The sequence below is a fragment of the Protopterus annectens genome, chromosome 8.part0 (assembly GCF_019279795.1).
Source record: "Protopterus annectens isolate FY-2018-M chromosome 8.part0, PAN1.0, whole genome shotgun sequence".
In the NCBI taxonomy this organism is placed as follows: domain Eukaryota; kingdom Metazoa; phylum Chordata; order Ceratodontiformes; family Protopteridae; genus Protopterus; species Protopterus annectens.
This window is the reverse complement of record NC_056741.1, coordinates 1,228,982,688-1,229,126,866: the sequence shown is the minus strand read 5'-3', so window position 1 is coordinate 1,229,126,866 and position 144,179 is coordinate 1,228,982,688.

Below are 144,179 nucleotides of genomic sequence, written 5' to 3'. Positions count from 1 at the left end.
TAGCCAGATCCCATTTTTATATTGTAGTGCCTACATTTCTTAAAACTGAACCAGGAGAAAGAGAAAGGGGAGAAAGAAACAAAAATAATAAACAAACAACTGTTTACATTAGTACCCCATTACACTTAAAAATAACTGAAAAAATACTTTATAACATGCAGAGAAAATCATGTACCACTTAAGTAATATTGTTAAAAAATGTGTTTTACTTATTAACTCAATCCCTCCTCTTCCCCTCCTCTGAGTATTTTTCCAAACATTAATGACATGAAGTAGGACATATGCTTTAGAGTCCCTGCACGTTTAACAAAGTCCATTATTTCCAGATTTTCTTGTTCTGTTTCACAAATATAATTATTGCTTTGTAATCCACAATTTGTCAATTTCCAGGTTACTGATTTTAGTCTCCAAATGTTAATGACCTGAAGTAGGGTATATGCTTTAGAGTCCCCTACAAGTTTAACAAAGTCCAATTAACTCCAGATTTTCTTGTTCTGTTTCTGTTCATCTCCATATCCCAAACCCTGTCTCTGCTTCATCTCCAGTGCACTCTCAATTCTTTTAGTCAAATCCTGTACTTTTCCCCCCCCTCAAACATTTTCCATCGAAATACTGGGAAAGGTTTTACTGACACAGTTTCTCTTTGGTCTTTATTACCAGAACAAAAAAGAAGCAAAGTTTCCTTCTGTTTCACAGCTCACTTTTTGTTGGACAAACTTTTGTATGTTTCTTCAGCATGTACTTCATCAAAAATGTTTTTGTTCCTCCAGGAAAAAATATTTTTAAGATAGCTAGGTACAGCAATTTGAATCTCATGCCTGTTTCTCGGCATTTCCTATATAATGGAATACATTTATTCCTCTTCTGCCTGGTGTACAATGAGTAGTCATTCTCCACAAATACTTTGCTGTCTCATACTTTTAGTACTTTGCTCTTAGACCATAGACTTAACTCCTCCTGCTGGTAAGATTACATGCATTTTTACTATTAAAGGTCTAGGTTGTTTTCACATAGCCAGGTTTGGAGCATACACACAATATACCTTTCAAGTAACAATTCCTGTTGTAGAACACCACTCCAGTTGCTTATTTGTGCTTTCATGAAAATAATAGTCTATTCCTTCCAACTTTTCGGATACAGCAGAAAATCTCAGGTCTTCTTTACGTGCTTTGTCCTCTAATTCTATTTTTTTTTTTAAACCTGTTTTCTTGTGCAGTCTTGTATTTAGCCACCCTGTTCTTCATTTCGACTTCTGAGTTTTACAGTTTTATCCTGTCATCTGAGTATTTGTTTAAAGCTTCTTCCATTTTCTTTCAACCTTTTTTATTTGAGTTAATATACTCCAACAGTGTTTAATTTATTTTAACCAGGTCTGTATGCAGTTGCTTTATACTTTCCTCAAGGTTACTGGAAGTCATTTCTGGAGCTTGCAGTTCTTTTTGCTGAATAACTACAGTACTTTTCCCAGTCAGTGTTTTTTCATCACCTTTTGTAGCTGATTTCCCTCCACGTCTTCTATATTTCTTTTTTCCTGGCATCCAGGCAGTGCACTTTCTAGTTAGTTACTGTAATTTACTCAAAAATCCAGGTTTGCTGGCTTTCTCTGCCAAGTTCTCTTTTCAGACTGGGAGAGCCAAAATTAAGCTGTTTACTCAATGTGCAGCCATCTTGGAAGTCTGATTAAAAAAACAGGTTTGGTTGCAAAGCCATCCAGAGCTTTCCTGCCACAGAGGAGTATATTCTTTTGTGGCTTTTGAGGATCATTTGCCAGCTTGAGCAATTCCTTTGCTGGGCAGATAAGTTCCCTTTGGGTGAAAAAAACTTTATTTTTTCTTTTAATTGCTCAGGAAAGTTGTTTTAAGGCTAGGAGTTATGTTTTACCAGACTATCATGAGACTGTGTTGTATTTTTAAACAGGAATGCTCTTTTTTTCCTGTCAGTTTAAAATATTTTAAAAACATTTTTTTTTCTGTGGAGAAATTTTTACTTTTGGGAGTTGGCAAGGTATATTTTAATGGGTTTTTCTTTGAAAACAATATGACTTTTACAGACAAATGTTTCACCAGCTTTTGCTGCTTGTTTTCTTGGGGAAAGTGACACCGTTTTCATCTTGAGCATGGAACATGCTGTCGGACCCACAGCTGGTCCTTCTTCCAGCTGCAAAAAGAAAAAGTTAAGCAAACAACCTTTGCCAACCACAGCAGTTAGTAGTTTGCCTCAGTTGCTGGTAGGTGACTGCTGTGTCCAGTACTCATCTTTTACCCTGGATCCTTCTGGTGTAGCACCTACAGCCACTGTTTACTGGATTAGCCACATCATCTGCAGCTTTTGGGGTCCACATAGTGGTCAAAGGAGAGCCACTCTTGTCAGTTGTGGGAGAGGGAACAGGAAAGGCTTTCCTATTTTAATATAATATTGTGCCCATCCTTGGGAAGCTGCTGCTGCCATTAATAACACTATTGGCCCCACTCTTTCACTCAAGAATAAACAGAAAACAAATCTACTCCTCAAATTTTCTTGGACAGGAGTAACTTACTGGGACTGGCTCAGGATTTAATTCAGGCTGTTGATCATTCTTATAAAATAGTTTTTGGTAAAACAAAGGATAGCTCTTTGAATAGATGCAAGGTTCTGAATCTGGACAGAAAGGTGAAGTGATAGATGCAGGGTTTTCTCTGCAGAATTCTGATTCAGACTCAAGAACAGCTCAGTTTCTTATTCTCATTTTGAGTGTTTTTCTTTCTCTGAAACTATTTCCAGAAAGTTCCACTGTTTTCAGTGGGAGAACACCGAGGTTCTTAGTCTTTCAGAAAATGCTATGAGCTGTTACAGAATGAATTTCTAGAACTTTAAGCAATTCTTCCAGTTCTATCAGCTTTGGAGGATCTGTGTGTGACTGCCTGCAAGTTTCCTGATAGCCAGCTGCCCCTAGAATGGCAGATAGGCTGAATAAAGTTCATCAATCTTCTAAGTTTTTATACGTGCTTCCCAAACCTGACCCAGCAGCTATAGCTTTAGTTAATACTATTGCTACTAATGTTTAATTAATTCCTGTACTACTCTTTCTTATAAGGATGGGAAGATTATTGATAATTATGGAGAAAAAGTGTATACTAATGCAAATTTGGTTTTCAGAGTTTGCAGTTGTCAGACTGATATGCTAAGATTTGTTCTAATTAAGAAAGTTTGAGGAATATTTTGTCTGTAGATTTTTCTTTTGAGGAAAATTTTAAATTTAGTTTCTTCTCTTGTACACTACTCATTGTTGACAGTGCCTGTATATTCAGCTGATATTTCTTCAAGAGCTTTGGACACTGGTACTGTGTTGACAAGATCTGCCTGGCTGCGATCTCAAAACCTCACAGAAGTTAAAAATAAGATTTTAAATTCTCCTTTGAATAGAGATTGTTTTTTTTTTTTTTTACTTTCTGCTGCAGAGGTGGTCAAAAAGTGCGATGAGAGAGAGGTTGATACAGGAAATCTCTCATGATTTTTCAGCCCTCATTTTTCCAAATTTTGTAAGGGATTCCTAACTCCTCATACAGTTCTGGGAAAAAATCAGTCTAAACAAAATGTAGGTAAAAATATGTTTAAGGAACTGCAATAGAGTTCCAAAAAGAATTCAGGAACCTCCTAAAACTAGAGAGAGTCCAGCAATTCAGAATGACTATTTTTAAGTGACCCTTTTCTGTTCCAGAAAGCCTTAATCTCCATTTTTCCCTTTGGCAACAGATGGTTTCAGACAAATGGGTTCTGAAGGCCATTCATCAAGGTTACGGATGGCAGTGGGAAGAAATTCTTCTTTTCCAGGGGTAATCTCTTTTCCACCAGTCCAGACTTTTATTTCTGCCTGTCCTTCATTAAATGCTGCCCTGGGGAGTGATAGAACCAGATGTTAAGTTGTCTATCTCGCCTTCATTCTTGCTGGTTGGGTTGAGCCGATCCTCGGCTCTGACTCGGCCATCTTCTAAAGCTCGAGAGCTGTTTACTGGCTCGAGGCCTCCCCATATCCCATGATGCCTGGCGCTAGATACACAGATCTCATTTGCTGCTTCTGCTGCAAGGTTGTCTTACTGGCTCAGGTCGTATATTTTATTATTGTTATCTGTTTTTTGATAAAAAACTAGTAGGCTTAGTGTAGTTTGTTAATCGTAGTATACTATCTTTCTTGGGGTATCTTTGTTTAAGTATATATCTTTTCCTTACCTGTATTCCCCTTCCCTTCAGAAAACTCGTTTCAGTTAGAGAACCCCCCCCCTCTCTTTTCTGAAGTAGCCGTTTAAGTTAGAGGCTAACCTATTTTTCTTTAAAAAAAAAAAAAAAAATATATATATATATATATATATATATATATATATATATATATATATAGTTAGTATTTACTTAGTTTAGTCTATTTGTTGTTGTTAGACTATTGTGTGTATCCTTGACTGTTTTTGAGTATGGTAATTTTGTGTGTGTTATAGTTATTATACTCAAATTGTTATAGTTGTGTTTTTTGTCTGGTATTCCCTTCTTTAGCTATGTCTAAGTATATCAAGGTGTCTGGATTCAAGAAGTGTGATTCATGCTATCAGAAGATGTCTCTGACAGATGTTCACACTTCTTGTGTCTATTGTCTTGGCGCCGTGCACCTGCAGGACTCTTGTTCGGTTTGCCATGCTTTCAGTCCAAGAGTCCTGCAGGAGCATAGGAATAAGATAATCCTACGGGGTTTGCTCAATCCCGAGGAGTCACCGGCTAAAGCTCAGCCCGTGAAGTCCCCCAAGCCACCTAAACCTTCGGATCCCAGTTCGGAGCCGTCGTTAGGTGAAGCTGCTACTTCTGCCTTGGTTCCGGCTGGAATCAATGTGCCTGCCTCTCAGTTGGTTCCAACACATACTTCGGAGCTGGCAGGGAGTCAAAAGAGATCTAGGTCTCCCTCCCTGGAGTCGATATGCTCGGCTCCGAGGTCTCCTCTGCTCCAATCGGAGTGCAGTCATTGGTCCTCCCACTCTTCTTGGTCATCGAGATTGTCAGATCACGACTTGGAGAGAGTGGTCAGCAGGCTTTTGAAATTGCAGGCCCTAGCAAAAATGTTGTCCAGCCCCCCTCAACAGGGTTCGGCTCCGTCCTTGTCTGCAGTCATTCCTCCTCAGACTCCTCCCTTGAGTTCGGAGCCAGAGTTCGTTGGGGTTCGAATCGTGGAACCGTCGGCACCGGTACCTTCTCCTTCAGTTCCATCGTCGGCTCCGATCACTTCCTTGGTACCGTCCATGGAAGGATCTGGCCGCCGAGACTCCATCGTCGGCTCTGAGGGGGCGAGTGGCATCAGACCCATGTCCGACCCGTTCTCCCCTCAGAGCTTCAGCGCAGGTGAGCTCGGCTCCTACATCGGCTTCAGAGCCATCCCCCCTGGTGCGGAGAGGGATTCTGGTCTCTTTGGAACAGTAGCCTTTTCAGCATCCGAGCAGGGATGTCTTCGAGGTCATGAGGTGTGTGCTGGCCCCTGAGTCAGCCCCACGATCATCCCCTTAGGCTCCTCCCACTATGGTGCCTGCGCCTGCCTCTGCCCCTCCTCCAGACCCCAAGCGTGGGGAACCAACACTCCAGGGCACCCCCCTTTGGGTGTATCTTCCTCTGCCGAGGCCTCCCCTGATCATTCAGAGGAGCCACCTCGTAAGAGGAAATGCAAGAGGAAGCATGTTGACTCCCCTGAGTCTGTCACATCAGATACCGACTTAGAGGATTTGGAAGGGTCCCCGAGGTCCCCCTCTGAAGATGTCTCATTCTCAGATATCCTTGAGATGCTTAGGCAGAGGGGGAACTGGTCTACCCTTAGCCCTTCCGAGGATGAATTGGTATTCCTGGATGCTTTTGGATCCCGACCTTCCACTTCCTGGGTGTCTCCGCCTTTTGACCCACTCATGTCTGTGGTGGCTCAGAAGGCATGGTCAGCTCCAGACACAGTGGAACCAACCCCTAGAAGACCTGCAAAATTAATAACAGCACCACAAGACAAACAGTTTTGACCAAAGGTGTTCCCATTGATGCCATGGTGGTAGCAGCAGCCACAAAGAAGGAGTTGGCTGAAACTTCTTCATCTGTTCATCCCCCTAACAAAGAGTCCAGGACGATGGACAGATATGGGAAGCAGATATTCTCTTCAGCGACTTTCTCCATGAAGTATTTGAATTATTTGTGCCACTTTACCCGTCTTCAAAGGGATCACCTTAAAGAGCTTGGAGATACCCTCCAAGATCCATCAGCTGAGGGGCCTAGGCTAAGGCAGCCTCCCAGCTGGCGACTCTTAATTCAGTGGTGAACTCCTCCATGAGGCTCATTTCTTATGCAGCCAATGGTGCAGTAGAGCCGCAGGCACAGGCATCGCCCTAAGGAGGCACACTTGGATGCGGCTTTGTAACTTTGCGGAACCTTTCAGAGCGTCTTTCACCAACACCACCTTTGATGGTTCCTCTCTCTTTGGATCACAGGTGAAGGACACTCTTACCAGGTGTGAGCAGGAAGGCAAGACTCTCTCTGCTGTGGGAGTCTGTTTTTCCACTCCTTCCAGACCATATCCCAAGGGTCAGAAGAGTGGAAAGATGTGGTTCCGGAAATCCCAGGGAGCCTTGCCAGACACATGTGGTGAGTTCCCATCCAGGGGCAGAGGAGAGAACGATAACAGATGCCACCCACATGGCAGAGGGGGTCCGCAAAACCAGGGCAGCAGAGAATCCTTCTCCGACAAGCCCTTCTAGCATCCCTGAAGGGTTGCCCGGCTGCCCACCTCTGGAGGCAGTCGGGGGAAGATTATTGCTGTACCCAAGAGCCTGGCAAGACATAACACAAGACAAATGGGTACAGTCTGTTGTATCCGGTGGCTACAGAATTCCCTTTGTTCGCACTCCCTTGTTGTTCAACAAGTCCCTTCCAGATGTTCCACCCAATCTAAGGGATCAAGCAGTTCAAGAAGTTTCAAAACTGCTAAGAAAAAGGGCCATCCAGCAAGTCCCAGCAGACCAGCAAGGATCCGGAATTTCCTCAAGGTTCTTTTTGGTACCAAAAAAGACAGGGGACTGGAGACCCATTCTGGATCTCAGCAGACTAAATAGGTCTGTTCAAAGAATGAAGTTTCAGATGGTCACACTACAGTCCATTTTACCCTTTCTGGGTCAGGACAATTGGATGTGCTCCATAGATCTTTAGGATGCGTACTACCACATCAAAATGGACAGGCGCTCCAGAAGATTTCTCCGCTTCTGGCTGGGAGCCAGCCATTATCAGTTCAGAGCTCTGCCCTTTGGTCTCACCACAGCCCCCAGGGTGTTCACCAAATGTATGGCAGTAGTTACCGCTCACCTGAGATGGCAAGGATTCCAGGTGTTTCCTTATCTAGACAACTGGCTCCTCACTGCTACCACCAGGCATCACCTTCTGCGAGCCAGACACTACACAATCCAGACTTGCTCCAGACTAGGTATCACAATAAATTTCAAAAATCTGCATTGTCGCCCTGTCAGTCTATCACCTTTATAAGTGCAAATTTAAATACAAAAGACAGGTCAGCCAGCCTTCCACCAGACAGGGTGTTAGTCATTCGCCGACATGTGCAGGTCTTGTTAGGATGCAAGAGAATTCAAGCCAGGTTCGTCCTCCAAACCCTGGGTCTCATGGCAGCAGCGATCATACTCATCCCTCTGGCTCGTTTTCACATGAGGATCCTCCAGTGGCTTCTTTTTACCCAATGGTCCTTCCAGCAGCTTCCCATGTCTCACATGATTATTATCACAGAAGCATGCCAAAAGCACCTTGCGTGGTGGATGGTCTCCACATCAGTGCCCCAGGGAAGACTATTTGTACTTCCCCTCCAGTTTCTACAGTGACCACTGATGCCTCCCTGATCGGGTGGGGGGGCATTATCAGGGCAGAACAGTCCAGGGCACCTGGCAACCTCAAGAGTACCATCTGTACATAAACGTCTTGGGGATGAGGGCCGTGCTTTTAGCGTTGCAACCTCTTCAGGACTCTCTTCCTACCGGGATCATTGCAATTCAAACGGACAATATGTCAGTCATGTGGTTCATCAACAAGCAGGGCGGAACCAGGTCCTACCCCCTATGTCGAGAAGCACTCAGACTCTGGCAGTGGGCGATCTCTTCCCAATGGTTTCTGACTGCAACCCACATCCCTGGGAGATCCAACATGATAGCAGGCAGGCTGAGCAGAGCACTTCTCATGCCTTATGAGTGGTCTCTGAATCAGGTAGTGACAGACCAAATCTTCCGCAAATGGGGATAGCCTTGCTGCGACCTCTTTGCCACTCTTTTCAACAGTAAGTGCAGCAATTTCTTCTCTCTCCTTCCACTTTCAGGACATTCCCCCAGCGACACTCTAGTCCACGATTGGCTTCAGGGGCTTCTGTATGCATTCCCTCCCTTTCCCCTAATCCCCAAGCTGATACAGAAAGCTACCGTATTGGGCTGCAAAATGATCCTCATTGCTCCTTACTGGCCTCAACAAATATGGTTCCCGTTCCTGCATCATTATCTTCTTGAGCAGCCTTGAATTCTGGACCCAGTTCCAGACCTTCTGATCCATCATTCGGGCGGGCTGAACCATTCCCTACAATCTCTCCAGCTCACTGCTTGGTTGCTCCACTTCCAACTTTAGCCAGGCTTCCTGATATCTCCCACTCTGTGCGTGAAATCATTTTATCATTGCACAAGTCTACCACAAGAAAAACTTACGCTAGTAAGTGGAAACGTTTTTCGTCCTGGGCAGAGGGTAAGACTATAGACCCCTTTTCAGCCCCTGTTCACCACATATTGGAATTTCTTGTGGAACTCTTTCATGCTGGGTCCGCCTCCACTACAATTAGAGTTCAGTTAGCTGCAATTTCAAATTTTCATGTTGGCCTGTTGGGAAGTAATATAATGTCTCATAAGTTTTGCAAAGCTTTTCTCAAAGGGACCACTCTGCTCAGGCCCCCAGTGAGAGATCCTCCACCTCCGTGGGATCTAAATTTGATTCTAGCTTCTCTAATTTTGCCCCCCTTTGAACCTGCAGCTTCTTGTTCTTTGAAGTTTTTATCTTGGAAAACCCTCTTTTTGGTAGCGATTACTTCAGTCAGAAGAGTTTTGGAACTCCAGGATCTTTGTATCCGTCCTCCGTACCTAGTGTTCCATAATGACAGGGTTGCTCTCAGGACTAATCCTTCCTTCCTTCCTAAGGTCTCTTCTGAGAATAACTTGAATCAGTCCATTGACCTTCCTGTGTTTTTTCCCAACCACTCCAACAGGGCAGAATATAAGTTGCACCAGTTAGATGTTCACAGGTGACTGCGCTTTTATTTGCATAGGACTAAGGACATCAGAAAATTGGACCAGCTTTTTCTTTCTTATGCTGAGGGTAAACAAGGTCTACCAGTCTCAAAGGTAACCTTATCCAGGTGGTTGACTTCTATCATCACATTTATCTATCAGCTAAGGAATAAAGAATTGCTTGTTAAACCAAAAGGTCACTCCACCAGAGCTTTAGCCACTTCTGTGGCTTTTCAGGCTAGGTTGCCCATGGAATCTATTTGTGCAGCGGCCACGTGGGCCGACCCTCATACTTTCATTTTGCATTATAAGTTGGACGTAGTTTCCAAGGGCAGAAATGATTTTGGTTCCACTGTTCTGAAGAGTTTGTTCCAATGAGCCACCCAGGATTTCAGGTGCTAGGGACGCTGTCCCAACCAGCAAGAATGAAGGCGAGATAGACAACTTAACATAAAAAAGTTATGTACCTACCATAACGTTCCATGTTAGTTGTCTCCTCTCGCCTTCTTTCTTGCATCCCATCCTACAATTTGGAAGTTTGGTCAGCCTTGTCCAAGGACTCCTGAAAATCTGGCTTCAGCAAGCCTCATCCACCAGCTTTCTTAACACCCTGCTACTAAAGGAATGGCAGATCTATCAATCCTCCTGAGATGAACTGGCCCCAAACAATAAACACAATTGACATGGGAGTCAGTAATAGACATTTTCTGCCCACATTTTGGGCACTTTTTAAAACCTGACTTCTGTTTTTCTCCCTGATCAGCCATAATAACAACAACAACAGTATGCACCAATCAGAACAATCCAACAACAATTATTTAAGCACACTAAATAACCATACATAACTATAGTATACACACACACACACACACACACACACACACACACACACACACACACACACACACACACACAAAACACACAGCAAATTCTACAATAACTATAATAACACTCTAATACTAACTATAAATCTTAACTTTACAAAAACTATAGACTAACTATCTATATAAACATACTAAATATAAAGTGTAAGCAAGGATGGAGAACACACTGTTTAAAACAACTAAGGAACAGTCAAAGGCCTAAGAGCACCTGCTCTTAAAGGATGAAAATCTCATCAAGTAGAAAGGCACAACAAAAGGCTGAACTAAAACAAAGGCTAACTAGCACAAAAAACAGTCTATTAGGAAAAACTGCAAAAAAAAAACAAAACTTTGCTATAAAGATAGAATAATGAAAAAGATCAGTAATACTGGCCCAAGTTTCTAATGACCTCCGATCTGTTGCAGCAGCAAACTAGAGCTGAGGTAGGACAGAGAGCATTATGGGCTAGGACTTGGCCTTAAGCTAGTCTAAGATCTTGAGCTTGTGAAAGCGGCCAACTTGGAACTGATGGACTGGCTCCGAATCCATGTGTAAGAATAAACCGTGCGATTGAACAACATCAGCTTTTTTATTAAATGTCTAGTTCCAGCTTTGTGTTACATGCATGCACTATTTGGCATGTTCATCTTTTATGCAGTTGTTTCTTGTCATCTCCATCTTGAGCCTATGCTACATCTTGCAGAACTTTTTGCTTTACTGAAAACTGTCAAAATGCACGACACCCCAATACCCCCTAAAACCTACTAACTTAACACATAAAGCTATGTACATCTTCACATATTGAAATTTTACCCCATAATAGGTACAAATGTTCCTAACTGACAGCCACATACACACTCGAGCTAAACAGAAAGATTGATTATCCATGCTAAGATGCATGGTAGAGCCTGTGGTTCTGTTAAGTCCTGTCTGGTTTGCCTTATCTTTATAGCTCTCCCAGATGGGAAAACACTTGAATGCTTTCAGAAAACATTTTCTCCAAGCCATTTCCCTTTATCAGATTGTCTGCTAGTGACATGAGAACCAGATACAGTACCATTTTCTACAAAAAAAAGACCTTATAATATTTAATATTTTTTTTACTTGCTTTCTGTTAAATCTTAATATATAAAGTTAATGGCCTTAACCCAGTCATTCCCCTATGCAAGAATGAGAAAAGGCACACTATTTTCTTTTGTCATGCTGTTTTAGCCAGATCCCATTTTTATATTGTAGTGCCTACATTTCTTAAAACTGAACCAGGAGAAAGAGAAAGGGAGAAAGAAACAAAAATAATAAACAAACAACTGTTTACATTAGTACCCCATTACACTTAAAAATAACTGAAAAAATACTTTATAACATGCAGAGAAAATCATGTACCACTTAAGTAATATTGTTAAAAAATGTGTTTTACTTATTAACTCAATCCCTCCTCTTCCCCTCCTCTGAGTATTTTTCCAAACATTAATGACATGAAGTAGGACATATGCTTTAGAGTCCCTGCAAGTTTAACAAAGTCCATTATTTCCAGATTTTCTTGTTCTGTTTCACAAATATAATTATTGCTTTGTAATCCACAATTTGTCAATTTCCAGGTTACTGATTTTAGTCTCCAAATGTTAATGACCTGAAGTAGGGTATATGCTTTAGAGTCCCCTACAAGTTTAACAAAGTCCAATTAACTCCAGATTTTCTTGTTCTGTTTCTGTTCATCTCCATATCCCAAACCCTGTCTCTGCTTCATCTCCAGTGCACTCTCAATTCTTTTAGTCAAATCCTGTACTTTTCCCCCCCCTCAAACATTTTCCATCGAAATACTGGGAAAGGTTTTACTGACACAGTTTCTCTTTGGTCTTTATTACCAGAACAAAAGAAGCAAAGTTTCCTTCTGTTTCACAGCTCACTTTTTGTTGGACAAACTTTTGTATGTTTCTTCAGCATGTACTTCATCAAAAATGTTTTTGTTCCTCCAGGAAAAATATTTTTAAGATAGCTAGGTACAGCAATTTGAATCTCATGCCTGTTTCTCGGCATTTCCTATATAATGGAATACATTTATTCCTCTTCTGCCTGGTGTACAATGAGTAGTCATTCTCCACAAATACTTTGCTGTCTCATACTTTTAGTACTTTGCTCTTAGACCATAGACTTAACTCCTCCTGCTGGTAAGATTACATGCATTTTTACTATTAAAGGTCTAGGTTGTTTTCACATAGCCAGGTTTGGAGCATACACACAATATACCTTTCAAGTAACAATTCCTGTTGTAGAACACCACTCCAGTTGCTTATTTGTGCTTTCATGAAAATAATAGTCTATTCCTTCCAACTTTTCGGATACAGCAGAAAATCTCAGGTCTTCTTTACGTGCTTTGTCCTCTAATTCTATTTTTTTTTTTAAACCTGTTTTCTTGTGCAGTCTTGTATTTAGCCACCCTGTTCTTCATTTCGACTTCTGAGTTTTACAGTTTTATCCTGTCATCTGAGTATTTGTTTAAAGCTTCTTCCATTTTCTTTCAACCTTTTTATTTGAGTTAATATACTCCAACAGTGTTTAATTTATTTTAACCAGGTCTGTATGCAGTTGCTTTATACTTTCCTCAAGGTTACTGGAAGTCATTTCTGGAGCTTGCAGTTCTTTTGCTGAATAACTACAGTACTTTTCCCAGTCAGTGTTTTTCATCACCTTTTGTAGCTGATTTCCTCCACGTCTTCTATATTTCTTTTTTCCTGGCATCCAGGCAGTGCACTTTCTAGTTAGTTACTGTAATTTACTCAAAAATCCAGGTTTGCTGGCTTTCTCTGCCAAGTTCTCTTTTCAGACTGGGAGAGCCAAAATTAAGCTGTTTACTCAATGTGCAGCCATCTTGGAAGTCTGATTAAAAAAACAGGTTTGGTTGCAAGCCATCCAGAGCTTTCCTGCCACAGAGGAGTATATTCTTTTGTGGCTTTTGAGGATCATTTGCCAGCTTGAGCAATTCCTTTGCTGGGCAGATAAGTTCCCTTTGGGTGAAAAAAACTTTATTTTTTCTTTTAATTGCTCAGGAAAGTTGTTTTAAGGCTAGGAGTTATGTTTTACCAGACTATCATGAGACTGTGTTGTATTTTTAAACAGGAATGCTCTTTTTTTCCTGTCAGTTTAAAATATTTTAAAAACATTTTTTTTTCTGTGGAGAAATTTTTACTTTTGGGAGTTGGCAAGGTATATTTTAATGGGTTTTCTTTGAAAACAATATGACTTTTACAGACAAATGTTTCACCAGCTTTTGCTGCTTGTTTTCTTGGGGAAAGTGACACCGTTTTCATCTTGAGCATGGAACATGCTGTCGGACCCACAGCTGGTCCTTCTTCCAGCTGCAAAAGAAAAGTTAAGCAAACAACCTTTGCCAACCACAGCAGTTAGTAGTTTGCCTCAGTTGCTGGTAGGTGACTGCTGTGTCCAGTACTCATCTTTACCCTGGATCCTTCTGGTGTAGCACCTACAGCCACTGTTTACTGGATTAGCCACATCATCTGCAGCTTTTGGGGTCCACATAGTGGTCAAAGGAGAGCCACTCTTGTCAGTTGTGGGAGAGGGAACAGGAAAGGCTTTCCTATTTTAATATAATATTGTGCCCATCCTTGGGAAGCTGCTGCTGCCATTAATAACACTATTGGCCCCACTCTTTCACTCAAGAATAAACAGAAAACAAATCTACTCCTCAAATTTTCTTGGACAGGAGTAACTTACTGGGACTGGCTCAGGATTTAATTCAGGCTGTTGATCATTCTTATAAAATAGTTTTTGGTAAAACAAAGGATAGCTCTTTGAATAGATGCAAGGTTCTGAATCTGGACAGAAAGGTGAAGTGATAGATGCAGGGTTTTCTCTGCAGAATTCTGATTCAGACTCAAGAACAGCTCAGTTTCTTATTCTCATTTTGAGTGTTTTTCTTTCTCTGAAACTATTTCCAGAAAGTTCCACTGTTTTCAGTGGGAGAACACCGAGGTTCTTAGTCTTTCAGAAAATGCTATGAGCTGTTACAGAATGAATTTCTAGAACTTTAAGCAATTCTTCCAGTTCTATCAGCTTTGGAGGATCTGTGTGTGACTGCCTGCAAGTTTCCTGATAGCCAGCTGCCCCTAGAATGGCAGATAGGCTGAATAAAGTTCATCAATCTTCTAAGTTTTTATACGTGCTTCCCAAACCTGACCCAGCAGCTATAGCTTTAGTTAATACTATTGCTACTAATGTTTAATTAATTCCTGTACTACTCTTTCTTATAAGGATGGGAAGATTATTGATAATTATGGAGAAAAAAGTGTATACTAATGCAACTTTGGTTTTCAGAGTTTGCAGTTGTCAGACTGATATGCTAAGATTTGTTCTAATTAAGAAAGTTTGAGGAATATTTTGTCTGTAGATTTTTCTTTTGAGGAAAATTTTAAATTTAGTTTCTTCTCTTGTACACTACTCATTGTTGACAGTGCCTGTATATTCAGCTGATATTTCTTCAAGAGCTTTGGACACTGGTACTGTGTTGACAAGATCTGCCTGGCTGCGATCTCAAAACCTCACAGAAGTTAAAAATAAGATTTTAAATTCTCCTTTGAATAGAGATTGTTTTTTTTTTACTTTCTGCTGCAGAGGTGGTCAAAAAGTGCGATGAGAGAGAGGTTGATACAGGAAATCTCTCATGATTTTTCAGCCCTCATTTTTCCAAATTTTGTAAGGGATTCCTAACTCCTCATACAGTTCTGGGAAAAATCAGTCTAAACAAAATGTAGGTAAAAATATGTTTAAGGAACTGCAATAGAGTTCCAAAAAGAATTCAGGAACCTCCTAAAACTAGAGAGAGTCCAGCAATTCAGAATGACTATTTTTAAGTGACCCTTTTCTGTTCCAGAAAGCCTTAATCTCCATTTTTCCCTTTGGCAACAGATGGTTTCAGACAAATGGGTTCTGAAGGCCATTCATCAAGGTTACGGATGGCAGTGGGAAGAAATTCTTCTTTTCCAGGGGTAATCTCTTTTCCACCAGTCCAGACTTTTATTTCTGCCTGTCCTTCATTAAATGCTGCCCTGGGGAGTGATAGAACCAGATGTTAAGTTGTCTATCTCGCCTTCATTCTTGCTGGTTGGGTTCGGAGCCGATCCTCGGCTCTGACTCGGCCATCTTCTAAAGCTCGAGAGCTGTTTACTGGCTCGAGGCCTCCCCATATCCCATGATGCCTGGCGCTAGATACACAGATCTCATTTGCTGCTTCTGCTGCAAGGTTGTCTTACTGGCTCAGGTCGTATATTTTATTATTGTTATCTGTTTTTTGATAAAAAACTAGTAGGCTTAGTGTAGTTTGTTAATCGTAGTATACTATCTTTCTTGGGGTATCTTTGTTTAAGTATATATCTTTTCCTTACCTGTATTCCCCTTCCCTTCAGAAAACTCGCTTCAGTTAGAGAACCCCCCCCCCCTCTCTTTTCTGAAGTAGCCGTTTAAGTTAGAGGCTAACCTATTTTTTCTTTAAAAAAAAAAAATATATATGTATATATATATATATATATATATATATATATATATATATAGTTAGTATTTACTTAGTTTAGTCTATTTGTTGTTGTTAGACTATTGTGTGTATCCTTGACTGTTTTTGAGTATGGTAATTTTGTGTGTGTTATAGTTATTATACTCAAATTGTTATAGTTGTGTTTTTTGTCTGGTATTCCTTCTTTAGCTATGTCTAAGTATATCAAGGTGTCTGGATTCAAGAAGTGTGATTCATGCTATCAGAAGATGTCTCTGACAGATGTTCACACTTCTTGTGTCTATTGTCTTGGCGCCGTGCACCTGCAGGACTCTTGTTCGGTTTGCCATGCTTTCAGTCCAAGAGTCCTGCAGGAGCATAGGAATAAGATAATCCTACGGGGTTTGCTCAATCCCGAGGAGTCACCGGCTAAAGCTCAGCCCGTGAAGTCCCCCAAGCCACCTAAACCTTCGGATCCCAGTTCGGAGCCGTCGTTAGGTGAAGCTGCTACTTCTGCCTTGGTTCCGGCTGGAATCAATGTGCCTGCCTCTCAGTTGGTTCCAACACATACTTCGGAGCTGGCAGGGAGTCAAAAGAGATCTAGGTCTCCCTCCCTGGAGTCGATATGCTCGGCTCCGAGGTCTCCTCTGCTCCAATCGGAGTGCAGTCATTGGTCCTCCCACTCTTCTTGGTCATCGAGATTGTCAGATCACGACTTGGAGAGAGTGGTCAGCAGGCTTTTGAAATTGCAGGCCCTAGAAAAAATGTTGTCCAGCCCCCCTCAACAGGGTTCGGCTCCGTCCTTGTCTGCAGTCATTCCTCCTCAGACTCCTCCCTTGAGTTCGGAGCCAGAGTTCGTTGGGGTTCGAATCGTGGAACCGTCGGCACCGGTACCTTCTCCTTCAGTTCCATCGTCGGCTCCGATCACTTCCTTGGTACCGTCCATGGAAGGATCTGGCCGCCGAGACTCCATCGTCGGCTCTGAGGGGGCGAGTGGCATCAGACCCTTGTCCGACCCCGTTCTCCCCCTCAGAGCTTCAGCGCAGGTGAGCTCGGCTCCTACATCGGCTTCAGAGCCATCCCCCCTGGTGCGGAGAGGGATTCTGGTCTCTTTGGAACAGTAGCCTTTTCAGCATCCGAGCAGGGATGTCTTCAAGGTCATGAGGTGTGTGCTGGCCCCTGAGTCAGCCCCACGATCATCCCCTTAGGCTCCTCCCACTATGGTGCCTGCGCCTGCCTCTGCCCCTCCTCCAGACCCCAAGCGTGGGGAACCAACACTCCAGGGCACCCCTTTGGGTGTATCTTCCTCTGCCGAGGCCTCCCCTGATCATTCAGAGGAGCCACCTCGTAAGAGGAAATGCAAGAGGAAGCATGTTGACTCCCCTGAGTCTGTCACATCAGATACCGACTTAGAGGATTTGGAAGGGTCCCCGAGGTCCCCCTCTGAAGATGTCTCATTCTCAGATATCCTTGAGATGCTTAGGCAGAGGGGGAACTGGTCTACCCTTAGCCCTTCCGAGGATGAATCGGTATTCCTGGATGCTTTTGGATCCCGACCTTCCACTTCCTGGGTGTCTCCGCCTTTTGACCCACTCATGTCTGTGGTGGCTCAGAAGGCATGGTCAGCTCCAGACACAGTGGAACCAACCCCTAGAAGACCTGCAAAATTAATAACAGCACCACAAGACAAACAGTTTTTGACCAAAGGTGTTCCCATTGATGCCATGGTGGTAGCAGCAGCCACAAAGAAGGAGTTGGCTGAAACTTCTTCATCTGTTCATCCCCCTAACAAAGAGTCCAGGACGATGGACAGATATGGGAAGCAGATATTCTCTTCAGCGACTTTCTCCATGAAGTATTTGAATTATTTGTGCCACTTTACCCGTCTTCAAAGGGATCACCTTAAAGAGCTTGGAGATACCCTCCAAGATCCATCAGCTGAGGGGGCCCAGGCTAAGGCAGCCTCCCAGCTGGCGACTCTTAATTCAGTGGTGAACTCCTCCATGAGGCTCATTTCTTATGCAGCCAATGGTGCGAGTAGAGCCGCAGGCACAGGCATCGCCCTAAGGAGGCACACTTGGATGCGGCTTTGTAACTTTGCGGAACCTTTCAGAGCGTCTTTCACCAACACCACCTTTGATGGTTCCTCTCTCTTTGGATCACAGGTGAAGGACACTCTTACCAGGTGTGAGCAGGAAGGCAAGACTCTCTCTGCTGTGGGAGTCTGTTTTTCCACTCCTTCCAGACCATATCCCAAGGGTCAGAAGAGTGGAAAGATGTGGTTCCGGAAATCCCAGGGAGCCTTGCCAGACACATGTGGTGAGTTCCCATCCAGGGGCAGAGGAGAGAACGATAACAGATGCCACCCACATGGCAGAGGGGTCCGCAAAACCAGGGCAGCAGAGAATCCTTCTCCGACAAGCCCTTCTAGCATCCCTGAAGGGTTGCCCGGCTGCCCACCTCTGGAGGCAGTCGGGGGAAGATTATTGCTGTACCCAAGAGCCTGGCAAGACATAACACAAGACAAATGGGTACAGTCTGTTGTATCCGGTGGCTACAGAATTCCCTTTGTTCGCACTCCCTTGTTGTTCAACAAGTCCCTTCCAGATGTTCCACCCAATCTAAGGGATCAAGCAGTTCAAGAAGTTTCAAAACTGCTAAGAAAAAGGGCCATCCAGCAAGTCCCAGCAGACCAGCAAGGATCCGGAATTTCCTCAAGGTTCTTTTTGGTACCAAAAAAGACAGGGGACTGGAGACCCATTCTGGATCTCAGCAGACTAAATAGGTCTGTTCAAAGAATGAAGTTTCAGATGGTCACACTACAGTCCATTTTACCCTTTCTGGGTCAGGACAATTGGATGTGCTCCATAGATCTTTAGGATGCGTACTACCACATCAAAATGGACAGGCGCTCCAGAAGATTTCTCCGCTTCTGGCTGGGAGCCAGCCATTATCAGTTCAGAGCTCTGCCCTTTGGTCTCACCACAGCCCCCAGGGTGTTCACCAAATGTATGGCAGTAGTTACCGCTCACCTGAGATGGCAAGGATTCCAGGTGTTTCCTTATCTAGACAACTGGCTCCTCACTGCTACCACCAGGCATCACCTTCTGCGAGCCAGACACTACACAATCCAGACTTGCTCCAGACTAGGTATCACAATAAATTTCGAAAAATCTGCATTGTCGCCCTGTCAGTCTATCACCTTTATAAGTGCAAATTTAAATACAAAAGACAGGTCAGCCAGCCTTCCACCAGACAGGGTGTTAGTCATTCGCCGACATGTGCAGGTCTTGTTAGGATGCAAGAGAATTCAAGCCAGGTTCGTCCTCCAAACCCTGGGTCTCATGGCAGCAGCGATCATACTCATCCCTCTGGCTCGTTTTCACATGAGGATCCTCCAGTGGCTTCTTTTTACCCAATGGTCCTTCCAGCAGCTTCCCATGTCTCACATGATTATTATCACAGAAGCATGCCAAAAGCACCTTGCGTGGTGGATGGTCTCCACATCAGTGCCCCAGGGAAGACTATTTGTACTTCCCCTCCAGTTTCTACAGTGACCACTGATGCCTCCCTGATCGGGTGGGGGGGGCATTATCAGGGCAGAACAGTCCAGGGCACCTGGCAACCTCAAGAGTACCATCTGTACATAAACGTCTTGGGGATGAGGGCCGTGCTTTTAGCGTTGCAACCTCTTCAGGACTCTCTTCCTACCGGGATCATTGCAATTCAAACGGACAATATGTCAGTCATGTGGTTCATCAACAAGCAGGGCGGAACCAGGTCCTACCCCCTATGTCGAGAAGCACTCAGACTCTGGCAGTGGGCGATCTCTTCCCAATGGTTTCTGACTGCAACCCACATCCCTGGGAGATCCAACATGATAGCAGGCAGGCTGAGCAGAGCAATTCTCATGCCTTATGAGTGGTCTCTGAATCAGGTAGTGACAGACCAAATCTTCCGCAAATGGGGATAGCCTTGCTGCGACCTCTTTGCCACTCTTTTCAACAGTAAGTGCAGCAATTTCTTCTCTCTCCTTCCACTTTCAGGACATTCCCCCAGCGACACTCTAGTCCACGATTGGCTTCAGGGGCTTCTGTATGCATTCCCTCCCTTTCCCCTAATCCCCAAGCTGATACAGAAAGCTACCGTATTGGGCTGCAAAATGATCCTCATTGCTCCTTACTGGCCTCAACAAATATGGTTCCCGTTCCTGCATCATTATCTTCTTGAGCAGCCTTGAATTCTGGACCCAGTTCCAGACCTTCTGATCCATCATTCGGGCGGGCTGAACCATTCCCTACAATCTCTCCAGCTCACTGCTTGGTTGCTCCACTTCCAACTTTAGCCAGGCTTCCTGATATCTCCCACTCTGTGCGTGAAATCATTTTATCATTGCACAAGTCTACCACAAGAAAAACTTACGCTAGTAAGTGGAAACGTTTTTCGTCCTGGGCAGAGGGTAAGACTATAGACCCCTTTTCAGCCCCTGTTCACCACATATTGGAATTTCTTGTGGAACTCTTTCATGCTGGGTCCGCCTCCACTACAATTAGAGTTCAGTTAGCTGCAATTTCAAATTTTCATGTTGGCCTGTTGGGAAGTAATATAATGTCTCATAAGTTTTGCAAAGCTTTTCTCAAAGGGACCACTCTGCTCAGGCCCCAGTGAGAGATCCTCCACCTCCGTGGGATCTAAATTTGATTCTAGCTTCTCTAATTTTGCCCCCCTTTGAACCTGCAGCTTCTTGTTCTTTGAAGTTTTTATCTTGGAAAACCCTCTTTTTGGTAGCGATTACTTCAGTCAGAAGAGTTTTGGAACTCCAGGATCTTTGTATCCGTCCTCCGTACCTAGTGTTCCATAATGACAGGGTTGCTCTCAGGACTAATCCTTCCTTCCTTCCTAAGGTCTCTTCTGAGAATAACTTGAATCAGTCCATTGACCTTCCTGTGTTTTCCCAACCACTCCAACAGGGCAGAATATAAGTTGCACCAGTTAGATGTTCACAGGTGACTGCGCTTTTATTTGCATAGGACTAAGGACATCAGAAAATTGGACCAGCTTTTTCTTTCTTATGCTGAGGGTAAACAAGGTCTACCAGTCTCAAAGGTAACCTTATCCAGGTGGTTGACTTCTATCATCACATTTATCTATCAGCTAAGGAATAAAGAATTGCTTGTTAAACCAAAAGGTCACTCCACCAGAGCTTTAGCCACTTCTGTGGCTTTTCAGGCTAGGTTGCCCATGGAATCTATTTGTGCAGCGGCCACGTGGGCCGACCCTCATACTTTCATTTTGCATTATAAGTTGGACGTAGTTTCCAAGGGCAGAAATGATTTTGGTTCCACTGTTCTGAAGAGTTTGTTCCAATGAGCCACCCAGGATTTCAGGTGCTAGGGACGCTGTCCCAACCAGCAAGAATGAAGGCGAGATAGACAACTTAACATAAAAAAGTTATGTACCTACCATAACGTTCCATGTTAGTTGTCTCCTCTCGCCTTCTTTCTTGCATCCCATCCTCCATCCCCCTATCCTAGTAGGCCGAGAAGAGTTCTGTATGGTTTTTCACTGGCTGAGTCTTCTCTGGCTATTCCTCTCTACCTGGTAGTCTCTTGGTAGGGTTTATGTATTATAGGATAGGATTCTTTCCTTTTTATGTCTGCAGTTGGACTTACCAAACAAGATCTGGGTATCTAGCACCAGGCATCATGGGATATGGGGAGGCCTCGAGCCAGTAAACAGCTCTCGAGCTTTAGAAGATCGCCGAGTCGGAGCCGAGGATCAGCTCTGAACCCAACCAGCAAGAAAGAAGGCGAGAGGAGACAACTAACATGGAACGTTATGGTAGGCACATAACTTCTTTTTCCTCATTCCCAGATGGGAAAATATTTTTATTTGAGTTTTTTTTAGTGCCAAAGAAAGAAAATGCTTGGAGACCAGTTCTAGATTTTTCTTTTCCTAAATCTGTTTGAGATAGTCCCCATGTTCAAAATGCTGTCACTTCACAGTATGTTACCTCCTCTTCCCCATTTAAGTTTCCTGGTAGCTCTAGATTTAAGGGATGCTTATCACAACCCTATTCATCTAGACTTCAGGTGTTTCTTAAAATTCTGTGCACCTGGATCCCATTATCAGTTCCTGCCTTACCCTTTGGACTGTCCACTACACCAAGAATGCACAAGTGTCTATCGCCAATTATAGCTCATTGCAGAATACAGGGTATCTACATTTTTTTCATATTTAGACAACTTGCTTATGTTTTCAGAGTCTTTTTCAAAGTGTCGGGAATCTCTGTCTTAGGTGAGATATCTCTTACACAAGCTGGGATTCCAAGAAAACATTCAGAAGTTATTTTTGGTTCCTTTCACACAGGATTGTATCATTCCTGGGGTGTCAAGTAGATACCTCAGTTCAAGGAGCTTCTCTTCCACAAGAAAAATAGATGTATATGTATTTCTAAGGTTTTCCACTTAGGCTTAGGTCACTGAATGGGAATACCTCAGGATTTGAGGTCTCATGGCTTCTATAATTTTCATAAAACCCCTGGCAAGACTCCATATGAGAAAGATGTACCGGTTTCTGAAGTCTGTTTGGTCCTAGAACCAACATGCTATGTCCTTTCATAGTGCTATGGTTTGTCAGAAGGTAAATTATTTGGTTAAGACAGCAAATATTCTTAAATTCAGGTCTCTCCATCTCCCTCCCTGTTCTAAAGCAGACGGTCACTAGAGATGCCTCTAACTATGTTTGGGTAGCAATTTCAGGAGAGCTAGAATTGGATGTCAAGGACAGATGCAAGCACATAAATATAAGAATGATGCTTGCCCTGATTAAGGCACTCATCTTTCTAAATCATCTTTGGCCCCAGCACCTCTTTAAGTTGTTCCAGATGATGCCACAGCAATCTAATGTATTAACAAGCTAGGGGAACCAGGTCATACCCCACTTTGCATTCTAACTGTGTTAGGTTGGGATATAGCTTTACTGCATGACCTTACTACAGGCATCCTACATTCCATCAGAGCAAATTTGTGTGACAGTGCAGAACCTCATGAATGGAAACTAGATCAGTGAGTCTTCCAAGATTTTATCCATCTGTGAGAAATTCCTCAAGTAGACCTATTTGCCTCGTCTCTGAACAATCAGCTGACAAAAATTCTGCTCCAGGACTCTGTGCTGGTAGGTCTGGAATATGGATGTCTTTTTCCTTTTCTGAGACAGGAATGTTTATGTATGCTTTTCCAGTGTTTTCACTGATATCCAGGGTACTTCTGAAGATTCAGAAATAATCCTCAAAGATCATTATGCTGACTTCCTTCTGGGCTAGGCAGCAGTGGTTCTTCCTTTTGAAAATGGCCACGGGTAATTATCACAAGCTTCCTGACAGACTGGATCTACTCACACAAGAACAGGGGTGTTTCATACTCCCCAACCCCAATCAACTTCAGTTGGCTGCCTGGATGATAGGATCTTAATTCTCTTTAGGCACCTGTTTACTGTGAATGTGCAGCAGGTACTAATGGAAGCAAATAAGTCTGCTACTGTTAGATCATATATTAGCAAATGGAAGAAGGTTTTCTAGGTAGTACCAACAACATAACCAGAACTCATTAAGGCCTAGTTGGTGGTTTTACAATATCTGTGAGTTACAATCCTATGGTCTTTCTTATTCCTCCAAGGTTCATTTATCGGCCATTTTAGCATGTGTGCCCATGGATCCTCCTCTTTCAGTGTATTCATGTTAAAATGTTTTTGGAACAGGGTTTTGCATAAGAGTCCTCCAAGAAAATATGACCTCTCCTTGGGATAATAATTTTGTGTTAGAGGAGCTAACACTTGCTCCATTTGAATCAGCTAAAATGGCTGACTTGAGGTTTTTGACATGGAAAACAATTTTACTGATTGTTCTGACCTCTGCAAGAAGCATATCCGAGTTGCAAGCTGTAATGGGGAGTCAACACTATCTTGTTTTCCATGGGGATAGGGTTTCTTTGAGAATTAATCCTTTTTATACCTAAAGTGATGTCCAAATTTACTTTAAGCCCAACTATCCATCTCCTTGTTTTCTTTCCTGAACCTAAAAATGAGGGAGAAATGATACTCCATACTTTGAAAGTCCACAGACAACTCGTGAACTATCTTGACAGAATTAAATCTTTCAGGTCAATTGTTCATTGCTTGTGAAGATAAGAAGGGACAACCTATGTCAAAGACCATTTCAAAATGGTTGTCTAAGGCTTTTATTACTCAACATAACAGAACTATTTCAGGCAGGGTCAAGTCCCTCTCTGCCAGGGCCTTGGCTTCATCTATGGCTTTTTGGAAAGGGTTGGATTCTGGAAGTATTCTAAAAACAACTTGGTCCTCTGTACTTTTACAAAGCACTATAAGCTTGATTACTTCACTAGGTCTAGATAATGCTTTGCTAGAACCATTCTCAAGGAGCCCCTGGACTGTTCTCATTCCACCTCCCAAAATTTGTAAACTATGGTAATCTACCCATATAGCTTAGGCTACTGCAGCTGTGATCAACATGAAGATCATAGTAGAGTTGTGCAAGTAAACTTCCATAACAGTAGATGTTTGAATGATCATTGCTGCATTAGCAGCTCCCTCCCTCCAACTCCTTGTTTCTTGGTGCGTTTTTGCCAGGGTGTGAACTTTTTTATTGTTACTGCTCCTAGCATTGTCCTTTCTGTGCTTGGCCTTCCTCTCTCTTTTGGAGTGAAAGTTCTGAAGGGCTTGGTACCCAAACCTGGCTTGGCTCCCAAAACTGTTTTCTTAGTCAGCTGAGCTCCACCTAAGGTTCATAGGTTGGTACTAGGCTATCAGCCCTAGGGCTTATACAAGCCTATCCATAACAATTCCATGGCTATTTCTTCCCACACTATTTACTTCCCTGGACCCCTGTCTGGGGTGACGTGATCCCCGGGGTGAATTTCATTTCTCCCATCCAATTGTCAAGGTTCCTTTTGAAAGAGGGCCAAAGAGGCACTCTCCTTGACATGTATGGGCAATCTATTCCAGAGTCTGGGGAGTCTCTGGGTCAGGAACCTATCCCTCCAGCATGTTTTGTTTATTGTGATGACAAGGTTTAGATCCCTGGAGCGTGTGGCACTGAAGGATTGGGATTTCTTTAAGTGTAGCATGTCCAACAGTTCTGGGTTTGACATGGCCTTGTATGTTAAGCAGAGATCGCCTCTGAGTAGACGATATGCGACAGAGTATAGGTGGGTTTTTTTAAGGCGGTCAGCGTAGGGCGTCTGCTTTAGGCCTGTGATTCTTTTGGTGAGGTATTTCTGCGGCCTTTCTAGTTGTTGCAGATATCTTGAGAGGTACAGGTACTAAGTAACAGTTTGGGTGCGTGGAAGATGCCCTGAATCTTTGGAAGCTGTCTGGCTGTTATATTCTTGCTGGAATATAACTCATATTAGCTTATTCTACAGCAGCAGCGATCATTCCAACATCTACTCTTATGGTAAGTTTACTTACATGACTGTACTTTTTCCTCATCAAAGTGTAACAGAAGTAGCTTTTGTGTGGTTTACAAATATTGTGATATTTTCAGTGTGAATGACTGCGGTGTGGAAATAAGGAAGGCACAGAGATAAACTTTGTGCTATTTTACTATAATTCAAGTCATTACCAGCATGCTGTGTATGTCATTTTTTATACATTTGCATTGATGCTTACTAATGATTAGAGCAACTAATAGATAAAAATATGCAAGAGAGTGTATGTAAAGGTGCTTGAGATTCATATCACTTCTCATTTAGAAGTAATCACTGATATTTATTTACATCACTATGATGATTTTTCTCATAAATTCTGTAAAAGACCCGAGTATGATTCTTGTTCTCAAATTTGAACGTTTCATTATATAAAACTGTAGGCTGTGAAAGTAAGTGGAAACATATTAGAGTGACTAAATCTAAGAGTTCCCATAAGTTGATGTAATACCAGAGTTTGTATTTTGTTTTCCTTTTCTTAAAATGTTGAGTATATTATATGATAGTTTGTTGAAATATAATATAATGATGATTACATAAATTAAATGCATACAAAATGGTTTATTTGGATTTGTTTTGAATGATAAGATGCAGCTAGTGTGATGTAGGTAAGTTTTTCCTCTTCTTCACTCAGCATTTATAAGAGCACAGCTATGCTGCTGCCTTTAAGGATAATTTAAGGATAATTGTCAGGCCAAATAAGATTAGCTTATATGTACATCAATAAATTTAATTGGATTAATGCACATATGAAGACTGGTAAGGTAAATGTGATAATGTTAGGTCCATCATGATTCAGGTCTACTGCTAGGCTGGTTCACATGACGTTTTATACAAGTGTTAAAGTAATTTTTAGTTTAACATGGTGTAGAGATATGTGTTCTTGGTAACTGATTCGTTTTAGTGTAAAAGCACAGGTGCTGACATCCATAAATAGGGGTGAAGTTTTATATCTTAATTATAATGAATATTAATGAGACAGACAACTCAAGTTTGATATTGCTAAAGATGGGTTTAGTTTGAATTTAACTGTTTGATCTGCTGGCATGCAATACTTTGAAAGATATATAATCAGAATGTCAGGCCTTATGGCACTGTGTAAAATAAAACTACTGGATAGAAATGCTACTAAAGTTGAAATAAGATTGTTTTGTGGATGTTAAATCCAAAATGAGCAAGGCTCGGCCAAACTGATGTATCTATCGTCCCTCTTAGGGTGTTTAGTTACTTTATCAGAAAGACTTTTGCATCTGTGTCAAAAATGAAAGAGGATTTTAAACTGCTGATTTGATTGCAAGTGAAAACAAATGATAACATAATTAATCTTACATTTGTTAAAGGCTAGACATACCTATTTGCTTTTACACTTTTTAAGGGTAAAGGCAGGTTGTATGATAAATGGATGAATTCTGATATAATTAGACTCCTGCTCACTAAAGAATGAAGATAGAGGGTTAGGAAATTCGAAATGGTAGCTAAATGCACACAAATAGTAGTTGCAGACACCCCAGAGTGGAAAAGGTGTGATAGGTAATCCAAAACCACCAAAACTGGGGCTTACAAGGGGTCTGTTTATTCACTGCCCATAGAGAAAACCTTTTCCATTTCTTGAGAGAGATTAGTCTGGTGCACAATTTATGAGATGCAATAAGAATATTGCACACTGGGGACGAGAGGTTTTCCTGCCTGGCAATCATTGGAAGTGAAGAAACCAAGCTGTCACCTCCAGGGTTGTTAGATTGGGGTGAGTCAGACCCTGCAGATGGGAGATAAATGTTGGAGATGGATTGAGGATCCATGGTTGATCTAGCAGGTGAGGCCAGATGAAGGGGAACCAGACTTAAGGCCAATATGGAGCAATGAGGATCACTTTGCTTTTAGACTGCCGTGCTTTCTTCAGAAATTGGAAGATGAGGGGGAGAGGAGGATAAGCATAAAGTAGACACGAGGGCCAAGCGTGGACTAGAGCGTCTCTTGGCGACTGTCCCCAAGGTGGGATCAGGGCAAAATATCTGCTGCACTTGAAGTTGTTTGGGGAGGCAAATAGATCGCAGCAAGGCTGGCCCCAGAGGTTGAAGATTTTTGCTGCTATCACAGGGTTGAGGGACCACTCATGAGGTTGTAGAATGCACCTGCTCAATTTGTCCGCTATCACGTTGGAACTCCTGGGAATGTGCATTGCAATTAGAAAGCGGTTGGAAGCTATCGGCCATTGCCATATTCTCAAGGCCCCTCAGCATAATGGGTAAGATATGGTGCCCCTTGCTTGTTGGTGTACCAGACCACTGACATGTTGTCTGATTGGATCGCAATAGTCCCTGATAGAAGGATGGATTGAAATGCTTGCAACACTAGTAGCTCCGCCCTCAGTTCCAGGACACTGATATGCAAAAGAGCCTCTGTCTCCAACCAGGTGCCTTGGACCAAGTTTCCCTGACATAGCCCCCCCCCCCCCATCAGGGAGGCATCTGTGGTCAGTGGCTTTCGGCTGATGGGGGCTGAAGGGGCGAGACCATTGATGGGGATTTTGAGACTCCACCAGAATAAATCTTGCTTGCATCTCTGAGTTACACTTATCTGAAAAGACAAAGGATGTTGTAGAGGGTACCACTGAGTGAGCAGTAACCACTGAAGGAGCTTCATGTGGAATCTGGCTAGAGGAACAATGGTGATCGAGGCGGCCATTGACCCTAAGAGTTGGAGTATAGATAGAGCAGAAGATTTGTGGTGACAGAGCAGCAGTTGAACCTTTTGCCTTATTCTTTGAAGCTTGTGTTCTGGAAGAGATGCTGTGCAATTTCTCATGTCCAACAGTACCCCAATGAATTCCAAAGATTGGGATAGGGTTGTGTTGGACTTCTCCCAGTTTATAGTAATTCCCAGGCATTGTGCTGTGAGGAGAGTGTAGTGCAAGGCTTCTTCCAGTAGATTATTGGTGGGGGCAGTGAGGAGCCAGTCATCTAGATATGGAAGTGCCTGGAATCCTTGAAGTCACAAGTGAGCGATAACCACTGCCATCCATTTAGTTAACACTCTGGGGGCTGTAGAGAGACCGAAGAGCAGTGCTCAGAATTGGTAGTGACTGGCTGCTATGCAGAAGTGGAGGTATCATCTTGAGCATGTGTCAATTTGTATGTGGTAATACTCATCTTGAAGATCTACAGAGCACATCCAATCATCTTCTTCCAGAAGAGGAAGGCTAGACTGAACTGTGACCATCCGTAATTTCTCTGTCAATGGCAGATATGGTCTTGCCATCTTGTTCGCACCTTGCCAGTGTATCTTTAACTTTAGGGCCAAATAAAGAAGTGGCCTCGATGGGGGCATTCAGGAAGAAAGCCTTAAAGGAGTCCACTAAGGCACATCTAGGCATGTCATCTGGTGACTATAGCTGTGCCTGCCGCTCTAGCCACTCCATCCATTGCGTGAAAAATAAGACGCATGGAAGAATTGTAAATGGACTCTAGGGTGGCTATCTGAGAAGCTATGTTGTCAAGGACGTCATCAGAAACTGCTCCTTCCAAGGTTTTAGAGAGTTGGTTGATAAGATCCCTCTGGAGCCTTGTAAAGTGTGCAAATAGTTAAAGACCTTACGGTGAAGGTTGATGAACCAAACACATGCTTCCCTAGTCTGTCTATCACCCAGGACTTTTTGTTGGGTGGATGGACAGTTTGGCTCTCTTCTGCCAAGTCTTTCTTAGTTGCAGCCGCCACCACCATGCCATCTGCTGGAAGACCCCGTGACCAATGGGGATGCACAGCTGGGGGTGATAAGATTTTATCAGTCCTCCGTGATATCACTTCCAGGGTGTCAGAAGCCTTCCATACACGCTGGACGATGAGCTGCACAAGCTCATCAGCCGGTGGGTTAACCCAGAAAGTAGGGGGCTGGGCAAGAAAGGTCTGCAGGAATACGGATTCCTCTGAGGAAAGATTAGAGGACTTCCAGTCACCCCTCTGTCTACAGTGGAGTCCAGGTGCTTCCTCTTGCATGAAGCTTTGCGGGGTACTTCCTCAGTGGGAGGTTCTGGGGAAGACTGCAAAGAGGGGGTCTCCTGAGGGGGAGAAACCTGAGGCCCTTGTGCCCAGTGTCTGGCAGTTGTGGCTTGTGAGAGTTGCGGCACAGAGGGGGGAGAGGACTCTGATGTGGGGTTTGCCAGTGAAGGCAAGCACCCTCTCCATGGCCCAGAAAGCCAGCCCACCCAAGGAGGGATGGGAGCCCAGAACTGAGCACGACAACCTTGGAACAGTGGTCACACCTCACCCCGACGAGCCGACCTCCTAACCAGGAGTCTCAAGAGGACTGTGAAGCATGAGAGAGGGAGGATTCCTGGAGGGTGCCATAGAAAAAATTGGCATGGAACCATGAATGCCCTCCCTCACGGCACAGCTACTGGCCTGAGAACAGCCTGATGCTCAGTGCACCGAGGGCCACAAGGACGACTCCAGGTCCAAAGTGAGATCCACTACTGGGGTCAGAGGGAGGGATACTGCTGTCGGAGTAATGGGCTTCGATACTTGGGTGGAAGTCGAAGGAGGAGTGTACGTTGGTGTTTGAGCAGATATACGTTCACCTGAAGGAGGGAATGTGGGTTTCAATGGTTGAGAGAGACCTCTGGCCACAAGCAACTGGTCAACAAGCCGCAACACATCTTGATCAGGGAGGCTCCTGGTCGACCTCATAGAGAAACCTGAGGGTGATTCTGGCCTTTCTAGAAAAGGACTATATTGACTACCAATGAATGGATCCAAGGAAGGAGAGTACTTGGTCCTTGCTAATTCAAGAGGTGCAGAGCCCGGAACCGAGGATGTCTGCACAGAAGAGAATGGTGTTGAAGTAGTCTGCGATGACTATGTCAGCGCCATAGAAGTCGAAGTTGTCTGCACCGATGGGTATGGTGCCATTGAGAAAGGTGTCTGCACCGGTAACAGTGGTGGTGCCAAAAAGGACTGCACCAAAGAGCATGTCAGTGCTGAAAGTGTCTGCACCGTGCAGGACATTAACGTCATACTCGGGGCCGAAGGGGATTGCACCAATGGTGCTGAAGGAGACTGTACCTGCATGGACGGTGCCAGAAAGGGCTGTGATGAAACTGTCAGAGCCATAAGTGTCTGCACCAGGAACTCTGGTGCCAGTGTCTATAAGGAGGACATGGCTGGAGAAATAATCAACTGGGGCAGTGCCATGCCTGAAGCCAAAAGGGTGATAGGTGGCAGTGCTGAAGTAGTAGTCATTTTCACCTTCTTATGAGTCGACTCCCTGCGATCTCCAGAGGGAGATGAAGTCAGCGACCTTGATGAGGAAGAGGAAGAATGCCTCTTATGGGGTTTAGCAGGAGGGGGTGAGCCCTCCAACCCAGAGATAGCCTCACAGAAAGGAGATTTGAGAAGACCTTTTAGGATTAACTTGTTCTTTCTCTTAAGAGTCCTGGTCGAAAAATTTCTACAAATCCCACATGGGGATCCACAGCAAGGTGGGAGACATTCAAACAATAGACACAGAAGTCATGGCCATCAAAAAGTGGTAACTTACGGCCGTAATCCTTAGACTGTTTAAACCAACACTACTTTTCTTATCTGACATGATGTGGAGAAGAACAACAATATCAAGAAGAAGAGGAAAGGCTACCCAAAAGGGTAAGAAGAGAGAAGGAAGAAGGATTATCAACGATGGTAATGAAGAATTACCTCAAAGGTAATAAAAGGGTAATAAAAGGAAATAGGCTAAAGGGAGAGAGTCTTAAGGATATGATAGGGCAGGAAAATAATACAAGAAACTGTTTATGTAGAAACGACATATAAACTTTTAAAAAATTATACGTTTAGCTGAAGAGAGTGGCTTGACACAGCTGTACAGCAACGTGGCAAATGAGATCTGAGGTAACAGGGAGTAGAGCATTCTGGGAAGGACCTTAGCTGGAGAGTTTTTGGCTGACACGAGCTTGATATATGGCTGGCACAGTTCCGAGGACTGAATCGATAACCTATCAGTAAGGAATGAACGAAGATTAACAACATCGGATTAAATATTTCAATGCACTAATGACAAGAGTTTACTACGTACTATAATCAAAATTGAAGTGGTGCCATTGTTAAGGCATTTAAGATTGCATTTTAATGTTATTACTAAGTGAATGTTTAAGAGTTGTTTTTAGATTGAATTAAAATCATGTGCAAAATGTTAATATCTGCAGGACTAGAAAATGTGAATTATGTTAGAAAAAGATTGATGTGTAGAAAATAGTGCTTGAGCTGCAGATGAAGCACCTGGAGGTCCCAACACTTAAGAGAATTAACCATATTGATGTATAAAGGAAATGAGCAGAGAGAGGCCAAAGATGTATAAAGGGATGAGTGAGGAGAAATAAGAACATTGTGATGCTAATTTTTTGTCACATGTACACATGTAACAGAGAGAGTAAAAAAGTTTATCCTGGTACTATAGCTACAAATTTCACAGCTTTAACTTTCCTTTTGTAGGGATGCATTGTGAGCAGGGCACATCTCTGGTCCCAGTGTAGCCCTTCTCTGTCAAAAAGCTGACAGTGGTCCCTGCACACTCATGATTGATGCATTTCACTTCAGCATTATAGTCTCTGATACAAGTGTGCCTTCCCTGAATACTTTCTCATTCACACCCAGCATCTGTGGAATGTCACATCTGTAGTAGCCTATAGAGGTCCTTACACATCTGAGCATTTTTAAAGCAAGTTAAAAAAAAAAACAAGCTAAACAAATAAAAAATATTTCTGAACAGTAACTGAGGTTTAAAAAAGTACAGTCAGCAATCCTGCTCAGTTTTAAAAAAATGTTTTTTTACAAGCTATTTAGTTCTCTCAGATAACAGTACAAATAGTTATTCTTCTGCATCTTCAGGAATCCTCACTGCTCACAATAGATAGCAGGCATGCAAGCATCTGCCAGCAGCTGGAATCATTCATCCACAGTTGAACCAATGGCAGATGTTTCAGAACCCCATACAAGTGTTTTACAAAAGCCAACAAAGAACCCTTCTAACTCTAGGAAGTCTAAAGAAATGCTCTGGCAACATGTATGGTCTGGTATCCTTCCTGTTTGTTACTCTGGTAAATAAGACTGAATTTAGATTCAAGGACTAAAGAGTGCTTTTTAGAGTCTGCTTTTTAGAAATACAGTGGGCTTTTAGAGGGCAGCCCCCCAGGGCTGTTGTATTTTCCTTATAACCTACAAGTTGATTCCTCCACACTTCCTTCCTATAAACCACCTACTGGATGTACTTTAAAGCTTTTTGTTTATTACACAGTATTTCCAGCAATGATAGCATTACAGACTTCACATCCAAGTGGTATTTTATTATACTTACTATTTAATACATATATTTTTTTCATTCAAGCTATATAACATGACAGACATTGGTTTCCCCAGATAAGCTACATAAAATATGATTTCACAGTGATTTCATCAAACAGTCTGGTGTTGTCAAGTTGTAGTGCATCCTCCTGGAGGTGTACTTGTCTCTGCTTTAGTACTAGGACATTATCCTATGATGATTTTTTCTAGTTTCCTCTGTATACTTTTAACCTCCATGTCTGTTGATCATTGAACCTCCACCTGTTGATATTGATCTTGTTCATTCTCCCATACTGGGTATCCCCAGCTTAGAGACAAGAGCTGACCAGATGGAACTGCATCCAGGCAGCCATGAAGGGGGAGGTGTCCTTGCTTTTACATCCTGGGGTGTGTTCCCCTGCTTCTTGGCATTGAGGGTATTTATTTTACCTTTTTGTCCAGGTTAATAACAGTAAATCAGTGAGTGGCCTCTTTTTTTGTGGAGACCTAAGATGGTACATATGCTGATTAATGGAAATTTGGCCAAGGCACCAGGGAAATGTCTCTTCTTTTTATTATAGGGAGTTAGTGCACTTATCGTTGAAGAAATGGAAGAAGTCATATGCAGATGTAGGGCAGAGACACAATTGCAGAACTGGTGGCAAAAGCTGAGTGCGCTGATATTCCAATTCACTTGCAGATTTCTGTTAAAGATCTTGCTGGTGGAGGCTTAGAAATACAAATACAAGAAAAGTTGGAGGAGAATGAACAGAGTGAGGAGCTGACATTGTCATGATCTGAGGATGTAGAGGTGTGCCATGCTGATGTAGGTGATGAAGAAGTTACAAATACTACTGCAGGAGTGCAATTAAAGACAGAACTTAAAATGTTAAGTATGTAGGAGCATGCTGGAGATCAGTACATAAATGAGACTGTTCAAGAAATGCCAAAAAGTTGTGCTGCAGTTGTCATTACTGAACAGAGATTAGAGAAGCAGATTCCTGAGAGGAGATGTCAAATTGTCCTAATGGCATCAAAGGTTGTAAGGTAGGCCAGTATGTTATTTGGGACAATTTAATAAATACTTAAGGTATTACAGCTGCTAATGTTTTTTTGTTAATCCACATAGACAGCAGATTTTTTTGTGATATTATATTTGAGCTAATGCAGATTTTTCTAACAAAAGAGGAAGATAAAAGAAATGTTCCCAATCGAATGAGTATTTCTATACATTTGATACAATACCCCACTTGGGTATTGTTGACAAACTCTCAGAACTAGGCATAAATGCCTCCATAACTCGGACTCTGGCTGGCTCACAGATAGGACCCAAGAAGTTAGGATTGGTGATACCACCTCTGCCAGGAGACCAGTCACCAGCAGAGTACCCCAGAGCTCTATATTGGGTCCGCTCCTGTTTGGCATCTTCTACTTGGAAGTAAAGGTGAATGATAAAGTCCTCTCATCAAGTCTGCAGATGACTAAATTAGGAGCTATCATAGAGTACCCTGGGACAGCAAAATCCTACAGAGTCTTAAATGAACAAATGACTGGTGTCAAAGCCACTGATTAAAATTCAACATGAAGAAATGCATTATAGTGCCCTTTGGGAAATCATCCACTCAAGCTAATTACTCCCTTAATAAAATGCCCGTAACAGTTGTCCTGATAGTTAGGGATCTGGGAATGTATGTAAACAGTAATCTGGCCTTCAATCAACACATAGCCAAGCTAGTAAGAAAATCACTCTGTGCTGTCCAACTCATAAGCAGGGGTATAACATCCAGGTCCAAGGAAGTTATAGTGCCACTCTTCTCAGCCCTTATCAGAGCAGTCATTGAGTACAGTCCCCATTTGGCATATACCTATTCAGGGACTTGCAGCAGTTGGAATGCCCTCAAAGATTCACCAGGAGAATCCAAGGTATGAATACCCTGCCCTACACAGGTCACCTTAAGGCCCTATGTCAGTTCTCGGTCTCCTACAGGTTACTGAAAGCCAGTCTGTGTCTAGCATAACAGGCATCCTCAGATCCAGCTCTGATGGATGTCTTGCACACCCGCAAAACAAACAGCACCAGAAACACTAGATCCAAGGACCTGAACTTTGCTCCCAACATAAATAGATCATGCTGGAGAGACCAATATGTGTCTCAAAGCATCCCCATGCTATGGCGTAAGCTCCCCATCTATGTGAAGCAGAGTTCATCCCTGACCCTGTTCAAAAGAAATCTTGATCATTGGATGGGAAATCACAAATTCACACCTGGGCTGGCCCCCATGTCTCTGGAAAGAAGTCAATAGTTAAGTAAATTAATCCCCTACTAATATACCGCCCCACATAATGCATTACTTACATAACCCATCATACAAGTGTCCAAAGAACTCCATGACAACTAGGTTGGATTGCACGGTTTGCAAAAACCCTTTTGGTAGCTAGCCTGGTGTGACACCCATGCACTGGCTGAGTAATCAAGGAGCCTTAATCCTCACCACTAGCACCAGTGAGGGGCATCCACATTGGGAGGATAACAAGTTCACACACAGTAAAGTACAATTTCCCTTAAGAGCACACAGAGATCACCGTCAGTCTGGGGCTGGTTTCTCCTTTTCTCTCCAGATCCCAAACAAGACTCCCCACTGGCACAGATATAGGGTACAGATCTCAGACTAGTGGTCAAGCCAAAACCTCCAGCACCCTCTCTGTCCAACCAGTTGTTCATGTCCCTGCCCAAATAGCTGACACATGCACACTTTGAGATATGAGTTATATACAAAAACACAGACACTCCTGGGGAAGGCTGGCACAGCTTCTCCAGCTATGCCCCCTTCTCTCCAGACTATAAGGTAGAAATCACTGCCACCAACCACTATTTATCAGCTGCTAAAAAGGCCCTAAACCAAAGGGTGTCCAATTTTGCTGTGCAATATTATTATTCTCCAATTAGTAAGTGTGACTAACAGCAAGGCTTTTGGAGTAGCTTTGTACAGTATCAGCACACACATGGAAGTACTTCAGAGCTTAAATTATCTCTACAGAAAACAGCCACAGTTAAAATGTTTAAAATATTTAATTAATAAAAACACAAGACAATACTCATTAATTCAACACAATGACAATAAAGAGTTCAGAAATCACAGGAAAATGCTTTAAAACAATACTGTAGGATAATCTGACATAAATATAGAAAACAGCTAGTCTAGTGTTACTATTTCTATTTATCTCTAAGAGAAATCACTGTTCTAAATACTACTTACATACAGGACAAGCAAGTGCTGGTGAGTGGATGTTCTTACTAGATCCAGGACAAGATACAAAATGCTATTCTTTTTGTCTGTCCTTAAACTGATAATGCACAGTACTGCTGAGTCATTTCAGATTACATCATTCTTGACCCTTGTCTGATTTAGTTTCCCAGGCTCACAGAACTTAAAATTTCTTTTTGTAATCTGTACTTGCAGGAAGCCACAACAATAAAAGACATTTTACATGTAAAACCTAGTAATCATCTCCTGTCTTACCACAATAGAAAGAATTTCCAGCCCAGACATCCTGTCTCCGAGCCTGAGATCAAATAGTCATACAATGCTTTTCTTATCAGCTTTCTTCCAGCAGGGTGCAATGTGGTTACATTTTTGAAGCTCAGAACATACATAGCTTTCTTGCATTTGTTACCCAAGTCTGTGGATCATAATAATATTTACAATGACATAGAATTATTTACAAAATTCTATCTAGCTAGGCTGGCACCCTCCACACCTGGCATAAACCTATGTATGTAGTGTTTCTGTAATCTATGTTGACAGACCTATGAATGTTGCTTGGGATGTATGGTTAACGTAAGACAAAATTAACTGTTAAATGTTTTCCTTGTGTGATAAATACTGATGTGAGGGGAATTCTGAGATGTGTAGGATGGCCTAAAGTGTGTTATGTGTGTATTATGATGTAAATCACCTTATTAATGAATGTCACAAATGAAGAATGTGACAAACTGACCATGTAGTCAGAAGCTGTGAAATAGTGTTACAAATATAAAAAAGTAATTTTTGCTTTGAATATCAGAATGAGAACAGTAATGAAATTTATACTGATTTTGAGAGATGGAGTTAATTCGAACAGGGGAAGTACTTAAAAGTAATATAAAGAGGGGGTTACAAGAGCATTCTGAAGATTAAGAAAGTGAAGAGGAGAAAATACCTCAAATAAAGGTGGTTTATGTGGGGCATATGAAGTTTTACAGAGTGAAGATCAAAAGGATAAAAGGGACAGTAAAGAAATTGCAATGGAAAAAACATTGCTAAAATACAATGGGAAAAAATTTCACTTACTTCCTTCAGTCTTAACAGCATTATAAATGTTGAAATGCAGCACACTGTTATAAAATGGTATGAAATTGTTAAATAAGATACTGTCTGTTTATTGGATGTGAGCTTTGTGAGTAGGGAACAAAAAGGAAAAGTTCAACAGTAGTGAGGAAAGGTACTAATTAGGAGTTTGCTAAATGAAACGTACAGACATTGCCATAATGATAGGATTGACTGATTCAATATGTATTTATTTATTTGCATTTGTTTACCGGGATGGTCCAGCTGGGCCAGAAGTGCCCATTTTCAGTGGAGTCCCATGGACAAAAGCTCCACATATAAGACATTTCACATACAATACAGAATTGACATTATTAAAGACATTTAGTACATATTATTGGCAGCTTATACAATTGGTGAAAAAAACAGTACATAAGTAATCATTCTTAAATCAAAAATCTTATACAAGCAATACAGTATATATATATATATATATATATATATATATATATATATATATATATATATATATATATGAGAACATTCCATATGAGTAGTTTTCAGCTAGCAAAATGTATATAGGACAATTCATGCAGTAGGTGCAAAGCAGATACAGGAATTAATCAGAGACTAGGTACTTAAACTTTTCACATGTTCAGGAGGTGTAGCAGCTGAGCAATAGGCTATATGAGTCCTGTTGCAGGGATCAGCAAAATTGGTGGATATTGTCACGATACAAGTGGTGATATATTAAGGTAGGCTGCGAGAGTACCAGACTATCTCATCTGGTTCAATGGTAGGTCTATAAGCATTAGGAAGAGAAGGAATTAGACAGGAGGGATCAATGGTAGGACAATGAGGGTTAGTAGAAGAGGGAAGTGGACAGGATGGAGAGGTGGAGTAAGTAAAAGGACAGATGGATGTGAAAGGAGGAGAGGGAGGAATGTAGGTTTACAACAGGAAGAATTAAGATTGTAACGTAAAGGATATGTTAAGTTGTTTGAATTATGTGCTAGTACTGTAGTGCTGTAATGAAGAATAGGAGTTTACTGTTTAAAAAAAAAAACAGTATTTAAAAGTTATTGTGGATATATTCATTTTTAATTTTTGACTATGACTTGAGAGGAAGAAGGTGGAAAATATGTTAGGACATAAAAAGAGAGTTCTGTATTATTGAGAAATAGAAGTTATGTTCTTACCATAACGTTCCATGTTAGTTGTCTTCTTCTCGCCTTCTTCTTGCTGGATGGGTTCGGAGCCGACCTCGGCTCCATGCCACTCTAAAAGCTCGAGAGTTGGTTCCACCGGCTCGAGGCTCCCCTTATATCCCACAATGCTAGGCGAGAGTTACCTCAGATCTCGTTTGTAAGCTAACCCCAGCTGATAACAGTAACAATATAACTGCAAAAACAGAATCCACCTCTAACAACAGGAAGAAAAAAGGTGACCTACATCCTGAACCAAGAAATATGCATAATAGCATATGACTAAGAAAGAGGTGGTAGAAAGAGAGGTCACGATCACAACTCCTCTAGGTCTGTCCAGGCCAGGGGGAAGGAGGGTGGGACGCAAGAAGAAGGCGAGAAGAAGACAACTAACATGGAACGTTATGGTAAGAACATAACTTCTATATGTTAAGTTGTCTATCTCGCCTTCATTCTTGCTGGATGGGACCGCGTCCCTAGCACCTTGTCCCGGGTGGCCTAACGGAACAGACTCCTGAGAACAGTGGAACCAAAATTAGCTCTATGCCTAGAAGCTAAATCCAACTTATAATGAGAAATAAAAGTGTGAGGAGTAGCCCAAGTAGCCGCTGCACAAATGGTGTCAATAGGCAGCCTGTCTTGGAAGGCTAAAGAAGTAGCCAAAGCTCTGGTGGAATGGGCTTTAGGTTTATTAGGCAATTTTTGTTGTCTAATTTCATATACCAGGGAAATCAAAGATGTTAGCCATCTGGATAATGATACCTTTGAAACTGAAAGTCCCTTTCTGCTTTCCGCATAGGAGACAAACAGCTGATCAGATTTTCTGAATTGTTTCGTCCTATCCAAGTAGTACCTTAATTGACGATGAACATCCAGGCAGTGTAATTTTTGTTCAGGCCTATTTGAATACTCTGGGAAAAAGACAGGAAGGTCAATGGTTTGATTTATATTTGATGTTGAAACCACCTTAGGCAAAAAGGACGGGTTAGTTCGTAAGGAAACTCTGTCCTTATGGAACACAAGATAAGGAGAACGACAACTGAGTGCTTGAAGTTCTGAAATTCTTCTAGCTGATGTGATAGCCACCAGAAAGAGAGTTTTCCATGATAATAATTTCAAGGAACATGAAGCTGCAGGTTCGAAAGGGGAAAGAATCAAAGAAGCAAGAACTAAATTTAGGTCCCAAGGAGAAGGAGGATTTCTTATAGGAGGTCTGAGAAGAAAAACTCCTTTCAAAAAAAACTTTGCAAAGTTTGTGGGACATTAGGGCAGATTCAGAAATGCCCACATGGAAATTAGAAATAGCTGCCAATTGAACCTTAAGAGTAGATGGAGATGAACCTGCATGGAAGAGTTCAGCTAGAAAATCAAGGACTAGTTGGATGGAAGCGGTGAAAGGATCTATGTTCTTTCCTTGTGCCCAATATGAGAAGCATTTCCACTTACTCAAATAAATCTTTCGAGTGGAAGATTTATGGGAAGCTATCAATATATCTCTAACAGAGTGAGATAATTGAGGAAGCCTGGCTACGGTTGGAACTGGAGGAACCAAGCAGTGAGGTTCAGAGAGCGGAGGGAGCGATGAAACTGACCCGACTGGTGGATCAAAAGATCTGGAACTAGGTCCAGGTTCCACGGTCGCCCAAAAGAAATCGATGTAGAAAGGGGAACCACACTTGTCGAGGCCAGTAAGGAGCAATGAGGATCAATGAGGCCTTCTGAGCGATAGCTTTCTGTATTACTTGAGAGATCAGTGGGAAAGGAGGAAATGCATACAGAAGTCCCGGGCCAAACTTGGACTAGAGCGTCCCTGCTGGGTTGGCCTGGTAAAGGGAATAGAGTGAAATATTCTCTGCACTTGCTGTTTTGGTGAGTAGCAAAAAGATCGCAGCAAGGCTGACCCCACTTGAGAAAGATTTCTCTCACTACAGAGTCTTTCAGAGACCACTCGTGAGGCATGAGTATAGCTCTGCTCAACTTGTCCGCAATGTGATTGGACTTCCGGGATGTGCGTCGCTATCAGAAAACGCGGAGAAGAAATCGCCCACTGCCACAGTCTGAGTGCTTCTCGACACACGGGGTAAGATCTGGTTCCGCCTTGTTTGTTGATGTACCACACTACAGACATATTGTCTGTCTGGATTGCAATCGTTCCCAAGGGAAGAGAGTCTTGAAGGGCTTGCAACGCTAAAAGCACTGCTCTCATCTCCAGAACATTTATGTGCAAGTGGCATTCGTTTGGTTGCCATGTGCCCTGGACTGTCCTGCCCTCATAATGCCCCCACCCGATCAGGGAGGCATCCGTTGTCAGAGTAGCAACCGGAGGAGGTGGAACAAATGGTCTTCCCGACAGGAGCTGGGGGGAAGACATCCACCATATGAGATGCTTTATGCACGCTTGCGTGATCATAATGGTGTGAGACATTGGAAGTTCCTGGTATGACCATTGGGTAAAAAGCATCCACTGAAGGATCCGCATGTGGTATCTGGCCAATGGAAGGAGAGGTATGGCTGCCATGATTCCCAACACCTTTAGAACTAACCTGGCTTTGACTCTGTTGTTGTTGAGAAGAAGTGACACCAATTTGTGAATGTCTGATATCCTTTGGTTCGTTAGCCTTGCAGACATGTTTATAGTATCTAAGTTTGCGCCTATGTAGGTAATAGTACGACAAGGCGACAAAACAGACTTTTCGCAATTTATTGAAATACCCAGTTTTTGACAAACGCGAAAAGTATAATCTCTGGCCATCAGAAGGAGATGCTTGGTGGGAGCTGTGAGAAGCCAGTCGTCCAAATATGGAAACACCTGGAATCCTTGTCGTCTCAGGTGAGAAGCTACCACTGCCATGCATTTGGTAAACACCCGGGGGGCAGTGGTGAGACCAAAGGGCAGGGCCCTGAACTGAAAATGACTGGTTCCCAGCCTGAAGCGGAGGAATCTTCTGAAGCGTCTGTTCATTTTTATGTGATAGTACGCATCCCGAAGGTCTATAGAGCACATCCAGTTTCCTTTGCCCAAAAGGGGAAGAATGGATTGCAGCGTGACCATCCGAAATCTTGTTTTCTTGACTGATTTGTTCAAGACACTGAGATCCAAGATCGGTCTTCAGTCCCCTGTTTTCTTTGGAACTAAAAAGAACCTTGAGTAGATTCCGGATCCTTGTTGGTCTGCTGGCACTGACTGAATTGCTCTTTTTGCAAGCAGTTTTGAAATTTCCAAAGCTGCTATATCCCTTTGAGCGGGTGGAACATCTGGAAGGGATTTTTTTGATTGATTTGGAAAACGAAGAAAGGGGATAGAATAGCCTTCGGAAATGATGGACTGTACCCATTTGTCTCGAGTCAGGGATAGCCAGGCTTCTGGGTACAGTGACAATCTTCCCCCGACTGCCTCCGAAGATGGGCAGTCGGGCAACACCTCAGGGATGCTGAAAAGGCTTGTCAGGAAAGGCTTCCCGATTGCCCTGGTTCTGCGGACCCCCCCTGCCCCTAGGGCGACGTCTACCATTGTTATTCCCACCTCTGCCTCTGGTAGGAAAACGACTCTGTGCGTCAGGTGAAGTCCCTTGAGATTGTTTACGGAACCACATCTTCCCACCCTTCTGGCCTTTGGGGTAAGGCCTAGAAGGAGTCGAAAACGGACTCGCGGCAGAAAGGGTCTTGCCATCAGTCTCGCACCTAGTCAGGGTTTCTTTCACTTGAGGACCAAAGAGAGATGATCCATCAAAAGGGGAGTTCATGAAAGACGTCTTGAAAGGGTCCGCAAAATTGCATAGCCGCATCCAGGCGTGCCTATGTAAAGCTACACCTGTCCCTGCGGCTCTGCTCGCTCCATCGGCCGCATAAGAGAGGAGGCGCATGGAGGAGTTAGATATGGAATTAAGGGTAGCCAGCTGCGTGTTCATTTTATCTTGGAAACCCGCAGCTGTAGGATCCTTTAACATTTCACTCGCTTCCTTGATCAAGTCCCTTTGAAGATGAGTGAAATGGCACAGGTAATTCAGCGAACGCATGGTAAATGTCGCTGAGGAGAACATCCGCTTCCGCACCTATCCATGGACCTAGATTCCTTGTTAGGTGGATGGACAGGCACTGAAGGATCAGCCAGTTCCTTCTTTGTGGCAGCAGCTACCACCATAGCATCCACAGAAACTCCTTTTGATAAAAATTGCTTGTCTGATGGAGCTGTGATGAATTTAGAGGGTCTCCTGGGAGTGGGGTCCACTGAATCAGGAGCCGTCCATGCCTTCTTAGCAACCACCTGCATGAGGGGGTCGAAGGGGGACACCCAGGAGGTAGAAGGACGAGAGCCAAACGCCTCAAGATACACAGATTCGTCCTCCGAAGGGTTGAGGGCTGGCCAATTTCCCCTCTGTTTCAGGATCTCCAGAATGTCTGCAAATGAGACATCTTCAGAAGGGGAACGGGGAACCCTCAGAATCATCCAGATCTGTGTCTGACGTGATAGACTCAGGTGAGTCAATGTGCTTCCTCTTGCACTTCCTCTTCCGAGGGGGCTCTTCTGCCAAATCAGGAGAGGCCTGCGAAGAGGATGAAATCCCCACAGGGGCTCCTGAGGAGCTGGCTCTCTGCGGTCCGGGATGAGAGAGTGAGTCGACTTACCCTGAGGCAGCATCGAGGGAGGGGCTGACGGAGCCGACTGTGGAGTAGAGCCAGGCTCTAACACACTCCGCATGACCTCGAATGCACCCCTGTCAGGCAGAGCCAGAGGTCCCCGCTCCGAGGAGCTAAGAACCCCTCGGCACCGACAGTGATGGCTCCGAGGCCGATGTCGGAGCCGAACTCACCAGCGCCAAGCACCGAGAGGGAGAGGGGTCAGACAAGGGTCCGATGCCACTCACCCTCGGAGCCGACGAGGGACGTCCGGCGCCGAGATTCCTCCAAAGAAGAAAACGGAGCCGACGAAGGAGCCGAAGACAATTGTCTCGGGTCCGGCAACCACAGTCTCGGTTCCGACACGACCCGGCTCCGAACTCAAAAGAGTCGAAGGAGGAAAGAGTTGATGGACCGGGGCAGGCACCGACTGATGAGTCGGGCTCTGAAGCATCTGGGCTAGTGCCTCGGACTTAAGTAGTCGACTCACCACTCTCTGAAGGTCATGATCGGACAGCCTCGATGACCTAGAGGAATGAGACCTTTGGCCCGTTCAGACAGCAGGGGAGATCCTGGAGCCGAATGAACGGAGCCAAGAGAGGGTGCCCTAGACCTTTTTCGAGTTGTCGGCTGGGCCGGTCTTGTCGGAGCCGACACGGGTACCTCGATAACCTCGGCTCCGGCCGGAGCCGAGGAAGCCACAGAAACTGTGGACTGAGACTTATCGGCTCCAGCCGGAGCCGATAAAGGCAAAGGTTGAACAACCTGAGGTCTCGGCTCAGAAGCCGGAGCCGAAGACCTCGATGCCTTAGAGGGCTTCCCTGTTGAAACTGACAGGGAATCCTCTGGCTTCAACAAGCCTCTCAGAATCAACTTGTTTTTTCTTTCCTGCAGGACCCTGGGGCTGAAGCCATGGCACACAGCACAGGAGTCCTGCAGGTGCAAAGGCCCCAGACAATAGACACAAGAAGTGTGAGCGTCTGTCAGAGACATTTTCTGACAGCACGCATCACACTTCTTGAATCCGGAGACCTTTGCTTCTTTTGACATATCCCTAACTGACAGGTGTACACAAACACACACCCAAACACACAAGTTATACCCTGTCAGCAAAAAATAATAATTTTAGTAGAAATACTAAAAATTAAGTACAAAAAATTAAAGTAAAACTACACAAACACTCCCTAGGGAAGGGAAGGCCAAAGGGAGAACCAACAGTTCTTTTAATAAAGAAACGGGAAATATTAGGGTCGGGGATAAAGTTCTATGATCTACACTAATCTAGGAAGAATTTAACTTAAAAAGGGGAAAAAAGAGTAACTTTTAGTAAGAAAAAGCTAACACTCACCAGGAACCGGTAGAAGCAACCAACCTCGAAGCTGTAGCGGCAAACGAGATCTGAGGTAACTCTCGCCTAGCATTGTGGGATATAAGGGGAGCCTCGAGCCGGTGGAACCAACTCTCGAGCTTTTAGAGTGGCCGAGTCGGAGCCGAGGTCGGCTCCGAACCCATCCAGCAAGAATGAAGGCGAGATAGACAACTTAACATCGGATTTTTTTTTAAACAGTTGGACTACCACAGTAAGACTTATGCTGTTGATTAAAAGCTTTGTTGGGAAATTTTGACAGGAAAACTTGCTGACATTGCAGTTTTTTCTTTGTGGCTGTGATTATTTGAGATAATTGAGCAGGATTACAGCATTTTAAATTATTTCATTTAAATTGCTATTTTGGAACCATTTTGTATGCTAAATATTTCTGACAGGAAATTTTCATCGGTTTGATTTATTTCTTGTCTAATACTATTTTAGGATATATCCATTCATTCATACTAAAGCTAACCTTTTTTTCTCAAAATCATGGGACTTTTGTGCACATATTTTGGGCTTGGAAATGTTACTGAAACTATAGTCATTTTATTCAGTGCACTCTTTAGAATAGTAATCCCTGCAGAAATAGACTTTTTGCTTTTGGTGACATTTTGTGTGGTCAACATTTCTGACAGATTTTTTTCATCTATTTATTAAACGTCTAATAATTTTTTATGCTGTATCCTTTCATTTGGACTGAGACTAGCTTTTTTTACAAACTCAGGGGAGTTTTGTGCTTGGAACTGTATTTGTCATTTTATTCAGTGCAGTGTTCTTACTAGTATCCCTAGAAAAATAGACTTCAGATTGAGAATAGTGGGATTTCTCCATTTTTATTGAACTGACCATGTAGCCAGTGTTTAGTATTGATCTAGCTGTATTTTGTTTTTGTTCCCTGACTTGATGTACTCAGATATGGTGCCCCTCCAGTCACCTACCCCATTTTGTACCTAACAAAACATAGAAGTATGTCTTGTGGCTCTGCAGTAGCCTTAGGCAGGCTATGGATCTTTTGTCACTAGGTCCAACTGTGCATGACATGAGGGTCAGACATCTTCCAGGGCCATACCATTGCCTGGTTCAGGTATGGGAGAACCAAACTCTTCAGGTGCAGGGGAAATCAAGGGTGCAGAATCTGTTTCCAGTGTTGATATGTCTCCCTGTGTGGATACTCTCACATCTGTGGTGCATGCAAAAAAGAGACAGAAGACCCACTATCTTGCAGGGCAGCAATCCTTGACTGTGTTTCCACTTGAGGTTTTGGCTAAGGTTAGAGCCATTGTTCAAGCAGTTGATTATGGGGTACAGACCCAGGTTATAAGCATTGCTGGTGTTACTACCACCATTGAACTACCCATGGATCCTGATTTTTGAGGGGATCTGGAATCCGTGGTTTTGGAAGTGTCATAGAGTCTGATCAGTTAGTTTCCTTTAAGGGCAAACAAATTCAGAAACTGAAATATTTTCTTTTTCCCAAATGGTGGCTAGTTTTAGGGATGTATTCAGTTGGGACCAATCTTTGGCTGCCTCTGAGAACAGAAGGCATATAATATTTCAGAGGATGAGGCCCCAGACGTAGCAACCTTCCCTCCATTGATAGCAGCTCTGGAGGATTTTGTTTAAGAAAGCTTGCAGTTCTTCTCTGCTAGGTGAGTCTATGCCTAAAAAAGTTTGTTAAGAAATTCAGTGTGTGCTTGATCATGCTTGGTCTACAAGCCCCTTTGTCTGCGAACCCTACTTCTGTGTTTTAAGCGACCTCTTCCAGTAAAAAGACACTTAAACTCAGTCCCTTCAGATAAGCTAGGCAAATGGCTAGAATCTCAGGGGAAGAAGCTGTCAGAGTCCAGCACAGTAGCTTTTAAGGTGTTTGACTACCAGTGTTTTATGTGGAAGTTTGTGGTGAGGTGTATGTGTAGTTGAGATGAATTTGCTGCATTGTTACCTGCTGAGCAAAGAGTTTGTGTCAAAGATGTTGTTTCTAAAGTTTCTCAAGTGTCTAATCATGATTGAGTGCCTGGGTAGGAGCTGATACTATTTCTAGAAATGCAGCTGCATCAGTGGTGATGAGGCGATATGCATGACTGCACAGTCAAAACTTTTTTTTTTTGTTGAGTTAAAAAATGAGATTATGAATGCTGCACTTGATTGTGATTATTTGGTATAGCGGCTAGCATATCCTTACACACTGGGATAACAGAGGAGAAATAATGCAAGGAGTGCTGAAAATATTATATTCCTTATTCCTAAGTTTCCCTCCACTGAGCAGGATAAATTTGGGTGGCCCAAACAAACAGAAGTCTTAGCCAAACAAAACCCAAGGCTCAAAAAGAACATTACAGGATGAGAACTCTGCCAAACCTAATGAGATGTTCCTTTAATAAAAAGTATAACCCCCTACCAACCTTTGACTGTGCCGAGGTGCAGCACCTCTCTTTCCCCAAGTCTCCCTCTGGATGCCCTGTCTCAAATGTTAGCTCTTGGAAAGGCAGCCTGGCCATTGGTAGTTTTCGACAAATGGATGCTTAGCATCTCTAGCAGAGGTTACTAGCAGCAGTAGAATGAACATCTGCCTCAGTTCAAGGATGTTCTTCCTCCCCTGCCAGACCAGACTGTTTTGTTCCCTCTTACTGTCTGACAAAGACTGGACTCAAAGGTCAAAGAATGAAAGGTTTTTACTCCTAAAATTTTCCTGGTTCAAAGAAGAGCTGCTGTGGTCCTATCCTTTCCTGAATAAATTTGTCAAGGTCCCTAAGATCTAGATGCTCACCCTGCAGACATCGTTTCCTGTTTTGCCAGACCATTACTTCATGTTGACCTTTGGGATGTGTATCACCATATCCCACTCCTCATCACTGTAGGAGATTTGAGATTTGTTGTGTGTGGATCAAGTAATCTGCATTGCTCTGTGGGCTCTCCTTTGCACCTCGAGTGTTTGCCTAATGCCTTACTCCTGTAGTGCCCCACTATTGCACTATTGGGATTCACATTTTTCCTTACCTGAATGACTTGCTGATATGTGCAGTCTCTGTATCCAGGTGTTTGGAATCGGTACAGAAGGTTTTGACCTTAGTGTCCCAGCTTGAGTTCAAGTTGAACCTTCGGAAGTTGTGTTGGACACCCTCACAAAGGCTTGTCTTCCTGGGGTGCTTAATTGACACCTACAAGAGAATGACCATTCTTCCCAAAGACAAGGTCCTGTCTTACAAGACACCTACAAGAGAATGACCATTCTTCTCAAAGAGAAGGTCCTGTCTTACCAGAAGATGTTTCAGGAATTCACCAGGAGAAACTCCACCTTGGCAAGAGAATTCCTAAAAATTCTATGACTGGTATCCATGATTCTCAAGATACCACTAGCCCTTCTCCACATGATAAAAATTAATTTGTATGTCCAGAACTGTTGAACCCAGCATCTACATTCCCTGAAATCTCAGTTGTTAGTGATGCCCTTCATCAGACGAGTTACAGTGGTGGAGAGCTCAGTTGAGTATCAGTCCGGGACTTCCTTTCTTCCCTCCTGTTCCGACAGTCTGTCCAGACAGATTTGTCCAAATTCACTTGGAGAGCTGGGTCAATGGGAGTTCCAAGGAAGGCCACTTCAGGCTCCAAGGATGTATGGAAGCACATGAATATCAAGGAAATGTTGCCACTAAAATACAATGCCCTCATAGGTACATGGTTATTTATCGAAGGCCTGTATCAAGTGTTGTTTAGAAAGGAGAATATCTCCGCTACAACTTTCTATCTTAAAGACTCTTCCATAGGAGTTTTCAGAGGAAGTCTATAAAGGTGAGTCCTGTTCTGCCTTCTGTAACAGCCAGAATGTAATGAAGGCAGGTGGCCTTTATTTCAGGACTTTTTTCCTTGGAATCATGGTTTCCATGCCTTATCTGTCTTGTTCAAGTACATTCAAAGGACTCGGAATTTGAGTTATTGTTCAGGTCCTTGATACAGTGATAAGTTTTGCTGGTGTTATAAAAGACCAGGTCCAGACCAATATGTGGGGATGTACCTAACCCACTTCCCAACAGCATGAATTGAGGGTGGCCTGAAATACAACCATGAACTTCCCTCATAACTTTCTTTTCAGGCTTGAGTATCACCACCACCACCCCAAGCACCTTGAAAGATCTATTCTCATATAATCATGGATGTTAGACCAATGGTGCCAAAGGGTTTACTTCTCCACACTTGGTATGAGGCTTTAATAACTCTTGAACACATGGCAAGATATTCCTTACACAGGATGAAGGAAGTTGCAGTCTAGACTCCCTGAATGATGATAAATCCAAATCATAGCTGAAAAGACCTCTTGTCATGTAGAAGTAGTTTTATTTGTGTTATCTGTGACCTGACAGGTGTCTGAGTAATAGATATGAAACCATGGACCCTAGAAGTTGAAAAATTGAGGGGTTGGGTTTTGATGGTACAAAAACATGAGAAGCCTGATGACAGAGAAATGATAGTCTGGATGGTGAAAGCCTGACTGTTTGAGTGCTGGTGTTCAGGTGGCAATCTGTGAACTCTAAAGCCTGGTTCCAGTTTGGACTTTTTGAAATTTACTGTATTCCCTAAGGAAGTGCACATGCAGAGTAAGAAGTCTCTTGCTTGTACATTGAATCCCTTGTGGAGGCCATGGCAAGTTCCATCTAAGCACAGGAACACACTAAACCCTTGCAACCTGAGATAGGGTGCTACCACTGCCACTCACTTGAGCTGGGGGTCTGTGGTGAGGCCAAAGGGCAATGCTCTGCACTGGAAGTGAATGTCTTCCAGCTGGGACCATATAAACCTATTGGATGGCTTGGAAATAATGCGTTAGTAACCATCCTTTCTCAGAAGACTGTATCATGACCATCTGGAATGACATTTCTTTGATAAAGTGATTAAATTGACTTAGGTCCAAGATTGGCCTTTAGTTTCCCCTTATTTTTTGGCACTAAAAGAACCTTTAGTAGACTCTGGATCCTTTCTGATCTGATGGAAGCTCCTGGGTTAATCTTTTTTTTTTTTTTCTAGCAGCTTTAATATTTCATGTGTTCCTGCCCTTCCCTGCTGGGCTGAAACATCTGTAAGGGTGTTTATTGTCTTTGGATGGATTGTGTAGGGAATGGAATAGCATCTGGTTATCACTTTCAGCACCTACGACTCTGGGTGATAACTAAGTGCCCCACAACTGTCCTCAGATAAGGGCAGCCAGGCAACCATTCAGGAGTGCTGAAAGGGTTTGCCAGTAATAGGTCCTCTAAAACCCTGGTTTAGCAGTCCACTTATGTTTCTGTGGTGTTATCCATTAAAGTTTCACCATCTGCCAGGATGGGTCCTGTCAACAGAAGTGTCTAGGGCAACGCTTTAGGACTTCCAGAACAAAAAACTTTTTCTATCCTTCTGGTCTCAAACAGGACCTTTGAGGAGCAAAGAAATCAACTCCAGTGGCAGACAAAGTTTTGCCATCCTGCTCATTTCTGGTTAAGGTGTCCTTAACCTTGAATCCAAATAATGTTGACTCATCAAATGCATTAAAATAGGACTTCTTGAAGCTCTATGCAAAGTCATAATCACATCCAGACATGGCGAAAAATAGTAAGTCTGGTGCTGAGAATTCCAAAGCCCTATAGGATTCCACTGTTGAGAGATCTGGCAGGGATTTTGATAAGTCCATAGTCAAACCCTCTGAATTCTGGTCAAATACATCATTTAGTTCAGAGCTTGCAAGGTAAATGTCATTGAAGCATAGACACTTTGCAAGTCTGTCCTGAACCTTGGAATCCAAGTTGGAGGGTGGAGAGAAGCACCATTCTCAGAGAGTTTCTTCTTAATAGCTACCACTACCATACTGACATCTACTGCAGGCCCCTTATTCCACTGTGAGAGAATACCTTGAGAGATACTAAGATCTTGTCTGGATTGCGAAGTATGGGTTCTACCCTGTCTGATTTCCTCCAAGCCAATTGGGAAACTGGATTATCTAGTCTGCCCACCAGGGGACCATCCAGATTGTAGATGGGTCTGCACCAAAAGCCTCAAGGAATACTCCTTTGGGGAAGGAGAATCAGTTGACCAACCTCTGCTCTGTCACAGTAATTCAAGGAGTTCTATAAAAGCGATGACTTTTGGGGGATCTAGGAGACCTTTTCCCTTAGTTGAGGTCAGTGTCTTTGTTCAAAAACTCCTGAAGTGAATGCCTCCTCTTACATTTGTACTTCTTATGTGCTCTGTTGGGGGGGGAGAATCAGAAGTGACAAAGGAAACTATGACTTGAGTTAGCACAAGGTAGGTTGGTTCTGGCTGTCCCACAGACAGATGATGTGGTAGTGAAGATCCAGGATGGATCCAAGAGTGAGTGGGTTGCCCCTTTCTTTAGTGAGAGAGAATCTTCACAAATCCATCAAATATTGCATATGAAACGGGTCAAGAGGAAGGCCTTCTCGGGTCTGAAGACCCCTAAACAAGTGTCTCCTGGGATTCTGTCCCACTGGGATCCATTGTGAATGCTGTTGCTGAGCTGTGGAGAGCAGAGGCCCCAAGAGGAATAGCTGGTTTCAAAAACCTCAGAGCTGACCCTGATCCCCATATTCTGGCAACCTATCCAGATCCAAGGTGGTTGGAATGGAGGAGATCAGAGAAATTGTAGGAGTTGGCGACACCCAGGTCATCAGCTTGTGGCAGGACAAACCACATGCGAATCTCTTGGATACTGCTAGCAGTCTGGAGAAGGAGAAATTACCAAGGGAGTGGATGGGCATGGTCTCACTAAACCCACAGTGGGGGCTAGCAGGAGGAGCCCCCAGCTGTATGTGTGCCTTTAAAAGTTCATTATCTGGTCCAGATCTGCTTTGGCTAGAGTTTTAGAAAACCACACTGACCTAAAAGAAGCCACCAAGGGCATTCTGTATGATCAGTGTCCCGGCCTTTCTGCTTGGAGGGTTTGGAGAGTGGATCCTGGTGAGAAGGGACTGCACCCGAGAAAACTGATTCCAACATATCAAGAATGCCCAAGGATCAGATCCAAACCTGGAGTTGATGGAGAAACCATTAATTCTGAGGTGAGAGAAACCCTCTAAGCCAGTCCCTATGCTGAAGACTGATCTAGAGATAGCTTCCAGCTTTCCTTGGAGCTATATTTAGAGGGATCTCTATCTTTGTCTTTTCTTTAGGTGTATTCTTCTTGATCATCTTAGCCACTTTCTTGGAAGGTGATGATCATGAAACAAAAGTAGTAGGTTCTCCAGCTTGGAGAGGGAGAAGGCCCTTCAACATCAACTTAGAATGGTGATCTGACAATGCCTTAGAACCAAAGGATGAGCAGATGTCAGTCTTCATCTAGATGGACAAGCTGCAGATAATGCATTTCTTACTTGGATCCTGCGCTGGATTATTACGTATGCATGTCTCACATTTTTTAAAGCAGGAAGCCTTATTCAGCATATTGCAAGCATACACCTCACTCAGACTGACACACACACACACACACACACACACACACACACACACACACACACACACACACACACACACACACACACACACACACACAGGAAAGAGAGCAAAAGTTCTAAGAATTAGTCTTTACAAAACCAAGCAGACACTAAAGGTCTGAAAAAATCAACTGTACTATGAAGTTAGAGCAAAATTAACTATTAATCCTAAAGCTACCAGTCACAAAGACTAGAAACTATAGTTTTTTTTTTTTTTTTTAAATGTACCGTAAAGGATAGAGAGAGGAGAGGTGACCATAAGAAATGACCAAAAGGTAGTCCAAAGGACTTGCCAAAAGATATATTTACTTTTCTGAAGTAAAGACCTGAGCCCTGGAGGATGCTTCTGTCAGCAAAAGAGATACAAGGACCGCATGGGAGAGATAATGAGTTCGAGCCTTTGAACCAACATTGGCCTCTGATCTATATGGATCTGACAGACCCATTTGTTGAGGTGGATGGAAGAAGACCATACTAGTCTGTCAGTATGGTAAGTAGTTAAGTTTCATTTGTCATAGTGACCTTGAGGAAATTAGATTTTTAAGGGTGTCATCCCCTCCAAGAGCTGCCATGCTAATGCAGGTGAGGAGGAACTTCTGCAAGAATACAGCAATGGAAGAGGCTCAGGACCTCCACTTGGTTTGCTGTGGAATTTGCCAGGTTGTCTAACTTCTGGCATAGTGCCAAACATTTGTCCTTTTTCTGAGTAAGTTTAACCACTGAGTTTGTCATTGATGGAATACTAGGCAGAAATTAAAAAAAAAACTGCATGAGCTACACCATTCTAAAATAGGCCAGGGTTGGGTGGGTGGCCTAATGGTTAAGGTGTTTGCCTTACAAATGCAAGGTGCAGGGTTTGAGTCTCACAAGGGATAATTGGCTAGGCTTAAAATGTCTCACAAGGGCAGTTAGCCTAGTACGAACCTATGAGCCAGTACTTGGCTAAATTTTCTTGTCATAAGAAGGGCCTTAAAAATCAGACTTGCCTTTGGTGCTGTAAGATCAAAAAGCTGTGGATTTTGTTGTGAATAGCAATTAACAAAGTGCTTGAGGACTTTATCTGGTAGAAGAAGATGGCAAGAGTCAAGTGGGGATAAGATGATTCTTCCAATAGAGCAGGGCTGATTGGGATAGTACTTGGCTAAATTTTCTTGTCATAAGAAGGGCCTTAAAAATCAGACTTGCCTTTGGTGCTGTAAGATCAAAAAGCTGTGGATTTTGTTGTGAATAGCAATTAACAAAGTGCTTGAGGACTTTATCTGGTAGAAGAAGATGGCAAGAGTCAAGTGGGGATAAGATGATTCTTCCAATAGAGCAGGGCTGATTGGGATTACCCAATTTGAAGGAGTATTTCATAGCTACACAGCTAAGGCTTCTATACACAGCACAAGCAGAAAACTATAATTCAAAGTGAAAAGGGATGATAATGAAACAGGGGGAGCTTAAGAAACAAGGAGAGACTGAGATTTTGGATGCAGCCCTTTAAGAAGAATAACAATCATATAGAATATTATATCCATAAAGTAGCAGATAGTATTCTAAGAACTAAGCCAACACGGGAATGGAGAAAGGAGATTCTGCTGATAGGGATGACTGCAACTGGGGATGTAGACAATAGGCAAGTGGAAGCTGGAATTTATTAACTGGCTAAGGAACGAATGTATTGGGAGCAAATAACTAGAGAGGGAAAGGTAATAGAATGGGAAGAGGCCAAGAATTTACTTGGATTGCATGTTAGAGATTGCCTTCCCTATCAAGGATTAATATCAGCGTTTAGGCAAAGAGAAAGAAATAGGGGGGGGGTCCTAAACTTTTAGTTATGTACTCACCATAACTTTAGATGTTTGGGATCCATCTCGCCTACATTCTGAATGATGGGTTCGGAGCCGATCCCTCGGCTCCGACTCGGCACGCTTATGCCAAAGAGCGAAGTCTCTTACTGGCTGAGCTTACCATATCCCAGGATGCACCACTACCAGTCCCCCAGATCTAGTTTGTCCGCATACATGCACACATGCACACCCTGCTTATATAACATCGTCAGATGAAACAAGATAAAACAGTAGAACTCAAAACCGTTCAATCTCTTCTGATCTCCAAGGCAGGGGGAAGGAGGGTGGGTATTAGGAATGCAGCTGAGATGGATCCCAAACATCTGAAGTTATGGTGAGTACATAACTAAAAGATGTTATGTGATCCTATCTCGCCTACATTCTGAATGATGGGACAGCGTCCCTAGCACCTGAATCCTGGGTGGCTCACTGGAAAACACTCCTGAGTACCGTGGAACCAAATGAAGCTCGTCCTCTGGATGCCACATCTAATTTGTAGTGTGAAATGAAAGTGTGCGGATTGGACCAAGTAGCCGCAGCACAGATTTCCGATATAGCGAGCTTGGAATGAAAAGCTATAGAAGTAGCCATAGCTCTGGTAGAATGAGCCTTGATAGATGTTGTAAGTTGCTTATTCAAGAAGAATAAGTCTGAGTTATGCAATCTCTGATCCATTTTCAGATAGTAGCTTTGTGATGGTTTGGCCCAGTTTATTATCTGAGAAGGACACAAACAACTGGTCTGACTTACGAAGTTGCTGAGTCCTGTCTAAATAGAAGCGTAACTGCCTGTGAACATCCAATTTATGAAGAGTGTATTCTGCTTCATTGGAGAATTTTGGGAAGAAAACCGGTAGCTCTAGAGATTGTTGGAGGCAGAAACTAGAACAGACCTTTGGGACAAAGGATGGATTAGGCCTAAGTGATACTCTATCCTTGTGGAAAATCAAGTACGGTGGCTTAATAGACAGGGCTTGAAGCTCAAACTCTTCTTGCCAAGTAATTGCAACTAAGAAGGCAGTTTTCCAAGACAGATATTTTAACTCGCATGTAGCAGCCGGTTCGAAAGGGGAGATGTTAATGCGCCAAGCACCAAATCAAGATCCCACGGAGGTGCAGGATGAAAAATTGGTGGTCTTAATAGGCTCGCACCTTTAATGAAAGTTTTGCATAGTCTGCTGCTCATCAAAGGAGGATCCATGGATTCGTGGAATTTAGAGATAGCCGCTAGTTGGACTTTAATAGTTGAGACAGAAGATCCCTGATTAAACAAGGATGTTAAAAATTTTAAGACCTCTGGGACAGGAGCAGTGATAGGGTCTAAGCCCTTGAGTTGAGCCCAGACAGCAAACCTCTTCCACTTACTAAGGTACAATTTGTTAGTGGTGGGTTTGTGGGTCAAGATAAAATGTGAACAACTTCCGGGTCTAGAGTGTGCCTTCTAACTAAAGTCGGAAGTGGAGGAGCCAAGCTGTCAATTTCAAAGATTGAAGGGACTGATGTCGAAGTCCCGACTGATGGATTAGCAAGTCCGGAATCAGGTCTAAAGTCCACGGATCGTCCACTGCATGCTTCTTCAGGTAGGGAAACCATACCTGACGAGGCCAGTACGGGCAATCAGAATCATTGAAGACCCCAGTTGAGAGGCTTTTGAATAACTCTGGGAAGAAGCGGAATTGGAGGAAAGGCATAAAGTAGCCCTGTTGGCCAAGGTTGTGCTAGAGCATCCATGGCTGGTACTCCCTGATGTGGGATCAAGGAGAAGAACCTTTGGCACTTGGTGTTTAATGGAGTTGCAAATAGGTCGCAGCACGTCCCCATCTCCTGAAAACCTGAGCTGCTACTGTGTGGTTTAGAGACCACTCGTGAGGAGAGAGAATTGTCCTGCTCAATTTGTCTGCCAATATATTTGACTTTCCGGGATGTGGGTCGCTACCAAGAAGCGGTTGGTAGCTACAGCCCATTCCCACACTCTCATGGCCTCTCTGCAAAGGGGTATGATCTGGTCCCTCCTTGTTTGTTCAGATACCAAACCACCGACATGTTGTCTGTGTGGATGGCGATGATGCCCTGAGGAAGAAACTTGTGTAAGGCTTGAAGGGATAGAAGCACAGCCCTCATCTCCAACACATTGATGTGGAGAAGAGCTTCGTCTGGAAGCCAGGAGCCCTGAACTAGCCTGCCCAGACAATGCCCCCCCCACCCTATCTGGGAGGCATCTGTCGTCAGGGTAACCACTGGAGAGGGAAGAACAAAGGGTTTCCTTGATCCAAATTGGATGTCTGAAGCCACCAGCGAAGGTCCCTTTTGCATATATCCGTAATCATGATGTGATGATTGAGGGAAGATCCTGAAAGGACCATTGCGTTGACAATAGCCACTGAAGAATCCTCATGTGCAATCTTGCCAGAGGGACTAAAAGAACCGTGGCAGACATTGAGCCTAGAACTTGTAGAACCATCCTGGCTGGGGCTTTGGATCTCGAGATCAGAGCTTGAACTTGGCCCTGTAAAGTTTGGATCCTTTCGGCAGGAAGAAAGACGCCAGATCAATCTTGAGTCTATCTCTGCTCCTATGAACTTTATGCGTTGAGAGGGCAGCAAGACAGACTTTGACCAATTGAATGTAATCCCCAGGGTAATACCCAGGAGATGGTGGCTTTGAGGTTGTCCATTAGTAGATGCCTGGTGGTGGCAGTCAGGAGCCAGTCGTCCAGATAGGGAAACACTTGGAATCCAAGACTTCTCAGGTGAGCCGTCACTACTGCCAAACACTTGGTGAACACCCTGGGGGCTGTGGTGAGACCAAAGGGCAGAGCAAAATTGGTAATGACTGACTCCCAGGCTGAAGCGCAGATACCTCCTGGACGCCTGATGTATCGGTATGTGATAATAGGCGTCCTTGAGGTCTATGGAGCACATCCAAACATCCTTCTCCAACAATGGGAGAATGGATTGTAACGTGACCATTCGGAATTTGGATTTCGTGATGGATTGGTTCAGTCTGCTGAGATCCAATATTGGTCTCAGGTCCCCTGTCTTTTTTGGCACTAAAAAGAACCTGGAGTAATTTCCTGATCCGATCTGGTCTGTGGGGACCGGTTGGATGACTCCTTTTTCTAGCAGCTTTAAAGCTTCTGCGGCTGCCATTGCCCTTTGACTGGGTGGTGGGTCCGGGATTCTTTTGGACGGTGGGGGCGAGAATGTGAATGGGATGGTGTAACCTCCGGCACGATCCGAAGCACCCATCTGTCCTGAGTGATTGACTCCCAGGCTTTTAGGTGCTTGGCAAAACGACACCCGACTGGCTCCAGAGCAGCACAGCCGGGCAATCCCTCATGACGTGTGGGAGGCTGAAGAGCCACGAAAGGACTCGCGGTCTCCAGAATTGCGGGGCCCTCTGCCGCCTCTGGGACGGCGTCTCCCTGAAAAATTTCCCCGTCCTCTGCCTCTGGAAGGATTCTTCCTGCTGTTGGGAGAAAAACTTACGGATTTGGAACCACATTTTCCCTCCTTTAGCCTTGGGGTAAGGCCGAAGGGAGTGGAATAACGGGCACCTACGGCAGATAAAGTTTTTCCCTCTTGTTCACAGCGGGTAAGGGTGTCTTTAACCTTGGGTCCAAACAAGGAGGACCCATCAAAGGGAGTGTCGGCGAAGGAAGACTTGAAGGCCTCCAGAACTGACACAAGCGGAGCCAGGCTTGTCTCCGTGAGCCACGCCTGTGCCTGCCGCTCTACCCGCCTTCGGCCGCATAGGAAATGAGCCTCATGGACGAGTTAGAAATTGACGTAAGGATAGCCAACTGAGAGCTAACCGACTGGGCTAGCTGCTCAGGTAGGTTACCCGAGAGGAATCTGACAACTCCTTGACCAGATCCCTCTGAAGCCTGGTAAAATGTGCCAAATAATTCAGAGACCTTAAAGTAAAGGCCGCTGAAGTCAGGGTGCGCTTCCGCACCTGTCCATACTCCTAGACTCCTTATTAGGAGGATGGATGGACGTTGAAGCCTCTGCCACGTCCTGTTGTGTAGCAGATGCCACCACCATGGCATCTACAGCCACGCCTTTAGTGAGGAACTCCTTCTCGGGGAGCAGACAAAAATTTATTTGGACGAGAAGGGACTGGTTCCATGGTATCTGGATGTTCCCACGCCCTTCGACAAACTAAATCCAGAAGCTCGTCGAAGGGCGGAGACACCCAGGAGGCGGAGGGCTGAGCCCCAAAGGCCTTGAGGAGCACTGACTCGTCAGTAGAGGGGTTTGGATATCCAGCCGCCTGTTGTTTGAGGATCTCTAAGATGTCTGCAAAGGAGACATCATCCGAGGACGACTTCGGGGACCCCTCTGCATCATCCAGATCAGTGTCTGAAGTAATAGACTCGGGGGAGTCCACGTGCTTCCTCTTGCACAATCTCTTCCTTGGGGCTCCTGCGAAGACAGCTCAGAAGAACCCTCAGGAGGAGGGGAACCCCACTGGGGTAACCTCAGGCCCCGGGCTCCGCAGACTACGGTCAGGGGAACTGCCAAAGACCCAGTCTCCACGCCTATGGAAGGTGCCGGTAAAGCCGGGAGATGGCAAGAGGACTTGGCCAAGGCACTCCTCATGGCTCTGAAAGCCGGACCCCAGAATCCTGGGAGTGTCCGGTCCCGAGCCGTGATAGTCGACGGAAGACCCGCAGCAAGCACCGAGGGAGGCTCGGAACCGAAAGCATAGGTCCCAAACATCACCCCCGGGTCCAGCCGAAGACGTCCCCGTACCAAACTCGGACCCGAAGGCCCGGGTTGGAGTAAGGGTCGGAGCCGACCCTGAGATCTCCATCGGCTCCAACAGCACCTGCTCCGACGGAGCCGAAGCAGTCGGAGGAGGAATGGCAATGGGGTGGGCCAAGGTCATCGGCTCCGAAGCCAACTGGGTCGGAACCGAAACAAATTTTTGGAAGACTGGGGACTGGAACAGTCTTTGGAGCACCCTGTCTATATCAGAATCTGACATCCTCGAAGACCGAGAGGAAACAGAACGGGTCCGAGACGGCCTCTCCAACGGCCCCAAAGGGCTAGGGGACCGGCTCTGAGGCGACTCGATGAATATCGGCGCCGAGGGAATACACACCAGTTTCCATCGGTGCCGAGATGGACTTCGGCGCCGAGGAGGAAGTGTCTGAGCGGGCAACCTTTGTCGGCTCCGAGAGCTGTGGAGCCGACGAAGATGACCCGCCTCTCGATGCCCCAGCTATCGGCTCCGAAGCCAGAGGAGTCGATACTGGTGGCATCGAGGCAGACCGTTCCGACCTCGGCTCCGAAGTCCTTGGAGCCGAAGGAGAGGCCTGCCTTTGTTTCTTAGCGATCGGATCCGACGGACTGGTCGGAGCTGACGCCCTTTTCTTTTTGGCCGGAGAAGGAGAGGATGCCAAAGCTTCTTCGAAAGAAGGTTTAATTAATCCCTTAAGAATTAATTTATTTTTCCTCTCCTGGAGGACCCTTGAGGAAAAAGCGTGACATACACTACATGATTCCTGTAAATGCTTTGCCCCTAAGCAATACACACATAGCGAGTGATCGTCCGTGATGGACATTTTGAAGCTACATTTTACACATTTCTTGAAGCCCGAAGGCCTAGGATTCTGTGACATTATAGAAATTTCAAAAGTAACTGTAAAGAACACTGGTGACACACCTAGAATAGGCTTACAGTTATCACTCGCAATACTCTGAGTTAGTCAAACACAGCACAAACTCTGTAAATGTAATAATTTCTCTCAGTTAGTTCTTATTTAAAGAAGAGAAATGTAAATGATTTAAAACAGGACCAAGTCACCTACAAATAAAAAGACCGGGAAAGGCCTTTCCAGACAAGAGGTACTCCTAGTCCACACTCACAACACAAGAATTCACCAAGTGAATTTTGTCAAACACACTCAAAACACAAGAATAGCTGTTAAAACAGCTTTTTGTAGAGAATGAAGAAAAAACCTGACAGAAAAAACTAGTGAAATAATCACTACTTAACTCAGCCAGCTCGAGACCACGTCTTCACTTGTTAGCGGCAAACGAGATCTGGGGGACTGGTAGTGGTGCATCCTGGGATATGGTAAGCTCAGCCAGTAAGAGACTTCGCTCTTTGGCATAAGCGTGCCGAGTCGGAGCCGAGGGATCGGCTCCGAACCCATCATTCAGAATGTAGGCGAGATAGGATCACATAACATCCAAAGACCAGCACTGGTAGAGTTTTTAGTAGAATATAGAACAGAAGCTGCCATTAAAAAAAGAATAATTAGTAGAGCATATAAAATATTGCATGATAACTATAAGAATCTATCAGAGGAGTTTAGCAAGGACTGGGAAGAGAGATTGGATAAGCAATTCACAAAGAAACAATGCCAGGATATTGGTATGTCTCCCAGAGATGCAACAAAATCTAGAAGACTTACGATTTTTGCTTGGAATGTTTACATATATATTTTTATACCCCAAGTAGATTCCAGAGAATTCTTCTTGAGGTAAACAGCAGGTGTTGGAGGTGTGCTAGGCAGGGGCGGCTCGTGGCATAGGGCTGCCGGACTGCAGCCCCCTCAAAAATAAAAAAAGAAAGAAAGAAAAATGAAAAATAAAAAAAATTATTTTTTCAAAATTCGCAGACTTTGCGCATAGACCGAGTCCCGACTACTGTCGGTCTATGCGCATGCTCAAGGCAGTCCGGCCGTCCCCATAGGGGGACACAAGGAGACGTCTGTGCACTTTTACAGTGCACAGACCCGCCAGGATTATGGGTCGCGTCCGGACTGCAAGGACTCGGGACAGAGCATTAGGGATCTCGTCGGCGTCGGGATGGAGCATTGGGATCTCGCGGGTCTTCAGTATTGCGCGGGAAGGATGTACGTTTGGATGTATTCAGGTAAGGTGCCTTTTAATTTACAATGTTTATTTGTATGGAGTTTGTGCTTTTTAATTTACAATGTTTATTTGTGTGTGTATGGTGCTTGTGCTTTACTGGAGTTTGTGTATGGTGGTTGTGCTTTACTGGAGTTTGTTGTATGGTGCTTGTGCTTTACTGGAGTTTGTGTATGGTGCTTGTGCTTTACTGGAGTTTGTTGTATGGTGCTTGTGCTTTACTGGAGTTTGTGTATGGTGCTTGTGCTTTACTGGAGTGTTTGTGTATTATGGTGCTTGTGCTTTACTGGAGTGTTTGTGTATTATGGTGCTTGTGCTTTACTGGAGAGTGTGTGTGTGTGTGTGTGTGTGTGTGTGTGTAAATGCCCCAGGTGCTTATGGTGGTGTGGTAGGGAATGCCTCAGGCTTGAACCCTGTACCCTGTATGCAGGTGTTAAAGACTTGAGTTCCCTACCCACCACCATTTGTAAAAAAATTTTAGATTTTTGCCTCATATTCGATCTGATCTGTTCCTCATAATATCTGTGGTTTGTAAATGTTGCAATGCTTGATATTTGATGGTGTAGTAGTAGCATTGTTGCCTCACAGCTGCAGGTTCTTGGGTTTGATTCTTGGCTGGGGTTCCTTCTTTGTGGGGTCTGTATCTTCTCCCTGTGTTTGTGTGGGTTTGCTTTTATGTCCTCCCATGTTACAAAGACATGTCTGCATTATTTCTTCCTGGGCCTCTGCTGAAAATTGTTTATTTGTTCCAAGTCAGACTGTCCTGATTAAAAAATGTTAAATAAAATTGACAGGCATTTGAATTTCAGACTTAAGGGTTTCTGAATGTTTAATTCCTTGTATAACTGATGGTGCAGTGATAGTATTGTTGCCTCACAGCTATAGGTTTTCTGGTTTGATTCTTGGTTGGGGTGGCTTCTGTGTGGAGTCTGCATCTCCTCCATGTGTTTGTGTGGATTTGCTCTGGTGCCCTGCCATTTTACAAAGACGTGTCTGCAGTTTTAATCCCTGCTGAAAATTGGTTTTGTTCTGTCCGCAGTAAAATTGACAGGCATTTGAATTTCAGACTTCAGGTTTCTGAATGTTTAATTCCATGCATAATTGATGGTGCGGTGGTAGTATTGTTGCCTCACAGCTATAGGTTTTCTGGTTTGATTCTTGGTTGGGGTGGCTTCTGTTTGGAGTCTGCATCTCCTGCCTGTGTTTGTGTGGATTTGCTCTGGTGCCCTGCCATTTTACAAAGATGTGTCTGCAGTTTTAATCCCTCGTCTCTGCTGAAAATTGTTTTTGTTCTGTCTGCAGTAAAATTGACAGGCATTTGAATTTCAGACTTCAGGTTTCTGAATGTTTAATTCCTTGTATAATTGATGGTGCAGTGATAGTATTGTTACCTCACAACTATAGGTTTTCTGGTTTGATTCTTGGTTGGGGTGGCTTTTGTCTGCATCTCCCCCTGTATTTGTGTGGATTTGCTCTGGTGCCCTGCCATTTTACAAAGACGTGTCTGCAGTATTAATCCCTCGTCTCTGCTGAAAATTGTTTTGTTCTGTCCGCAGTAAAATTGACAGGCATTTGAATTTCAGACTTCAGGTTTCTGAATGTTTAATTCCTTGCAGATTTGATGGTGCAGTGGTAGTATTGTTGCCTCACAGCTGTAGGTTTTCTGGTTTGATTCTTGGTTGGGGTGGTTTCTGTGTGGAGTCTGCATCTCCTCCCTGTGTTTGTGTGGATTTCCTGGTGCCCTGCCATTTTACAAAGACGTGTCTGCAGTATTAATCCCTCGTCTCTGCTGAAAATTGTTTTGTTCTGTCCGCAGTAAAATTGACCGGCATTTGAATTTCAAACTTCATGTTCTTCAGAATACATAGTAGCACAACCTTTTTCTAGCAATTTTCTAAGTTTATAAGATGAATATTTTAAATTTGTCCCTATTTTTGGGACTGTATTCCCCCATTATTGGCTTCGTCCAGGTTTTTGTGCTAAGGTTGACAGCTATGGCAAGAACTGAATTCACTGAATATGGACTGTAGAATTGTGCATATTTACTAATAATGGTGGACTGTGGAATTATGCATATTTACTAATAATGGTGGACTGTGGAATTGTGCATATTTACTAATAATGGTGGACTGTAGAATTGTGTATATTTACTAATAATGGTGGACTGTGGAAGTCTGAGTAGACTTTTTTATGATAAATGTTCTCAACTGGGCAGTTTTGCCATTATGGGTGCATATGTTTTGTTTCATTGCTTACTGGAAAAATGTTCAAAACAAATTTAAAACACCCTCTAACAAGTGTACTGTATTGTACAAGGAATATAATTTTAGTACAATGAGGAAGGTGTATCAAAGAGCGCATGTATGTTTCATATGCAAGGGGCCTATGATTCGAAAACAGCCCAAAATTAATCTTTATCTGCCACTGGCAAAATGTATTTTCTTTGAATGTGGGTTTCAATGCTGTTTCAATGAATGTGAGTTTCAAGGGCAGAGAAGTTTTAATGCTAAGTTTTCATTGTGAGACTGCATTGCTTTGTTTAACAGATGACTTAATGTTTGTGCTGTAAAATACAAAATAAAACTTTCAAATGAAGTCCAATCATTGAAGTAAAGCAGTATGCACATTAGTGTTTATGGTAAATGGAGTGAAATAGCCAAGTAATGGTTAATTGGAATGGCTGCAGAGGCTCCAGTTCAACCATTATTTTGTCAGGGGAAGGGCAGCAAACTCAGACAGGCCCAGCTGAACTATACCTCCCAACTGTCCAGATTTTCAAAGAATGAATAGATTTTTGCTTCTTATTTTTGGTTTGTTGTTCATAAAATTTGTAGTTTTAATTCCTAAATGATTTGCCAGAAGTCACTAAATAATAAGTTTCAGACTTCATAACCTTCATAAAATGCATGTTAAAGTAAGAGCCGTTCTATCAACTGTCTCAATTTATACAAGAGCAATTTTTAGTACTGTTTATATGTGCCCCAATATATTTGGCCTTGTTCAGATTTACTGCATTAACAGGTTGAGAGGTACATGCAAATAAATTGCTTTATAGAATTAGGCATAGCCAACCTCTCAACTGTCCCCAATTTTTGGCTCAAAATGTTGCTCTTCCCCTAATAATCCCTCCATAAAATAGCAATTTTGGAAGAAAACATGGAGGGTTTACAATTAAGAAATAACTGTAATAATCAAAGTTATAGATTACTTGAAATGCATGTAGATTCTTTTATTTTGTCAACTGCTCAAGGTAGCAGTACTAATATTAAAGTGTCCCTTCTTTGACAGGTAGAAGCTGTATTGTGTGTCTATTTTATATTTTTGCATCACATTTTTGGTCCATTTTTCATAAAATTGTGTTTTTGGCAAATTAGTGACAAATCACTAAAGACTGAAGTTAGAAAATGACAGACATTTGAGTTTCAGATTTTATACCCTTCAGAAAATTCATACTAATGCAAGACCTATTCTATTATCTTTCTAAGTTTATTAGAGCAATATTTAAAAATTGTCCTTATTGTTGTGCCTTTGTCCCACTTCTGTGTATGGCTTTGTCCAGATTTCTTGCTCTTGAAGTTGAGAGGTATGACAAATGTGTCAGGGCCATCACAGTCAGCCAGAGAGATTTCAAATTGTGACATGCTTGTTGCACCCCACTCCCCATGTAGTGACTCTGGATGTGTCCAAGCAAGGCAAGGAGTAGTTGTATCTACCTTGGATGGGGAGGACACACTGCATAAGTACTACAGTGGCTTTTCATCTGTCCTTGATTTTGCAGAATGGTCTGGTTTCTGTCATATTTTTGTACTGTTGATTTATGCTTATTACTCAAAGTGCCTGTTGCTCTGTGTTTAAGTAGCAATGCTTTAATGACCATAAGGTAAGCTTGTCTGACATCGTAAGATGCAAGTAAGCTTTAATAAGCATACTGTTAAAGAATTGCCAACATTGAAAGCCTTTCTGTTGTTGCCATGCAGAGAATACTTGACTAGATAATGTATAAGCCTTGGGTATTAAAGGACAGGATTCCATTATTTTAAAAGCTCATTACACTTGTTGGAGACTTCCAGTCATCTCTACAGGCTTTACCCGTAAACTAAACAGAATGCCAATCATGTGTGGTCCATAACCTGTACAGTAATCCTTTAAGCAATGTATCTTGAGCTTGTTTCTTGTTTGCTTTTCATTTTTACTTTTATCATGTTTTCCCCATGAAACAAGTTGTCAAGCAGCAGGTCTTTTTGGATAAGAAACATTTTTACAAGTGGGGGCATCACATAGATTTCTACTTTCAGCATGTTGCTTGGTACTTTAATAAAGCTGAATATATTATAATTAGAACTGCAGTGCAAGGAGAAGTGGTTTGAGTTGAGTGCTTCTGGTTTTTCTTATACTTGATTTTGACTGGCATTCCAGTAATGTATTTAAAAAGTAATTTATTTTTTCATGCCTCACAACCTTTTGTTTCCATCTAGATATTAAGTAAGCTGTCATGCAGCCAATGCATTGAAATATTTTTATTCTTCTACACTTATTTTTGTCTTGATTGGACTTTAATAATGATGGTTTGCCACCCAGGGCAGCGTATTTAATTAAAGTTAGTTTTTTTTGTGGTTTTGTGCATAGCTCCTCCCCTTTATGGTTGACCACACCCCTTCCCTTTGACCCCGCCCATTCAGCGTCTCCTGCAGCCCCCCTGTGATTTGAAGTCACCAGCCGCCACTGGTGCTAGGGAAAAAAAGAGGTAATTGGGAACATATTTTTTGGGAGTATGTTGAGTTGGCAGACTTTAAGGATTCCATGCAGGATACACTATTGGAGATGCTGGGTGGGCAGATTGGTGTGACGAGGGACATGATTTTTCTGAGCTATGATACAGAATTGGAATTGCTTAGACATGGTAAGGCCTTGCAGTGTCTAATTATAGTGGCTGCCAAAAAAGCAATTACTAGAAAATGAAAATCTAAACTAACTATATTAGTAGTAGTGAATATAGTAACAGAGATGAAACAACTAGAATTGAGATCTTTAGAAAAGAGTAGGAGCAAACTACATAGGAAAAAATGGGAATTGTGAGAACACATACATACATACAGGGGAGGAATTAGGTTTAAAAGAAGGCAGGACTTAAATGAGCTATTTAATATTCAGCTGAAAATGATTGGGTAGATTATAAGTGATGTATGATGTCTGCAACAGGGAGTGCGGTCAGTATAGTTTGTGATGTAAAATGTTTGCAACTAGGATTGTGTCACTGTGTTTGTTTAATTTGTATAAATGTATGATCGCTTATGTCATAAGTGGTGGTTTAATAGACAGGTTTCTTGTTTAAAAAAAAAGGGCAGGAATTGAATAATTTATGTAATGTTGCTTAGATTATATGCTATATAGAAATATATGTGAAGTATAATGTTTGTTAGTGTGTTAATACAGTTTGATTACTTTTGTATAAATGTACATTTGGCTATGTCACAAGTGATAATTCAATAAAATAAAGGTGCGTTAAAAATCCACAGCCTTTATATTTCAACCCCAGATGATTGGAGTCATTTTGGACCTAGCAACACACAGCATTAAGGCTATGGGTTGCTAGCTGCTCTGGTGACATAGACAGATAAAGCCATAACTATGACCCAGTTGTCCCAGGTTCGATTAGCAGCTCCAGCAACTGATGAATAGGCAGTGAGGGATGGCCATGGCCATCATGGGTGGAAGAGTTTTCATTGATGATGCTCCCTTAGGGAAGGTAGGGTCCATAGAGCAGCACTGCCCTCAGTCAAATCAATGAGCATGGGAGATGGGGCAAGGAGTGGGTAGTGCATCTAATAGAAAAAAGACAGAAGCAGAGATGGCTGATCCAGGAATGGCTCCATTGATACAGAAGTAAGTCCAGTGGGCTAGGTGAAAAGCTAGTAGACTTGGCATAGATTTGGGGTAGTGGGGCTGGGCTGGTGAAAATGGTATCCCAAGGTGGACCAAAAAAAAAAAAACAAAAAACAAAAAAAAACTATGGCTGTTAAGCTATTTCCTGTAGCCTAGGGTTTGATTAACTCAGCATCTATTTGCCTACTGTGTGTGACTGAGTATGCCACTTCACAAGAAAGTGCTGAATGTGGTGAAAGACCTGAAGAGGAAGAAGACCATTACCATTTTATTGAAACTTTATATCAGATGTCATTTTCATTAATTTCTCAACCAATAGGTTTGAATCTAAGACTGAGATCCGACTTGGCCTCTTTTTCCAGATCATCAGATTCTAGAACTCTTGAGCTCCTCCCTTTCCCCATAATGCCCTTCCAACATAATGTACCCCAGATCTTGTTTTTCCACCTTTAGGTATCAGATGCGAATTCCTAGCTCTCAAGTGTTTTTTTTGAGTAATCTTCAGATTTTTCCCTGTTGCTGGTGTTTGTGAGTTACTTAAATTTAGTAGTTTGCCTTTTTTCTTCCTCCCTCCCATATTTTAGCATTCTTAGCAAGTCTTTCTTCCCTTTTAAGTGTTAGTTACCTTTTTTGGTACTTCTCCCATTTCCATTGCTGGTATTCTTTTGTACTTTTTCGAGCATTTTGTCTACCATTGTTGGTAGTTTTCTTTCTCTTATTTCCTTTTTATAACAAAAAAAAATTGTGTAGATTGTTTGTTTTCTTTTAGCATAGTAATTCTTAGTACTTGTGCTCAAATATGTGTTGTTGGTAGCTGTCTTAAGATATCAGGAAAACCTGGTTTGAAAAAGTATATTTCTTATGGGCATAAGATCCGAAATTCTTATGCCGACAGGGAATGTCTATTGTTTGGTTCTGGCACACCTTGATATTAACTGTGATATTTGCTCTGGATTTTATTCTAAGACCTTGACTGACCACAAAAACAAATCAATTCTGCAGGGTCTCTTGCCCTGTACATCTTTCTATGTGGTGGCTAGGATTCAAATCCCTTCTAAAAAGTCAGAAAAATTAAAACTGACCCTCAAACTAAGGACAAGGAGTACAAGAAAAGATCTCCAGATTGATCCTGGACTTCAGCTTTGGTTCCCTCAGTACAGCCCCCTGCCAAGATTCAGAAAGTCAGATCCATCGGTCTCTAAATGACAAAACAAAGATCAAGGTTTCCACATATCCATACCCCACCACTTCCATCAGATCCGATTTCATCCAGGATCCCCTCTCCATTCCTAGAAGAGTCATGTTGAAGGCATTCTAGGTTTTCTTTCACTATGTCCTCTCTTTGATCCTCCATAAGCCTTTTAGAAGCAGATGTAGACAGGATGATGTGGAAGTTCCTCAGAGTACAGATACAGATTGGGGTTCTCCCAGCTCTGATCCCTTCCTGGCCTGGGAGCTGATATCTGTCCACTAACTGTCTGACATCTCCTTCTCTGATCCATTCTTCTGTTTGAGTGGTCAGATCTGAGATCCCTGGGGGTATCACTTCAGAGCATGTTTGCTCTTCGACTCTGATGGTCCCCTGAGCTAACAAGTGCAGTGTATTTCAGAGCTGGAGGATTCTCAGAGCTGATCCATCGGTACCAGACCCAGGGGCTTGGAGTCAAGAACAAAGTCTCTTCCCCTCAGAGCTGCGGTGCTTAATAGCTCAGATCCAACTCCCTCCTTGGGTGGACACTGATTATTTTGATGAGGGGGAAGGGGTTCCCCAGATCACAACCTGATGATGTCTCCTTTGGAGACATCCTGGAGTTCTTGAAACAAAAGGTGGTTGGTCTTCTAGTACCCCTTCTCAGGAAGAATCAGTGTTCCTGGAGGCTTTCAGGTCTGGCCAATCTACTTCTTGGGTGAGCCTTTCCAGCCAATGAGTTCACTGATTTTATCTCTTGGTTAGGTCACTAAATTACTTGGCACACTTTGAGACTGCAAAGAAATTGGATCAGAGAGCTTGCCAAATCTCTTTCTGGGTCCACGTCCTCTGAGGAAGGAAACAATAGCTCCTCAAAGCTGGCCACCCTCCAATCTATCTGAAATGCATCCATGAGGTTGATGTCTCATACTGTGGACTGTACCTCAAGGGTGTGGTGGGTTCAGGCATAGCCATTAGCAGACATGCTTGGATGCCCTTTAACAGATCTTCTCTGGCCCCAAGGTTAAGGACATACTCTTCAGGTGTGAACAACAGGGAAAGACCTTGTCTGCAGTGGGCATACATTTTTCTGTCCCTCAAAGGTCCTTCTCTAAGAGACAGTGAGGTGGCAGAAAGATGTGGTTTAAGAAGTCCCAGGATCCTTTCCAGGATTCACATGGAGATAGTTCCCCCATGAGCAGAGAGAGGAACTTAACTGCAAAATGCCATCCTCATGGCAGAGGTGGTCTTTCTCAGGCTCTATCCATGCTCAAGAAAGGAGCCTCAACTGTCCTACTCTGAAGGCAGTTCAGGGTAATTTATCCCTGCACCAAAGAGCCTGGCTATCTATCACAAAAGATTCATGGGTGCAGATGATTTATCCAGAGGTTATACCATTTTCCCTAGACCCTCCCACACTTCTGAAGAAAATTCCCAATGTTCCACCCAGTTAAAGGGATCAGCATCTCTAGAAATAGAAAAGCTGCTAGAAAAGAGTCATTTAAGAGGTCCCCAAGAACAGAAAGGGTCCAGAACTTATTCAAGATTCTTAGTGACAAAAAAGACAGCAGACTTGAAAGTAAATCTGGATCTCAACAAGTTAAATCAGTTTGTTCAGTATACAAAGTTTTGGATAGTCAAGGTTCAGTCTATTTTGCCTCTGCTGCAAAAGGACAATCTTCAGGATGCGTATTATTACATCACAGTGAACAGGTGCTCCAGGAGATACCCACACTTCAAGCTGGAAGCCAGTCATTACCAGTTCAGAGCACTGCCTTTGATTTCACCACAGCTTCCAGGGTATTCACCAAATGCATGGCAGTGATAGCAGTTCACTTGAGACTGCTGGCATTCCAGGTATTTCCATATCTAGATGACTGGTTCCTTACTGCCCCAACCAGGCATCTACTACTTCCTCCATTTGTGTTATCATCTGGGAATAACAGTCAATTACAACAAATCTCAGCTCAGCCCAACACAGTGTCTGGAGTTCATAGTTGCTCATTTGAACACAGTCAGTCAGATAACCTCTCTTCTCTCCACTCAAACACACTGCAGTCCCCAGTCAGGAAAGTAATCCAGAATTCATCTCTTCCAGCTTGACTGATACGACATTCTTTGGGTTCCATGGCAGCAGCTGTCACCCTTGTTCTGTTGACCAGGTTCCATATAAGAATCTTCAATGGACTCTGTTGACTCAGTGGTCCATTCTCCAACATCCTTTATCCATGCCAGTCAAGATCACTCAAGCATGCAAAAGATATCTTCTATGGTGGATTCATTCAAACCAGCTCCACAAAGGCCCTTCCTTTGGTTCTTCCTCTTCCCAAGGTTACTGTGAATATGGATGCCTCTCAGCTCGGGTGGGGGAGCCACTACTTGGGAAGGGGGAGTCCAAGGTACTTGATCCCTCGAAGAGGTCAAGATGCATATCAATGTCTTGAAGGTGAGAGCTGTTCTCCTAACATTGCAGGACTTCAAGACCCTCTCCCATCTGAGACAACTCTGATATAGACAGACAATATGTCAATAGTCTGGTACATCAACAAATAAGGGGGAACCATATCTTATCCTCTTTGTTGAGAGGCTGTGAGAGTATGGCAATGGGCAATATCTTCCAGTAGCTTTCTAATAGCAGTGCATATCCTGAGGAAATTCAGTGTCATTGCAGACAAGTTAAGCAGGTCCTTCCTGATGCTACACAAGTAGTCTCTCAACATCAACTTAACTGAGAGAATTTTCTGTCAGTGGGGCCAGCCATGTTGCAATCTATTTGCCTCTCCCCTCACAACAAGTGCAGCAGGTTCATTGCCTTGATTCCCCCAATGGGGGGGTCACTTAGAGATATGTTAGTTCACAATTGGCCCTCAGGTATCCTATATGCTTTTCCACTTTTACCACTAATTCCCAACATTCTTTAGAAAGCAGTTTGGTAGAAGGGCACAGTTATCCTCATTGCACCCTTTTGGCCTCATCAGATTTGGTTCCCGTTCTCTGGCCTCATCTTCTACATTCACCCTGGATTCTGGATCCAACAGGCATGATTCATCCAGACATAACAGGCCTCAAACTGACCACGTGGTTTCTCCAGTTCCTGTGACTGTCAGATGGCCCAGGCTTTCCTCCCGGTACATCATATTTTGCTATATTCCCATAAGGCTACTACTAGAAAGACTTGAGTAAATGGAAAAAAAATTGTCTTCTGGACCCATAGCAAAGATCTGGACCATTTTTCAGTGCATGTACTAGTGATACTTGAAATTTTAGCTTCAATCTTTAATGAAGGAGCTAGTTTTTCAATATTAGAGTTCAGTTGGCTGCCATTTCTAATTTCCACATAGGTGAAAATAACTCTACATTAGCATCTTCTAAATTATACAAGGCCTTTCTCAAGGGAGCTTTTTTGCTTAGACCTCCTTTAAAAGATCCTACTCCCCCTTGGGATTTAAATATAATGCTTCAGACCTTAACCCAGTCTCTCTTTGAAACTTCAGTCAGAACTGACCTAAGATTTTTATCTTGGAAAAACATTTTTCTAGTGGCTATTCTGTCATCTAGAAAAGTATCTGAACTCCAGGCTCTGTCTTCAAAGCCTCCTTATATAATTTTTCACGAGGAAAGGGTGTCATTGTGAAGTAATCCATCCTTTTAACCTAAGGTAGCTTCTAAGTCAAATATTAACCAGGTAATTAATATCTCAGTTTTCTTTCCAATTTTTTCAAACAAAGGAAGAGCACGTTACACCTGTTGGATGTGCATAGACAAGTTCTTTTCTACATTCATAGAACCAAATACTTCAGGGAATCTGACCATTGTTTGTTTCTTTTCTCCTACCAGGCTAGTAAGTCCAGTATCTAAAGTTACACTGGCCAAATGGTTGAATGATTTGTATAATCTTTGTCTAAAACCTCCTAGGGCCCATGCTACAAGATCTATGACAGTTTCTTCAGCTTTTTGATCAAAAGCATCTTTAGATGATATTTGCGCAGCTGCAGCTTAGGCTAATGCACACACTTTCATTACTTATTACAAGCTGGATTTGATTTCTAGGAACAGAGCAGCATTTGGGTCAACAGTGCTCCGGAATATCCTTCCTTAGGGGGCTCACAGGGTTACAGTAGTAGGGGACTCTGTCCCATTGGTTGAGGAATGAATTAAAATGACATCAGATTAAAATGTTATATACTCACTGTAACATTCGATCTCTGTTGTCCATTTTTATTCTTCCTCAACTCCCCGCCCACCTGCCTCCTCCTTTTTTTTTTGCACCTGGAGAAATCTGAAGGTTGTATAGGAATCTCTGTTCTTTGTTTGAACTCCAGCTTCCCTTTTTCTGTTCTACTTCTGTTTTTTTTTTTCTTTCTGTTATTAGTTGTTCTTTTACATCTAGGGGCAGCAAACTTGATCTGAGGTACATTGGTTTGGCAGGGAATTGTGGGTAAAGGAAGGCGGTCAAGATTTCTAAGCTCCAATGATCTGGAAGAAGTGGCTGAGTTATAGTGAGTAAATAACTTTTCAATACCGCCCCCATATCTCTCAACTGTTCAGATTTATGCAGAATGTCTGGATTTTTGTGACACGTTTGGTCTGCTCCTCATAAAATTTGTGGCTTTCAGACAAATTATTGAAGACTGACGTCACTAAATAATGACAGTGTTTTGAATTTCAGACTTCAAAAACAAGTAATCTCCGTGGTATCCCCAAAGTCTCAAAACAACCCACTAAAGTGTAGTGGGTCTAAAAACAAAACAGTGTAAAAAACTTCTCTGTGTGGAAGATTTTCAGTCCATATATTTCTAGTTAATCACTGTATATTAATCAGATCAGACAATAGTAGTAGAAGTAGCGAACGTAAACTCGTCAAGTCAAAAAGTAATAATAGTAAATATATAATTCTACAGCATTACTAAGTATTCGAAAGTAATCCAAGCAAGGCAGGCAGTCTGTTTCCAGTCGAAAATCCTTTATTAAGTACACAGACAAGCGATCCAAGTAAAACAAAAATAGAGTAATAATTTCCTCACAAGCTTTCTAAATATATATATATACTTTTTATCAGGCATGGGAGTGGTTTATTGTGCTGTAAAACAAAGTGTTATTGGTACACATATTAAATTCACATCCCTTCCCCCATCAGTGTGACATTCGAGCTGGTCCTGCCCTACCTAGTAGCTGTCATAATAATATATAGCCCTAATGTACTTTAATGGTACATCTTATTTAACCAAATTATTAAGTCTGTGATTTTATACAAGGGAATATACTACATGGCTGGAAATATATCAACCTAAGTTCATTTTGCGATCAAAAATTATATATAAATATATACATATACATTCTGCATGTAAAAATCAGTTTCTATTTTCATAACCTATTGTTAACAAACATCGCTTTCGTCCTTCTAGACTTCTTCAGGTCTGTGTACAAGAACCCTAAAAAACCTATATAATTGTATAATTAGTTAGTATTGTTATTACCATCATTTTGAATAAAGTGGAAAAAAAAAGAGAGAACCAGAAAAAAGTAAAAAAAATATATATGTATGATGATGGAAACAAAATATACACTTAAATTTCAAATGATTTAAAATGGTATTTAAAACCAATTTGTAGAAAAAAATAAAATAAAATACACATAGTCATGTAAACAATGTGGCAATTTTCTAAGTTCCAGTGCACTTTTAATTGAACAGTAATAGTTTAGTCCAGGCTTTCTAAAAGAGTTCAGCTTTAATTGCCACATGAGTTCATGTTTCTCCAGAATATTCGGGATGTCTCCTTCAAGATCACCCATGTCTATGCGATCCAGGATCTGGAACTTAAAACCTCTGTGTCTTTTATGAAGAGAAAGGTGTTTGGCTAGTGCATTATTTTTACACCCAGAGCGGATTTCTGACAGATGACATGAAATCCTTCGCTTGAGTTTATTTACAGTCTTGCCCATACAGAATGCATCACAGTCATTGCACTGTGCCCTGTAAATTACTTTTTTAGTGTTACAGTCACCCCCTGCACTGGTTTTAATGATCTTCTTTAAATAAGGGCAATAAAAACTATATACATATATATATATATATATATATATATATATATATTGCCCTTATTTAAAGAAGATCATATATATATATATATATATATATATATATATATATATATATATATATATATATATATATATATATATGAGAGATGCCTTGTCCTGATCAAGCTATTCAACCCTCTGATTTATCTTTGGTTCCTGGGACCTCTTCAGGTTGTTACAGACAATACCACAGTCATGTGATACATCAGCAGGCAAGGGAAATTAGTCATACCCCCTTTTGCAGACTAACCATTTATCCTTGGGATATAGCTTCACAACACAATTTCACACTACAGACACCTTACATTCCATTACAGCAAAATTGTGTGACAGAAGCTGAGCAGGACAAGGACAGGCCCTTATAAATGGAAACTAGATCAGGGTTCTTCCAAGATTTGAACCATTTCTGGGGAGTTCCCCAGGTACACCTATTTGCCTCCTCACTGAACAATCAGCTGGAAAGATTCTACTTCAGGTCTCCATTCAAGAAGTCCTGGAAGCCAGGTGCCTTTTTTCCCTTGGACAGGAACGTTCTTGTATTGTCTTCCTTTCCACTGATATCCAGGATACTTCTGAAGATTCATAATTAATTCCACAACATCACTGTAGTGGCTACCTTCTGGCACAGGCAACCGTGAGTCTCCCTTCTTTTGAAAATAGCCTGGGCCAATTACCACACTTCCTTACAGACTGCATCTACTCATACAGGAGCAGGGGAGTTGATACACCCAGACCCCAATCAACTTCAGATGACTGCCTGGATAATGAGGTCTTAATTCCCTTTATGCACCTGATTACTGAAGATGTACTACAAATACTAATGGAGGCAAGAAAGCCTGCTTACAATAAGATCATGTGTTAGCAAACAGAAAAGGTTTTTTAGTTGGTGCCAACAACATAACCAGCAGTCATTCAGGGTTAGTTCTCTTTTTACAATATTTGTGTGAATTACTATCTATGACCTATCTTATACCTTCATCAAGGTCCATTTATTAGCTATTTTGGCATGCCCTGCCTATGGATCCTTTTTCAATGCATTCTGATGTCAAAATCTTTTTGAAAGGGGTTTTCATTAGTGGCTTCCAAGAAAACTCATGGCCCCTACTTGAGATCTTAATTTTCTTTTAGAGAAGCTAACACTTGCATGTGAATCAGCTAAGCTGGCTAACTTGAGGTTTGGAAGACAGTATTTACTGATTGCTCTGACCACTGCAAGAAAGGTATTTGAGTTACAATATTTAACAGTACGTTATTTTCCACAGAGACAGGGTTTCTTTGAGAACTAATGCTTCTTTTATGCCTGAAGTGGTAACTATCCACCTCCCTATTTTCTTTTCTGAACCTGAAAAATGAGGGAGAAAGGATATTCCATACCTTGGCTGTCCACAGACAACCTGGGCACTATTTGATATAAGTAAATCTTTCAGATAACCTGTTCATTTCTTGTAAAGATAAAAGGGACAATATTTGTCAAAACAGATCATTTCCAAGTGGTTGTCTAATGCTATTAACATTTGTTGTATTCACCACAGCAAAACTATTCTAGGCAGGGTCAAGGCCAACTCTACCAGGGCCTTGGCTTCATCTATGGCATTTTGGAAAGGGTTGGATTCTAGAAGTATTCTAGAAGCTGCAATTTGGTACTCTGTATATACTTTTACAAAACAATGTAAGCTTGATTATTTCACTATGTGTAGGTCAGGGTTTGCTAGGACCATTCTCCAGGGGCTTCTGGACCCTTCCCCTTCCATCTCCCCAATGTACTGAGCTAGGGTAATCTGTCCATACAGACAAAAATACTGGAGCAGCGATCAGTGTAATGAACATAGTACAGTTAAGCAAGTAAACTTATATTAAGAGTAAATGTTCAAATGATCACTGCTGCAGTAGCTGCTCTTTCCCCTTGTTTTTTTTATTTGTAGTTTATGCCAGGGTGTGTAGTTTTTGTTGTTGTTAGCATTGTCATTTGAGGGCTCAGCCTCTCTCTCTCTGTCATGAAAGCACTGAAGGATCTGGTGCCCAAACCTGTCTTTTTAGTCAGGTCAGCTGGAAGGTGCCCTGAAGCTTTGGAACTTGGTTGGCTGTTGTATCCTATGCAGGATATAACCCATGTAGCTAAGACTACTGCAGCAGTGATCATTCGTACAGCTTTACTTGCACAAGTGTACTTTGCTGAAAGTCTGTCCTGACTTTTAGAGCTCTGAACCCATCTCTCTTGGTGTAAAGATGCCTTCCACCTGAGACTATCAAAACACTCCCAGTGCAAAGGTGACATCCTGTTATATTATCACAGGACTGTTTTTTACTGCTTGATGCATCTGCCTTGTGGCTCCAACATCAAGTATTGTTACCATTTTCCAACTCCACAGCAGAGTGATAAAACACACTGACTATACAGCAGGTGACCCAAGTTCATTTAACAGCTTAGATATCTGTAGAAGTTAGCAAGGAGGATAGCAGTGAATAGGTTTTGCTGGCTTTCCCACTCTGGAGGGAGGGAAGTGGCCCTAGCTCACCACATAGGTGACAACTAGTGATAGTACTATGTGCTTACCTCGTGGAGTACTATACACCTGAGGAGAAAATGGGACAGAAGCATGCATCCATATTAAAAGCAGTGATTAAATGCTTCGATGAGCTGCTAAGAAGGAGTGTAGGCCACACCCCAGAACCATCAAGCTGGCTAACTCCTTACCACCTGACTTCACTATGGAACAGAAAGCTAATGGGGATTCCTGGGCAAGAATGTGTGGGCTGATGGGCTCTGACTTAATGCGGGAATAACTGGCTCCCACTCTGCTGGAACAAATTGGTCATTTGAGTGAAAGAAAGGGAGCAATCAGGCAAAGTCCTGAGGGGAGAATTGTTGCCATCTTCCTAAAATGGTTTGACCTGCAATTGAGCTCAGGAGACAGTTAACTAACCCATGCAGAAACTTTACATTTTTGAAACATGTTGCTTGTTGTTGCTGATAATTCTTTTCTTATGGGCATTGAGATGGCCTTCTGGGCTCAAAAAAGGGAAAGTATTCTGTGGATGGGAAATTCTCCATAAATATTTCCACAACAGCTGAGCTTTCTGCCTTGGTCGAGACCACAATGTCCAGGAAGGTGTTAAGTATTTACTACAAAAAAAAAAAAAAACATATGAAGAAGACCATTCCCTGTAGCACTACCTGGAATGGAAGACAATCATGACCTTCATCTAGTCTGCTTTGACGTTTGCTGAGTTGTCTTCAACCTCTGGCATCTCTCTCAAGAAATAAATAAATAAAAGAGGGAACTTCCAAGATGGCTGCACATTGATGAACAGCTTTTTTCTAGCTTTCCAGTGTGAAAACAGAAACTCAGCAGAGAAGGCCAGTAGACTTGTGTTTATGGGTAAATTTCAGTAACTGGCTAGTAAGTGTACTGTCTGGATGCCAGGAATAAAGAAATACAGAAGACCTGGAAAAAATCAGCCACAAAAAATGAGGAAGAAACACTGATTGTGGAAAGTTCTGCAGCTGTTCAGCAAAAGGCAGTGCAACCTTCAGACATGACTTCCAATAACCTACATGAAGATATAAGACAACTGCATACAGACCTGGTTAAAATAAACAAAACACCGATGGAGTATATCAACACAAACAACAAAAGGCTGGAAAAAATGGAAGAAGCTTTAAAAATATTTTCAGATGAGATGATAAAGCTGCAAAAATCAGAGCACAAAATAAAAAAAGGACAGATGAATGTGAGACTGCTCAGGAAGAGATGTTTCAAAAAATAATAGAATTAGAGGACAGAGCACATAGGTAAAACCTGAGATTTTCAGCTATACCAGAGAAGCTGGAGGGAGCAGACTGCATTCATTTTATGAAAGAAGAGATAAGCAATTGGACTGGTATTCCACAGCAGGAGGAGTTAGTTGAAAGGACCACTGTGTGTATGTTCCAAACCTGGCTGTAAGAAAGCAACCTAGACCTTTAATATCAAAGATGCAATCTTACCAGCAGGAGGAGTTGATTCTGACAAAACTGTGGCAGAAGGACAAAGTACTAAAAGTGGGAGACAGCAGAGTGTTTGTGGAGAATGATTACTAATTGTACACCAGACAGAAGAGGAGCAAATGTATTCTATTCAGGGGAATGTTGAGATGCAGGTGTGAGATTCAAATGCTGTACCCACCTGTCTTAAAGGTATTCTTCCCTGGAGGAACAAAAACATTTTTTGATGAAGTACGTGCTAAGGAAGAAATACTTTTTGTTGGACAAACGTTTGTAAGCTGTGAAACAGGAGGAGATTCTTCTTGTTCTGCTGGTAATAAAGACCACAGAGGGACTGTACCTGTGAAACCTTTTCAATTTTTTCAATGGACAATGTAGAAAAGCAAGGAAGCATGAGAGTTGACTAGAAGAATTGAGACAGGATTTCAGAGATAAACAGTAATAAAACCAGTAACTTAATGTGGGATTTCAGTCTAATAATAATCGTGAAATAGAACAAGAAAATCTGGAAATATTGGACTTTTTCAGAATTTGTTGGATTTGTGGGGAACTCTAGAGCATATGTCCTACTTCATGTCATTAATGTTCAGAAAGGTACTTTGGGGAGGGCAACAGTAGGGAGAAAGTTAACTAAGTAATTTTTTTTCTTTAATAGTACTAATTTTGAGACATGTGGTTTTCTTTACATGCTATAAAGTTTTTTCAGTTATTTTTAAGTGTAAATGGGATTGTAAACAGATGCTGCCATTTTTCTTTTCTTTCTCCCTTCTTTGTTTCTTTGTGTTCAGTTTTAAGAAATGTAGGCACTGCAATGTAAAAAAAAGCATGATAAAAGAAAAATTAATGTGCTTTATTTCAGTCTTGCATGTGGAATAGCTGAATTAAAGACCTTAGACTGATTCTGTAACACATTTTAAGAGATAGCAAGTAAATGAAAAAGAATATTGAATATTATGAGGCTTTTTTCTAGCAAATTCATGTATGCTGAGAAACAATTCTGCAGCTGGTCTTCATGTTTCATGTTTCATGGAAACAATGTGATAAAGAGAAACTGTCTGAGTGGTTCTCATATCTCCATGGTGACAATCTGATAGAAACTGGCTACAGTCTGGTGGAGAGAGATTGGCTGAGGAAAATAAAAAGAGAAAAGAGAAACTGGCTAGGAGATATTGTTCTTTGAAAGCATTCAGGGGTATTCCCAAGGTATTTAATGTTCTCTGAAAGCATTCAGGGGCTCTCCCAGCTGGGATAGCTATAAAGATAAGACACAACCAATTAGCACTTTGAAGCACAGGCTGCACCATGCGTCTTAGCATGGATAACCTTTCCTTTAGGTAAACTCAAGTCTCTAAGTGTGACTGTCAGTTTGGGACTTTTGTTCCTATTACAAGGTTAAAACTTCTTTATTTGAAGGTGTGCATAGCTGTGTGTGCAAGTATTAAGTTAATAGGTTTTAGGGGGTATTGTTTTTTTTTTTTTTGTTTGAGGGCTTTCAATAAAACAAAAAGTTGTATAAGATTGTGCCATAGGCTCAAATGGATATGACAAGAAACAGCTGTATAAAAATTCAACCTGCCAAAGAGTGTATGCATGTAACACAAAAGCTGGAATTAGATATTTAACAAAAAAGGTGTTATACACAAAAGGTGGGAATAATGATTTTTTAATACAATGATGCTTTCTGTAATGTCTTTAAATGTCTACAATCTCACAGATAAATACAAAACAGAGTAGTGGACTTTATTAAAAAACATAGAGTGCAAATATCTATGTTATAGGAGACACACTTAGAAAGAACTAAATATGTACATTTGATAAGGAAAGGTTTTCAGGATGATTAATTCAGTGGAACACCTGGGACAAAGGAAAAGACATGTACTTATATTAATTGCAAGAGGAGCTCCAACAGTGATAGAAGAGGATAAAAAAAGATGATAATGGCAGATTTGTAGTGCTGCTGGACTACCGGCAAGGGAGAAGGATTACACTGGCATGTATATACATTCCACCTAAAACTGCTGTAATGGAGCTTAAGAAAATTCTGGGCGAAATAGTCAGTTTTCAGCAAGGAATATTACTTATAGGTGGGGACTGGAATGTGATTTGCAACAGTGAAAATTATGTCTCGGGGGCCCAGAATGGAAAGTATAACAAAGGTGGGTAGATTTTTGAAGACCTTTATGAAAATATTTGGCACGGAAAATGTGAATTCAGTAATAGGAGTTTGGAGTGAATTTACATATTATTCCCCAAGATAGAAAAACTGGGTTAGGCCAGATCTAATTTACATTTCACAAGAACATGTGCATTTAATTGAAGTTCTTGATATTCACCCAATAACTATTTCAGATCATGCGCCAATAACTAAAATACAAATGCAGGGTAATGATATAAAAATGAAATACTGGCACTTTCACAGCTATCTGTTGAAAAGAGAGGAATTTAAGGAATGGGTAGTGGAGATTATTCAGGAGCTATTAGAGAGGATAGACATTTCTTCTGAAAATATAGCTAAGCAGTGGGATAAAACTAAGGTGGAGTTTAAAAATTGGTTGGAAATAAAAGGGAGCTGCGGTTAAGAAGTAACAAGAATTATTTAGAGGGATAGAGAAATGTTAAAGTATTGCAGAATAGGGGAATCTCACAGGACAAGAAGAGGATCAACTGCAGAATGCTAAGCAGAAAATCAAGCTTACCTCAATAACATGCACAAGTTTAGAAAAATTCCTGTTAAGCAATTGTTTTTTTTTTTTTTATAACAACATACCAAAAAAACTTTTAGCATGATGACTCAGGCAGTAGAAAGTAGAATGGGCTTGTCAGCAAGCTTAGGGAGTGTATAACAAGGAAGGTAACAAGATCCTGTAGAGGTATTAGAATATTTTGGAAATTCTATGAAAGTCTGTATAAAGCAGAGAAATAGGGAAATCAAGAAAATATACAAATGGAAATGTTTATGAAAGAATTAAATATGCCATGGTTAGAGGAAGATAAGCCTCAATTACTAATGGTTAGGATAGGAGGAGACAAGATAAAAATTGTGATGTATAACCAATCTACAGGAAAATCCCCAGGAATAGATGTTATTCATGTGGGAGTTTGGAAGCTAGGAGGTAAAAAATGATAAAGATCTGGAAAGTTTTGTTTAACAGTATTTTAAGAGGAGAAATACCAACATCCTGGAAGAAAGCAGTGGTAGCTATAATACCTAAAGAAGGTAAAGATCCATTGGACCCAGCTTCATATAGGCACATTTCAATACTAAACCATGATTATAAAATGTTCATGTCTATATTGGCTAAAAGAATGACTAAAATAATGCCAAAATCGATATGGATCAGTGAGGTTTTGTGGAGGGGAGGCAAACGTGACGACATTAACAGAACAATGATGACCCAGAGGGAAGCAGAATGTAAGAAAATACCATTGTTGTTGGTGGATCTTGATGCAGAGAAAGCATTTGACAGAGTAAGCTGGGATTCGATGAGCAGGGCAATGGAAGCATTTGCATTTCCTGAAAAAAATTATAAGTTTAATTAGGAGGTATATGAAGGATCAGAGGTGAAAATTAAAGTAGGTGGGGTCCTTTCTGATAATTTCTGCATGATCAGAGGAACCAGCCAGGGGTGTCCTCTTTCCCCTTTATTTGCATTATATTTAGAACTACTGGCAAAGAAAATAAGCGACTCAGAAATTCAAGAATGTAGTTGGCATGGTAGTCAAGAAAAGCTGGCTGTATTTGCAGATGATATTTTATACCTGACAAAACCACAAAGAGACATTATAGTATAGTGGAACATTTTGTGACAGTTTCAAATGTGTTTGGGATACAAAATTACTGAAGCTAAAACAAAGGCAATAGTGGTAAATTATGTACCCACATATAAATTGGTTCAACAATATCCTTATTTATAGGGGCATGATAAAATTAAGTATTTAGCAGTATGAATTAAAAATGATTCTGGTGTGGCAGCTAAGGATATGTAGGAAGAGACTAAAACAAGATAATACAAAAACTGAAAAAAATGGAAGCTTTATTATATGGTTATGGATAGTAAGACACAAGTAGTACAAATATTTTTAGTCGTATACACAATTTAGGCATATTTTTATCAACCAGAGGGGAATTTGTGAATAGCAATTAATAAAGAGCTGAAGGACTTTATCTGGGAGGGGAAGATGGCAAGAGTCAAGTGAGATAAGATAATTCTTCCAGTAGAACAGAGTGGATTGGGATTACCCAATCTGAAGGTGTATTTCAGAGATACACAGTTAAGGCTCCTATACATAGCACAAGCAGAAAAGTATAATTCAAAGTGGAAAGGGATGATGTTGAGATGGGAGGAAGCTCAAGAAACAAGGAGAGACTGGGAGTTTGGATGTAGGCCTTTATGGAGAATAACAATAATTATACAGAATATTATAGCCATAAAGTAGCAATAAGTATTTTAAGAACTAAGCCAACACGGAAATGGAGAAAGGAGAGTCTGCAGACAGGGATGACTGCAATTAGGGATATAGACAATAGGCAATTGGGAGCTGGAATTTATTAGTGAAAATTGGCAAAGGAACCAAGGTATTGAGAGCAAATAACTAGACGGGGAAAAATGATAGAATGGGAAGATGCCAAGAATTTATTTGGACTGCATGTTAGAGACTGCCTTCCCCATCAAGGTTTGATATCAGCGTATAAGCATGTAAGCAAAGAGAAAGAAATAGGGGTCCTAAAGAAAAGACCAGCACTGGTAGTGTTTTAGTAGACTGTAGAACAGAAGCTGCCATTACAAAAGGAGTAATTAGTAGAGCATATAAAATATTGCATGATAACTATAAGAATCAATTAGAGGCAGCTAGAAAAGATTTGGAAGAGAAATTGGATAAGCAATTTGCAAAGAAACATTTGGGGGACAGTTGTATGTCTCCCAAATAGGCAACAAAATCTGGAAGATTTAGGATTTTTGCTTGGAAATGTTTACATAGATATTTTTGTACCCCAAGTAGACTCCAGATAGTTTTTCCTTAGGTAGATAGCAACTGTTGGAGGTGTGATGGGGAAAAAAGAGGTAATTGGGAACATATTTTCTGGGAGTGCAGTGAGTTGGCAGACTTTATGAATTATTATAAAATAAAATTACCAAACCGATAAAACGACCAGTGAAATATAGCAAAATTTACTGAGAAAAAACACTAACACTGGTTGTAACAAAGCTAAAAACAAAGCATTTAATGGAGTATGCGTTTTCACGGATACACCGCTTCTTCAGACTACAGTCAAACAAACATCACATTTAAATGCTGAAACAATCAAATTAATGATGACATCATCCAACTAAAACATATCATACTTAAAGAAACCCTGTATAACAGCTCTTAAAACAGTAAAATCAGTGCTTAAGTGACTTTGCCTTGAGAAAGGGTTTAAGAGAAACCATGCTGTTCAAGCCCGAAGGTTTGTCAGCATGGAAATGCAATATCCATTCTTGCTCAGCTAGTTCCGTAATATTTTTGAAATCTCCCCCTCTCTTCTTAGCTACAATCTGAAGTGCTATAAACTTAAATGTGTGGTTCATACCTTCCTTCATGTTATACATAGCTAGTGCACTGTTTTCTTTCATATTCCTGATGTCCCTAAAATGTTCTAATATCCTGTCTTTTAGGCAACGGTTCATTTTACCTATATAGAAAGAAAAACATTTAACACAATAGCTAAAATAAATAACATTACAAGTCCTACAGTCAGCATAAATGTTGAGGTCAATCTTAAAACCCACACAGGGGTGTGTGAATGGTCCCCCGTGTGTATGTATTTGCACGCCATACAGTTACTGCATGCATAAGTGCCTATTCTATCTGACCTGGGAGACCGAATAAAATCAGCAGTTCTATAACAAAAATGACCTTTCAATGACCTATTATTACGAAAAGTGAAATTGGGTCTATCACCTATCACCCCTTTGAGCCCTTCAACTGTAGACAAAATATCCCAGTTTTTATTAATGACCTCACATACCACATTTATATTACTGGCAAAGGTCAGAGGCATACATAGCATATTATTAGTGCTATGTCTAACATTACTCCTAATAACTTCCATCTGTGAGGGAACAATATTCTCATTATAATAAGGTTTACATCTATCATGCCTGGTTCTCCAGACTTCATGTATACATTTATCAATGTCATACCCTTTATATCCTCTCTCAATTAATTCTGATTTAAGTAAATCCAAAGCTAACTGCAACTGGTTATCATTATGTAGGCGCATTATCCTAAAGACTTGTCCTTGTATAATATTCTGTTTAGTGTGTTTCGGATGCATACTATTGTTATGCAACAGGTTATTCTTCCTCACTGGCTTCCTATACAGACTAATCCTGATAAGAGTCTAATTGATGCTTGCTGACTTTAACATCAAAAAATCAATTTCTTGGAGAGAATAATTGTACGTAAACCTCAAAAAACTTGTAGTCCCATTCAAATATACAATCAGTTTGTCCAGATAGTCTGGAGTAGAAACCCTGTCCCCTTTGTTTTACTGGAACAGGTTGGATGGCCCTGATATTGAGCAGGGAATGTACTTGCTTTTGAGCCTATGCCCACTGGTTTGGAGGAAGGTCTGGAAACCCGCTTGGGGTTGGCAGGGAATGGAAGTAGAATCTGTACCCCTGGGATACAATGTTTAGAACTTATCAGTCCTGAGTAATGAACATCCAGTTTTTGGCATGAAGGGCAAGTTTTCTTCCTAGGGGCACAAGTAGATGGGCAGGGCTGGGAAGGATAATTGACAAGTCATTGTAAACTTTTACCATAAGGGGGTGGCTTGCCACTCCCTGTTTTTGAGGTGGGAGCACTCCATTGTTTAGATCTCTGCATACCCTGAGACTGTAGTCTTGGTGGTCTGGTTTCCCTGGGTTTGGACTGCGAAGACCTGGAAGGGGCTCGAAAGGACCAGTTTTTTTGTAGGCCAATGCCTACTGAATCTAGGTGGCTGCACTTGTAATATTTCTTTAACAGTTTGCATAGATTTAGCTTTTTCTTCCATCTTTTTAAGAACCTCTTCTGCTTTGGTGCTAAACAAACGGTCCTGATTTAAAGGACCGTCTAGTAATTTTGATTTGACATGGTCTGGCAAGGTTTGTTCCTTCAGCCAAGCATGCCTTCTCGGTACAGATCCAGTGACTGCAGCCCTGCAAGATGCTTCTAGGGTATCAAAGCCACACTGCAAAGTATGCTTACTAACTTGGTTTGAAGTAACACCATTTTTTGTTTAATTTGTTCCATAATATGTTGCTAGTACTTCAACATATGAAACTGGCAATTCAATGCCCTGATGGCAAGAGTTGCAGAGGTATATACCTCTTACCCTATATGTCTAAAGCTCTGGAATCCCTGTCTGAAGGAGTAGGGCTTTTGGCTGTAGTAGCCTTAATACCTTTAGGCCCCTGGGAAATGGTCTCTGGATCCACAGTAGGATTCTTAAAGAGACATTTTTGAGAATCAGGTACTCTGTAGGGATTCCTATTACCAGATCGAAAGACCATAATCGCAAATATGAAAAGAGCAACACGTATTGCATGAAAGACGGAAACGCTGAATGTCCAAAATAGCAAAAATTTAAATGTCGAAGTGTAATGGTTGGCCCGTATGCAGTATAGCTCCATAAGGTAAGTGTGCGACAGACAGGACTTTAGGGTTAGGATGTGGGTTAAGGTAAGTGAATAGATAGGTAATGTATGTAAGATTTAGTGTAGTGTTAAAAGTAGTGTTTTATTTAACTGTATGTATGTGTATTATTTATTTTTTTGGGGTGTATGTCTGTAGGGGAAGTGTGCGGTAGTTACGGTCCCTAGGGTTAGTGAGGGGTTAAGGATAGTGCATAGATAGTTGTGTACGTGGGGTTTAGTGTAGTGTTGGAAGTAGGGTTTTATTAAATGTATGTATGTGTGTTATTTATTTTTTTGGGTGTATGTCTGTAGGGGACGTGTGCGGTAGTTACGGACCTTAGGGTTAGGGAGGGGTTAAGGATAGTGCATAGTTAGTTGTGTATGTGTGGTTTAGTGTAGGGTTAGAAGTAGGGTTTTGGTGCTTTACTTTGTTAGAAGTAGGGTTTAGTTAGTGTATGTATGTGGTTTATTTATTTTGTTTGGGTAGGTAGTATGTAGTGGGTGGTGGGGTTGGCCGACTATGACAGTTCATTTTATTTTTCGCTGTTTAGTGCAGTCGAGATTTTTGTGGTTTGCTTTATAGGTGTCGACATTTAGGTATTCATGTAAAGGGTTTTTAGATTTGGTAATATAGACCCCTCTGTAGTAACTGTCAGGTTTTCTAGGGGCTGGTGGTAAAGTGTCTGGAGTAAGACTGGATTCCATAAAGACATCATCTACAACATCCAGGACAGGGGGGGTATAGCTAGGGGTCTGTGCTGAGGAATCACTAAAAATTCCCTGAGTCTCTTTTTGGACTGAGGATAATTCTGGCATTCCCAGTGGAAATGCTCTCTTAAAATATGCAAGATTTCACCAAAAGAAAAATCCGCTGGAGGGGAGGCAGAGGGAATGGATTCCTCTGCATCTGAATCCTCAAAGGAAGATAAGGGTATGTCCTGGTAATCAGAAGGGTCAGAGTCATTGGACTCCTGGTCTGTAGAATCAGAAAGAAACTCAATTCTTGGTCTCATAGCAGGGGAAGGCTGGCTTCCCCTAATTAGGGTGATAAGATCTTCAGACATTCTAAGCATTTGTTTTTGAGGCATGGAAGCTTGAGCATGCGCTTTGGTCATTGGTTTTCTAGGCATAGTGCGTACTCTGGGCCTTTGAAACTCAGTAGTTTTAGTTAAAAATGAAGTTGTCAGTTTAATGTGGATATCGGTAGGTTGAATACACCCTCAGAAACCGGTGCCTGCACAGCGGCTCTGGACCCATCCAAGGTAGAGACATCTGCAGGTTTCATAGTTGAAGAAACATCTTGTGGCATACTGGACTCCGAATGGGTCTCAGCAGAGGCCTGCGAATCTGTAGAAGCGGGCATCAGGAGCTGCAAAGGTGCCTCACTGAGTACCGGCGGACTGGTGACTAGCTTAACGGAAGTGTCATCAGCAGTTTTTGACCTATGCAGTCTGTCTCTGTCTTTATCTTTGTGCTTTTTCAGAAGATCAGTAGTCGGATGGCTTACCAAAGCCATTTCAGAATACGGAGAACAAGAGCAAAAGAATTTAGCGACAAAAATAGCCCGACGATGAATGGTTTGGGTGTTAAACAAGGCACAAAACCGACAGCGAGGGACGTCGTGGTCTGGGCCTAAAGAGGTGACAGCATCCAAAGCAGAAATCCCAAGACTCTGGTATTTGGGCAGACTAAGGGCTACCTGCAGGCAGATAACCCAAGTGTGATGACTGCAACAGTGAAACTCAAAGAACATCATATGATTGTATATTTACATTAGCACAGTGGTTTAGACATACACTTAAAAGCATAGCAGGTAGTAACATTTGATTGTTGTTCATACAGTGTTTAGTAGAGATGATCTTGAAGATGTACTGAAGATAAGACAAGAAAGGAAAAACTAAAAAAGGAAGAGAATATAGACAAGTGCGGTGCATTGACATGTTAAGGGAAATCTTTTCAGCTTAGTCTAGGGGAAGAGTTAATGGGTATAGATGGGGCAATGGGGAGTAGGTGACAGTGAGTTGGTAAGCAATGTGTCATAATATATGGTGCATCTGTGGAAGTTTTAAAGAGGTTGGATAGTAGGTAGGGGAAAGTAGTTAGAATATGTCAGCCAGGTGCTAGGCAGCTGCATGTCCAGGAGATGTTTAGGTGGGAAATAAGCTGTTTTTTGAAGATGGTTTTATTAGGTTGCACTCTGATTTGTAGTGGTAGGGAGTTCCAAATCTTGGCAATGTTGCTAGAATACAAGGAGTCACCAGAGCTTTTGGAGATTGCGAATAGTGCCTTGTTAGTGGATCTAAGTTCTCAGTTGTTGGAGAAGAGTATGATCAGGTCTTGTAAGGCTGGAGTTTTGTCAGGTTGGTACAGTATTTGGTGAGCTAGAAGTTGATTTAGAGCTAAGTTGTTAGGGAGTTCAAGCCAGGAAAGCTGTTTAAGGGCCTGACAGTGGTGGGTGTGGTAGGAGGAGTTTGTGGCAAATTTTACTATTTTGTTTTAGCATGATAGCTTGTTTAAATTGCTCTTGTTTAGATTAATTAGGACAAGATAAGCATACAGTAAGGTAGAAAGAAGATGGGTACGAGCTAGGATAACTTTACTGTTGCTGGTTAGGAAGTTTTTACATCTGTAAAGAGTACCTAGTTTTTTGTTTATTTTGGTTATTGTATGAGCTATGTGTTTGTCAAATTTCATATTATTGTCAATAATGAACCCTAGTAATTTGGTTTGTGTGACGGGGAGACAGGGATATTATCTAAAGCAGAAATAGAGAATGGGGGAGTAGGTGCTGCTGATTTGGAAGGATGAAAGAGCATAAGCTGGGTCTTTTAGGATTTAATATTAGCTGGGAGTTTGTTAGCCAGGTTTCGATGGATGTAATGGCTTCTTGGGTCTTGATCTGAAGTTGTTGGAGGGTGGGGGCAGAGCAGATTAAGGTGGAGTCATCAGCATATTGAACCAGGTTTGCTAGGGGGGTGGCTTTGTGAAGATTAGTTGTAAATATAGTGAAAAGTAAGGGTCCTAGGATTGATTCTTGGGATACTCCTAGTTTTACAGGAAGTAGGGGGAAATGGAGTTTTTCCACTGAACTGCTTGTTGGTGTTGGGAGAGATAGTCCTGAAACTATAATAGAGTGGGGGTAGTTAGTTTTAATTCTGAGTGTGATGTTATTAGTTTTGTGTGGGAGACTGTCAAATGCCTTTGATAAGTCAAGGAAAACTGCAGACACTAGTTGGCCATTGTTGCGTTCCATAGGTTACTAAAATGGATGAGTGCAGTGGTAGTGCTATGGTTGGGGTGGAATCCATGTTGAGTTTTGCCAAGAAGATTGTTGGAGAGGAGATGTGTTAGGACCTGGGTGTGGATACATTTTTCCATTATTTTAGCCAGTGGGGAAAGTATAGCTATAGGGCGATAGGGATAGGGATTTAGCACAACTTAGGCAACAGAAATTAGAAAGGGCTGTAACCAATCTTAGGGAGCCTGTGAAAGGGATCCTGTAGAAGTATTAGAAATATTTAGGAAATTTAAAAAAAGTCTGTATAAAGCAGAGAAATATGGAAATCAAGAAAAGGTATAAATGGAAATGTTTAGGGGAGAATTAAATATGCCAAGGTTATCGGTGGAGGAGGCTCAATTACTAATAGGATAGGAGGAGATGAGATAAAAATGGTGATGTATAACCAATCTTTGGAAAAGTCCCCAGGAATAGATGAGATTCCTGTGGAAATGTGGAAGATAAGAGTGAAAAAAACTGCTAAAGATCTGGAAGGTTTTGTTTAACTGTATTTTAAGAGGAGGAGAAATATCAGCATCCGTGAAGAAAGTGGTGGTAGCTTTAATACTTAAAGAGGGTAAAGGCCCATCAAATCCAACTTAATACAGGCCCATTTCAGTACTAAAACCATGATTATAAAGTGTTTGTCTATGATGGCTAACAGAATGGCAAAAGTGATGTCAGAATTGACAGATGTGGATCATGTGGTTTTGTGGTGGGGAGGCATACATTTGACAACATTAACAGAACACTGAAGATCCAGAGGTGAGCAAAATATAAGAAAATATCACTGTTGTTGGTTGGTCTTGATGCAGAGAAAGCATTTGACAGAATAAGATGGACTTTATGAACAGGGGAGTGGAAATATTTGTATTCTCTGATAAAATTATAAGATTGATTAGAAGGATATATGAGGGATTGGAGGTGAAAATTAAAGTGGGTGGGGTCCTCTCCGATAATTTCTGTTTGAGCAGAAGAAACAGGCAGGGATGTCCTCTCTCCCCCTTATTTGCATTATATTTAGCATCACTGACAAAGGAAATAAGGGACTCAAATTCAAGGATATAATTCGTATGGTAGTCAGGAAAAGCTGGCTGTAACTACTGATGAGATTATTTTATACCTGACAAAACCAGAAAGGGGCATTACAGTGTTGTGGAACATTTTGAGACAGTTTCATATCTTTTTGGGATACAAAATGAATAAAGCTAAAACAAAACCAATAGCAGTAAATTATGTACCCACACATACATTGGTTCAGCAATATCCATATTTATGGGGACATGATAAAACAAAGCATTTAGGGGTATGGATTAAAAATGATTCTGGTGTGGCAGCTAAGGATAAGTGGGGAAGATACTAAACAAAAGATAATGCAAAAACTGAGAAAATGGAAACTCTGTTATATGGATATTAATAGCAAGATATAAACAGTTAAAATGTTATAGTCCCTTTAGTCTGATACACAAGTCAGGCTTATTTTTATCAACGACAGGAGAAATTGTGGATAGCAATTAATAAAGAGCTGAAGGATTTTACCTGGGAGGAGAAGATGAGTCAAGTACGATAAGTTTATTCTTCCATTAGAACAAGGCAGACTGGGATTTCTCGATTTGAAGGGGTATTTCAGAGCAACACAGTTAAGGTTCCTATACACAGCACAAACTATAATTCAAAGTAGAAAGAGATGATGATGAAACAGGGTAGAAGATGAAGAAACAAGGAGAGACTGGGATTTTGGATGCAGACCTGTAAGGAAAATAACAATAATCATGCAGAATATTATATTCATAAAGTAGCAGAAAGTATTCTAAGAATTAAGCAAACAATGGAATTTAGAAAAGAGATTCTGCCGATAAGGATGACTGCAATTAGGGATACAGACAATAGGCAAGAGAGGGCTGGAATTTATTGGAGAAAACTGGCAAAGGAACCAAGGTATTGGGAGCAAATAACTAGACAGAGAAAGGTAATAGAATGGAAAGATGCCAAGAACTTATTTGGAGTGCAGGTTAGAGACTGCCTTTCTTATTAAGGAAATAGAAGTAGGGGGGTCCTAAATGAAAGACCAGCACTGGTAGAGTTTTTAGTAGAATCTAGAACAGAAGTTGCCATTAAGAAAGAAATAATTAGTAGAGCACATAAAATATTGCACAGTAACTATAAACATCAATCAGAGGAGGTTAGAAAGGATTGGGAAGAAAGACTGGATAGCCAATTTTACAAAGAAACAAAGGGGGAGGTATATGTATGTCTCCCAAACATACAACAAAGTCTAGAAGATTTAGGATCTTTGCTTGGAAGTGTTTACATAGGTAGTTTTATACCCCAAGTAGACTCCAAAGAATTTTTCCTCAGGTAGACAGCAAATATTGGAGGTGTGATGGGGAAGAAAGAGGTAACTGGGAACATATTTTCTGGGAGTGTAATAAGTTGGCAGACTTTAAAGATTCCATGTAGCCTGCTCTGTCAGAGATACTGAATCAGCAAATTGGTGTAACTAAGGAATTTTTTTTGAGCTATGATACAGAATCGGAATTGCCTAAACATAGTAAGGCCTTGCTGAGTCTAATTAAGGTGGCTGCCAAAAAAGCAGTTACCAGAAAATGGAAATCAAAGTCTAAGCCAACTTTACTAGAAGTAGCGAAGATAATAACTGAGAATAAACAACTGGAATTGGGATCTTTAGAAAAGGGTAGAAGCAATTTACATAGGAAAAATGGGAATTGTGGGATCAATACATGCAGAAGAGGAACAAGGTTTAAAAGAAGGCAGGATTTGAATGAGCTATTTAATGTTTGACTGACAATGACTTATTATAAGTGATGTATAATATTTTCAGCTACAGTTGTGTCGGCATGGTTTCTAATTTGTTATAGTTGAAAACATTGTGTCATTATGATTTATTTTCATTTATATAAATGTAAAATCGCCTATGTTATATGTGATAATTTAATAAAGATGTTTCATGTTAAAAAAAAAAAGACCATGCTGCTTTGCCAAGGAAGGTCTGCACCTGTCGCCTCTGGGATTTTGAATAGTGGCTAAAACCTTGTCAGTCATACTGCCTTTTTTAGGTGCTGCCAACCTGATATGCCTAGAGACATAGCTAAACCAGCACAAGAAAATCTGAAGGTGTTACTGCTCAGTGACAGGAGTGTAATCAAGAAACACCACTCCATGTAAGCTGTCCTCACCATGAAGAATGTAGAAGTCTGTTCAGTTATTAAGACATGGTTTAATGCCACAGAGAGCATCACAACAGTGCAGGGCGACAATGACTTCCACAAATTTAGACCAACTACTGCCCAGGAAAGGACAAAGGGTGGGTGTGTCTCTATTTACTTTAAAAATAAACACCTCAAAGCTGGTCCAGTAATATGTGCTTAAGTTTCTCCATGCCCAGATTATCGTAGACAAAGTCCCATGGCATATCCTTGCAAGAAGGTGAAAAAAAACAATGCATACACTGCAGACACTCCCTAGTTAACCCAACATGGTACTCATTGGTGACTTTAATTACCACATTATAAATTCAACATCATACAGGCCCCCTAAAATGCAAGCCCAGAGATTCCTGGACTTTGGATCAGTTAGTCCATACGCCCACTGGGGTGTAGACATCCTTGACCTGATCCTCACAAACATGGTGGCAAGTTGGACCCTTCCTAGTATAATGTCTTTGTTGGTAAGGTTAGACCATAAAGCTGCCTCCTTTGAAGTAAAGCTAAAACTGGGGACAGTGACTAACCCCTCAACGTTAGGAATTTTTCTAGACCATACCTCCTGCAAGTAATTGACACCCTGGCAGAATGTCAAGGCCCCCCCCCCCAAACCCTGAGAACACCATTGCCTATGAGGGATCATTGCCAGAAACCCTGTATAATTACATTAACAGCTGTACCTACCTGGATTAAAGGAAAGCTCAATAGGCTGTATAACAATAGAAATTAATGGCAAAAAATTAAAAGGTGCAATGCTCAGCTAAATAAAAATTCCTCATCATCCTAAACAAACCCAGGTGGCTAATCAAGTCTACTAAAGCTAAATTTAAATTAAAATTAGCTGCCCAAGGCAAGGACAATCAGAAAGTTTTTTTTCAGTTATGTCCATAACATCATAGGCAGTACACAGCAATGTATCAAATTGATTGTAAATGGTGTCACCTATACAGAGCCAGAAGATATAGCAAACCTCCTGGCAGACAAATTTAGCTCCAGTTTTACCCCCCCCAAATTCCCCACCAGATGTACCCAGGAAATACCCACGTCCATAACTCCCCCAGCTGTCACTAGAGTGCAGGCACTCAAAATGTTCTCCAAGGCTAGGAACACTGCATCAATGGCTCCCAATAATTTTACAAGATGCCTCCTAAACAGCATGAAACATGAACTATTGGGCCTTCTGCAATCACTATTTAACCACAGCCTCCAAACAGGTTGTGTGCCAAATGAATGGAGAATTACAACAGTTAACCTTCTGCATAAAGGCAGTCCATCCACAGACCCAGGGAATAATTGACCCATAAGCGTGACTAGCAAAGCTATGAAGAGAATAATCATGGATATCCCAAATGATAACTTAAGTAACCTACAAACACTGGACCCAAGTCAGTCTGGGTTTGTCAAGGGTAGGTCTTGCACACTCATCTGCTGGACTACTTTGAGAAGTCCACAAAAGACAAGGGCAAAATGTTGCATACTGCCTACGTTGACCTGGCCAAGGCATTTGACTCAGTACCCCATTCGGACATTGTAGAAAAGCTCACTGAACTAGATATAAACCCCTGCATCACCTGCTTGAAAGCCAGGTGACTTACAAACAGGACCCAAGAAGTTAAAACAGGGGGGGGGTCTAACTCCACAGAAAAGGCTGGTTTACTAGCAGGATGCATCAGGTTCAGTGCTGAGCCACTGCTGCTTGGCATCTACCTCTCTAAGATCAAGGCAACCATCGATGGCTTATTCCCGACCAACTTCACAGATGATTTCAAATTGGGTGCAGTCAGTGACTCCAACTCCCATGTCACATATCTCCTCTGAGAAGGCCTGATACCAACTAATAACTGGTGCCAGAGTTATGGTCTAAAACTCAGTGCCAAAAAGTGCGCCATAGTATCTTTTGGAAAGATGACCATCCCAGCAAACTACTACATTGACAATATACCCATAAGATTAGACTCTGTAGTCAGGGATTTCAGAATACACACAGTGATTTGGCTTTTGACTATCATGAGTCTGCTGTAGTGTAGAACTCATTCTATGCTGCACAACTTATAAGCAGGGGTATGACATCTAGATCCAAATGTGTCATTGTTATGTCATATTCTGCTTTGATAAGACCAGTCATTCAGTACAATACTTTAAGTATGTACCTAGCCAGGCAAATGTACAACCTGTAAGCAGGGGTATGGGATGTAATCAAAAATTGGCATTGTTCTGTTGCACTCTGCTCTCATAAGACCAGTACTTAGTACAGTGGTATGTACCTTGCCAGGCATATACAACAACTGTAGCATCCACAGAGATTCATCATAAAAAAGAATATATGATGTGGAAAACAAGTCCTGCACAAACCACCTCAAAGCCTTGTCCTTGTATTCAATCTCCTACTGGCTAAGAGGCAACCTTTGCCTGGCCTACAAAGCATCCTCCAGTCCAGCCCTAATGGACATGTTGCACAGCTGTAAAACAAACAGCATCATGAAATCTTCCCTGCAATAGAAAATGTTGTAGGGACAGGTATGTGTTTCAGTCACCCTTCTCTGGAACATGTTTTCCATCCATGTGAAATGGAGTTCATAGCTGCACTAATTCAAGCAAAACCTGGATGAGTGGATGGGAAACTGTAAATATATCCCTGGTCTGGCACCTATGTCTCTATTAGAGAGAGAAAGTTTGCAGATGCTTGGCCATTCATGCACAAGTATATATACCCCCAAAAAACCTTTGGGAGCCAATGTCTATCTAATTTTTTTGGGAAATGTGGCTAGGTTTAAAAAGGCCCTTGGACAATACCCTAGTATTTACTATGAAACTATGATGTTATTTCCCATGTAATCATCTACTTTATTCTTACACACAGTCAAAGCTGTTGAATATTTTATCTCAACAGACAGTTGATACCACAGCCTGGCAATCACAGCCTGGCAATTTATTGAGTAATATACTTGTTTAAATAGTTATACAAACATTAGTAACAGTACCTCTAATCTTTGCTTCCAGAGCTTTATAGTGTAGCCAAGCCATCCTTCCTGGATTTCTGCCTTAAGCTTGATCTTTGTGTTTCAAGAATTTTCAGTTGGCCAGTAGGTTTACTGAATTCTTCACCAGTGTTTCCACACTGCTAGACTCAAGGTTTTGATATGACTCAGGGGAGTGAACATTTTTTTTGACACTATGGCAAAATAATAATTGTTAACCAGGTAGGTCCACAGGAGAGAGAGTCCCTTTTCAGAGGTGACCTGGAAACAATGTCTGGTTAAGTGATTTGCTCAAGGTCACACAGTATGCAAACGGCTGAGGGAAGCAAACTCTGTGACATGGAACTACAGCTTACAACCTGAAGCTGAAATACATTCAGTGGTAGTTCAGCACGACATACAGAAAGCGGTGTAAAAATATAGACAGTTGTATATAAATATAGATAGTTGCCGCCTCACAGCAAGAGGTTCTCTGGTTCGATTCTCGGCTGGGGTGCCTTCTGTGTGGAGACTGCATGTCCTTCCTCTGGTTGCGTGGGTTTCCTCCGGGTGCTCCGGTTCTCCTCCCACATCCCAAAGACATGCTGTAGGTGGACTGGAAACTCTAAACTGGCCCTAGGTGTGAGTGCATACGTGTGTATACCTTCTGTGGAAGGTTGGGCTTGCAACTCGACACCGTAAAACTCCACTGCCAATCATGAGCAAACCGGTGATCTGCTGTGGCGACCCCTAACCGGGAAAAGCCGAAAGAAGAAGAAGAATGATAGTGGTAAACAGGATGAGCTGACTACAGTGTAGCACACAGTGTTTGTGTGTGTAAACAACAGTAAATATCATTACACAGAAATATACAGTATTATAAAAGTAAAGACACATTGCATGAATCAATAACAGATGCAGAATGTTACACTGCCCAAACCAGTAACAGCAAATGTGCCCTACTAGCATAACAGGAAGCAATCATGATTGATTCTGTTTTACTAGAAACTTAGAAAATATAACACTTAAAAGTTAAACTAGACTTATAGTGGAAATTAGGTTGTGCTACAGGATTATGCTTACTTATATGCAGACAATGTGGATATTATCTACATGCTATTTACACTAATGTTAGGTTATTTCAGTGAGGTTTCAACAGTTTGCTGTTCTGGTCTGAACCCAATGTTCAACTAGACATTTTGCTATACTACCTTAGTGTTTCAAAGCATGTTGATTCACTTTCTTATAGTATTTTTTTAATGTCTGTATTTTTAACTTTTGAAGAAAGATTATTCAAAGTTGTGGGTGCACCTTTTTTTGCTAGGGTTGTGGTTAAGGGAGGCATATAAAGCAGTGTCCTGGTTAATTTCTTTTATTTGTGTTTTTGTTAGTGCCTTGATTTCTTAATGAGCAAGTATTGTTTCTTATGAATAATTTATTCTTGACTGGCTGACAGTAGCTCTCATTGAACCACTTGAAAGTCAGGGTCTTTAGGAAAGTAGCTCTGAGTATTAAATCAATGCTTATTGTGTGTAGACTTCTAGTCAGTTTGGGATCTGCAAAAAGCCTTATCCCACTACTAGTTCTCCAATCTCATCTGGCTTAATTTGATGATCAGAGCCTTCTGATACATCAAAAAATTAATCCATAAATGATGACTCTGTGAAATTCTAATGTCTCATCTAAAATCCCATCTGTTTCATCATCTTTCAGTGTTTCCTTAATTCTAAGGACATCCCATTTAGCAGCCCTTCCAAATATACTAGACATTCATTCCAACCCATAAGAGCCTCTCTGTTCTTTATTCATGATTTCAGAGGATATTGTTTTATTCCTTAACCAACTAAGTCTTTATAATGGCCAATGTAATTTGAGTCTTCTTTCCTTCTCTGTTGTTACAGCATCCTTTGTACACTAATCTCTAGATGCTTCTGTTTTAGACATCATGCTGGAATATTCGAGTCTTCAATAACAACCACTGCCAAGACCCCATCCTAAACTTTGAAGCAATCTCTAAGGGTGACTGTGATTTGATTTAATAACTGGAAAAATACATACATATTGCACCAGATAAATATGGTCATGTATATCTTATCAAGCCAGGAATAGTTGTTTACTTTAAGAATAGAATGTGTAGCCACATTTCTAACAAAGCCTCCTAAGCCCATAAACCTCATAATTATAGGTATATAGCAACCTTGGAATTCCAATAGTCCTAGGGTACCTTTCCAGATTCTGTCTACCAGTTACTATATCGTAAAGTCTCCTCAAAACAAATATACTCCTTTCTGAAATCTTTCAGAGTTGTCATTGCTTCTCAAAATTCCTTTTTGCTCAGACCCAGTGGAAAGTAAACAATAAAAATTATTACTTTCTACCTCAAAGTAACCTGTGATCCTAAGAAATCTTCCATAAGGATCTGAAATAGAATCTCATATCACCATAACACTCACATCCAGGGCGGCCACAAAACTCCCACTTTCATGTCCTCCTATAATGAGATGCAAATTCACTATCTAGGCCCACCTTATATCCTACAATGCTATCATCTACAACCTCAATGTTTGATATAACAAGCTGTCTTTACAGGATTTGTCAGGCCACTGACATTCTATGTAATCAGTTTAATTAACAATAGATTTAATAAAGAGAGAGTTTAAGTTCAATGTATCCCTTAATTCAGTTTTTCCTTCTTCCTGTTTTGGAATATTAACCCTCTAACAAAGGTTCCCATCCTTCCAAACTGACGCAATCCAAAAAAGAACTCACATGACAGGCAGGTGCACGGCCAAAATAGATAGCTCAAAGTCAAAAAGGCAGCCAGCACCCAGAATGAATGTATCCATTAACCATTTATTCATATGTTCTGACCCAAACAAACAGAATGGTTTTGGCACAAAGCCTTCTTCAGTGATAGCATAACATTCCATCAACTGACTTAATATAGCCATAAGATAATTGGCTAATAAGTAAATAAGTGAGGATAATTACACATTTAAAGGTATCATACTAAAAAATAAAAAATAACCTAAAAGTCAAAAGATTTTTATGTAAACATACTGAAAACAGAAAAATTAATCATATCTGAATATCTTGATATATTACACTGCAAAAACAAGCTAGCCCAATTAAACAACTTGTAAATATATATCATCTTATAAATGATCATTAAGACCCGGGTTAAATAACCCGCCATGTCTAATAATCCAAGCCTTTTCTTTGCTGTTAAGCATATTGTGCCATTCAAATTTATTAATATTGTCACCCCTAATGGCATCAATGATTTGAAACTGAAACTTTGCGCTGGTGTGAGACAACACATGTTTATATAAAGCACTAGATAGTTTGTTCCTAATGTCACTAAGATGTTCTGATATCCTGAATCTCAACAGTCTTGAAGCCTGCCCAATATAAAAGGCAGAACAGGAACAAGTGGCAAGATATATGACCCAATTGGTTCCACAATTGCCAAAACATCTAATCTCAAAAACTTTTGTTGTATTCCTGCTGTAGAATTCTTTAGATTTCCTAATATAAACACAAAATGAACAATGACCACAGGGAAAGGAACCCCTTAGTTGGTCACCATAAAGTGTGAGTTGTATACCACCCGTATTCATTTGTCTTCCGTTTTTATGTAAGTTCAGATATGAGCCCAAGGTACGACCTCCCCTATATGAAAACTGGCACTCTGAGGCAAGAATATTAGCTAAAGCTGGATTAGCTAGTAGGACATTCCAATTACTTTTAATCACATATCTAATAACATTAATATTCCTACCAAATGTAGTCACAAATCTAATGGGGAGCACCCCTGTATTGTTTTTTTTTCTTTATAACTAAGCAACTCATTTCTGTTAAATTGTTCCACCCAATTATATGCTGACATGATATGACCCGATTTATAACCTCTGGCCTTAAATCTGTTCTTTAAGTCATGCTGATAGTATTCGTAACTTGCCTGATTGGAGAGCATATCCTTTTAATTCTCAAAAATTGAGACTTGGGAATATTTCTTATAATATGTTTTGGGTGTAGACTATTGGCATCCAACAAGGTATTATACTGTGGGTATTTTCTGAAAATTTTTGTATCAAGTGAATGATCACTATTCCTAGTGATAAAGACATCCAAGTATTGAATTTCACTATATTGCATATTGAGAGTAAATTCAATACCCCACTTGTCATTTAGGTATTGAATACAGGTGGTATACAACTCACACTTTCTGGTGACCAACTAAGGGGTTCCTTTCCCTGTGGTCATTGTTCATTTTGTGTTTATATGAGGAAATCTAAAGAATTCTCCAGCAGGAATACAACAAATGTTTTTGAGATTAGATGTTTTGGCAATTGTGGAACCAATTGGGTCATATATCTTGCCACTTGTTCCTGTTCTGCCTTTTATATTGGACAGACTTCAAGACTGTTGAGAATAAGGATGTCAGAACATCTTAGTATTAGGAACAAACTATCTAGTGCTTTATATAAACATGTATTGTCTCACACCAGCGCAAAGTTTCAGTTTCAAATCATTGATGCCATTAGGGGTGACAATATTAATAAATTTGGATGGCACGATATGCTTAACAGCAAAGAAAATGCTTGGATTATTAGACTTGGGGGGTTATTTAACTTGGGTCTTAAAGATCATTTATAAGATGATATATATTTACAAGTTGTTTAATTGGGCTAGCTTGTTTTTACAGTGTAATATATCAAGATATTTAGATATGATTAATTTTTCTGTTTTCAGTATGTTTACATAAAAATCTTTTGACTTTTAGGTTCATTTTTATTTTTTGGTATGATACCTTTAAATGTGTAATTATCCTCACTTATTTACTTATTAGCCAATTATCTTATGGCTATATTAATTCAGTTGATGGAATGTTATGCTATCACTGAAGAAGGCTTTGTGCCGAAACCAGTCTGTTTCTTTGGGTCAGAACATATGAATAAATGGTTAATGGATACATTTCATTTTGGGTGCTGGCTGCCTTTTTGACTTTGAGCTATCTATTTTGGCCATGCACCTGCCTGTCTTGCGAGTTCTTTTTTGGATTGCGTCAGTTTGGTTCATATTTACTGGGGGCTCTTGAATGAATACATGTGTGGTTTGAAGTTCTGACCTAATATTGTTTTGGTGAGGATAATTCACTGTCTTTTTCAAATTGGGATGGATCTTCATTTCTGGAAAGCAGTTATCCTGGTAATTTGAATATAGACTATGTTCTGTGTGATTGAGACATCGTAAGCAGCCATTTGGCTTAATGGAAGCTACTATTGTGTACTGCATCACTGGTGAGAATTAAAACTGTCTTTTGTGATTACCATCTATATGGGGACAGATTTTGTCTATACAACTACATCTTTGTATCATTTTTCAATCGATTTTGGGGCAAGTGAGCGAATGGTTTTTGGGTCTAGCATCTCGTATCATCTGTTTTGGGCTTCTTTATGACTGTGTGATTGTGGAGCAGTTATCGGCTTGCCAAAATTCTACAAAATAACATATTTCTGTGTCATCATTTGGGACTGCATTTTTTTGTCAAGATCGAATATGGAACTTTATGATTTCAGGATACATGAAGGAACAATTTGGGGCCGTTATTTTTGGGCTTTTTTATGACCATTGCTAACATGGAAAAATCATGGTTCTACAGATACTGTTAAGGGGGACTTATTCTGCTGTTACTGTTTGGGATTGCATTTTCTTGTGAATACAAAACAAGGACTTTAAAGTGTCTTTCATTTTGTTGGTCTCTAAACTTTCAATTGAACAAATTAGGTTTGTCATAAACTATGTTTTCATGTTTTTCCTGGGGTCTGATGATAATGACTCACTGATAGTAGAGCAATGTGACTGATATACATAAATAACATGTGTCTTTATGTTGGTCACTTCAAATGTTATGTTATAACGTTTTAATTTTCTCTTTGAACGTACATTTATGCTAATTAAGTCTTTATTTGACTCGGTCTTGATATAGGGGGAGCAAAACATTCGCTACACAGATAGTAATTTACCAAATGGACTAATTAGGTGTTTTGGGTTTATTGGACCTTTATTGATGTTTATACATGTAATACATGTACATACAGTCTCTTTTTGGGGGATAATTTATGGTTGAGTTGTTATGCACTTGTGCTCGGATTGTTAATTTGAACTTATTGGGCCCTTAGGGGTCGAATGTGAATTAAGCAGCTACTTATGTTTGATAACAGAAACTGACGATGGAAAGGCGTTTATTGTCAGATATTGTGCTTTTCACATTTAATGAGTGACAGTTGATATCCGTTGTGGTTATGATGTTTGAAGTATACAGCTCATAGGAAAAGCACTAAACTACATATATATATTTTTTGTGATGATCCACCATAGCGACACCTTGGCGTTTATTGCAGGTGGTTATTACAGTATAGCTGCTTATAAACTGATGTTATTGGAGTTTAATTGTTACAGCATGACTGGGGGCATGTGTGCATAACTTTTATAGACCACTAGATTAGTGAGAATTTTTGGACAAACTATAGGTGGCAAATATCTAAAGCCCTACTGGCTGTATGTTATTGGGATTCATGATATATTTGATTATTGGTAAGTTTTTACATACTATCTGGTATAGTGGGTGGTTTGCTCCCTTCTATTATAGATACAACATTGGTGTATGGACACTGTTGTTTGCACCATCCAATTTATTACAAAAGTTTTTTTTCTAGTCAGTCAACATAAACACTTTATATAAATGCTGTATAAACAACAGAATACAAATGGATTTGATAACTATATTACAGGGGTTATCTTCAGATAAGGATGATGTTCAGATTTTTGGTATTAGTGAGGAAGGCCTTTGTGTACGTGATGATACAGTGAAAGATCCAGGGGATTCCTGCATAGATTGGTTTTTAAATTGACCAAAAGTATGACTCAACTTGGAAGCAATGTTTGGCATTTAAGGTTGTTTAAGGCGTATAAGGCCAAAACTATAACACCAAGAGGACTTAGATGATTTAGGAAAAAGAGACCAAGGTCTATACTGAAAAAGTCGAAGACAGATTTCAGCAGTACATTATGGAAGGAATCCTCCACCACAGAACCTGAACATGTACTTATTCAAGAGTCCCCAGTGCATAAAAAAACAAAAAGTATGGATCACCATTTAGGGTTAAGCAATACAGGGGGGGGTAGAAAACATAGGCACAGATACATTTAAGAATTTGGAAACACTATTGGCTGTACTGATACAGAAATAAATGTTTACCAAAATGTACATAATATTTCCTCTGTGTCATTGACTGAAACACAGTTAAAGGTACTTGATAAAGGGTTATCTTTTGTACCCGGCTTATTTGTTAATGAATATAATTTTGTACAGGATGTGTTGTCATTTTGTCGCCTTCTTAACTTGAAATTGTTTTTTTGGGGATAAAGATAATACTCAAAGATCTACTGATTTTCGTTTTCGAAAATCAACTTTCCAGCCACCTATGGACAAACATGTTACCATTTTTCAAGATAAGGTCATCAGGGACCTAAACTTCAAACAAGAGGAATCATTCATACTGGGTAACATTCTATCAGTCAGAATTCCGGGCAGTAAAGGATATGAGGGATAATCTCAATATTGTCATTACCACAGCAGATGGGGGGGGGTGCTGTGGTGGTAATGGATATGGAACAATATGTTTCTGAGGCACAAACACAGTTACAGAATAGTAAGCATTATATGCCTATGCCCTTAGACCCTACCAATAGGTTTAAACAGGAGATAGATGAATTTTTGGACTTAGCTGTTGAAGAGGGAATTATTGATAAAAATACCCAGAAACAGCTAACAGTGACTGATCCACATAGACAAACTTTTTATTTATTGCCCAAAATTCATAAAAATCTAACTAAACCACCTGGTAGACCTATTGTTTGATGGTAGGGGTTCATTAACAGAACCACTTTGGGAATTTTTGGCTCTACATCTACAACCTCTTTTGGGTTTAGTTAGATCTAGGTTGAAAGACACAACTGAATTCCTACAAAATGTGGCAGACTCCCAACCTGAGCCCGGTTGGTGGATGTGCACCCTTGATATTAAATCTTTATATACGAACATTCCACATTGGGCCGGATTACAGGCCATTGATTATTGGTTGGTCAAGGGTAATCTCTATCCACCGGGTTTTAATACTCTGATACTCTGTATGGTGGAACAGGTACTAACCAAGAATGTTTTTTATTTTCATCAGGATTGTTATTGGCAAGTCCAAGGTACAGCAATGGGGGCATCATTTGCACCAATATATGTCGACCTATTTATGGGGTTCCTGGAGGAACAGCTTATCTATGATAGGGCCCACAATATCTACATAGAGGAATTGAACATCTGGCGTAGGTACCTTGACGATTGCTGGCTCGTTTGGAGGTCTGATCAGGAATATCTGTTGGAGTTCATTCAATACCTAAATGACAACAAGTGGGGTACTGAATTTACTCTCAATATGCAATATAGTGAAATTCAATACTTGGATGACTTTATCACTAGGAATAGTGATCATACACTTGATAGAAAAATTTTCAGAAAATACCCACAATATAATACCTTGTTGGATGCCAATAGTCTACACCCAACACATATTATAAGAAATATTCCCAAGTCTCAATTTTTGAGAATTAAAATGATATGCTCCAATCAGGAAAGTTACAAATACTATCAGCATGATTTAAAGAACAGATTTAAGGCCAGAGGTTATAAATCGGGTCATATCGTGTCCGCCTATAATTGGGCGGAACAATTTAACAGACATTAGTTGCTTAGTTATAAAGAAAAAAAACAATACAAGGGTGCTCCCCATTAGATTTGTGACCACATTTGGTAGTAATATTAATGTTATTAGAAATGTGATTAAAAGTAATTGGAATATCCTACTAACTAATCCAGCTTTAGCCAATATTCTTGCCTCAGAGTGCCAGTTTTCATATAGGAGAGGTCGTACCTTGGGCTCCTATCTGAACTTACATAAAAAGGGAAGACAAATGAATATGGGTGGTATACAACTCACACTTTCTGGTGACCAACTAAGGGGTTCCCTTCCCTGTGGTCATTGCTCATTTTGTGTTTATATGAGGAAATCTAAAGAATTCTACAGCAGGAATACAACAAAAGTTTTTGAGATTAGATGTTTTGGCAATTGTGGAAGCAATTGGGTCATATAACTTGCCACTTGTTCCTGTTCTGCCTTTTATACTGGGCAGACTTCAAGACCGTTGAGAATAAGGATGTCAGAACATCTTAGTGACGTTAGGAACAAACATCTATGTAGTGCTTTATATAAACATGTATTGTCTCACACCAGCGCAAAGTTTCAGTTTCAAATCATTGATGCCATTAGGGGTGACAATATTAATAAATTTGGATGGCACGATATGCTTAACAGCAAAGAAAAGGCTTGGATTATTAGACTTGGGGGGGTTATTTAACCCAGGTCTTAATGATCATTTATAAGATGATATATATTTACAAGTTGTTTAATCGGGCTAGCTTGTTTTTTACAGTGTAATATATCAAGATATTTACATACGATTAATTTTTCTGTTTTCAGTATGTTTACATAAAAATCTTTTGACTTTTAGGTTCATTTTTATTTTTTGGTATGATACCTTTAAATGTGTAATTTATCCTCACTTATTTACTTATTAGCTAATTATCTTATGGCTATATTAAGTCAGTTGATGGAATGTTATGATATCACTGAAGAAGGCTTTGTGCCGAAACCAGTCTGTTTGTTTGGGTCAGAACATATGAATAAATGGTTAATGGATACATTCATTCAGGGTGCTGGCTGCCTTTTTGACTTTGTCCCATCCTTCCAAAACCTCTATTTTCCTTAATTTTTAGAAAATGACCATTTTTAATGCCATTCTTACAGCCCATACTAAGACTTCTAAAGCAAATATACAAATAAAAATTCTCAACACAGGTACATAATTTACATATCTGTAATCATAACTACACACAAAGATGTAACATTCAGAAAACTTTAACAAGTTACACAAATAGCCTGTATTATTCTCCTCCAAGGTAAGGATGTTCATCCTCCATTGGACACCACCCAGTATCCAGTAAACAGGCATAAACATACCTATTTAATAGTCAGTTTAATAATTAAAAGCTAAATATCATTAATTTCCAACCCCCCACAGGATCCATATATTCAGTTAACTCATTTCTTAAACATAAGTAGTTATCACATGCTTCCATTCCATCCCTCTGTTGCATTTGAATTCAACTTATGACACCAGTCTATATGTCAAAAAGACTAGCGTGCATCACACTTTGACCTGGCTGTTTACATCAAGAGTTAAGACAGCTAGTCATTCTTTGCTGCAATCCATTTAAGCCGAGGTCCTTTGCCCACAGCAAGAGTTGCCTGTTTATGCTGCTGTAGTTTAAGCTTAGAGTGCTGTAGAACTTCTTATTTGTTCTGTCTTCATATCCTATAAAGGATGATTCCTCTTCATTAATCATTTGTTCACTCACCTTGCTGTTCAAGTCTCATAACGTAGTCTCTTGTACAGTTAAGTGTTTCGTGTTCATCTATAAATATTTTGAATCCAGACAGCAGAAATACTGTGAAAAATGCAAGGTACTAAAGAATGAACTTTAACTTCTTCCCCTCCACTCTTTCATAGGTGGAAAAGAAATGTTGGCTGGCATTTACAAGTGGCTGCCTAGAAGTCCTGCTCATTGAACACTTTTTTGCTGACAATTCTAATCATCTTCCAAACAGACGTTGAGAATTTTCCATTCCTACTGCAAGTGTCAAATTTCATGACTATGTGCCTTGCCTGCCTAGCTGGAGTAACAGGTCCCAGGAGAAATACAGTATTGGTTCTAATTTTTATCTGGGAGTCTGTTAAGATTTTATTTTATTTATTCGGTTTTGTTGTTTGGGTAGTGCACTGATTAAGCATTGACCTTGTTCTTGAGGAGTTAGCCATGTGAATAGTGTTTACAAATGTATATATGAGAGTAAACTAGAGTTGATAATACATGCTGTTGTGCTGTATAACGTAATTAAACAAAGAATACTTACAAAATAGCAAGATAAACTGCTGTTTAAAAAAATTGGGTATGTATACGAGTAAAAGATTAAGTGAAGATAAGAAAGACTGTAAGAGGAGGATGGAGAAAATGTTTTAGGTGACATCCCCATTAGGAAATCAGGAGCATTTAGCTAACTGCTGTATTTGAGCTTTTAAGTCCTTTTTAAAAAATGTGGAGGTCAGTGGATTCCCTTAGGTTTGAGATACGGGACTGCTAAGAAAAAAGATAGAGGGCAAGTATGAAGAATCCATGTCTAGTGAACTGGAGGTTAGATTTTGTGGTAGTTAGGGAAGGAGCAAATTGGGAGGAATGAGAAAAGTTATATGCAGATGTATTTTCAAGGAGTTTTGCAGATGGAGGGGGAAAGCTATGGAGGTGTAGTAATCTAAAGAGTTGGGTTCTGCTTAAAAGATTTCTCTTAGATTGATTAGCAGACATTAGGCTTTTTCAAGGGAGAGAGTCCCACCCAACCACTTGCAGAGCTGTGGTCTCAAAAGTTTTTAAAAGTCCTCTTTTTACACTTTCTATGGGACACTCATCACGTGACTATTTTGACAAGGAGTTCTGTCCCCCTGGTCCACTATTTGTTCATTTATTAATTGTAGTTTAATTTCCAAATATGCATATTGTTCTAGCAGCTGCCTGTTCTGTTTCAAGTAAAAATATAACCTGACTGCTTAATCAGCATTTCATCTGCTTCCTTGTCTCTGTAAAAGGACTTTGCCATAAAAATAAACTTGCTGTTAAGCTAGCTTTGTTTATATATGGGATAAAACTCTGACTATGAACCAAGCTGAGCTTGGTTAGCAGCTTAGGCACCTGACAGAGCTGACACAAAGAAAACTAGAATGATGAGGCTTAAGTCTGCTTGCCCTTTTTTGGTGGCTGGGGAGCATAATGCTGAGAGACACTCTCCACATGACTTCCCAATGGAGAATAGAGAACACACAGACGTGTTACTTGCAAAGAAGAGGTGCAGAGCCATGGCTGTCTCTCATACAAATGAACACATACAATACTAGCCTAATTACATGCCACACTTTTCCTTGATGCTACGAGCATGCATAGAAGAAACATGGAGAGACAATCTGAGAAGCCTCCTCTACAAGCAGCAGTGGTGCTCATGCTTGGTCTTTTCCCCACCATTTCCAGCCTACGTCCACAGAGGTTGATGACCCTGTTCTGGTGGAGTTAGCCTTGTGGGTGAAGCTGCATAACAGTAGTCTGTGGCACTGGACAAATAGGGGTGCCACACTGCCATGGGGAAGAACTGATAAAACTCAAACCATCACCTGACAGCAAAAAAAAAAAAAAAAAAAAAAAATCAGACTTGCTGTTCACCTAGCCTGCTCCACTGTCATAGAGGGATAAAGCCCTGATTATGATTCATGTGATCAAATTCAATTAGCAGCTTGGAGGCTTGTGGGGGAAAGTATGTAGGAGCACAAGGTCCCATGCAGCACTCCTTAGAGCTTGGAGATCTTGCAGGAGAGCCAGTTTCCATGGGACAGGGCAGTCCTGAGGAGTTAGATTATTTGCAGAAGTGAACCTGCATGCCTTGTCTGATGCCCACTGTATGTTGTACCCCCTAAGTGTGTTACAAGGCTTGTATCAAGGCATTAGAGTTAAAACAGGAAAATTCCTTGACAGCTGCCTAAATAGTGGACCTGTTGCCGGGGGGGGGGGGGAGATAATCAGAATGGTGTAGAGAAGTAAAAAGCTGTTAAGAAAAATTGCTGATACTTTTGGAAACTCAGAAGAAACTTTTGAATTTCAGATGTATTGGGCTGTTCTGCTGTGACACACCTCTTCAGGCCCACTGCTCTGTTGTGCTCCATATGTTCACAACTCATCTGCATGGTTCAATTGGATTCAATTTATATTCAGCCTTTTTCTTGGTCAATTTACACGTCCTTTTTATTTAGCAATTATTTTCGTCATTCACTGGATCACTTCTACTACAGTATTTCATATTTAACTTCCCGATTTGTGAGGAGAAACACAAAGGAGTTATTTCATGCCAAGGCATCATGCTGAAACCCAGGTGCTCCCTCGACCACAGAAACTATTTTTTGCCACTCTGCTTTAATCTGGTCATTACATCGTATGTTGGAGGATAAAGTAGCCTTGTTTAAAGAAAAGGTCAGCATGGTAGCACACAAATAAGCCATATAGAGTAAAACAAATCAGGAAAGGCAAAAAAATATATACATCAAGAGTACTCACTAGTAATACTGATACATTAGTAACTCAGCACATAAACAATATAATATAAATCCAACAAAAGTCTTTTATAATGTGATAAGAGATAACATAATATTTAATAAAAGTATTAAAACAAAGTATATAATTGTTACTGAAACAATAATCCTGTTTAGAAAATATATAAACATGAACCCAGATATAAAAACACTGTTTTATATTACATCCTATAGCTTGTACACAATAATGTATAACTACCTTTGATTCAAATGTAATTAAAGAGCTTAAAGAAAAATAAGTGATTTATTGGTATCAAATACTCAACAGTAATATATTACTCACACTTTGAATTAGATGATAAATTGTGGCTACCAATGCAACAAATAAGACAGTACACCACAAGCTGGAATTGATGACACCAACTTTTAAAAATAATATTCATAAGTTCATAGTTCTTGTGATACTTTTAAAAAATAATACTTATGAAGGACAAGGATCTCTATACAAAATTCATAAGACACAAAGAACTATACCAGTAGTAGTTATTGAAATGATTATAATCAAGTTAATCAAAAGGATCCTGATAAAAATGAAAAAGAAATGTAATTTCAGTGGAAACTATATGCGTGGAAATTCCTACATAGATCCTTTCTAACTCCTCATAAATTAGAACTAATACATAAGAAACATATTGATTGTTGGAGATGTAAAACGCATACAAAAGCGGATTGGGAACACGTTTTTTGATGATCATTCACTGAATAAATATTGGTTTGAAATTATTTCTTTCAAACAATGTTTAATGATGTTGTGCCTTTCGGCTTTTCCCGGTTAGGGGTCGCCACAGCGGAACTCCGGTCCGCTAATGATTGGCAGTTGATTTTTACATGCTGAGTTGCCGGCCCTAACGCACAACCTTCAACGAAGGTACGCCCATTCACGCATGTCTCCACAGAAGACGCTCTAGCCGAGAATCAAACGGGACAACGGCTTGCTGGGAGGCAACAACGCTACCGCAGCACCACCACCGCGGTTTCAAACAATGTTTAATGATACTTTTCAGTTAACCAAGTCATTAGTTTTAATTAATGTACCCATACCACAATGTGTCCCAAAAATAAAATATCCTTTACTGTGGACATTGCTTGCCACTGCACGTAAAGCCATAACAACTTACTGAAAGAATAAAGCACTACAAACTTTTCAAGAAAATCGCAGTCTTCGTGTCTCAAATGGAAGTAGCAACCATAAAAAAAGAACTGATAAGACAACATCATACATCACTTATTGGCAGAAAGTTGAAATACAAGACAAAATAAATTGAACTGATAAGTCAGCACAGCATCTTAATACAAATTGCATATTGTATATGGAAATGTGATGTTATAGATTGTATATTTAGGCAACCGAATATAGTTTATTTTGTAAATAGTTGACTAGTTGATTGTTAAATTACTTTTATGTTACACTATTTATGGTTCAAGCTATTTGAAGATACGGAAAACATTTTAATAAAAATTTCTTTGAGTAAAAAAGACATTCTGCTTTTTTGGGAGGAGGGGCACAGCAGTATCTCTTAAGATAGAGCAAACTTTTTTTTGGCTGCCTTCCTCCACACATTGCATGCCAAACATGAAGCCTAACCCATTTCTTTTCCCTCTTTCTAATATCTCCCAGTGAGAGTGAGAGAATGTCATACATACTTCTATGGTAGAAATGTGTACTGTTGCTGACATCTTAAAAATGAGGGCGTATTTATTATGGCCTTATTTCACCATGCGGTGGTTGATGTGAGCACCTGGCCCACTGCAGGGACATTCTACATCTTCCCCTATGTGTGTGCACTCTGTCTCTCTCTCACGTACACATGCATGTGGGCACACACACACACCTACCTACTATGAGAGCTACCATCACTGGCTTGGGACCACCAAGCCCATGTTCAGGGTAGGTGTTAATATTCTGAAAGGCCCAAGCAGGAACTGTATTGCCACAGTACACTGTAGCCCTCACCCAAGCACACTCATCCAAAAATAATTTCTCCTCGTTATTCAACCACCTCACTACCACTACCCTCTCCATCACTATCTTCACTTTCCCTTATTTCACCCTCTTCTTCCATGTTATCAGTACATACAAACGTTCTTACTTTACATGACTCACACACTTGTTACACTACTCCTCTAGTGTTCAGAAGCATGCCTAACAAGGCCGCATAAGGGCTACTGCAGTGATGCTGACTTGTGTGTCACTGCTTAAATGTAATTATCTGTTAACAATGAGACATTTAGCACCTCAACTATTACCTAATTAAGAGATATACCCATTTAATTGACAGTGTGCTGGCAGATACATAACTGTATCATGGGTGCAGCAAACACCCAATAGTGAGCATGCTGCATGCACATAAATATGCATGTCCACATGTGCAACTTTGTGGCACAACAACTGCTGTAAGCCATAATATGTGCATCACATCAAAGTCCCTGTTAAGTTTATTAATCTAAATGCAAAGGAAATACAAGTTTAGGAAAGAACAAGCAAAGAAACACAGGGAAGAAAAGTAGGAAGGGAATTTTCATGGGAACAGGTGCTCCTTTTATATTTACAAGAAGAGTAGATGGAGGAGTTAGGAGATGCAAATAGGAGTATGCAAACAATGGCCAACAAGTGAGATGTTGACACAAAGGGGTGACAATGGACAGCTGTACATACTGACAGAAGGCAGACTATTGGTGATAGGGAGGACTGGACAACAAACGAGGGAGGGACGGAGGTGATACACAAAGGAGAACACTATGATTGGGGATAGGGTGGGGTCCCAGCTCCCATTCAAGCTACTGTGGGTGGGACTCAGGCAGGTGCCTACCCACTGGCTCCACCCTCAGATGGCACACTTGGCAGTGACAAGCAGCAATGTGACTCCACTAGTTGCACATGGATGGACTCCATCTGACCAAATGTGGGCATTATGCTGCCAGTCCACAAACTCCAACTCCTGCTAGGTAATACAATGTAACAAATTGGCGATATCAGCAGAGGGTGTGATAACATCCAGCACCAGAGGCTACCAAGGACATCCCTGTCCAGGTCACTCCAATTCTTGCTGCATGACCTTTGTTACTCGATTAACATGGAAGCCTGGAGGCAGATGATGAGCCAAAAGAACTGTTTTTCTCTATCAGCAAGACCAGCTGCGTCCCCATCTCTCATATATAACTTCTTACCTTATACCCTGAGCTTAAGCTTCTTAATGACCAATACTGCCCACCTCTTGTACAGCTATTATACCCCCAAGTAACCTCCTCATTCTTTCAGAAATAACTCATCACTCAAATTACAAAGACCACAGTTTTCCCCTATATCATGTGAAATATATTTTATCAAATGAACAGCATATCTAATGACAGTACTGAAATATTCTTACCCTCTTTATGAAAAGGTTTAAGTCTCACCTAATTCATTTTAATTCACTTAATTTTGATTTACACTCTCTATATGGAATGCATGTATATATTGTTAACATACACTATATATGTCATGTATCTACTGCCTTTATTCCCTCAAGCCAACTATGATATTCACTTTGTATATAGTATATATTGCATTTTGTCATTTACTCTATATAATGTCATTTAACTATTGTGTTTCCCCTGGTCTGAGAATGAAATAGGTCCAGTGGGATCAGTGTTCTACTCCGGTTAAGAATTAAAAAAATAAATAAAATCATTAAGCAATACAAATGTACCTGCTTCAGGGATACACAATAGCATCACTTAAACTGCTGTTCTGGATGGGTGGGTTGTGCCACTCTTTCTTATTTTATTTGCTTGTGTCTTCCACCATTGTTATTTTCTGTAACATTTAACTACTCACCATTATTGTATAATATAGGTTCATAATTAAGTACAGGGCTACCTGCCCTTGCGGGCCATTTTAAGTCTATGAAGTTTCCCTTTCTGTGATCAAAGTAACCTACCCCATTTGGTTGTAAATTGGTCTTACCCATCCCATGGTCAGTAATTAAATATTACCCCTAATGAGAATAACCGGGATCATACTACAAGTAACTCGAGGGGACCCATGCATTTAGGAGCCGCATCTGTCCATTAGTAGTACAGGGGGCAGTCCTAGGGTAAATTCTGTTTCCTATTACTAGATATAAGTTACACTTGAAAATGGACATCAGTGAACTTTGTTTTATGTAGATGAGGCTTCTGTTCCATAGCAGCAGTATCCTCTGTGAAATATACCTGTCCCGCCAAACCTTCTACTGATGTTGCAGAAAAGGTTTAGATCCCTAGACTGAGCAGTAAATCCATCAGTAATAGGTCAGAGGATGCCTGTATGCCACATACAGGTCACCTTCACCTCTTAGCAGTCTGTAGGATATCAAGTATAAAGACAGGGCTTTAAGTCGATCCATGTAGGACATGTTGTTTAGGCCTTGTATACTTTTAGTAAGTTATCTCTGTGGGTGTTCCAGTTGTTGCATATGTCTGGACAGGTATATGCCGGTGGGGGCATCATATTCAATGACTGGCCTAATGAGGGCTGAGTAAAGGGGAACAATGACATCCTTGGATCTAGACACAATTCCTTTATTTATAAGCTGTGCAGTATAGAAGGACTTTCTTACAACAACAGATACATGTTGGTCAAAAGTTAAGTCATTGTGCACATAGGATCGTAGGAAGAATGCTATTGGCTCTGAGCCCCTTATAAGCTTAGCCCATGTTAAGTCAGCACCCAATGCCCCTGTCCAGCAGGGACACAGGTAGAATCCCAGGGGTGTATTTTCTGCTTTCCATCCAGTTATCCAGGTTGCACTTAAAAAGGGGTAATGAGGTACTCTGCTTGACATGGAGAGGGAGTCTATTCTACAGATGGGGGAATCTCTGGCACACAAATCTGTCCCGCCAACAAGTCCTATTGATATCACAGACCAGGTTAAGGTTAGGCGTACTGGTTAATCAAGTGGAGCTTGACTTGTGGATATGCAGCAGTCCCATCAAGGTGGGGTCTGAGATTGCTTTGTATGCCAAACAGAGGTCACCTCTGAGGAGTCTGTATGAAACCGAGTAGAGGGACAGGGCTTTTAGCCAGCCTGTGTAGAGTAGATGTTTGAGGCCCTGGATTCTCCTGGTGAGGAACTTCTGTGGTTTCTCCAGCTGCTGTATGTGCTTTGTGAGGTACATGCCACAGGGGGCGTTGTACTCAATAATTGGCCTTATAAGGGAAGAATACAGGACTGTTATGACCACTTTGTTCCTGGATGAGATACCTTTACTTATGAGGCGGACCATGTAGAAAGCTTTCCATACAATGGAAGCAACATGGTCAAAAGTCAGGTTCCTATCAACCTGGGTGCCCAAATCCCTCACTACTGATTGTGTGCTTAGGACATTATTAATGTGATATGTGAGGATGTCACTCTCCCTAAAGGGGATGATGAAACATTTTTTGGCATTCAGCTTGAGGCCATGTTTCTGGCACCAGTCAATGATTGGGTGAGAACCTCTTGGAGGACATCCACATCACTTGGGGAATTAATGACCATGCCCAGCTTGCAGTCATCTGCAAACTTGGTCAGCCATAGCCCACAGGTTTTGGCCTGCAGCTCATAGAAGTATATCCTAAATAACAGTATATCCCGAATAACCACAAGACCAATCCCGCTCATTATGGGTCTACTACTTCAGGTAGCTTCCCCTATTTTGATTAGGTGGGTTCTATCAGTGAGCCAGTTTGCTACCCATCTGATAACATATGGATTGATACCTAGTTGAGAGAGTTTATCTATTATGCCCAAGTGGGGAACAGTGTAGAAGGCTTTAGCCAGGTCAAGGTAGGCAGTGTGCACCATCTTCTCTTCATCAATGGCTTTGGTGACTGTCTCAAAGAAGTCAACCAGATTTAACAGACATGACCTCCCCTTGACAAAGCCAAACTGTATGGGGTTGAGTATTTGGAGGTTGCCAATGTCACTGTTAATGAGGTCCATGAAAATCTGTTGCATGGCCCTGCAGATCAGGCTAATTAGGCTGATGGGTCTATAATTTCCCAGATCAGTGGATGCTCCACCTTTGTGTAAAGGGATGACAGTGGCTGTCCTCTACTCGGCTGGGACAAAGCCAGTACTCAGGCTTTGGTTGAATAGGGTGCCTAATGGTGCTGCAAGTTCATGTAGTATGCAGCCTGGGATGTTATTGGGTCCCATGGAGGCTGTATTATTTTGCCTTTGGGAGGGCAGTGATGACCTGTTCCTTAGAAATAAGGGGTGGGGGGCAGGAACTGGGGATGTCCTGATTTAGTGATGGGGGCAGAGGGGTGAAGTTTTCGATGAATCTGTCAGCCAGTAGATTGGCTATATCTACATCATTTGTGTATGTGGTGTCCATAACACCAGTCCTGAACAGATCTGGGTGCTTCCTTTGAGAATGCGGACATATGTGAAGAAGGCCTTATGATTATCTCTAGTAGATGTGGCCAATTTGGACTCTAAGTTGGCTTTGGAGGATTTCACTAGTGCTCGTATTTGCTTGTTCAGGCTAAGGACGGATTGCTTCCAATTGGACACCTGCTCTTTCTTGGTCCTGGACAGCAATTTTTTTTTCCTTTTGTTATATAGTTTATTACAGATGTCCAGTGGACAGGTTTACTCTTCCTTGCAGAGGATGATTTTGTCCTGTCAGGTATTCCTGATTCCATTTGTCTTTATAAATGCTCGTATAGTACTTTGGTGTAGATTTGGACATCGGTGCCAGTTCCTACAGAGGGGTGGTGCCTGTGAAGCTGTTTATATCATCCCTCAGGAGGTTGTAATCAGCTTTGGAGAAGTTTTTTTTTTTGTTTGACCCTAGCTAGAGGGGGGTCAGGGCCGGGGAGATGGCAACTTCAAAAGTGACCACTTTATGGTCGCATCTTACCAGGGAGGATGATACTGTAGTTGTGCTGCAGTGGTTACTTATGTTGGGTAATACCAAGTCCAAGATAATATCACCTCTTGCAGGGGTATCAACTAGCTGTTCAAGCCATTTACATTGATAAAATCCAAGAATCTCTGGGGATTTGTGTTCTGGCATGAGTAGTTTCTCCAATCTATGGTTGGGTAGTTAAAGTCGCCCAGGATCAGGGTAAAGGGTTGAATCTTGACAGATTCAAAGAGGTTCAGATATGTGCAGTGGGCATCTTGAGTCAAATTTGGGGGCCTGTAGCTAGCTATAGACATAAGTTCCCAAATCCTGAACTACTAGGACAACCCTTAAGGGTGTATTATCACTGTGTTAGTTACCAGGGGTAGATGAATTCTCAAACAATACGATAATGCATTCTTTTGTATTTAGTTTCAGACCATGACTTCGACACACCTTCCTGAAAGACGGGCAAGGCATATGGGGGATTCAGTGACTGCTCCAAGCTTGCAATCACCTGCAAACTTAGTCTGCAAGTAACTATTTGACTAAGTACACTGTAGTTGTTTTTAGGTAGAAGAGCTATTCGTTGTTTCATATTAATAAGTTTTAATATGTGAATTGGCAGCAGCAGCGTCATCTTTACCATTTTGAGAACTTCAGCAATAGTAACAAAGCTAAGGGGCCACAAAAAAAATAATACAATCAGCATAGGTATAGTGCAAAGAAGTCAGGCCCTACACCCCCTGAGAAGTCAAACATTTGTAGAACAGAATTAACAAATTCAGAGTTTCCCCACTGCAGAATTAATGGGGAAGGGATTTAGGAAGTCTATCAGAGCAATGTCAGACTCTAAAGAGAATGAATTAAAATGGGGAGGGGGGGTCCCAACCAGATTAACAGAATAAGAGGAGTACAGGAAAGTTAATTCCGGGGTCCCAGTGAAGCAAAAAGTTGTCAGACAGCTGTGCAAGATCAAAAGGATCAAGAGGGTGCTGCAGACTTAGCAGTCAGACAGATCTCAAGCAAAATCAGTGGAGTCAAAGGATCACCAATAATGTTAAATGAATTGGACCCCAAGTCATAATTAACAGACAGGGTTGCCATGTACTCATATTTTCATTTGATCTGGAAAACCTTAAGTTGATTATGAAATCAAAAAATAAGTTGCTTTGGTTGACTTTATTTTTTGCCTCTTCTAATGGGGTAACTCTAACTCATGAAGGTGTGCACTTATGTTTTAGTGAAGATAATGCTCACTAGCAGGATTTAACCAAGTCATGAGGGTGATAAGTCAATGGCAAAATACTTCATGAAAGTATGTAGCCTATTTGGCAAAAAGATGCCCAAATAAATAAGTCTGTAACTACAGCCAAATATATCTTTGAATTAAAAATAAAAGTAGTAATGCAAGTCCTTAAAATTCCTACCAGAGTTATTAGTCATCTGATATCTTGGCTATATAAGACTGATGAACTCTCTTTTGTTGGTTTGTGAAACGTAAAAAAATATCAAAATATAACTTGCTGTGGTTGGTCAGTAATCTCAGGGTTTGCAGATGTCTAAAATGGTAATGTCCATGTTCCCTGGTATTACAGCAGCTGATGCCATGTAATCAGAGTGCAGCAATTGGTCAGTGTGAACCACCATTGCCCCCTCTCCCCCTGGGCTTGCTTTCATGAGCCACTTACTCCCACCCTCTCCTTTTTGCTGTTCCAGTGCCCATACTGCTAATCATACTTGAACCATCTGGGTTGCAGTCAGGGCTTTATTCTGCTACATTACAGAGCTGGACTGCAAAGGTGTTGGTTTTAAGATATAGTTATTACTAATGTGAAATGCAATTAATATATTTTAGTTCACATTCATCAGTGTAATTATACCTTTAACTATATGTTAGTTGGCATTGTGATGATGTGAGGTAGTGCCAGCTCTGCCAGCATAGCTAGCTGGAGGTTTGTAAAATATTATATGTCATTTGAATATCAAACTGATTTGTACAGATGCTTGTGTTAAAAATGTATCAACAGTGGGTCCTGTTGGATAGAAAAGAAATATACATTTGGAAGACTGTATTGCTGCATCTGATGAAATTTACATATTTTAATAAAGAATACTGAAGGAAAGGGTTAAACTCACTCCAGCTAACCTTAGAAAAATAGCATAAAATTAAATGACTTTGTTTAGGCCATAAAAACTATCTCACAGGTCTGAATGCAGCCAGAGACATAGTGTCTGTGCTACCCTGAGGTGCCAGAGAATAGCTTGTTAATTTCTGCAGAAGGTTGGAAGTGTTGGAATTGTTTTACAGTTTCCAGATGCTGTACTACACCTTACCTAATGTTCTGTGTGTGTATTGTGACATCAGTGACAGATCCTGACTCAGTTTCTAGTGGGGGGGGGGGTAGTGTGGGAACCACAGTCAGATGACAAGATGTGATGTCATTCTTAGCCTGCACTGAAATTGTATTTGAATTCTAGTGGGAGATGTGATATGTGCACTCTGTTTTTGAGGACCTAACAAGACACTCATCCACGTTCATCATGCCTTGCTGTAGTAAGTAACTACAGAACAGAAATTCTTTATGAGATTAGAAAAATGTATTTTTTTCTGTATTTGTCCGAGTCTTTCCACCAGTATTTTTTTTACATTTCCTGTGATTGAAACTCTGGTGTTTATTCAAAACAGATATTCAGTATTTCCATTTTTTTATTATTATTGAATATATCTAAACCTTTCATTGTGGCTGGTCTTTTAGAAAACATTTAACCTTTGAGAGTACTTGCATTTATTTAGTGGCACTGTGGCTTCACATTCCTGAAAGTCTTGCTGCTTGGTTAACACTACCATTTGTATAAATATTAATTTTACTAAGTGTAAATGGGTACCCTTGTAAGAGCCTTAAAGTAGCTGGCTTTGGGTGTTTTGGTGGCAGTAAATCCACCTTAGTCTGGGTGGTGGTGTCAGAGCGGGTAAGCTGTACCAGCCTTTCCCAGGTGTGTGTGAAAATACAAATCTCAAAAGTGTGTGTATACGTATGTATGTATGATAGCTACTTTGAACAGGGGCACTGAGTACTGATTTCACAGAGAGGGTGGTGGAGGACTCGGCTTGGAACACCCAGCTAAGGACCTAGCTCTATAATGGTCAGTGAGCAATCTTATTTGAGGCCTGGAGAGGAAGCCCAGCCACAGGACTGGAGTGTGCATTCCCTGTATGCTCTTGTGGGAAATTGTACTTGGTGCAGACAGCTGCATCTGGAAATACTGTGTGTCTCTTTTTTTCTCAGTGAACGTTCCCCACCAGTGACAGTAGTGAGGATTGAGGCTCCTTGATCACTGGCCCAGAGGAGGGACGTCACATATTAGTGAGCAGTGGTGTGGATATTAATTGAACTTCTGTAGCCTGTAAGCAGTTCTCACTAAAGGTGTGTGTATTCTCAGCAGCCATAAGGTAAACATACAGAATTTCATTTTTCACAACAGTTTTATTTATTTTGTTTAGTTAGGGAAACCAGGAAAAAGAAGTTATGTCTTACCATAACGTTCCATCTGTGTTATAGATCTTTATTCATTACTTACTGTTAGGACCTCGGAACTGATACGGCCCTTTCCCAGCTCGTGCAAGCCAAAATCTACCCACAGCACCCCTCTCCTAGATACTCCAGATCGAGTTTGGCCACCCTAGATAGAAGTAGCAGTGATAGGAAAAAAGTAGGAGGTTCTGTCTGAGCAAATACCCTAACCAGGAGTACCTAAAGTCCACCAGGAGTCCGGGCAGGGGGAAGGAGGGCAGGAAATATGAAATGAATAAAGATCTACAACACAGATGGAATGTTATGGTAAGACATAACTTCTTTATCTGATGTTGTAAATCTTTATTCATTACTTACTGTTAGGATCGAGTCCCCAGCTACTTGAGTCCTGGGTGGCCCTAAGGAAGGATATTCCTGAGCACCATAGAACCAAAAGATGCTCATCCCCTGGAGGCCAAATCCAATTTATAATGAGATATGAAGGTATGAGATCTTGCCCACGTGGCTGCTGTGCATATATCATCCATAGAGGCTCTGGAATGAAAAGCTACAGAGGTAGCCATAGATCTGGTAGAATGAGCCTTTATTCTGGAAGGTAAGGGTAGCTTATTCTGTTGGTAGATAAAGGTAATGACATTTCTAAGCCAAAAGGATAAAGTCACTTTGGAAACAGGTTTACCCAATCTGGGTCCTCCAAAGGCCACAAACAACTGGTCTGTTTTCCAGAAAGATTTAGTCCTGTCCAAATAACAACAAAGCTGTTGGTGCACATCAATGGTGTGCAAAAGGTACTCCCCTCTATTAGAATGCCTTGGGAAGAAAATTGGCAGGTCAATAGATTGGTTAATGGAAAAACTAGAAATTACCTTGGGAAAGAAGGAAGGATCAGTACGAAGGAACACCCTATCCATGTGGAAGATCAAGTAAAGACTCTTGACACTCAAGGCCTGCAGCTCAGATACTCTTCTTGGTGAGGTGAGTGCTACTAGAAGTATGGTTTTCCAAGACAAAAATTTCAAATCACATGAATCAAAGGGCGAGCATGTAAGAGATTGAAGCATCAGAGTCAAGTCCCAGGGATCTAAGGGAGGCTTGACCAGACGTTTAACATGTAATACTCCCTTCAAAAAAGTCTTGCATAGGTGGTGTGACATAATTGAAGAATTTTCAAGACCATTATGAAAACTGGTGATAGCTGCTAAATGTACCGTGATCATTGAAGCTGAGGCCCCTGCATGCAGGAGAGTAGTCAAGTATTGCAGGATCTTTTGAATAGGCATAGAGAAAAAGTCTAAGTTCTGGTCTTTGGCCCAAACAGAGAACCTAGTCCATTTACTAGAATAAACCTTTCTAGTGGAAGGTTTGTGTGAGGCCAGAAGAATTTCACGAACAGGAGATGGGATGTCAGGCAGCCTGGCAATCATTGGAATTGGAGGAACCAGGCTGTGAGCTTGAGACTGTACAGGCTTGGGTGAATCAATCCCCGAGGATGGGATAACAGATCCTGGGAATGATCCAGGATCCACGGGCTGTGAATCAGATGAGGCCATAGAAATGGGAACCAGACTTGACGTGGCCAGTAGGGAGCAATGAAGATCACTTTGCTTTTCAACCTCTGATCTTTCTGGAGAAATTTTGGAATGAGGGGAAATGGGGGAAATTCATATAGAAGACTCAGGGGGGCAATCGTACATTAGAGCATCTCTCGGTGGTTCCCCCTGAGGGGGGAATCAAGGCAAAATAGCTCCTGCATTGTAATTCAGGTGGGAAGCAATCAGGTCGCAGCAAGGCTTGCCCCAATGTTGGAAGATCCGAGCTGATATTACAGGTTGAGGGACCATTCGTGAGGCATCAGGATGTTCCTGCTCAGATTGTCCGCAATAAGGTTGGAGCTCCCGCGAATGTGCATTGCTATAAGAAAGCGATTGAAAGCTATCACCCAGTGCCAAATCCTCATGGCTTCCCGACACAGGGGGTAAGATCTGGTTCCACCTTGCATGTTGATATACCAGACAACTGACATGTTGTCTGACTGAATGTCAATGGTCCCCGAAGGCAGGGATGCATGGAACGCTTGCAACGCTAAGAGAACTGCCCTCAGTTCCAGGACATTTATGTGCAAGTTGGCCTCAAAGGGGGTCCAGGTGTCTTGGACAGTCTTTCCCTGAAAATGCCCCCCACCCTAATATTGAAGCATCCATGCTCACTGTGACCGTGGGTTGGGGAAGACAGAATGGTTGACACCAAAGATTCTTTTGTGATTCCATCCACCAAAGCATTTTCTCCTTGCAAAGGTTTGTAAGGCGTATCATGTGGTTGATTGGGTGGGTTAACAATGACCATTGTGTGGAAAGGAGCCACTGCAGGATTCTCATGTGCAGTCTCGCCAAAGGTACCAAAGTAATGGCAGCTGCTATGCATCCCAAGAGTTGCAGTACAAGATGTGCTGGCACAAATGTGTGAGGAAGAAGGTCTTGAATTTGGTGTCTTTTCAAGAGCCTGTGAGGGGGGAGAGAAGCTTGACAGGATGTTGTTTTGAAGACCACTCTGGTAAATTCCAGTGTCTTTGTTGGACACAACTGAGATTTGTCTTTGTTGATTGTAATCCCCAAGTGAAGAGTGAGATCTTGAGTGTAAGAGAGGCTGCGGACTAGGTGATTCCGGGTCGGCGAGGTAAGGAACCATTTGTCTAGATAGGGAAACGCGTATGCCCACAGCAGACAAGGTCCTTTAGTCTTTCTCACTATGTGCAAGTGTGGCACGTACCTTGGGTCCAAAAAGTGCAGAGTCATCGATAGGTGCGTTAATGAAGGAAGATTTAAAGGGGTCTGTGAAATCACACAACCGTATACAAGCATTACGTCTCATGATAACACCAGATGCGGCAGCTCGAGCTTCCCCCTCGACGGTGTGAGATATCAAAAGCATTGAAGAGTTCCAGATGGATTCAAGGGTAGTTAGCTGTGAGGCGACAGTGTCACACACTTCATCAGGCAGTACCCCCACCAAAGAGGAAGACATTTCAGAAATTAGGTCTCTTTGGAGCTTATTCTGTTGGTAGATAAGGGTAATGGCGTTTCTAAGCCAAGAGGATAAGGTCACGTTGGAAACAGGTTTACCCAATCTGAGTCCTGCAAAGACCACAAACAATTGGTCTGTTTTCCTGAAAGATTTAGTCCTGTGCAACTAACAACAAAGCTGTCGGTGCACATCAAGGGTGTGCAAGAGGTACTCCCCTCTATTAGAATGCCTTGGGAAGAAAAATGGCAGGTCAATAGATTGATTAATGGAAAAACCAAAAATGACCTTAGGCAAAAAGGAAGGGTCAGTAAGAAGGGACACCCTGTCCATGTGGAAGATCAAGTAAGGACTCTTGACACTCAAGGCCTGCAGCTCAGATACTCTTCTCACTGAGGTGAGTGCTACTAGAAGTATGGATTTTCAAGACAGAAATTTTAAGTCACATGAATCAAAAGGCTCAAAGGGAGAGCCTGTAAGAGATTGAAGCACCATAGTCAAGTCCCAGGGATCTAAGGGAGGCTTGACTGGAGGTTTATCATGTAATACTCCCTTCAAAAAAGTCTTGCATAGGCAGTGTGACATAATCAAAGAATTTTTCAGACCATTATGAAAATTAGCGATAGCTGCTAAATGTACAGTGATTGTTGAAGCTGAGGCTCCCGCATGCAGGAGAGTAGTCAGGTATTGCAGAATCTTTTGAATTGGCATAGAGAAAGGGTCTAAGTTCTGATCTTTGGGCCAAATAGAGAACCTAGTCCATTTACTAGAATAAACCTTTCTAGTGGACGTTTGTGTGAGGCCAGAAGAATTTCAAGAACAGGAGATGGGATGTCAGGCAGCCTGGCAATCACTGGAATTGGAGGAACCAGGCTGTGAGCTTGAGATTGTGCAGGTTTGGGTGGATTAATCCCTGAGGATGGGATAACAGGTCCTGGGAATGATCCAGGATCCACGGGCTGTGAATCAGATGAGGCCATAGAAAAGGGAACCAGACTTGACGTGGCCAGTAGGGAGCAATGAGGATCACTTTGCTTTACAACCTCTGAGCTTTCTGGAGAAATTTTGGGATGAAGGGAAATGGGGGGAAAAGCATATAGAAGACCCGGGGGCCAATCGTGTGTTAGAGCGTCCCTCTGTGATTCCCCCTGAGGGGGAATCAGGGCAAAATAGCGCCTGCATTTGTAATTCAGGGGGGAAGCAAGGATTGCCTCAAAGCTGGAAGATCCGAGCTGTTATCACAGGACTGAGGGACCATTCGTGAGGCATCAGGATGTTCCTGCTCAGATTGTCCGCAATAAGGTTGGAGCTCCCGGGAATGTGCGTTGCTATAAGAAAGCGATTGGAAGCTATCGCCCAGCACCAAATCCTCATGGCTTCCTGACACAGGGGGTAAGATCTGGTTCTGCCTTGCTTGTTGATATACCAGACAGCTGACACGTTTGACTGAATTACAATGGTCCCCGAAGGCAGGGATGCATGGAACACTTGCAACGCTAAGAGAACTGCCCTCAGTTCCAGGACATTTATGTGCAAGTTGGCCTCGAGGGGGGGGTCAGGGTGCCTTGGACAGTATTTCCCTGAAAATATCCCCCCCCACCCCAAAAGAGAAGCATCTGTGGTCACCGTGGCCGTGGGTTGGGGAAGACAGAACGGTCAACACCAAAGATTTTTTTGTGGCTCCATCCACCATAGCATTTCCTCCTTGCAACGGCTCATAAGGCGTATCCTGTGGTTGAGTGGGTGGGTTAACAACGACCATTGTGCAGAGAGGAGCTACTGCAGGATTCTCATGTGCAGTCTTGCCAGTGGTACCAAAGTAATGGCAGCTGCCATGGAGCCCAAGAGTTGCAGTACAAGACGCGCTGGTACAAAAGTGTGAGGCAAAAGGACTTGAATTTGGTGTGTCATTTTCAAAAGCCTGTGAAGGGGGAGAGAAGCTTGGCAGGATGTTGTGTTGAAGACCGCTCCAATAAACTCCAGTGTCTTTGTTGGAGACATCTGAAATTTGTCTTTGTTGATTGTAATCCCTAAGTGGAGAGCGTAATCTTAAGTTTAAGAAAGGCTGTGACTTAGGAGATTCCTGGTTGGAGCAGTAAGGAGCCAGACATCTAGATAGGGAAACACCTGGAATCCTTGCAGTCGAAGATGAGCTACCACAACTGCCATACATTTGGTGAACATTCACCATGAGTGTCAAGAAAGGATCCTTGGGATTTCTTGAACCATATCTTTCCCCCCTTCTGGTTGCTGAAGTAGGGTCTCTGTGGGTTGGAAAAACATATGCCCACAGCAGCCAAAGTCTTTCCGTCTTTCTCACTACATGCAAGTGTGTCACATACATTGGGACCAAAAAGTGCAGATTTGTTGACAGGCACGTTAATGAAGGAAGATTTAAAAGGGTCTGCAAAAACACACAACCGCATCCAAGTATTACGTCTCATGACAACACCAGATGCGGCCGCTACGGGCTGCCCCCTCGGTGGTGTGAGATATCAAATGCATCGAGGAGTTTGAGATGGATTCAAGGGTAGCTAGCTGTGAGGCGACACTGTCACACACCTCATCAGGCAGTACCCCCACCAAAGAGGAAGCCATTTCAGAAATTAAGTCTCTTTGGAGGCGAGTAAAATGCACCAGATAATTCAATGACCGAAGGTCGCTCAAGCATAAGTCCTTTTCCCCAGTCTGTTCATGATCCAGGATTCCCTATTTGGAGGATGAACAGTGGAACTATCTTCTGCCAATTCCCTCTTGGTGGCTGCCACCATGACCATAGAGTCAACTGTCAGCTGCTTGGACCAGTGGGGTTGGTCTTCAGGTGAAGATAAAATTTTGTCTGGCCTCCGAGGGACAGGTTCTACATTGTCCGGGGCCTTCCAGGCACACTGCACAATTAGTTTAACTAGATCATCTGCTGGTGGGGTCACCCACGAAGTAGATGGCTGGGTACGGAATGCCTGCTGAAACACCGATTCCTCAGAAGAAGGGTTAGAGGACTTCCATTCACCCCGCTGTTTGAGGATTTCGAGAATGTCTCCAAATGATACGTCATCTGGGAGAGAACGAGGGGACCCTTCCTCTTCATGACAATCAGTGTCTTCTGTGATAGATTCCTCCGGGGGGGTCAAGGTGCTTCCTCTTGCACCGTTTCTTCCAGGGTGGCTCTCCAGTGGGATCTTCTGAAGAGGATTCCCAAGAAGGGGATGTCTTCACAGGGGGTTCTGATACTGGTGTCCTAGGGTCTGGTTGTGAGCCTTCAGAGTGAAGGGCCCTATCCATCACCTATGAAGAAGCAGCACCCGAGACTAATTCCAGTTGAGGGGTGACGAGAGAACTGGGAACTGTCGGAACCGTGGACATAGACTGTGTCAATGAGAAAATAGGTGCCGATGCTGCAAGGGTGATGGGTGCCAACAGGGAAGGCACTGCTGTTGGAGCCGAGACAGTATGTACTGAAATGGGAAATGGGGGGGTAAGCAGGGGAAGATGAGATAGAAGATTCCGAGCCAGGGGATTCAGGAGGTCTAGCTGGAATGGGCAATCCCCTAGCTACCAGAAGCTGGTCCACAACCTGCACTAGGTATAGCTCAGAAATACTCCTAGTGGATCTAAAAGAGGCTGCAGAAGGGGAATCAGGTCTTACTAGAAAGGGACTAAACATATGCCCCAAGAAAGGATTGTAAGTAGGAGAATATCTAGTCCTTGGCATAAAATTGGGTTTTGGAGCCAATGGAGCCAAAGAAACCATCTGCGCCGGGGATGGTGCCAAGACATGTGCAGTCATCGAGACCCATGGAGCCGAAGAAGCTGTCGGCACTGTGGACCGGGATGGAGCAGAGGCATGAACAGTCATTGGAGCCGATGTAGGAGCCAAAGATGGCACTGAAGTCAGTGGTGCTATGTTTGGAACCGAGATAGGATTGAATACCATGGTTGGCACCGAGGGAGAGGACACAGATCCTGGTGCCAAAGAGGTCTGCGCCGAGGGCGCCGGTGAAGCATGGAACGGACTTGGTTCTCTAACTGACGGAGATGCAGGGACTGAGTGACTCAGTTTTTCCTTATATTTTTTGATCTTAGGAGGGGGTGAGACCTCCGACCCAGATACAGTCTCCGAGAAAGGTATCTTGAGTAATCCTTTTAAAATAAGTTTATTCTTACATTCTGCTATTGTCTGATTAGAAAAACCAGTACAAATGTCACAGTCAGCTTTCAAATGATCCATGCTCAAACAGTAGACACAACAGACATGTGTATCTGAGTTAGCCATCTTACGTCCACACTTGTCACACTGTTTAAAACCCAACTTAGCCTTGTCTGACATGGTAAGGAAACAATGCTATCCTGTAGAAAAATTAAGGAAGAAAAACCAGTGGAGTTAAGTTAAGGAATACCACCAGTAAAAGGGGGCCAGTCAAAGACAGGAGAGAGGGACAGTCAAAAGAGATAAAAAATTAAATTACCAAGAAAAAGGGTAGGAAATATGCCTATGTTATAGACGACAGTGATAAAAGTCTAACTTGACTAAAGATTTTGTAATTCAGAAGAAAAACTGTCATAAAACAACAAAATACTACTTAGCTTTGAGAGAGATGGCTAACATGTCTGACTAGGAACGCGGCAAATGAGATCTGGAGTATCCAGGACAGGGGAATTGTGCCTAGGTTCTTAGCTGAGAGGTTTTGGCTTGCGTGAGCTGGGAAACGGCCGTATCAGTTCCAAGGATGGAACCGAGGTCCTAACAGTAAGTAATGAATAAAGATTTACACCATCAGATAAGATGTTAGCAGAGAATTATGGCAAGCCGACTGTGAACCAGTTGGTTAAGGTGTGCAAATCCAAAGGACTGGTGCATGACAACCTGCCTAAAGAAGAACCTGTCTGGAGTTAAAGAGACTTGAACTGGAGGTAAAATGTATGGAATTAGAATTGTCAGAGAGACTGCTGTGTTTGGAGACTGAAGAAGATGAGAAACAGCGTAACAAAAGATGGAAATGCTGACTCTGACAGGAACATGGAGATAATGGGGAAGGGAATAACCAAACCACAGAAGCAACAAAGGTCAGTAAATTTCTTCCACCGTATATAGAAGGTGATAATTTGATAGTTTTAATCAGATATTTCATATATAGACCATATGATGCTGATCAAGGGCTCTGGGTATGGTTCCTGATCCCTTACTCTATAGTAAAAGTGTAATTGATGTTTCTAAATTGTCTAATACTGATTGTTTAAATTATGACAAGGTCAAACAATGTTTATTGGAATGTTTTAAGTTAACATCTAACGCTTACAGAAAAAAAAACCATTCATGAGCATAGACGTAGGGCAGATGAAAGTGTATGTGATTATATTGCTGAGCTAAGCACTTATTTTCATAGTTGGGTGAGTGGGTGTTAGGTCACCACTTCTGAAAGGTTGGCAGTCATTTTGGTGAAGAAACAAGCCCTTAAATCTTTGCCTGAGGACACGAGAATCTGGTTGACAGATCGGGAGTTTAACTCTGCAGATAAGCTGCGTAGAAAAGGGGCTCTCTACTTGCAAGCAGGGCATTACTGCACAAGAAGGGAATACCCAGTGCTGCATGTGGATATAGGGGAACCCATGGTAGACAGCCTAAATCACCACAGTAGAGTCCACCAGTAAAAGGGAAGCCACTAGTTCAGATACACAGTCAGGACCAGGGTTTAGATGTCTTAATGTAACCAGAGGGGCCATGTAGCATACAAATGTTCACTGAAGCAAGGTGGGGAACAAAAGGTAAGGGAGCCAGCAAGTGGGAATAACAGCATGCCAGTGGTAAGTTGTCTGGAGACAACACCAGAGTTTGTATCTTATCTTGGTGGATGAAAAACAGACCACTGTCAAGACAGAGACAGCCTCTGGCATAACCATTGTGAAGCCTGCAGTGGTTACAGAGCAGCAGTACTTGCTTGGACAGTCCACTCCAGTCAGAGCTTTAGGAAGGACCCCATTACAAATACCTTCGGCCAGGGTTCATCTTGACTGGGAAGGTGGAAAAGGAAGCATGCAAGTAGGTGTGTTTGAGGATATCTCTGCAGATGGCTTTATAGCGAATGACTGACAATGCAGTACCTTGTGTGTATACAGTTGCACACAGTTAAGCTTGGAGACAGGCATGTGGGTCTGGTAGCCTGGGGGAGACCCAGACATACCCCACAACTGAAGCTGGGGTGTTTGGTGATGTGGTTATTTCAGGGAGGGAGCTACCCTGTAGCAGTCATCCTGAAAATGAGCCACAGTTGCTGACAGATACTGATGTTCCCATGGACAGGGTGACAGCAAAGAAGATAACAGACTTCCTGTGGAAGGGGAGCTGGGATGGGTCACAAAGTTAGAGCTGAGACAGGCTCAGCTCTCGGACCCTACATTACGATGCTAGGGGGAGGTTGCTAAGGAGGCACCAGATTCTCAAGGAAAAGGGGAGTCTGTATACTGGAACAAAGGGTTACTGTACATAGAGTGGATCCTTGAGGGCGGGCTAGAGAGTGAGGTAACAGAGCAGTTGGTAGTGGTCAGAGCCTGCCATCTGGTACTTCTAGCCATGGCCCATGACACTGCTTTTGCAGGTCATATGGGCATAAAGTGTACCAAGAGACATATTATGCAGAACTTTTATTGGCCTGGGATTGCAAGGGATGTAACAGGGTACTGTAGATCCTGTGAGCATTGCCAAAAAGTAGGCAAGGCAGGAAAAAAGGTCAAAGCTCCTTTGATGCCTTTGCCTGTGATTAAAAAGTCATTCCAGAGGGTAGCTATGGATATTGTGGGGCCTCTGAGTATCCCAAGTTTCACAGGGAAGAAATATATCCTAGTGGTAGTACATCACGCTACTAGATACCCTGAGGCAGTGGCTCTGTCCTCCATCGTGGCAGAGAAAGTGGCAAATGCTTTGTTAGACATTTTCAGCAAGGTAGCTTTCCCAAGAGAAATACTGACTGACAGAGGTGCTAATTTTATGTCAGACCTGCTGGCTTGTCTGTGGGGGCACTGTGAGGTGAAGCCCCCAAATACTACCCCGAGACTAATGGTCTTATGGAGAAGTTAAACTCTACATTGAACCCCCATTCTAAGGGCATTTGCAGACCAATTTAAGAGACTGAGTAAATATTTGCCCCATCTGTTGTTTGCATACAGAGAGGTACCCCAGGAATCCACAGGTTTTTCAGGCTTTGAGTTGCTGTATGGGCATAGGATGAGGGGGCCCTTGGACTTGATGTGTGATAAGTGGGAGGGTGAGTGGGAGTCAAACAAGGAGTATGTCCTAAACCTCAGGACAAGGCTTAGGGAGCTTATGGGATTGTCCCAGGAGAACCTGGCAGGATCCCAACAGCAGACAAAGGTCTGGTATGACAGGAATGCTCAAGCCCGACAGTATGCTGTGGGACAGCAGGTCATGGTGCTCATTCTTGTCAGACACAATAAGCTGCAGGCAGCTTGGGAAGGACCCTTCAAAATGGTAAGGAAGATCAGTGATAACTAATGGTAAACCTGCTAGGCATAAGGCAGGGGCACAAACTGTACCATGTTAACATGATGAGGCCTTACCATGATAGGGAGGCCCTTGTGCTGAGTATTTGCAGTGGGTGGCAGGAGGAGTCTGAGGGGGATCTGGTGACTAATCTCCTCAATGAAGCTCGTACTTGGATCTCAATGGAAGGGGTAGCAGTGCCCCAGTGGCTACCCCCTATGTGGGTTCCAGAAATCCAAGCAGTGTTACAGAATTTTGGGGTCATGTTCACTGGGAACTCTGGGTGTACCCACCTGGTGCAGCACCATGTGGATACAGGACCCCAACGATCTATCAAGCAGGCCCCTTACAGGGTGCCTGAGCGAGTCAGACAGACTCTGAGGGAAGAGATACAGGAAATGTTGGAACTGGGAGTAATCCAGGAGTGCAGCAGTCCCTGGGCCTCCCCTGTGTAGCTGGTACTGAAAAAGAATAGCAGCACCAGGTTGTGTGTGGACTACAGAAAACTAAACAGTCACACAGGGGTAGATGCTTCCCCATGCTTAGGACAGATGAAGCCTTAGGACACCTGGGTGGGGTTAAGTATCTGACCAAGAGCTACTGACCGGTGCCCTTGACTCCCCCTGCTAGAAAGAGGTCAGCCTTTGTGACTCCTTTCGAACTATACAAGTTCACAAAGATGCCCTTTGGGATGAAAAATGTCCCAGTAGCCTTCCAGAGGCTTATAGATCATATCCTAGCAGAGGATTATGGCCTTGCTCACCTGGACGATATTGCCATTTACAGCCATTCCTGGCAGGAGCACCTTCAGCATGTCAGGGAGGTCTTGGGCAGACTGCAAAGGGCATGGCTGACCATTAAGCCCAGCAAGTATCAGGTAGGTATGACAGAGGTCTCCTACCTGGGACATAGAGTGGGAGGTGTTATGATCAGGCCAGAACCTGCCAAAGTGGAAGCTATTCAGGCATGGCCTACCCCTGCTACCAAAAGGCAGGTGAGTGCATTTTTGGGGACAGGGGGCTACTATAGAAAGTGAATTTCCTATCATAGTACAATAGCTGCTCCCCTCACAGACCTAAAGAGGAAAAACAGGCCAGATAAGGTTGTGTGGACCCCAGCCTCTGACAAGGCATTCCAAAAACTTAGAGGCTTTAAAAGGGCCAGTGTGCTAGCCAGTCCAGATTACATCAAATAATTGGTTGTGCAGGTGGATGCTTCAAATCATGGGGTAGGGACAGTTCTCAGCCAAGTTTCCTCAGAGTGAGAAGAGTACCCTGTTGTATATCTCCCAACCCAGGGAGGAATGTTACGCAGCTGTAGAAAAAGAATGTCTAGCCACAGTATGGGAATGCAAAAACTTCAGCCTTATCTGTATGGAAAGAAATTCACTGTGGTTACAGACCACAGTCCCTTAACATGGCTACAGTAAGCCAGCCAGCAAAATGCCAAGTTATTAAGGTGGAGACTAGGGTTGCAGGCATATGGTATGACAGTGCAGCATAGTAGTGGAGTCAGCAATGTCAATGCAGATGGGCTCTCAAGACAGGGTATGGGTTAATATGTTCCCAGACACGCTTATTTCTCTCAAGCAATGTTCCTTCAAGGTCACTTGAGAAACTAGCTTGAGTCTTCAAAGGGGGGAGAGATATGATGATGTGAGGTAGTGCCATCTCTGCCAGGAGGAGCAGGGGAAATGCATGTGTAACATATGCCAGCATAGCTAAATGGAGTTTTGTAAAGAACTATATGTCATTTTAATATCAAACTGATTTGTACAGATGCTTGTGTTAAAAATATATCAACAGTGGGTCCTGCTGGACAGAAAAATAGTATACATGTATGTCAGACTGTATGGTTCTAACTGATGAAATGTATATATTTTAACAGAGGATACTTAAAGGGAGGGGGGTTAAGCTCAAGCCAGCTAACTTTAAGAAAAATAGCATGAAATTAAATTAGTTGGTTTAGGCCAAAAAGATTTTATCTTATAAGCCTGAATACAGATAGAGAAGCAATGTCTGTGCTACCCTGGGGTGCCAGAGAATAGCTTGTTAGTTTCTGCAGGAAGGGTGTAAGTGTTGGAATTATTTTACAGTTTCCAGATAGTGTAAAAAACCTTAGCTAAAGTTGTGTGTGTACTGTGACACATTAATGCCAGACCTAGTGAGGGGTAATGTGAGAACGACAGGGTCAGGTGACCAGACATGATGTCATTCCGTAGCTAGCACTGAAATTGTGTTTGAATACTAGTGCGAGATGTGATAAGTGCACTCTGTTTTTGGAGACCTGACAAGACACTCATCTTGCCTTGCTTTAGTAAGTAACTAGGGAACAGTAATTCTTTAGTTAGTTAGAGAAATATAGTGAGATATGCAGTTCTTTTCTGTATGCAAGTACTCTCAAAGCTTAAATATTTTCCAAAACACCAGCCACAATGAAAAGTTAAGATATAAGTAGTAATAAAAAAAATCTGTTTTTTTAATATTTCCTGTGATTGACTTCCACAGTGGTGCCGCGGTAGCATTGTTGCCTCACAGCAAGAGGTTCTCCCATTCAGTTCTCGGCTTGGGTTGGGAGTGCCTTCTGTGTGGAGTCTGCATGTCCTCCACATGGTCGAGTGGGCGTTCGACAGACATGCGTTGAATGGGCATGCCTTTGTTGAAGGTTGGGCATTGGGCTGGCAACTAGACACCATAAAAATCAACTGCCAATCATTAGCGGACCGGAGTTCCGCTGTGGCGACCCCTAACCGGGACAAGCCGAAAGACAAACAACAACATATTTCCTGTGTTTGAAACTTTGTTTACTGTAAATAGTTACAGTATTTTCATGTTTTAATTACTGATTACTAAATATATCTAAACCTTTCATTGTGGCTGGTCTTTTACGAAAATATTTAACCTTTGAGAGTACTTGTATTAATTTAGTGCCACTGTGGCTCCACATTCCTGAATGTCTTGTTGTTTGGTTAACACTACCATTTGGATAAATATTAATTTTTTTTTCAATAATTTTTATTTTTACATTAATAAATTTCACAACTAAAAACTATCTTACAACATGACCGCATATATATGTTATACATTGATGTCAAATACCACAGGATATAGGTCGTACAACATATCTATTTACACTATGTCCATAGATACTTTCACTGTTAGTTCCACAGTTATATAGACAGGATATACATTCATAATATCCAAGTTATTATTTAATATCTGAACTTGTATGTGTTCTTTGGTTCCATTAAAGTGTATTTCTAAGTTGCTGTGTGATGAATTATGCTAATATAATATTAAAGGTTTGTTCCCAAATTTCTCTGGATTTCATGTTTTTGTTTCTTTTATCTATTACTATTTTATGAGCTAAAAGGTGTTGTATAGCTACTTGTTTAAAACCCTCCCAAGAGATATTTATCATATCTAGCCATTTAAAAGCTATATACAGTTTCATTAGTAGGAAAATTGTTAAAAGTGTATTTGCTTGTTTTCTTGGTATGTTGGGTGGGAGAATGTGTAATAGAGTGAATTCCCAAGTTAATGTTGATGTTTGATAACCCGTTTTTTTGTAATTGTACCTTGAGAGAGTTCCAGAGTTTATAGACACATTTACAGCTCCAAAATACATGGATTAAGTCAGCTATCCGGTCCTTACAGTATGGGCAGAAAGGCGATTTTGATGCGTTAAATTTGTGTAGGATTGCAGGTGTAAAATAAGCATTATTATTGATCATGAGCTGAATGTATGCTAACTTTTTGAGGGGTATAATCTTCAGTGTTAGACTGATTGCCTGGCTTATTTGCTGATCATCTATGGATGGTTTAATTTTTCTCCAGTAGTTAGAGAAGAGGAGGTATTTCTGGTATTTGATTTCATTTGTCATTTTATGTGAATTAGTAATAGTTTTCTTTGTTGTGATAATAGTTTTCCAAAATCTGCTACAAGTTTCTATGTCTCTATTGGTCATAGTAACATTTTGGAGGTAACTGGAACACAGTTCTTTGATTTGTCTTGGGATTATTATGTGTGATTTAGGGAGGTTTAAGTTGGTCCTCATTTCTTGTATTGAACAGTTAAGGTAGGGATAAATATATTGGATTGTTTTATCTTTCAGTCTGGGAAAAGGGACTAAGTCCAGCATCTTATTGTTTATTTTTAAATTTGTTTTTTTATGAAGGGGTTGCAGTACTGTCATGGCTTGTCTAAGGTTCAAGAATTGAAAGAGTTTTTGCACTAAGTTGTTAAAATGTCTTAAGGGCTATATAATGTTATAAGTTTGTATTTCTTTCTGCTTCAGGAATGGAAGTGCTTTGGGATTGAAAACTTTAATATATCTATAATAGATTGTCACCCAAAGAGGAGACCAATTGTCAATTGACGGGTTATATTCAGCTATTCTTAATATTCTGCTAATAATGATCGAGTAGTACATTTTAAAATCTAGTAGATTTAGTCTTCCTTTGCTTTTGGGGAGTGTTAATTTTGGATAGGAGATTCTGTTTTTTTTTTGGGTTCCCATATAAATTTTGCTAGGAAGGCATGAATTTGTTTGAAGAATTTATTATGTATTGTTGTCTGCGATGTCATGAATATATACATTAGTCTAGGTAAAATGTTCATTTTGATTATTGATACTTTGGCCAAGAATGGTAGTTTTAGGTTGTTCCATATTTTACAGTCTTGCATTATATTTTGCCATTTAAGGTTTACATTGTGTTGGTAGAAGTCTTTGTTATTCTGGAAAAAGGTGATTCCCAGGTATATAGTTTCTTCTTTTATTTTTATTGTGTTTAACAATGGTATTAGTGAGATGAGTTTGGGTGTTTTTAGAGGGAAAATATTAGTTTTATTGAGGTTTAGTTTGTAGTTAGATATAGTCGAGAAATGTTCAATTGCAGCTATTATTTTGTTTATATCTGAATTTGGTGTAGTGCAGTATATGTTCAGATCATCCGCAAATGCAGTGAGGTATATTTTGAAGTTGTGTATTGATGGAGGATTGTGGTATGTATTTTGTTTAATGTAACGAAAGTGGTTCTAGGTATAGGTTAAACAGGAAGGGTGATAATGGACATCCTTGTCTTGTTCCATTTTTTATTAGGATCCTATTTGACCAAGTTTTATTTATATATAGAGATGTGTATGGGTTGCTATAGAGAGTTTGGATGATCTGAATTAAGTTATTGGGTATATTAAAGTAGGGTAGTGTTTGGAGTAAGAATTCTAGATTAACCTTATCAAATGCGTTGTGGGCATCCACTACCATTGTGTAGATGTTGATATTGTATCGGTTAGCATAGGATATTAGTGCATCTAATGTTAACGTATTGTCACTAGTCTGTCTATGTGGTGTAAAACCGGATTGTTCTAGGGAGATGATTTTCTCTATCAGATTTTTCATTCTGTTCGCAAGTATAGAGGTAAATATTTTAGTATCTATATTTAAGAGGGAGATGGGTCTGTCGCTGTCGGGTTTTTTGGGGTCTGTGTGTTCTTTTAATATAAAGATGGTTTTAGAGGCATTAAAGTGAATATCATTTATTTTATAGTTTGTGTAATTCAGTGTATAATATAGTAGTTTGGCTATCAAGGGAGAAAATGCTTTGTAAAATTCTGATGTGAGTCCATCCGGACCCAGAGCCTTATGCGCTTTTAAATGTTTGATTGTTGCAATAATTTCACTGATGGATATTGGTTCAGTTAGTTTTTTTTGTTAGTCTAAATTGAGTTTAGGGAATTTCAGTTTTTGAAGGAAAAGAGTTCTATCTTCCTTTGAGGTTTGTAGTATTTGTGCTCCATATATTTGAGAGTATATTTGTTCAAATGTTTTAATAATGTCTTCATTGTTTGTGTAGTTTTTGTCTCTGTAGTTTATTTCTGATATATTGGAGGCATTTTTGTGTTGGGAGATAATTCTGGCCAGAGCTCTAGATGGTATTTCAGCTTCTTCTGCATAAGTGGCTAACATTCTGGCTTCATAAAAAGATAGGTTCCTGGTTCCTAACATATATAGAACCCTTTGCAGTTTTAAAAGTTCTGCTTCTGTTTTGTTCTTAGGGTTATTTATTAGTTCTTTTTCAAGATGCTCTATTTTCCCTTTCAGTATATGCTCCTCTTTCAGTTGTATTTTTTTATAGTATGCTGCTTTTTTGATAAACAATCCTCTAATTTGTGCTTTGGTTGCAGCCCATTCTATGTCAGTTGGTACTTGGGAGTTAGTGATATTTGTAAGAGCTATTTTTAGTACTGCTTGTTTCTTTTATTACATCCATTTTGGAAAGTAAATTAGGGTTTAATGACCAATTATGACCCCTATTCTCTAAATATGTCTTTTTGTCCCAGTTAATGTTCAGTGTGATTTTGGAGTGATCTGAAAAGAACCTGGTATGTATTTTTATTATTGGGTCCATGTTAATGAATATGTCAGAGATTAAGAAGAAGTCTATCCTTGACCACATTTTGTGGCATTGTGAATAGAATGTGAATTTCCCTGTTTTATCTGCACTGTTCCCATGTTTAAAAGGGTCATATAGTTTGAAATCTTGTTTGAGTTCATTAAGGGCTAATGTGGCTTGTTTATGTGATTTGGTCAGAGTAGATTTATCCTTTTTTGGGTTTTGATATGTGTTCCAGTCACCTCCAATTACTAGATAGTGATCTTTAAATTGGTTTAAGGTTGGGTATAATGACATAAAAAAGTGCTGTTGGTTATTACAGTGTGCGTAAACATTAAGTACCATTATAGGTTTTGGTATTGTAGGACTACTAAATGTTACGTAACACCATCTTCCATCTTTGTCAGCTTTGGTTTTAAGTATTTTTTTCCTTAAATTGGTTTTTAATTATTATGGCAACCCCAGCACTGTTTGTTTTCCCCTCTGAAGCTATAATTTGACATCCATTTCTTTCTGCTAATTTCTGCCCATTGCTGTGCAGTCAAGTGTGTTTCTTGCATTAGTATGAGGCTGGCTTTGGTTTTTAATGTAAGGTGTAAGAATAGTTTTCTTTTCTTCTTGTTTTGGAGCCCTTTAACATTCCATGATTCTATTTCCCACATTTATTTATTAGGTGTATTCCTTAGATATGCCATGTATATTAGTTTTGTTATCTTTGTATGTGTTACTGTGTGATGGTTTAGGAAAGCATCTATTTATCCCCATCCCTACTCTGTGCCTAACCATTATATCCCTGGACCAGGAATAATCGGGGGGGGGGGGAATGAAGGTTTGTTATATGGTTTACCTTTACGCCTTATCTTGGAATGTGTTTTCTTTTTAGATATAGATTTAACCCATAGTATCCCCCCTGTGTTACTATAAACAATGTGGACAAAGCTGAACAAACTAGTTCCCTCAACAAACACTGCTACTTAATATCCCTAGCCTCTTCCAACATATTATTTATACGATTATGGTATTGCATTTAAGGTACAGCATGTATTGTTTTTGTCTTGTGACTAATTCTTTCTAATAGTATTTTTAAAACAGCATATTAATATACATTCCTCAGTAAATTATAGCAATATATGTACCATAGTAATATTGTTAAACAATCAATCTTGCCATTTTTACATTTTTTTCATTTGACTTATTTTTCCTCCCCTTTATTTATTCAGATTTCGGCCTTCTTTGGTGCCTGTAATGTTTTTCCACATCAGTCTGTGTGGGTTATAAAATATATACTTGGCACCTATTTATCAGAGGTAGGAAGTATAGAGAGACAGAAAAAAAAAAAAACAGTCCTTCTGCTATAGTTAACATAGTAAGGCTATATTTACATTACCCCAAGATTGTTAGGTTATTTTACTATTTTGCTGAGATTACTTCTCTCCAGGATCTTTTAACACATTTCTAGTATTTACATAAAACATTTTTTCCCTTTTTCCCCCAATATTAATCTATGAGCTAGCCTGTTTCTGACAGTTTATTTCTTGCCTATTATTTAAGGCTGGATTTTCATTCACCTACACAGTACTGGGTGTACTGTTTTAGTGAATGGTTCAGTTCAACAGTACCTTATTTCTTCAAGGTTTTGCTTGCAAGTTGGTTGACATCTATGGTGCAGCTTTCTTCTTTTAGCTGGTGCAGATCAATTTTCATTTTTCAGGCAGTAAAATCTTTTGGAGCTTGCTGAAATCCATTTTGTCTGGCTGTTCTTAACAGAGCCCTCAAAATCGTAGGGGGACTGATTTTGCAGACCAATATCCCAGAAGGAGGCTCCTTCCTATATTTGCGCATCGGAAACGGCAGTTGATTTTTGGTTCCTACCCAGGCTGTACTTCCTTTTCCTGTGTTCCTCATGACTCACATTGTGGATTTAAGGGCTTGGACAGCAAGGGGAAACTTTCAGAGCTGGATCCCAGCTAGAATGCTCGTGAATGGGTTCGTTTTTTCATCCAAGGGTTCTTTATCGTTTTTTGTGGATTTATTTCACTTCTGAAGGTGGAATTTGCTTGAAAACAGTCAGGAATGTCTCTTTTTGCCTCTTTGGCATTAGTAACCATGTATTTAACCTCTTTGATGTAGAAGATTAATTGATTTGGATATTTCATCTGGAATTTGATTTTTTTTTTCTATTAGGAACCTGCAGTATGGAGATATTAGTTGTCTTGCTTGTCTTATTTGTATTGGGAGATCTTGAGCAAAGGATATTTTATTATTATTCCAGGTGAGTGTGCCTTTTTACTTTGCTGCCAGTATGATTTTATTTACATCTTGGTAGTTTAATATTTTAATATAGACAGGTCTTGGTTTCAGTGGTGTTTGCATTTCCCTCAGGGCTCTGTGGGCTCTCTCTATTGTTATTTGCTGCATTTCTTCAGGTTCCTCTAGCGGGGAATTTATTATTTGCTTGATTGTTGGTATTAGATTGTTATGAAGTACAGTTTTAGGTATTCCTCTGATGATGCTATTGTTCCTTCAAGATCTTGCTTCCAGATTGTTATTTTTGCTTGTAAGTTTTGTATTTATTTGTCATGGGCATCAGTTCTTTGAGAAATAGAGTCTATTTTTATTTAATTTTCTATTATTTTGGACTCAGACTTTTCCATTCTGGACATTATTTGGCTGAATGAGTCACCAAAGGTTTGAAATTGTAATGATAAGTCCTTTATTGCTTGCTGGATAGGTAATAAGGCAGATTTTATGTCTTCCAGATTAGCTGGCTGGTCTGTCTTGGATTTATTTGTAGTTTTAGAGTTGTCAGTTTGTTTAGTTGTCTTTTGTCTTTTTGAAGTTGTGTCTTTCTCAGGTGAGGCTAGTACTGAGAATTTTGGTCTTAGTTTTTGTTTCCATATTATTTTCCTCTTTTGACATCTTGCTGTATAGTGTTTTACCAATCTTGCAGTCAGATGCAGGGCCTTAGTAGCACATGGCTTAAGCTGTTATTCAGAAATCTTAGTTAATCCTGCTGTTTCTGTGCTGAATCTGTCACTTTTTCTTCTTTTGTTTGCTGGATGATATTAGCAGTAAATATCTACAGTTATTTCTGTATTATTAATTCTGCGTTGCCTTCTGGGTTTGTTTTAATCCAGGGTATATTGGAGACCTAGGTGATAGCAGTGCTCACAGAACAGCGGTCATTTACTAAGTGTAATTGGGCACCCCTTGTAAGAGCCTTAAAGTATCTAGCTTTGGGTGTTCTGGTGGCAGTGAATCTACCTTATAGTCTGGGTGGAGGTGTCACAGCGGGTAAACTGTGCCAGCCTTTCTCGGGTGTCCCACTGTATGAGACAGCTACCTTGAACAGGGACACAGTGCACTGATTTTACAGAGAGGGTGATGGAAGGCTTGGCTTAGAACATCCAGCTATAGTGGTAAGTGAGGTCTTACTTGGGGCCTGGGGAGGAAGCCCAGCCCCAAGACTGGCGTGTGCATTTCCTGTGTGCTCTCAATGGAAATTGTACTTGGTGTATAGAGCTGCAGGAAATACTGTGTGTCTATTTTTTTTCTCAGTGAACATTCCCCACCACTGTCATTGGTGATGACTGAGGCTTCTTGATTACTGACATAGAGGAGGGACATCACAGGCATCATAAAAAAAAATGTCATGTTAAAAAGAGCTATGCATTTGTTTTAAGATGCATATTACTGAATCTCGTTATTACTAACAAAACACTTTGGAAGTGTAAAATAGCACTTTGAACCAAGTAAAGCTTCCTAGTAGATTGCAGTTATGCATTTTAAAATGCATTGTTCTAAATTTAAGAAAATAAAGGCCAGGAGCTCTTATTACAGTTTCTTCTACCATTCATACTACTTGATCTCTAAACACTACAAGTCACAGTGCTGGCTTTTAAAAATTGATAAGACCCATAAGAGGAATACTTATTTTTTGGAACAGACACATACCTTTAAAGTGTATCTCATTAACCGTCTTAAAAAGCCTATGCTCCTCATTGAAATGGTTGGTCACAAATACATTGTTAAATAGTTTTATAAACTATATCAGTGATAATAAAAAATAACTTTTTATAAGTATAAAGGAACACATTTTAACCATCCTGTGAGCTTCCTAGTTGAAGTTAAGTGTTCCAGGTTTTGCCCATTTTGTTCCACATGATGAAAGGTAGCGTTCCACATTCTGGAAATGGAAGGTCGAGAGCTGTGAACAGATCTCTGGATACTAGACCCATACAGTTAATGGCAGGTAATCATGGTATGTGCTTATTTTAGGTATTCATTTACTTATACTCTCCAACAGGTCTATGTTTAGGAGGATAATCAGAAAAAAAAAAATCAGTAAATTCAAGAGGAACAAAGCAAAATCCGAGGCCATAAATCTCATCCGTTGAGATATACGCCCTCATTTTAGTCTGAGCTAAGTTACTTGACAAACTTCTTACATTCATAATGCGATTCTAAAGAATTAGCAAGGAGGAATGAAGCTATATATGGAGCAGTTGCAATCTAGACTGGTACATTACTACAGTTGAACAAATTGGTTATTATTAATGACACCACCTTTTATAGCAAACACCATTCAAGTCTAGCATATCTTTCAACTGTCTAGATTTTTGCCTCACGTCTTTGGCCTGTTCCTCATAAAAATCATTGATTTCTGGCAAATCATCGAGGATTGAAGTCATCATTGACAGAATTGTATTTTTCATAGGTAGATACTAGGCTATCTGCCCTAGGACATTTATAAGCCTAGCCAGAGTGTATTTGGCTTCCACCTCCCTATTAGATTAGCCTACTGTGCCTCCGTATAGTAGGTCACAGAAGGTACCCTTTTAAGATTAGTTTACTGTGCCTCTGTCTAGCAGGGACACAGAAGAGATCCCAGGGGTGAATTTGCGATTTCCCATCCACGCGTCCAGATTTTGCTTGAAGAGGGTCAGCGAGGGGCTATGTCTAACATGAATTGGGATTCTATTCCAGAGTGAGGGGAGCCTCTGGGAAATGAATCTGTCCCTCCAGCATGTCCCATTTATTTTTGTGCTGAGGTTTAAGTCCCTGGAGCATGTAGCTCTAAGGGACTTTGTTTTTTTGAGGTGGAGCATGTCCATTAATTCTGGGTTTGACATGGTTTTGTACGTCAAGCATAGATCGCCTCTGAGTAGGCGGTAAGCAACTGAGTAGAGCTGGAGTTTCTTTATTCGAGCTGCATAGGACGTTTCTTTGTAGCCCATGATCCTCTTGGTGAGGTACTTTTGGGGTCTCTCAAGTTGCTGCAGGTGTCGGGTAAGGTACATCCCAAAAGGGGCATATTATTCAATTATGGGCTTGATGAGTGACGAGTAGAGGGGCACAATGACCTCTCTTGATCAAGATGTGAACCCTTTCGTGATAAGGTGGGCTATATAGAAGGTCTTTCTAACCACTTTGACAACGTGATTATCAAAGGAGAGATTACTATCTACGTTGGTCCCCAAATCTCTAATTACTTTTTCCGTACTTAATGGATTACCGCCTATGTGGTAATTTGTGGGCACCTTGTTTTTCCCAAAGGGGATGACTATGCACTTTTTAGCATTTAGCTTGAGGCCGTGGCTCTGGCACCAAGCATCCGTCTCTGTGAGACCCTTTTGGAGGATGCTTGTGTCAGCTGGAGATTCGATTATGGCCCCCAGTTTGCAGTCATCTGTGAACTTTGTCAGCCATAATCCCCCTGTGTTAGCCTGAACCTCAGAGAAGTATATACTGAACAAGAGAGGTCCCAGAACTGAGCCCTGTGGGACACCACTTGTAACTGGTTTGGATTCGGACATGGCACCTGCAATTCTGACCATGTGGGTTCTATCTCTGAGCCAGTTTGTAACCCATCTTGTGATATAGGTGTTGATATTTAAGCTTATTTATGATGCCCGAGTGGGGTATTGTGTCGAAGGCTTTTGCGAGGTCCAGGTAGGCTGTGTGGACTACCTTGCCCTCATCTATGGCTTTGGTAACTGTTTCAAAGAAATCAACTAGGTTTAAGAGGCAAGATCTGCCCTTAAAGCCAAATTGGGTAGGGTCCAGTGTCTGGAGGCTCCCAATGTCTTTGTTTATGAGTTCCATGATAATATGCTCCATAGCTTTACAGACCAGACTAGTCAGGCTTATGGGGCGATAGTTCCCGGGGTCAGTTGTGGCACCACCTTTGTGGAGTGGGACCACTGTAGCTGTACGCCATTCTTTGGGTACATATCCTGTAGTAAGGCTAAGTTTGAACAGTGACTTCATGTGAGGGTTCAGTTCTTGGAGCTCGTGTAAGACACAGCCTGGGACACCGTCCGGTCCCATAGATGCTGTATTTTTTGCTTTGGAGAGGGCAGCTTTCACCTGTGCATCTGTGATGTCAGGGAGGTTACATTCAGTTGGGATAAGCATTTGCTCCTTTGGGGGTGGGGGGGAGTTTGCGCTGAATCTGTCTGCCAGGATGTTGGCTATGTCTGTAGGTTCAGTATATTTTGTACCATTATGCAACAATTCAGAGCATATCTGGGAATTTCCACCCATATTCTTGACATAACTAAAGAAGGCCTTGAAATTATCTTTAGTGTCTAGGGCAATTTTTCTTTTGAAACTGGCCTTTGATGATTTTATGAGGGATCGAAGTTTCTTGCTAATACTGATCAGAGATGCCTTCCCTTTTTGGGATTTTGCTCTGTCATGTAGTAGCTTCCTCCTTCTGTTATATAGCTTATTTATGGCCGGGGTCCACCAGACCAGTCTCCTGTTTTTGGAGGAGCGAGTCTTGGTTTTATTTGGGATAGCATGATCCATGCATTCCTGCAGGTGCTCAAAGAATGCATTTATAAAGGATTCTGCAGATTGGGCTGTATTATCCTCTGGCCCAGGGGCTTTGAAGGATTCCACCTCAGTCTTGAGAAGTGCAAAGTTGGCTTTTGAGAAATTCTTTACAGTGATTTCCTTGGCTGGGGGTGGGGAAGGGATATGGATGTCCAGGGAAATTTGTTTATGGTCTGATCTTACCAATGAGGGGTTTACCTCTGGTGTGGTACATAGAGTCTCCATGTTGGTGATGACCAGGTACATCTTTCAGTGGCGGATTTAGGCATGGGCGCGCGCCACCTCCTTTTGTCCATACTCTAGTCTTTCAAGCTTTCAAGTTACAAGTTACGTTTTTTTTTTTGACATACATAATATATGTATATATATATATATATATATATATTAAAGTCACTGTTTGAGTCCTAGTAATATTTAATTCTCTCCACGACAGTTTAAAGAAAAATTTTAAACTGTCACAGTAGTATCCGATACCGTACATTTTTTTTTTCAGTTTGGGTTCTTCAGGACCTGAACCAATCAATGCTGTGAAAAATCGTGCCTAACTCAAATACACTGGAGAAGCGATTGGAGGTTTGCAGAGTCAGGTGATTTAATCTCCTCAATAATTGCTCCTCCAAATAATTCTCTGTTGTAGTTGAGTTAGGCGCGTTTTGGTAAACAGTTGTTTTTGAAGTCTTTACAATACTATTTAGTCAGCTGCACTAAGTGACTAGCGAACTCCAGCAAACTCTCTTCAGCAAGTGACTTAGTCTGTGAGTCTCTCAGAGAAGTATTTTTTTTTTTATTTTGTACCAAAGAGCTTGAGTTTGATATTAAATTAAATGAATTTTTTTTAAAAAGACTTGTCAGGTAGTTTAAAGTGTTCCGGAAATGTAATGTGTGTTTAGTGCCTACAGTGGTGCTTTTACATGTAGTGTTGTTTTTTGTAATGTCTGTATTTGTTTAGTTTAGCGTATATAAGTGGCTTGTGTGTTCCGGTGTAATTACTAAAGCTTAATGCTGTTTTGTAGCTGGTTAAATTTATTAATTTTAAATTACTAAATGATTAAATTGATTGCTTAAGTTATGTTACAGTTGACAGTATAAAATTTATATATTATAAAAATTTATATTATTTATATATTATTATAATATTTAAATATTATTATTTAATTTAAAGTATTATAATTTATAATAATTCGAATTCCACAGTACTAACAAGTTCATCACGGCGCCATAAGGGCATAGATGCCGTTAAAATGGCGCCATGAGTGCTCATTGAGTTATGGAGAGATTCATGTGGATTTATGACCGGCTTTAAATGAGGTCGTTAATCTTATAAAGAAGGCAGCTTATTGTTTGGATATGTGAATCTCTCATACTAGTGCAACGTAAACTTCACTCCAGAGTGCAATGATACGTACTTGTTTCCAAGTAAGAGTAAATATTGCAGTACGTAAAAGTTTGCGGAAATGCATACAATAAGTAATAGGTGTATATATTCACACCTGTTCTACGATGTAAAAGTAAAATGACAGCTTTAATTATTGAAAAGCAGACGAACCACCGGCCAATTCTCCAACACTGTGAATCTGTAATAGAAACTATTCTCATATAATTTAGCAATAAAGTAGCAGGTGGGTCACACATCTTCCCTAATTACTTAACGTCTGTAAACCAGACTTGGAGAGAGAAAAAAAACATGAACATTTAGGTTTCAGGGCTCATCACTGCACTGTATAGAAAAATGCAGTTTGTGGATCAGGACTGAAAACAAACACTGCAATTGTAAAAGTGCTGTAACTGTGCGAATGTTATTTCAAATATGAGCCCTTGTCAATTTAAATATGCTAGATGGAACACTGCAGCAAAGCAATGTGGGAGAACATTTTTTTGTCCTTGGGTTCTGCAGGTTGAAAGAAATGCTTTTGGAAGATCGAGCGATTTAGTTGAGTAACATTTAACGGTTCTTTGGTTGGGCGTTTGCCACAGGGAATGCCAACAGTACTACGATGTTCTCTACGTGCTTTCAAAGGTCTGTATTTTTCAGAGGGACTGATAAGTTGTTGGGGATGTGAGGTAATCAGTCACCTGCTTATGAAGAATTTTGTAACTGTACGCGTTACACCGCCTCCTTTCAGCACCATGGTTAGCTCTATTATTCAATAGGGGGAAATCTGATGTAAATGTCGGTTTCTTCTGGCTGTGAGCCAATAAGTAGCCCGCGTTTTCTGTCTCTAAACAGCATACATTTGGAGG